The sequence below is a fragment of the Dromiciops gliroides genome, chromosome 4 (genome assembly GCF_019393635.1).
Source record: "Dromiciops gliroides isolate mDroGli1 chromosome 4, mDroGli1.pri, whole genome shotgun sequence".
NCBI lineage: Eukaryota > Metazoa > Chordata > Mammalia > Microbiotheria > Microbiotheriidae > Dromiciops > Dromiciops gliroides.
In genome coordinates, this window is record NC_057864.1 from 16449403 (window position 1) to 16592948 (window position 143546).

General features: G+C 46.5%; 1 protein-coding gene and 1 non-coding gene across 6 annotated transcripts; both read left to right on the plus strand.

Annotated features, from left to right (window-relative positions):
- The first annotated feature begins 1561 nt into the window (after positions 1-1561).
- KANK4 (KN motif and ankyrin repeat domains 4) lies at positions 1562-108626 on the plus strand. 5 transcript variants are annotated; one of them, XM_043999368.1, is made up of 10 exons: positions 1562-2180; positions 70002-70090; positions 75201-76979; positions 79539-79650; positions 86073-86306; positions 88469-88556; positions 93236-93455; positions 100347-100489; positions 105936-106136; positions 107265-108626. In XM_043999368.1, exons 2-10 carry the CDS (start codon positions 70075-70077, stop codon positions 107367-107369), a joined length of 2898 nt encoding a protein of 965 aa, XP_043855303.1. In that variant the 5' UTR covers positions 1562-2180; positions 70002-70074; the 3' UTR covers positions 107370-108626. The 5 variants fall into 5 exon arrangements, with proteins under 5 accessions (XP_043855303.1, XP_043855301.1, XP_043855306.1 ...); XM_043999366.1 differs by lacking the exon at positions 1562-2180 and adding an exon at positions 3447-3522; XM_043999371.1 differs by lacking the exon at positions 1562-2180 and adding an exon at positions 30579-30606.
- A 32662-nt stretch (positions 108627-141288) lies between these two features.
- On the plus strand, positions 141289-141395 carry LOC122726851. The gene has a single exon (XR_006352845.1). It is a non-coding gene; the product is annotated as a U6 spliceosomal RNA (small nuclear RNA).
- Positions 141396-143546: the final 2151 nt, after the last annotated feature.

Here is a 143546-nt window from a genome sequence, read left to right on the forward strand (position 1 = left end):
CTTGCAAGCTCTTAATAAATGCTTTTTTCAGAGTCATTGCTTTAAATCAGGAAGGGGGGGCAGCTAGGTGGCGCAGTGGATAAAGCGCCAGCCTTGGATTCAGGAGGACCTGAGTTCAAATCTGGCCTCAGACACTTGACACTTACTAGCTGTGTGACCTTGGGCAAGTCACTTAACCCTCATTGCCCCACCAAAACCAAACAAAAACAACAACAACAACAACAAAATCAGGAAGGGATCTTAGAGGCCATTGAGTCCACCCCTCTTCCCATTTTTCAGATGAGGAAACTGAGGCTGAGAAAAGTTAAGTGTCTTGCCTGAGGCCACACAGCTAGTGTCTGAGGTCAGATTTTAAGGCAGATCTTGATTCCAAGGCCAGAACTCTAGTCACTCACTCACTGCTACACCTTATTAACTGATTGTATGTGATTGAAGACAAGGTATTACTCACATTTCTGACATTTCTAGTTTTAAGATCTCTTCTCCTCTCCTCTCCTCTCCTCTCCTCTCCTCTCCTCTCCTCTCCTCTCCTCTCCTCTCCTCTCCTCTCCTCTCCTCTCCTCTCCTCTCCTCTCCTCTCCTCTCCTCTCCTCTCCTCTCCTCTCCTCTCCTCTCCTCTCCTCTCCTCTTCTCTATCTTTAGCTCTGTCTCTGTCTCTCTCCCTCCCTCTGTCTCTCCCTCCTTTCTTCCTCTCTTCCTACCCTCCTTCCATATAAAGACTTCTGCTTGGGGAAATGTCCCCGAGCATCACCTTCTACCCAGGGGCCACAGTGCTTGAAATAGATACGAGAAGCGGCAAAGTGTGGTGAGGACCCAGGCTCACCTAGGTTTGAATCCCAACTAAGATATTTAGGGGCTGTGGGTCCCTGAGCAAGTCATTGGCCAATCTGGACTTGGGTTTCCTCATTGATAAAATTGGGGGTGCGACTCCACGACCCCTAAGAGGCATGATCTATCCTCTACCTTCCTCCAAAGCTCCTGGATACAAGAACCCCTGGGAAGGCTAACACATTGAGCCCCAGAACAGTGAGTGGGAACTTTCTCAAATCAGGTCCCCCAAGTGGCCGTGGGAGGGAATAACACGCGAGAAGCTGGCAAGGCGTCTCAGTCCGGGGTGGGCTCCGAGGAAGGGCAGGATGGGGGCTAGAAAGGGGGCCTTGAGAGACATTGGACAAGGAACAAACTGCTATCAATCAAGTAACCAGCCGAGCCAGGCCATATGTCTTTTTTACGTTTTCAAACAGGGATTCTTGATCCGGAATCCAGTGAACTTAAAAACATATATTGATAACTATCTCCCTGTAATTGGTATCATTTGTAATCCTAAGCATTTTATTTTATATACTTAAAAATATGATTGTGAGGACAGGTCCCGAGGCTCCCCCAGACTACCCAAGGAAGCCACGACCCAAAAAAGGCGAAGAACTCTTGCTATTATTGCTTCTTTGAGTTTGTATTTATTTTCAAGATAAAACACGAGGCAGATTTCAATCCTGGTGTTGCCACTTTCTATGTGTGACCTTGGGACAATAACGTGCCTTCTTGGGCCTCAGTTTCCTCGTCAGTTAAAAGGGGGTTGGCCTTGGATGCTCCGTAGGGTCCCGGGCCCTCTCGCAATCCAGGACCTCCCGACTCCTTCTAGCGACCACCTCCAAACGTAGCCCTTTCTCCTCCCCCCCAGCCTGCTCCTCTGAAGTTTGCCTCGTAAACCTCGCTGCAAAGGGAGCTCTGGGCCAGTTGCAGTCCCGGAGCCGACTCGTCGGGAGGTGCCAGAGGCAGAGTCGGGGGCGGGCGAGGAGGAGGGGTCCGGACCGCGACCCGGGGCTGGGCGAGGTGGCCTCGCCAATCCTCCCGCCCCCCAAAGCGGGAGCCGCGTGAGCGCCAGCTCTCCGGGGTGGTGTTTCCCCTCTCCCCCCTCTCTTTCTGTCTCTGCTGCTGCAAAGGGAGGCGGGGGCTGCGGGGCAGCTTTCGGAGCAGGGGACGCCGCCCGCCCGCCCGCCTGCCTCAGGGGACGTCGGGCAAGCTGAGCTGAGCCGAGGGACGCGCACAGCCCCACTCGGGCTCGGGCTCCAGCTCCGGCACCCCTGGCCAGCCCCAGGGCACAAGGGGAGCAAGCAGCTGCCCGTCTGAGCCCCCGGCCATCTGCGCCCGACCGGGAGCTTGCAGCTAGCTCGACTAAGGTAAGGCGGCTCCCGGGAGTGCCTGGAGAGAAGGGGTTTGCCTCCGGAGCCCTCAGACCGCGACCCCCCCCCTCATGCTTGCAGCCACAGCCGCCAGCCATTGCAGAGCGCACGCGGGGTTCTGGACTGGTAGTGGGGTCGCGGAGGCCAGCCTTGTCCGGTGCCCGTGCTGCGACGGAGGGGGAGGGGAGCGCGCGCCAAGTTTGGGGGTATGGGGGGCAAGGCGGGCATCGGGCCGGCGCTGCAGCCCAGCCCAGTGGCCGGAACTGCGCCGCACTCAGCGAGCCCCCAGACTCGTTCTCCGCTGCTCTTCTCGCGGCCGGGCTGGGGAGGTGGGGGCTGGATGTCGCAGGCAAGAGGGCAGCCCACCCTTTCTCCCTCTCTCTGTACCCCCTGCCCTTGTCAGTCCTCTCCAGGGATGCAGGATCGGGAGCGCAGCATCCAGCCGGACCCGGGCAGCGGGGTGCGGGGTGCGGGGGAAGGCGGGGAGTAGGAACAGACTGGGGGAGGGGGGCAGTTTAGCTCCCAGGAAAATCTCTCGCTAACCTTGCTCGCCTGAAACCCTTTTACTTCTCAAACCCAAACGTGCCGCACGATCTTTAAGTTTGGGGTGGGGGGGACTGCATTCGTTGAGTCCTGCCCTCGCCGCCACCGCCCCACTTCAGGACTCCCCCTTACTCGTTCCCTCCGCAGTGGCTGGAAGCTCTTCGGTCCCGTCCTCTCCAAATGGGAGAGGCGGGCTGGGGGAGGGGAGAACAGTAATCGCGCTTGGCGAACCCACGGAGCCACTCGGTGAGCTCCTCTCTCGGTCCCCCTGAGCACCGGCCGGCCACCTCCTCCAAGGTCATAGCTTTGATCCTTTCCATTTTTCCTGCTGTGAAATGGTTGCAGTCTCCGGAGGGCGAGAAAAAGAGACTGGACTTGGCAATTTCATTGGTATTTCATTGGTATTCCCAGAAGGGGAAACTCATTCTACCAGTGCAGGTCGACTCCACTTCCGAAACTTAACTGTCTTAGTTGTCTGAGGCACTGAGAGGTAACCCAAGTCCGAAGCAGAAGCCAGGTCTTCCTGTTCGGGCACACACGCACAGCCCCAAATGGACCACCCGAGCACCCTCAGGGTGCTCCCTTGGGGTGAGAAGGTGGAATACATTCTGTGGGGGCTGATTCTGGTTTAAAAAAGAAAGAGACAGAATATTTTCATTCAATGAGATGCGATCCTGAGCTAGAAGGAACTTGGGAAACCATGTAGCCAACCGCGCTTTTGTACAGATGGGGAAACTGAGGCCCAGGCAAGAGAAATGACTTTTCCAAGGACACACGGGGAGCAAGCGTGCCAGAGGTACGATTGAACTCGAGTTGTTTGGTGCCAGTTAGTCAGTAGTGGACTTTTTGTACTATACCACATTGCCCCTGATGGGGGGGGGTGGTAAGGGACCACCCAAAGGTGTAAGAGCAAAAGCTTTGGAAGGTGAGAATATGGCCAGTCTCCAATACAGCCATTCCCCGTTAAAATGTCAGCCTAGAAGGGCCCTGCTGGGGAGTTTTGTTCAGCCTTTTTTTTTTTTAAACTTATCTCCAGCAAAATACTTGCAACCTCTAATTGTAAATCTGAGGATGAGACTTCTCTCTGTATTCTGGGTAGTGTGCTATCTCAGGAAGAGGGAGGCGTCTACAAGGTACCGTGCAAAGAAAACTGGGTATGCATTCAGGGCCCCCTTGTTTGATGCTTGGTGGAGTGACCTTGGGCCGGTCACCTTTCCTGGTCTCAGTCCCTTATCTGTTCAATGGAGTGGGGGTGGGGTTGGAATAGATGGACTCCAGGTGCCCTCCAGTTCTAAATCTGATGGCCAGGGGAGGAGCTGGGTTGGGACAAAGATAATCAGTATTTGGGGCCAGACAGCGCTCGGTAAGAATTGGAGAAAGGGTCTGGAGTCCCATCCCTGGCTTGTCCTGTGCTGGGGTCAGCTGAACTGGGAGTTAGGGGACCCAGATGCAGACCCCTGCTCTGCCTGGCTCTGACCTTGTTACCCAAGACAACAAGGCTCTTGATGATCTTTGGCCTCAGTTTCTACATCTGTAAAATGGAGGGGGAGAGCATTGCAGTAAATGGCTTCTAGGTCGTTGATCTACTCAATGGAAATCATGGCTCCCCTGGTCTGTTTCTTCTCATCTGGAAAAATGATCAGTGTTGGACTCTTAAAAATACAATACAATTTCCCTTATAAGCTTGTGGGCTTTTTTTTATGCATTTAAAAATAGTAGGTTGAGAAGAGGTCTATCAGCCACTGGGCCAGTCCATGACAATGACGTAGATATCCCTTTCAGGTCTGAAGATACCTCATGTGGTCACCGCCACCACTCTGGGTTGTTCCGTCACTTCAGTTGTGTCTGAATCCTTTGGACCCCACTGGGGGTTTTCTTGGCAGGGACACTGGAGTGCTTTGCCATTTCCTTATCTAACTCATTTTACAGACAAGGAAACTGAGGCAAACAGGGTTAAGTGACTTGCCCAGGGTCAGTCACTTGGCTAGGAAGTGTCTGAAATCAGATTTGAACTCAGGAAGATGAATCTTCCTGACGCCAGGTCTGACACTCTATGCACTATGGCGCCCCCTAGCAGCCCTACAAGCCTGGGAAGTAGGCACTATTAGTACGCCCATTTTACAGATGAGGAAACTGAGTCTGAGTGGTTAAGAGTGACTGAGGCTGGACTTTAATTGAGATCTGGGCGATCTGTGTCCAGCATTCTTACCCCCCTGCCTTATGACCCCCCCAAAAAGTTAAGAACCTTGTGCCGAGTGATCTCTGAAGTCTTTTCTAGCCTCTGGTCTCTTTTCTCCCCCTTCTCCGGACCCCAGTTTCTCTGAGTGATGAGCTGCCGGGTCTCTATAACCTGGAATCTGTTGATGTTTCAGCCCAGGTCATGCTGTTGATCGGTATTCACAGGAACCACTGATTCTAACGTTTTATGTCCCATGGCAGGGGAAGACTTTGTAATGATCACCCCTGGTGGTCCACCAGCCTCTTCTGCTCAATTGGAGTAGAGAAGACCTGAGTTTGTATCAAGCCTTTCTGAGTTTCCTCTCAGCTCCAAAATAGTTGACAATAATAATAATAGTGCTTTATTAATATGTAATAATAAATAATTTCTATATTAGAGTATTTCTATAGAGCTTAAATTTTTTTTAATTTAATTTTTGTATTTTAGACTTTTATTTTCCTACATAGAACTTTAAAGTTTGCAAAGGGTTCTACACACGCTTGCTCACTTCATGAAAGTTCCAAATCATCTTACCTGGCACTCAAGGCCCCCTAAATTCAACTTTCCAGGTCCAACCTAATGTCGGGAGGAAGCCAAGAGGCCACCCAACATCCCTCTTCCCCTTTAAATCGGTGACCTCATTGATGGGGAGGGGAGGCACTTTTCTAGGTGGTCCCTCAGACCACCTTGAACTTGGCTTTCTAATTCTTGAGGGCAGGGATCTTGTTGGATCTAAACTTGGTATCTCAGGCTTTGCAAAGAGTAGGCGCTTCATAACTGGATGGTCACTTGGGCTTTGAGCGCTAAGTCACAAGTGCCTCCCAGATCAATCCATCTGTGACTGTCTTTTTTTAACACCTGGAGGTGAGGGGGAGGGCAGGGAATACTTGCATGCTCCAGCCCAAAGGGACTTGGGGATAATAGAATTTTAGGTGGAGAGCAGGAAGGGATGGGGGGTGGGGTGGGGAAAGGCAGCACACTTCCCATTGTACCACACTGCCTCCCTGAGATCATCTGGTCACATTCTTTCCTCTTACAGATCAAGAAGCTAAGGCCTGAGAGGGAATGTGACATTCCTGTGGCCACACAGCTAGTTTGTGACGGTCAGAAGTCAGATCCAAGTTTTGTGGTCCCCAGCCCCTGGTGCTGCCTCTTTCCTTTGGGTGGGATGGGCCAGGTCACCCCTGCAAGCCACCAGAAGCTTCCCTTGCTTTTGGTTCAGTTCAGTATCTGTCTAGATCTGGGGGAGTGGAGAGGGGGAGAACAATACCATTAACAGCAGAGTTGACCATCAGGGAGGCAAATGGGATGCCTTCGACCTGCTCTTTGCTTAAAATGTCACCGAGGCCGTTTTTGTTGAAGATTTAGGTGCCTTTGATCAGAGGGGCAGCTGGACCAGGAGGCTCAGGCTAGGCGGGGACTTGTGGCCCTGGGCCATCCAGGTCTTCTGGGCTTCTTGGCCAACTGCAAATCCCAAGCCAGTGTGGGGAGAGTGGAAGGAGGTTAGTGCCAATTGTTTCCTAATGAGAAATAACAATAATTCACATTTCCATGGGGTCCCATAAAGGCAGTAGGACAAAGTGAAGACTGTGCTCAGCTCAGCATTAGAAGCTTCACTTATCATTGTTTTGCTGAGTCATTTCTGTTATGTTGGACTCTTCGTGACCCTATTTGGGGTTTTCCTGTCAAGGATACTGGATTATCTTCTTCAGCTCATTTTACAGATGAGCAAATTGAGGCAAACAGGGCCAAGTGACCTGCCCAGGGTCACACAGCTAGTAGGTCTCCAAGGCTGGATTTGAACTCAGATCTTCTTGACTTCAGACCACGTCCTCTATCCATTGCACCACTTATCTATTAAGGAGTGACATCTAGAGAGTTCCCTTTGGCATATTTGCATGTTAAGATTTATGAAAGACCTTTCTCACTGCAACCCTGTGAGGAAGATACTACAAGTATTACTTTCCTTTTACACATGATCAAATTGAGAGTAAGGGCAATTAAGGGCTACCCATAGGTAACTGGAAGAACTCTCTGCCTTACTGTTTCCACAATCCATTAATAATTAAATAGTGGGGGCAGCTAGGTGGTGCAGTGGATAGAGCACTGGCCCTGGAGTCAGAAATACTTGAGTTCAAATCTAGCCTCAGACACTTAACACTCACTAGCTGTGTGATCCTGGGCAAGTCACTTAACCCCAGTTGCATCACTAAAAAAAAAAAATTAATCAACTAGCATTTATTAAACACCTACTAGGTGCTAAGTGCTGGAGGTACTTCCCCCACCCTACAAATAAAGCAAAAATAGCTCCTGCCCATAAGAAGCTTAGCTTCTAATGGGGGAAGACAACATGAAAATAAAAGGGGGGAAGAGGCCTGGGGAAAAGCCAGCAACACATCCACAGCCAACCAGAAGCATTCTTCTTGTCTGAACCGGAAGAAGACAGGCCGCTGGGTTGGAGTTGACATTAGGGATGGGGGTGGGGAGCTTCTGTCTTTCTTTTTTTAATGCCTTCCATTCAACCTGGAGTTGGGGAAATGATGTAGAGAAGGACTTGCGACCTCAGTGACTGGGTTTCTGAGAGGAAGCCTGGCTGTGTGTACCTGGTCCCTCATCCACAGGGCCGAGACAGAAGCTTATTAAGTTAGGCAGAAGAAGAAAAGCAGCTTTCAGATAAGACCCAGTCTCTGCCTCAGGGAGTTTGCTGTCACATAGCTGAGGTTCTTTCTCTCTGTCCCCCTTCACTGGCTTCCCCCGCCTGCTCTTTCTCTAACTCCTTTGGGGGGGGGGGCGCTCAATGAGGGTTAAGTGACTTGCCCAGGGTCACACAGCTAGTAAGTGTCAAGTGTCTGAGGCCAGATTTGAACTCAGGTCCTCCTGAATCCAGGGCCGGTGCTTTATCTACTGCACTACCTTGCTGCCCCTCCTCTTTTTCTCTCTCTTCTCTCTCCTTGTCTCATATGTGTCTCTCTCTTTTCCTTATTTTGTCTCTCCTCTGTTCCTTTTCTTTTCCCTTTCACCCCTTCCCTTTCTTATATCCCTCTCCCTTCCCTTCCTTTCTCCTTCTCCCTCTTTCCTTCCCTTCTTCCATTCTCCTTCCCTTCTACCTTTTCCCCTCTTCCTTTCTCCCCTCTCCCTCTCTTCCTCCTCTCTCCTTTCCTCTTCCATTCCTTTCTCCCCCTTTCCCTCTCCAGCTCTCTGTCTCTCTCTCCCTCCCTCCCTTCCTTTCTCCCTCTCCTTCTTCCTCTCTCTCTCTCTCTCTCTGTCTCTCTCTCTCTCTGTCTCTCTCTCTCTCTCTCTCTCTCTCACACACACACACACACACACACACACACACACATACACAAACACACAGAGCCACTCTAGGGTGGAAGAGACCAGTAGGGGAGTTGTGAAACTTCATCTTGGTCTCAGCTCTTCCATGAACTCTGCCCTAGGAGAAGTTGTCATGTCAACAGGACTCAGTTTCCCTTTTTTGTAAAATAGAAGCGGTGACACACTGGATATCAGGTTTGTTTGTTTTTTGTTTGTTTTTTTGGTGAGGCAACTGGGATTAAGTGACTTGCCCAGGGTCACACAGCTAGTAAGTGTTGAGTGTCTATGACTGCATTTGACCTCAGGTCGTCTTGACTCCAGGACCGGTGCTCTATCCACTGCGCCACCTAGCTGCCCCTTGGATATCAGATTTGAAGGGGCAGTGACGTTCAACTGAAAGGGTCCCAGACACAGCTTCAGAAAATCTAGGTTAAATCTAGGCTCTGTAACTTATCAGTTCTGGGAAAGTCATTGCCCTTCAAGGACACTGTTTTCTGATCTGTGAAATGGGAGTGATAATCCTTGTAATTTGCAGGGCTATTGTGAGGAAGGCAGATTGTTAACCTTTAAACACCATATGAATTATTTTATGAAAACAGAGTAAAATATTACAATGGAGAGAGCACCAGCCAGGGACACAGGGGACCTGAGTTTGAGACCCAAGTCAACTAACTCTCTTGCTTTGAGATCTTAGACAAGTTTCTGCATCCCTGTCTCAGCCCTGCTTTCTGCCTCTGTCTCTTTCTCTCATTCCTTTTTTTCTGTCTATATCTCTGCCTCTGTCTCTTTCTCTCTTTTTCTTCTCAGTTTGTTCTTATGGAATGTGGGGGGTGGATTGTCCCTTCTGGTGCCTGGCAGCTCTGCCCCTCAGTGACTGTGTGCATATACATGTGTTTGTATCACACACATACATATACACATTCAGTGCTTGTGTATACAATCTTATCTTGTATATAAAATACTTCAGAGGATTCAGAGCATTCTCTCTCCTTATGGAGGAGAATTAACAAAGAGGCAAAGGGGCTTTCAGGCTAAAAATAGACACCCCACAGCATTCAGAATAAAATAAATGCGGTCTTGAGATTTTAAGTAGACTTATTGTCATATACAGGCAGATATAGATTGCTTGTATCTGAAGGATTACTTAAAAGTTCCTTCTCTAAAAGGAGGGGGTGGTGAGGCCAGGGAAGAGTCTATTTTAAAAGAAACCCTCTAGTCTGTGTTCCCAGAAATGCTGTAAGCTCAGTTTCCCAAGTCCTCCTTTATCAAATTTGAAATTAAACATATCCCCTGCCAGGAAAAACCTAAATCATGACATATGCATTCATCAATCAATCAACCAACCAGCAGTTATTAATCACCTACTATGTGCCAGGGACTGTATACAGATCTCATTTGAGCCTCACAACAATCCCAAGAGGTAGGTAGGGATTATAGGTATATTTGTATCTATTATATTTACTTATTATTATTTAACATACCCATTTTTAAGATTAGGAAACTGAGGTGCACAGAATTGAGGTCACGCAGCTTTGGAGTGCTGGAGAAAGAATGTGCATGAAGATCTTTCTGACACTGGGATCAGCATGCTGGGGACTCCATGAATCCCATTGTCACTCAAACAATCCGAGCTTCTTGTTTGTGGCTATGGGTGGATTAAGAAAAAAGTTTTTGCAGCTTCAGTTTTCTGGCTAAATCATGATTTCTGTGTGCAAAGTGACTTTTGTTTTTTGTGAATAATAATCACAACAACAAGAAACAATAACAACAACAATAAGAAGAAACGACAACAGCAACAACAATAATATTAGTTTACACATTATTTTATGGTTTACTGAGGGGTGTTCCTGCCATATGACTCTGAGCAGAGGCAAATCCTGTGACTTCCCTTTTACAGATGAAGAAACTGAGGCTTTCCCTCCAATGACTTGTCTCTTGTCCTGAAGGTAGGGAAGGAACCATTCTGACTCTGAACCCAGGCATATTTCTGCCAGGCCATGTGGCCTCTCACATTATTGTGTGGGTGTTTCAAAAGCATGCCCCAAGGGCTCCGGGAGATTTGGGATGGAGGGCAAAGATCGCGGAACAGCCGTTCCCCAGAGGGAACTGAGCTCTGGCCCCAGCTCCTGACACTGCCAGGCTGGGCCACCTAGGGCAAGGAGCTGCCCCTCTCTGGGCCTCAGTTTGCCCATCTTCTGGACTACTTTCAGTCCCCCCTGCTTCTTTTTGAAAAGAATGAACTGGAGCATGCTCCAAGGACGGTCACCAAGGTGGTCCCTGAGACTTTGTTGTATGAGGATCAGCTAACAGAACTAACTGAGCCTGGCTAGCCTAGAAGAGAGAAACATCAGACTCCCAGAGTTCCTGAACTGAAAGGGCCCTCAGAGGTCACCTAGCCCCAGTTGTATCTGAAGAAGAAGCTTTCTCCAGCATCTGAGTTAAGCCTGGGGTAGGGAGAAGGATGGTGGATGAAGGAAATGGGCTTTTGTTTGACTTTTGACTTTCTGACGGGCTGTCATATGGAAGAATTATTACCTATGTTTTGCTCTACTTTCCAGGACAGGACCAGAAGCAATGGGTTGAAAGTGGACAGAGACCATTGTTAGCAGGATATAAGGAAAGCTTAGAAATACTTAGAACTAGGGGCAGCTAGGTGGTGCAGTGGATAGAGCACTGGCCCTGGATTCGGGAGGACCTGAATTCAAATCTGGCCTCAGACACTTGACACTTAGCTAGCAGTGTGACCTTGGGCAAGTCACTTAACCCCAATTACCTCACAAAACAAAAAACAAACAAACAAACAAACAAAAAAGAAATACTTAGAACTACCTCAGGGAAGAATGGACTGATTAAATCAACCAATTTAATCATTCATCTGACCCCCCCCCCCCACCAAATTGTAGATAAATTCTTCCTTCTCCCCCAATATTCATAAGGTCACAGATTTTGAGCTGGAAGGGAACTTAGTGGTCATCTCATCCCAGTAAGCAGGGAGCTCCCCATCACTTAGTAGTGACCATTTGTCAGGGATGTTGGCTGGATGACCTCTGAGGTCCCTCCTTGACTCTGAAATTTTGTCCCTCTTGGACTAGATTCAAAGGTTCTTCCAGCTAACCACAAAACATAAAATATTCAGAAGTTAGAACATCTTGTTTTCTAGATGGGCCTGGAAATCAGGAAGGTTTGGGTTCAAATCCCTCCTTTTTCTCCTAATGGCGGTGTGATCATGGGTAAATTTTTTGACTTCTCAGTGACCCAGCAAACTTTCCACAACTATATATTGCCAAGCAGCTGTTTCTTTGCATTGGGAGGGGAAGTTCCCTCCCAGAACAATGATTAAACCAATTTGATCATTCATTTAACCCTCCCTCAAAATTCTAGATAAAAAGTTTTTCCCTCCTTGGTTTTTCATTAAGATCGTAGATTTTGAGCTAAATGGGAACATAGTAGTCATCTAGTCTTAACTCCTAATTTGAAAAAAATTGTAATATCTTGTTGTTTAATTTGATATCTTTTGTTTAATTTCCAAATACATTCCTCTTCCCTTCCCTACTCGGTGATCTGTCTCTTGTACCAAAGAATAAAAAAAGAGAGAGAGAAAAAACCCCAGTTAAAACCCCCAAACCAACATATCAGTATATCTGACAGGGTATGCTGCATTCTAGTCCCATAGTTCTCTACCTCTGCCAAGAAAGGAGGAGTGCTTGTCTCTTTTTCAGAGCCAAATTTGTTGTTCACTTGGTTTTTTATCATGTCCAACTCTCCATGACCACACTAGGAGTTTTCTTGGCAAAGATACTGGAGTGGTTTGCCATTTCCTTCTCCAGTTCATTTTACAGGTGAGGAAACTGAGGCAAATAGGGTTAAGTGACTTGCCTAGGGTCGCACAGCTGGTAAGTATCTTGAGGCCATTTTTTAACTTAAACAGATGAATCTTCCTGACTGAGGGCCCAGTGCTCTGTGCACCATGGCACCCATTATAAATAAATATATCGTGTTCCATTTCCTTCATTGTTGTTGTTGGTGGTGGTTCCATTTGCCTTTTGTCCTCATTGTGTATTTCATTTTCCTGGTTCTTGTTTATTTCTTTCTACATCAGTTCCTATAAATCTTCCCAACTTTCTTGGTCTTCATTATATTCTCTGTCTTCTCACAGAACAGTAGTATTCCATTATATTCATGGGCCACAATTGGTTTGGGCATTCTTTAATTGATGGGCATATACTTTGTTTCCATTTATTTGCTGCTACAAAAAGTTCTGCAATTAATATTCAGGTATAGTAGTGCCTTTTTGGCTTTGATCATCTTGGAGTACATTTCTCAAAATGGTATTTCTAGGTCAAAGAGCATGAGCATTATAATCACTTTCTTAACATAACTCCAAATTGCTTTCCAGACTATTGCTACCAATTCACAGCTCTACCAATAGTGTGTTAGTGTGCCAACCTTTCCAAAGTCCCTCCAAAATCGACTTTCCATTTTTTGTCCAATTTCCTAAATGACTGCCAGACGCCTCATCCGATAGATTGATTTTATATTTCAAGATTCATTTGAATGAGTTGAGGCTCAGAAATGTGACATAATTTGCCCGGAGATCATACAGGTAGAAGAAGGTGAATTAAGGATAGGAAATTAGGTCCTCTGACTGTAAATGCAATTTAAGACCCAACTTCTCTGGATCTTAATTTCCTTTTTTGTAAAATGAGGGGTTGGAATGGATGGCCTTGAGACATCCCTTCTAATTCTAGATCTTTGAGATACTATGATTAACACCCAGGGTCTTTCCTGTGAGTATATGTCTTTTTGGGAGCAAGCAGAATTGGAATAGTTAGCAAAATTAAGTTTATGGCTGGGGCCAAAGGATTGGACCTTCATTGGATCCAGATTTACAAATTGTGGGTATTTCTGACCAACTTGTCAGGTAATCTGTGTAAGCTGCACATGGTACTATCAGTCCCAACTTCTACTGCCTCTCCAATTATAGATAATTGAAATAATTTTTAAAAAAAGCTTTATTGATACCTTTTTTTATTACAGTCATTTTTGGATATAACCCCTACTTTCCATACCTTCCCTTATAACAAAGAAAAATAGTTAAGAAAAAACAACCACTAGAGACTGTGGCTGAGTGTCCATGTTCCATTCTGCCCCCCAAGTTTTCTCTACCTTTCTACCACCAGGAGGGAAGTCAATTTCATCATCTGTTGGATTGGCTATTACAGTAACCTCAATTTTGGCTTTCTTTGGTGGTTTTTCTTTACATTACTGCAGTCATTGTTCTTGTGGTTCTGCTCACTTTACATCAGTTAATGCAACTCTTCCCTGTTTCTCTGAATTCCTTCATCAACATTTCTGACTAATGCAATTCATGTTTCATTTCTTGTAGCCAAATGGTTTTCTAACACACCTCACCAAGTTAATATGAGCCAGAGTTGCTTGGTCAAAGGCATACAGGAAGGGACAGGGAAAGATGAGGGGCAGAGAAGTGATGTTTGTAAGTGGGGAAAATTGAAAGGGAAGAGACATGTGTTGGGGCAAGGATGGGTTGTGGAGAATGGTAGGGTAAGAATACAGCTAGGAGCAGGGTGGTAGTGAGAGAGTGGAAAAACCCTTCAAAGCAGATAATGCAGAGGAAGAAAACATCTTTAAACTTGAATTTCCTAGAAGGTTCTTTCTTGTATGACCTGAAGTTTCTTTCCATGTAACCTTTACCCATCTGTTAATAGTCATAGAATCTTGGAGGAGGAGGGGACCTCAGGAAGCCATCAGATTTAACCTATACCTGAGTAAGAATCATTATAAGAACACACCTGGTCATTCAACCCAAGGGAGCATCCCACCTTTTCTCAAAGACCTCCAATCTTGGGGTTGGGGGAACCCACTACTTCCTGAGGCAGTCCTTTCCCTCCTCCCTCCCTCTTTTACATGCCAGCCCTTTGGGTCCTTGGGGGCAGTGATCATAGCTTGCCAGGTCTCCCCTTGATCTTCAGTCCTTTCCTCATCTTGGCCAAGCTCCAGATTGTCAATGTTCTTCCTAAAAGATGGTGTCCAGAACTGAACGCAATATGCAGGCATGGTCTGACCAGAGCATCCTAGACATCATACATGCCTCTCTCAGAGTAGCCTCAAAGGGCATGAGCTTTTTTGGCTTCCATATCATGCTGTTGACTCCTCTGGAGCTTGTGGTCAGCTAATAGTCCTGGGTCTTCCTCCCACACTTAGAGGAAATGCCCAGGTCAGCCACGGCTCATTCTTGCCTGGCTCTGATCCTGCTTTTCAGTTCCTCCTCACCCAGGACCTCCGTGAATTCTGTGGAGATCCCTCCCATGAGAACTTTTGCTTGGAACTCTATGGGAGAAAGTGCACCTGAAAAAAGTCATTTTGGCCGCAGAGTGAGTTATGGCTGGGAGGTGGGGACACTTTCAGTCCCCTTGGGTCTGGGACACTGAATAGGTGAGAGGTGGTGATGGCCCCACTAAGATGGTGGTTGTGTGATTGGAGAGAATGGACTCATGTGACACAAGTTGTTTAAGCAGAAATGACAAGATTTAGCAACTCCCTGGTTCTTTGGGGTGTTGGAGACTGAGGAGCTGACAATAATGCCAAAGGTTTGAATCTGGCTGACTGTAAAGATTGTGGGGCCTTTGACATAAATAGGGAACTTTGGAAGAGGAGAGGTGTTGGGGGAAAGTGGTCACCTTGTTTTCCTTACTACATGGGTCATAGCTGAAAGGGACCTCATTGAGTCCTGTCTCCCCCACCCCCACTTTTAGGATGAGGCCCAGAAAGGTCTGTACTGGGCTTTTTCAAGCACAGGATTTGACTCTAAGTCTTTTAGGATTGTAGAACCGGAGATAGAAGAGGTCTCTAGAGGCCAATTCGTTCAAAGTCCTCATTTTACCAGTAAGGAAACTGAGTCTCAGAGAGGTTGAAGGCCACAAATCCCACTGCTTATAAGTGTCAGAGGCAGGGTTTGAGCTCAGCTCTCTTGACACTGTCAGGCCCTAGGAAATGTTTGTTGATTGATGGAAGGGACATGCCAGACTCCTTAGGGAAGGGCGGTAAAATGGGGGAAAGGACCCCAGACAAGGAATGCAGAACTGAGGTTGACTCACTGACAGCAGTGCTCGGAGCCAGCCCTGCCCTGCCTGCTCCCAAAGCATGAAATGTGGAGTCAGATGAGAGGGGAAGTGGGAGAGCTTCCCCCGGGTCTCAAAAAACTTGGGGGCGGGAAAGAGAGTGGGAGGGCGAGAGGCAGAGATCCAACATTCCTGACTGGGAGAGAAGGCGCACATAGATTGTGGAGGATAGTTCGCTAACCACATTCCCCGGAGGTCCTTGAACACAGGAGAGATTCCCTATGTCTGGGATGGTTTTTAATCCTGTCTAGTCTGTAAGCAGGGGGATGGACTGAATGACCCATGCCCCTTTCCTCATCTCCCCAACCTGAGGTTATTTTTAATCAAGTGTGGAGTAGCCTCTTTGTCCCCCTGGTTGGAGTGGGGGAGTGGGAGGGGGGTCCTCAGTCAGGGTAAATCACCTCTAGAAGAAGAAACCAGTCTGGTTGGCTGGACTCTGAGAGGTCAAAATGCCGTTTGATGACAACCCCTCTGAAGGGTCAATGCAGGGTAGTGGTAATAATAATAGTAGTAGCTAACATTTAGTAAATAGCATTATGGAGTCTGGAAGACCTGAGTTCAAATCCTGCCCTCAGATACTTACTGCGTGCAGCTATGTGACCCTTTGCCTATCCGGTTTCCTTTTTGTAAAATGGCAGTAACAGTAACACCTGTGGTCCTGAGTTTGGGAAGCATTTCACAGAGGTGATCCCATTGATCCTCACATCTAGTGCCTATTATTATTCCCATTTTAAAGATGAAGAAACTGAGGCCCATAGAGGTTAAGTGACACAACACAGCCAGTGTGAGAGAACTTGAACCCTGAGTGGCTGTGTGCCCATCTGGGCCAGGGTCTTTGTCTTTGCACCCCCAGTAGTGAGCACAGTGCCTGGCACGTGGGGAGTGCTTCATCAATGCCCTTTCATCAGTTCAACCCCAGGGCTGGGTCAGGAGAACCCAGTGGACTGCCAGGGAACAGGCCTGGAGCTGCCAACTTTGAGGCTCCTCTGAAATAGGAGCCAGCCCCTCCCCCATTTCCTGACTGGTGTTTACCCAGGAGCCCTTTCCCTTTCTTGGAGCTGGAAAGCCCATGGGGGGGGGCTACAGGGAGGCCTTGGCCACGGGGTTGGAGGGCCTTTCATCCTGGTGTGGCCAGCCGGAGGCCCCCCCCCCAACCCCTTCTGGCTGGGAACTGGGAGGAGGGGGCTGAAGGCAGCTCAGGACGGATGGGAGGCAGGGCCCCCATCAGGGGTCTAGTGCTCACTCGTTTAGAAAAGAAAAGAAAAGAAGTAAGAAAAACCTGGTGTGGACAGACCCTCTTCCCCAGTCCCCCCTCCCCAACCCCCCCCCATTGGTAAATGCCCTGGATCCTCTGGGTAACCCATTAACAGGGCAGTAAAGGCTGCTTTGGACAGGGGCCAGGCTGCTGGGCTCCCCGCTGCCCTAGCTTGGGCAGGAGCCAGGGGCCTTCCTTTCCTGTGGGGCCTCTTTCTCCTGCAGGGACTGCGAGTCTGGACCACCTCTAGACCACCGAGCTTTCCTCTGGCCAGGCTTTCTAGCCCCCATTCTCTCCCAGGTCAAGAGTCAGCAGTGATTTTTGCCAGACATGGGGGCTCTAAGGACCAGAGGGAGCCCATCCTGTGCTTACCTTTGGGTTATGAAGTGAACAATGGCTTTGAGGTGAGGCAATGATGTGGATTCAGACTCTGCCTCGGGGACTTCCTGACTGAATAACCTTCCACCAGTCCCTTAATCTTTCTTGGCCTCAGTTTCCCTATGTGTAAAATACAGGGGTTAGACTAAATGACTTCTCAGGGTTCCTTTCCATGCTAAATTTATGAGCTTGTGTCCTGCTGGCAGACTAATTTCCTTTGTGCTTAGATATAATCATTTCCCCTTTTGCGTTAAAAATCCTTATGTATAATTATATAATTTATATAGTTATATTTTATATATTTAACTATATATAATTATAAATTTATATAAGTATATTTGCATAATCCATACATTTATATTTTTCACATTTACATATATTTATATAATCTATTTAAATACATCAATATAATTTGTGCACTTATATATTTTAGTATATTTGTATAATTTATATTCTATATATTTAAGTATATTTATACAATTTGTATAATGTATATATTAAGATATAAAATTATATTTCACATATATAAAACATTATTTCCCCATAATTTCTATATTCATGTTTAAGTACATATAACATATTTGTATTATTTCATATATTAAAGTATATTTATATTTACACACATTTATATAATTTATATTATATCTAAGTATGATTATATAATTTGTCTTATATATAACTAGACATAATTTATACCTTATATACATTTAAGTGCATTTACATAGTGCTATAAAGTTGGCAAAGCACTTTACAAATATTCTCTCCTTATTCTGGGAGGTAGGTGATATTATTATCCCATAATTCAGATAAGGAAACTGAAAGTTAAATGAATTGCTCTGGGCCCAAGAGCTCAAACCGGTAAATACTCAAGGTTGGGTTTGAATGCAGGTCTTCCCTACTCCAGGGTCAGAACTCTACCTTTGCACCACTCATCCGCCTTTCAAGCTCCCTGTTGTCTACTTAGTCAAGTTTAAATGCCTAGATGCCCTTGCTTGTGTAGTGAGTGGCAGATGTGCTGGGAGACCTGTGTTCAAATCCTGCCTCCAATACTTATTAGCTCTGTGACTATGGGCATCAGGAGCATCCCTCCCCAACCTCCCCGAGCCTCAGCATCCTCATCTCTAATGGGGACAACTGTTCCTAGTGGATCTTCCCTGAAGGTTGTCGTGGGGTCAGATGAGCCAATGAGCACAATGGGGTTCGACCATCAGAGGACCTCTGGCTTAGAATGGACAGACCTTATTTGGAGGGCTATGTTCGGCCCTGGGAGCCATAGTTTAGGAGGGACATTGATGGGCTGAGAGATTGATGGCCTGGGGAGAACGGGATGATTGTGTTCAAGTGCTTGAAAGGCCTCTTTTGGTTCGATCTGAGTGTCAAATATTTATTGCATCCAGAAACATCTTTCAAGTGCCTTCTGTGGGGCCGGCGACTGTGCTAAACAGAAAAGAACAAGGGGCTCTTGTCCTCAAGAGGCTTACATTCTAATGCGGAAAGACAAAGCAGAGAAGGAAATTGAAAAGCAGGGAGGAAAAGAGAGAGGGAGAAGGCACCCAAGTCCGGACAGTCGGAGAATGTGAAGGAGTGAACGTGGCCTGCCTGGGCACAGGAGAAGCCACCAGCAGAGGAAGGGGCTGCCGAGGCGAGCCGGCTGATAATGGAGGCCAAGGGAAAGCCTCCTGAGAATCAGAGCTGGGGAGAGAGGAGGAAGGGGGAGCTGGCTCTGGGGGTGAAATCTCACCTGAAGTGCTGACCACCTGTGTGACCCCGGGCACAGCCTTGGCAGGTGCAGGCTTCCTTGTGTGAGGTGAGGGGTTTGGACTGGATGACCTCTGAGAGCCTTCCAGATCTAGCTAGATGACCCTGGGATACATAAAACCAATAGCAATAAGCCATACCTTAGTACCCCCCACCCCTGCCCCACCCCACCTAACCCCAGCTGTGCTGACTGCTCTTTTAAGTCGCGACTTCTTAGGGTCCCTGGCTCCTTTTAATTCTCCGCTCAGACCCCACCTCCTCCCAGAGGCCTCCCCCAGTGTCCCAGGTGCTGTGGATGTCCCTCCCACCCCATCTTTCCTTTGCACTGGCCCCGGGGGAGGCCACTCAAGAGTGCTCTCCCCCAGCTTGTGTGGACGCTCACAAGGCTTTGGGAAGCACCTTCCCAGCATCCAGGCCTGTTGTGTTTGTGGCGGTCCTCTGACCTCCCATCCTAGCAGCCGGTCAAACACAGAAGGGAGAGGTGAGTCCCCAGGGCTTGTCTCCAGCCCCACCTCCTACAGGAAGCCCTTCCGGATTCTCCCTATGATGCTAACAGTACAAGGTGAGCTTGGTGAGGGAAGGGGCCTGGCTTTTTGTTTGTCTTTGGAATAGAGCAGGCCTCTGTTCATTGGTATTTTTAAAATTTCTTTTTTATCTTCTACTTAATCATTAACAAACATTTCAACCCACAAAGAAAACAAAAGTGTATTGCATAGGAAACTGTGAAGTCTGTTGTGTATGTTTTTCCACAAGCATTTCTAGTACTTGCTTTGTATGAGGTAGAGGACTAGGCACTGGGGCTTCCAAGATATAACAGGCCCTGCCCTACCCTCAAGGAGCTTCCATTCCACTAGGGGATAGAGCATTTTACCCAGATAAGGAATGTGATTTGAGGAGGGAGAAAGCGCTACACTGTGCAGGGTCAGGAAGGATTCCCATGCGAAGTGGAAATAGATTTGAGCCCAATGGGATGACCAAGTTAACTGTCATTATCTGCCTTGAAATTCTAGGCTTTTGGCTTCCCCAAATGCATTCCGCTGTTACTTTGTCTAGCTCTATAAAGTATCCTCTTAAGGTTGCATGATTGGTGTAGCAGCAAATTTGTAAATTAGGTACTATCATTACACTTTTTTTAAAAAGTCTGTAATATCTGCAAATATGTAGCAGAACAGGAAAAAAGAGGATTGTATATGAAACTATAAGTCTCCATTGTACAGTTTGCTTTTCTTTTTAAATATGGAATAAATTAAACCTGTAGTTTTCAAAGCTGTCCTTGTCTGTGATTCCTTATGACCTTCCTCTCTTCTCTTCTGTGTATTTAAAAAAATGCTTCAATAGCTTTTCTTTTAAAAAAAACAACTATATTTTTATTTATTGTGTTAAATATTCCCCAATTACATGGAAAAAAATTAAAACATTTATTTTTTTAATACAAATTCTCTCCCTTCCCTCCAACCCTTCTCCCATGCTTTAAGAAGGCAAGGTTATATACTATTGATTATACAGATGAAGTCATGTAAAACATATTCCCATATTAGCTTTGTTGAAAGGGAAAACACACACACAAACAAGAAGAATAAAGAATGTAAAAAACGGTCTGCTTTAATCTGCACTCAGAATTCATCATTTCTCTGTGGAGGTAGAGAGCATCTTTCATCATGGGTCCTTTGGAATTATCTTGGGTCATTGTCTTGATCAGAATAGCTACAGTTTCACAGTCGATCATCACACAGTGTTGTTGTTACTGTGCACAATGTTCTCCTGGTTCTGCCCACTTCACTTTGCATCAATTCATACAAATCTTTCCAGGTTTTTCTGAAACCATCCCCCTCATCATTTCTCAAAGCATGATAATATTCCATCACAATCATATACCACAACTTGTTCAGCCATTCCCCAATTGATGGGCATCCTCTCAATTTCCAATTCTTTGCCACTACAGAAATAGTTGCTATATTTTGTTCACCTAGTTCCTTTTCCCTTTTCTTTGATCTCTTTGAGATAACAGACCTAGTAGTAGTATTGCAGGGTAGTTAGGTGACCCAATACATAGAGTTCCAAGCCTGGAGTCAGGAAGACATGAGTACAAATCTGGCCTCAGACAATTATGAGCTGTGTGACTCTGGGCAAGTCACTTTACCCTGTTTGTCTCAGTTCCTTACCTGTAAAATGAACTGGAGAAGGAAATGGCAAACCACTTCCGTTTCTCTGCCAAGAAAACCCAAAATGTGGTCGTGAAGAGTTGAATATGACTGAAAACAACTGAAAAGACAGTATTGCTGGCTCAAAGGGCATGTATAGTTTTGCAGCCCTTTGAGCATTGTTCCAAATCGTTCTCCAGAATGGTTGGACCAGTTCACAACTCCACCAACAATGCATTAGTGTCCCAATTTTTCCACATTGCTTCCAGCATTTGTCATTTTCCTTTCCAAATGACTCTTCTTTCTTTCCTTCTTTTTTCATCAACTCTATGCCCATGCCTTTCTTCCTTCAAGAAAAATAAAATCTTTGTGACAAACATGCATAATCAACCAAAATAAATTTGGAAACATTGGTCATGTCCAAAATGTCTGTCATATTCGGCATCTTGAGTCCATCACCTCTCTTTCAGAAGGTGGGTAGCACACTTCATTGGTTCTCTGGAATTGTAATGGGTCATTGCATGGATCAGAAATCTGAAGTTTCTCAGGGTTGTTTATAATATTGTTATTGTGTAAATTATTCTCTGGTTCTGCTCACTTCACTCTGTATTGGTTTATCGAAGTCTTCCCAGGCTTCTCTGAAACTATCCTCTTCATTGTTTTTAATGGGACAACAGTATTAAATTATATTCACATGCCATAATTGGTTTAGCTATTTCCTATTTGATGGGTACCCCTTTAGTATTCAGTTCTTTGTTCCTACGAAAAGAGCTGCTAGAAATATTTTTGAAGGTAGAGGACCCTTTTCTCTTTCTTTTATCTCTTTGTGGATATAAGCGTAGGTGGAGGTTATTACTGTGTCAAAGAGTACGGTCACTTTGGGGGCATACTTCCAAATTTCTTTCTAGAATGGCCATGCCAAGTCACAGCTTCACCAGCCATTCCCTGGTGTGTCTGTTCTTCCTGTAGCCGATCCAACAATTGTCCTTTTTCTTTTTTTCTCAACTTTGCTAATCTGATGGGGGTAAGGTAGAACCTCAGCTGTTTTGATGTGCATTTCTCTAATTATTGGTGATTTAGGACAGTTTTTCATATAGTTATTGATAGCTTAGATTTCTTCCTTTGAAAACTGCCAGTTCATAGCTTTTGACCATTTATTTGTTAGGGATGGATTCCTGAACTCTCTATATCTCTCTCTGTCTCTTTCTGTCTCTCCCTCTTTCCAGTCTCTCATCCCTTAAGTCCTCATTTAGGCATCACATTCTCCTTAAAACCTGCTCTCCTTCCTTCCAGTGGGAAGTGAGCTCTCCCTTTTCTCTACAACACTTTGAATTTCCCCTTGGCTTTTACATCATCTGCTTTGTCACATAGGAATTTATGTCTTTTTCTTCCCTATTAGACTGAAAGTTCCTTTAGAGTAGGGATGTTTTCATTTTTGTCCTTATACCTCAAGCACCGTTGCATACAGTAGGCACTTACTAAATGCTTGTGCGTTCATAGTCTAGTGGTTTGCATTTGGTTTTTGCTTAGATCTGTGATTTCATTGGTGTAGGGGACTCCAAGGTCAGGAAACTTCCTCCACCAATGCCTCCCTGTACCTGTTCTGCAACTGAGAATCTCAGAGAGTTGCTTTGGGACACTGACATTGACTTGCCCAGGGTCACACAGCTGGTGTCAGAGCAGTACTTGAACTCAGGTCTCTCAGACTCTTCTGCATTATCCCCTGCAACTTCTTGCCTTACATAGAGTAGGTTGGTTTTTTGTTTTTTTGATTGGAAGGATTGGAGGAATTAGATTCAATTTCCCCACAAATCCTTATTAAAAGTCTAGAAAGGCAGGCTTCTAATCAGCTCTTAATAAGAGCTTGTGGTTAAATTGAATCTGATTCCACTAATCCACCCCACAGATTTCTGCCAGATGAGCAGATAGTTTCTGAGGCTCGTCTCTCTCTCCTGCCCAGCCAAACTGGACTGCTTGTTCTTCCCCGGACGTGTCCCGAGCCCTCCCAGGTCTGGGCCTTCGTTTCATCATTCCCCATGGCCTGAGTGAGACCTCTCCCACCATCTTGATGGGATCAATTTCTACCTTGCTTTCTTTCCAAGGCCCAGCTCAAGTGGCTCCTCTTCTCTGGAGTTGTCCTTGATCTCTCACTTGGAAGGGATCTTTCCTCCTTGGGCCGGCCTCCCTTTTGTTTCCACCCCTCCTGTGAACTCCTTGCAGTGTCTTTGGGTTATACTTATTCTTATGTTAGCTCACCATCTCAACTATAGCTGTATCCTCTACGGCACTTGCCCTGCACATAGTAGGCCTTCAGCAAATGATTCTTGAATGAGTGGCCATTAGCATTGGAAGGAATATTTGAGGTCATCTAGGCCAAATTGCTTACTTGACAGATAGGGAAACTGAGGCCCAGCGCAACTGAGTGACTTTGTTCTTGCTACACAATCACCTAGGCTCAGAACTTAGACTTAAAAGCCTTGAAATTCAGACTATATATAGAATAGTATTTTTAAAAATTAAGCGTTTTATTGGAAATTTAGCTATAGAACAACTGGTCAGCATTCTTTTGACTTTCTGAGACTTGCTCTCTGCCCCTGCTTAATGGAAGGAAAGGGCTGTCATTCAGTTCAGTTCAATTCAACTCAAACATTTATTTGTTAAGCACCTACTGTATACTGCCATAGTCTGGTATTTGGTTAGCACTTTGTAGTGCAGGGTAGAAAGAGCATTGAGCTTGAAGGCAGAGGACCTGGGTTCAAATTCCAGCTCCTTTACTTTCTAGCCATGTTATCTTGGTCAAATTCTTCAAGATTTTGAATCTTGAAGTCACAGTTTCCTCATCTCTGAAATGAGGATGGTTGGTTTTCCCAGATCAAAATCCTGCAGTTTCTGTGTGCCTGGGCCTCTCTCAGTTTTACTCTCTCTTTGGGTGAGTATCTCTGTCTCTGTGTATGTATCTCACTGGCTTTTTTTGTTTGTTTGTTTGTTTTGTTTTGCAGGGTAATGGGGGTTAAGTGACTTGCCCAGGGTCACACAGCTAGTAAGTGTCAAGTGTCTGAGTCCGGATTTGAACTCAGGTACTCCTGAATCCAGGGCCCATGCTTTATCCACTGCACCACCTAGCCGCCCCCCTCACTGGCTTATATTAAATATTTGCTAGGGATACAGAGACCCAAATGACACCCTCCCCACCCTCAGGGAGCTTATATTCTCTGAGGGGAGACAAGGAGGACGCCCCTCTCTGGCCTCGGTTTGTGCTCTCTGGCTCTGACTGGTCGGTCTCCCTGTTCCTTTCCTCTTCTCTCTCCAGTGCTTCCGGTTGCCCTGCTCCGCCCACCTCCTCCCCAACCTCATTAGGAGAGGTGGAAGTCAGCTGTCACTAGGACCCCAGGCTTGTCAGGTTTCTCTGCAGCTCCATCACTGCGCTCCTGACTCTTCTCCCTCCCCCACCATTCATGAGGCCTTTCTGAAAGAAAAAAAAGAAAAATCTGGGTTGAATTATAGCCGTCTGTAAAAGCCTTTACATGCCTTTCCCTGCTTTTTGAACGTGCAGACCAGCATTACAATTGCAAGCAGTTCATTAGCGGAGGCATCCATCCAAGCCTTGTTTGATAACTTCCCTTGACCCCCTGTTATTTATACAGCTGCGGGGGAAGGTTGACAAAGCCAGGTACATGTCTTGTCTCACGTAGAAAGTCTCACGTGTCGGTATTTTGGCCGGGTGTTGAGCTGCATCTATTTAGAATTGATGCAATGTGGTGAAAAGACCGCTAGTCTCAGAGGACCCAGGTTTGGATCCTGGCTCAGGTACTGACCTCTGTGTGACCTTGGGCAGTCACTGCCCCTTTGTGGGCTTGGGTTTCCCCCTTTGTCCCACAAGAAGCTTAGAGGTGATGCTTTCAAAATTCCCTGACAGCTTTACACCCTATAACCCTGAGGCCAGCTATACCTCAGTTTCTTTTTTTATTGAAAGGAAATAATAAAAGTCATACTCCTTCCCTCCTAGGAATGGGAGGGAAAAGCTCTGTAAAACTTTCAAGTGTTTTGTAAATGTGAGTGGTATCCCAGGATGCCTCACTGTGGGGTTCTGGTAGAGTTGGTTGTTTAGTGCCTTTGGGATTATTCCTTTCCTTCTTAGTCCCATCAAAACTTACCAGTTTTGTGACCCATTCTTTTAGAATCTTGTTAAAAAGCTAGCTCAATAAATTCATCTAGTAGAGTAAGAATTAATTGGGGCACAAGGTGGCTGCCTTTGAGAGAGACGATTATTTCTCTCTCGTATTTCATTATTGAATTAGGAACAAGGTTTTTGCCCTTTTCTACTTCCTCATCCAGAAGTCAACCAGTGTGGGAAATCTTGGGCAAAACTTAGCCTGCCAAGGAAAACTAAGATCAAATAAAAGACAGTAAAGAAATTCTAAGTTTAGGCTAATGGGTGGATTCCTGCTGATTTTGTTTACTCAGGCAGGTCTGAGAAAATAGGGATTCTCTCTTTTGTCATATGGTGGTATGTTTCTCTGACGAAGATTTGGGTGCTCAGTGTCAAGATCCTTAAGACCCTCATTGGAATAAGCCCACCTCACATAATATTCATTCTCTCACTAATTGGTAACCAGTCAGAGTTGATTGCCACTCTCTGGAATACCTGCTCTTCCGAGTCCACCCCCATGATTGGTCTTTGGGATTTGTGTGAGTACTCACCCATTTTACTGGTAATATGATAGCATTGTGGGCAGCTAGATGGTGCAGTGGTTAAAGCACTGGCCTTGGATTCAGGAGGACCTGAGTTCAAATCCAGCCTCAGACACTTGGCACTTAACTAGCTGTGTGACCCTGGGCAAGTCACTTAACCCTCATTGCCCTGCCAAAACCAAAAAACAAACCAAAACAAAAATATGATAGCATTGTTAAGAAAATGATCAATTACCTAGAAACCATGTTTCTTGAACTTTTTAAATGTCACAGTCTTCAAGTACTTGAAGGGTTGTGAGGCTGGGAGATGAGGCGTGGCCCCAGAGTACTTATGTTGGGTCCTGGTAGATTCTATGGGACGTCTGCAATGGGGAAAATTCTTAAATCTCCCAACCCACTGACCTCCAAACCTGCCCACCTACAGCCCTTTGTTACAAACACCGTCTGAGTCTAAGGTGATTCCAGCAGAGTTGAGTCAAAAACTCTGGCCTGGCACCACATTAGAAGGCCAAGGTCAGTGAATGCGTGGTACCAACATAAGATCCCAAAGTGGTTGGGGCTACCAGCTGGTACAGTGGACAGAGCCCTGGGCCTGGGGTCAGGAAATCCTGAATTCAAATCCAGCCTCAGATGCTCAATAGCTGTGTGACCCTGGGAAGGTCACTTTACCTTGGTCTTCCTCAGTTTCCTCATCTGTAAAATGGGGATAATAATAGTCCATCCCTCTCAGGGTTGTTGTGAGGACCAGATGAGATAATGTTTGTAAAGCACCTAGCACAGTGCCCGACACAAAGCAAGTGCTATATAAGTGTGAGTTTATAATGATTATAATTTCTTTGTTTGTTTGTTTGGGCGGGGCAATGAGGGTTAAGTGACTTGCCCAGGGTCACACCACTAGCGAGTGTCAAGTGTCTGAGGCTGGATTTGAATTCAGGTCCTCCCGAATCCAGGGCTGGCGCCCTATCCATTGTGCCACCCAGCTGCCTATGATTATAATTTCAAAGGCAAATTGTAGCAGGCAGCCATTGGCTTCCAGATGCAGTGCAGACCTCTCTGGCTTGAGAACCTCCATCTCCTGGCCTCTTCCTCCCTACCTCACCCATTCCATTTTTGACATTCCTACACAGGCCTGGCTCCTGACCCAGCCTGACCTCTGGTTTACAGTCACTTGGATGGCTTAAGCTCCTGCTGCAATCCCTAGGACCTCCCCAGCCCTGCCTACGCTGGAGAGCTGCCCATCCGTGTCAGCCCTTAGCTGCCCACACACCCAGGATGGAGGGCTCACAGTTCCTGCCAGTTCTAGTCGGTGCCTCTTTCCACCAGGCTTCCCTGATCTCTCTGGCTGACCTGCCTTTCTCACCTGCTTCCTTCACATCTGGCTTGAATCTTGAACCTTGACCTGCTCCCAGACACTCAGATTCTTTCCCTGTTTGTGCCTTTTTCTTGAGATCCTTTGGAACTCATGCCGCTGACACGTCCATTCAGACTGTCCCTCCCCTGGGTCCTCTGCCCAGCATGAACTTGCCAGAAGAAGGAGGTTTGTCAGACGGATCTAATCCCAGAATGTGGAAGGGGGAGGAACCTCAGCATTCCTCTCACCTTTTGTGTCCTGGCCCCCCGTGGCAGACTAGGGCAGCCAAAGACTCCCCCTTTTACCTGCAGTCTTTCCCACCTGGGTGGACCCATCTAAGCATGTGGTCCCCTGGAATTTCCTTCTCTCTGAAGAATACTTCTGTCTGGCTCAGAGGTGAACGAAGACCCCAGTACAAGTCTTCAGCCTAAGCCTTTAAAGAGTTCCGTTTGGTTCCCCTTGAGAATGGGGACTGTTTTATTCTTTCTCTTATATCCTAAGCACAAAGAAGGAGCTTAATAAATGCTTATGGATTCCTTGATTTGTTTAGGGTCTAGTCTGTGAAGGCATCTGGCCTTGAAGAGACCTGGTTTTGAAGCTAGGCTCTGATTGACTATTGGGGGAAATAATAAGTAAGTATACTGATAGATTAATATAAAAACATACAAAGTTTACACAGTGTAATTTGGGAGAGGCACTAGAAGCTTGAGAGTATGCTTCAAGAAAGGCCTCATGTAAGTGGTGCTACATGAGTTATATTTTGAAGGAAGTTAGAGATTCAAGAGGTGAAGGTAAGAAGGGACTATATTCCAGGCACTGGGAACAGTCAGACTGGAAAATAGGAAATGGAACATCACATATGAGAAGCAGTAAGGAGGCCATTTTCATAAGAATGGAGAATCCTAGACATAGCCAGCTAAGTAGTACAGCTCACAGAGCACTGGACCTGGAGTCAGAAGTCCTGAGTTCAAATCTAGGCTCAAGGGGCAGGTAGGTGGCGCAGTGGATAGAGAACCAGCCCTGGATTCAGGAGGACCTGAGTTCAAATCCAGCTTCAGACCCTTGACACTTATTAGCTGTGTGACCCTGGGCAAGTCACTTAACCCCAATTGCCTCACTAAAAAAACAAAAAAAAAATCTAGGCTCAAACATGTATTAGCTGGACAAATCACTTCACTGCTATCTGCCTCAGTTTCTTCATCTGTAAAAGGTATATTATAATAATAGCACCTCCCTCCCACAGCTGTTGTTAGGGTCAAATGAGATAATATTTGTAAAGCACTCCTCAAACCTTAAGGTACCATATAAATGTTAGCTATCATTATCATTATTATTATACAATGGATGCCACCAACCATGTGAATCACAGTTGAGAAGCTAGCAATTCAGTAAGACCCTGAATAGTCATACCATACTCAGAAGGAAGAAAGGAAGGAAGGAAAGAAATTGTCTCCCAAGAAATAGGAAACAACTGGTTATCGATGTAGGAATCATTTCAGAGTCAGTGGTCTGTGTGCAATCAGATTCTGTACTACTTAGAACAAAGGTCATAATCAGCAACAAATTTAAGAAACGATTAGAACAACAAATTAGAGGAAATGAGAAAGATGAAAAGAAAATGACATCTGGAGCCACAGCGGCTCCTGCCTGGCTTCTTTCATCAAACTTTGTGTAAGAAGGGCCTGAAAAGATGCCAACCCCAACTTTATGATCACCATGGGAGGTGGGCAAGAGTGAGGGGTCCAGATGGGCAGCCCTGGGTTTGTCTTGAGGCCTAGGTTTTTTTTTTAAAAAAAGAAAAAATGTCAAGGAAGACCTTTGGTGGGTTGAAGCCATTTCTGGAGGGTGGACAGGAGGACATACACGGCCAGGATATATAGGATGGGAACAGCTGCAGGGGATGCTGTGGGAGGGAGTGCTAACATTGAGAAGCCCATACAACCATCAAAGTAGGGTCAACAATTCAGAACTAGAAGGGCCCTTCCCTGAACTTGGCTTTTTTTTCTTCCTTTCTTTTTTTGACAACAGTATTTCAATAGAATTGATTTCCTTTATAATCCTATAGGTTTCATTTTATGCATTTAACAACATTATTCTGAGGGCTTCATAGGCATCCTTGACATTTAAGAGCCACTGATCTAATACAGTCCCCCCATTCTATGGATGAGGAGACTGAGGCCCCTCATTGTAATGATGCAACCTGCCTATGTTCACACAGGGTGAGTTTGCTTTATGTGTCTCATATTGTTAATGACTTGGCACATTCTTTCATATGGTTGTAAATAATTTGTAAGTCTTAATTTATGAACTCTTGGTTCCTATTATCTGACCACCTATTTTTTGAGAAATTATTTCCTCCCCCCTGCCACAAGATGAGGGTTAAGTGACTTGCCCAGGGTCACACAGCTAATAAGTATCAAGTGTCTGAGGTGGATTTGAACTCAGGTCCTCTTGAATCCAGGGCCAGTGGTTTATCCATTCCGCCACCTAGCTGCCCCTGAGAAATTATTTTTAAAACCATAAATATTCTACTGATATATATAAAACCCAATCCTCTTGTTCCCAATGATTTCACCACCTTTCCTGATTGGAGGAAATGTTTCACCATCTGTCCTCTGGAGTTGTCAATGGACAAGGATTGTTTAAAGCGCCTTCTATGTGTCAGGCACTGTGGGAGGCTCTGGGGACCGGAAGCAATCCCTGCTTACATCCTGAAGGGTGGACCACAAGTTCATATATAAGAAAAAGCAAAATAACAACTACATACAAGACTGATCATTGTACTGCTTGGGTTCTGATGGCTTACAGGTCTGTGTAACCCATCCTCCGGCTTCTGTTAATTTGGGTCTTACACGTCTTCCCAAATTTCTCTGGATTCTCTTCCAATTTGGCATTGGGACATTGAGTCAGTAATGACCCCCGAGTTTCATTCAATGGTCAGTCAACCAACAGGTATTTATTAAGTGCTCACTATGTGCGCTAAGTCCAGGGAACATGGAGACAAAATCGAAACAATCACTTCCCTTTGGGAGTTTATATAAATACCTTATATTGGAAACACAAGCAAAAAATGTTTCTAACTTTGTTACAAAAACTCTGACGACTGCATTTCCCCCTGTCTCAGAACTATGATTTCATTGAGATAGGAGAGTCTGGCTAAGGATGCAGCCGCCACCAAATGCAGATCGACCGTTCGGGAATAATTTATACTAAAGCCTTGCCTGGGGGACTGAGATGTTAAGAGACTTGGGGTGTACACAGCCTGTGTAAGAGGCAAGACTCGAAGCCTGGTTCCCTTGCCTCAGATCTCTGCGGCGCATTGATTGTCCCTCTTTGAGGACCTCCAGCGGGCTACAATTAGAGGGGTGCAGTGACGTGGACCTCGCATTCGCTTTGTTAAGGGCTGTGGAGAGCCACAGAGCCTCGGCATTATTGACTCAGCCTTGTCTGGGCCTCTTTTGTTCCCTTGATATTCATTCCTGTGCCCAGTTGAAATCTCAGCTGCCAGGCACGGAAAGAGCCGCAGAGAATTAGCTGAAAATTGATTTTTTCGGGGACAACAAAGTCCAGATTCAAAGCTGCTTTGAAAAAAGGGGTTGAGTGCTTATCAGCCGTTTGCATTCAAGGCTGCAGGTGAGGCGGGCGGCGGCGGGGAGGGAGAATGACTGATCCCCGAAGGCGGCTCTCTCTTTGGCCAGCCTGGGGTTGGAGCAGGGCTTGGAAACCACTTCGGAGCCTGCCTCGTGGGAATATCGGGGCTGGATGAAACAGGAGCGTCTGATGGGGAGAATGAGAGAGGGAGACACAGAGAGAGACTCAGACAGACGGAGAGAGAGAGAGACAGACAGATACAGAGACAGACAGAGAGAGAGACTCCGAGAGAGAGAGAGACAGACACAGACACAGACACAGACAGAAACAAGAGAGACAGACAGACACAGAGACAGAGAGACTCAGAGAGAGACAGAGACTCAGAGAGACAGAGAGAGAGACACACACACACACACACAGACAGAGACAGAGAGAGAGAGTGTGTGTGAAGGCACTGAGAATGGGGGGAGGAGGGATAAGTTATGTAGCCCCGTGGAATGTGCTGAGCCTAGAATGAGGAAGGCTTGGATTTGAATCCTGCCTCAGCCACTTATTAGCTTGTGATCCTGGGCAATTCACTTAACCTTTGTTTGCCTCAGTTTCTGTCGCTTTCTTCCCCCTCCCCTAAGTTTTAAAAGGGAAGCTCAGTCCCAAATCAGAGGGAATGACGTGGTCAGACATGTGCTTTAGGAGGATTATTTGGCAGACTGTATGGAGGGGGGAATAGAGGGGAGATACGGGAAGTAGGGGTGCCAATTAGGAAGCTGGGGCAATAGTCTAGACCAGGAAGAGGTTATAGGGGCCTGAGCTAGGTGTGGGTCCGTGGAGAAAAGGGGGCAGACTGATGACAGAGGGAATGTAAAGGAGGAATGACATCACCTGCCCTGACAAGTGATTGGTTGGGAGGGCGGGAGTTGAAGATGATTCCAGGGCTGTGAGAGCCGGTGGTGTTTGGGTCCAAAATAGAGAAGGAAGAGGAATTGAGAGGAGATGAGGATGAGTTTTAGACAATATAGTTGGAGCCCTTCACCCAAATAGGGAAAACAGCTGGCAAATTTATCAATTAAGGATCAGGTTACACTTTTGTTGTTAAGGCAAATCATTGATTTAAGACCCCCTCTCTCCCTCCCTTCCTCCCTCTCTCCCTCCCTTCCTCCCAGCTTTGGCTGAGCCTGGGTCTCTTCTGTGACATGTAAGAGAGGAAACTGAAAAACATTGGTGGAAATTCAAACATGGGTTACTCAACGATCCTTTGTCATTCAATAGGACTTCTAAAGTAGTGCTCTGAGAAGGATTTGACGACCACTTGTGTGGCTTTGGGTAAGTTGCTTCCTCTCTGGGGGCCTCGGTTTCCTTCCCTGTAAAATGAGGGGTGGACTAGCTGGCCTCTGAGGTCCCCCTCCCCCCAGCTGTAACTCTAAGATCCAGTGATCCAGAACGTTGTCTCGGACAAATAGTTGGGCTGAAGTAGAAATGCAGAATGAAACAGAACTCCTCGTTGGGAATTTGCGAATTGTCCTTTACTTGGTACGATCATGAGACAGTGATTGAGTACCATGTAACCCTTCCAAGAAGGAATGCCTGAGAAGGTTTTCCTGAGGGGAGGTATAGAGCTCCACCTTTCTACCTTCTATTTTTGGAGAGGATGAATTACATATTTAGAGAACACACCTACAGTCACTCAGACAGTCAGTCGGTCAACAAGCATTTAATTAACTTGCTGCCAGGCACTGTGCTAGGTGCTACAGAGAATGGTCCCTGCCCTCAAAGGGCTTACTCTTTAGCCTGCAGAGACATGTATTCATATATACAACCCTTGTCAAAGTTGAACTGGAGGCAGAGCCTGTCACTGATACATACACACTCCTCCATTTGCCCCAAGTGACCAGGGGCATTTAGGGCTCTGTTCTTGACAGTGAATGGGAACTTGATGAGCCCCTAGATAAAGTTATGTAGAGTCTGAGTTGGAAGGGACCCTAGGGGTCATATGAATCGGATCTTACTTGACCAGGAAAATTTAGAGCTGGTTAGGCTTTAAAGATGACAAAATCCCCAACGTGTGGAGATCCAGTGCTTGGACACTGACAAGGGACTCACTACCTGTTTGGTTGCCATTCCACTTTTAGATGGGCTCTGTAAGTCCTAATGTGGGACTGAATTGTGTCTGCTCTCTGAGGTTGAAGAATTAACTAATGGGGGGGGGCAATGAGGGTTAAGTGACTTGCCCAGGGTCACACAGCTAGTAAGTGTCAAGTGTCTGAGGTTAGATTTGAACTCAGGTTCTCCTGAATCCAGGGTCTATGCTTTATCCACTGCGCCCCCTGAGGCTGATGAATTAGAACAAATACTTGAAGACTGAGCTCTTGTCCTCCCAAAACTTTTTTTCCTTCTAGCTTAAGCATCCTTTGTTCCTACCTGTCTCCCTCCAGGCCTGTTTCCCTATCAAATAATTGATGATCTGTAAACAAATGCTTCTGTGAGATCCAAGTGAGTTTCTATTTCAGGGAACCCCGAGGGGATTCCTTTTTATAAACCTGGGGTTCTTGGGCCCTAAACAAGCCACCTCCTGCTCAGGGACACACCCTTCCCGCCCCCTCCCAAATGAGGACGACTTCAGAGGGTGGGTGGTGTGCAAGGGTTAAAAAAGCTCTTCAATGCATTTGGTGTCCTGGCATTACATTTCATGGCCTGATGGGATTTAGGGCCAAGGGAGCCTTACCCTTAGCTCCCTTGGACAGTGATGCCTTCACTCTTGAGCCTATATTAAATTTCACGGCAGAGAATTTTATTCACCCATGGCCAGGAGATGGGGGAGATATTTTGGGTCTACTGGGTCCTTAAATCATGTCCAGTATCCAGGTGCCAGGCACGACTTGAAGTCAGCTCAACAGCCATTTCTCTGTCTGTCTGTCTCTGTCTGTCTGTCTCTGTCTCTCTCCTCTCCAACCCACCTTTTTAATGCCTTTTAAAAAAAAGGATCATAGATTTATTGTTGGAAGGGATATTAGAGAGACCATTTAGTTTAAGCCCTTCATTTTACAGATAAGGTAACTGAGTCACAAGGATATTAGGTGATTTGTCCAAGGTCACATAAGTAGTAAGAATCAGGAAGGATTCACGGCCAGGAAGTCTGTGGACTCCAGAGCCAGTGATCTCTCTTCACTGTATCATGCTGCTTTCCTCCTTCCCTTCTTTTTTTCCTTTTCTCTTTTCTTTCTTCCTTCCATCCCTCCTTCCCTTCCTTCCTTTCCTTCCTTCCTTCCTTCTTTTACTTTCTTTTCTTACCTTCCTCCCTCTCTTTCTCCCTTCCTCTCTCCTTTCTTCCGTCCCTCCTCCCTTCCTTTCCCTCTCTTTCTCCCTCCCTCCCTCCCTTCTTTTTCTTTCTTCCCTCCATCCTGACTTTTTTCTCCCTCCCTCCTTCCTTCTTTCCTTCCTTCCTCTTTCTTTCTCTCACTTTTCTTCTCCCTCTTTCTCCCCCCCCCTTCCTCTTTCTATTACCTTCTTTCCAACTTTTTCACTTTCCAATGACTTAGGAACATCCCCCCCCCCCCCAAGCCTTTTTTGGTTGAGACCAACCAATAGTCCAGGTGTGAGATGCTGAGGGCCTACACTAGGGGGGTGCTGGAGTTGGGAGAGCATGGGGGAGAGATGGCTCAGCTTTGGATACATTGAGTTTAAGACGTCCATAGGACATCCAAGGCAAGATGGGCCATGATCTAATGATGTAGCAATGATAATAACGATTCACGATGAGTCTAAATAATTAGAAGGCAAGCTCCCCAGGGCAGGCTGTTGCGTCTTTTGGTATTCCCAGTGCTTAGAACTGTCCCTGGCGCACAGTAGGCCCTTAAAAATGTTCATTGATTGACTTACTTATTCCTGAATATGGGGACTGGATATACAGGGATGTTTGATGGTCCAATAAATGAGGAGAGAATATGGCAGCCTTTAAAGTCCTCATGAATCAGCAAGATCCCAGATCAGCCTTTAGTCCCACTGGGATTCATTTTCCTCTGCCCATCCCTCTCCCAAAGAGAACCTGATTCCCTTCCCCACCGAGCCAGGGTGGTGCTTTGGGGGAAGAGGAGCCCCACTCCTGCCTTGGGCCCGGGACTTGGGGAGATGGCAAACTGAGAAGCCCAGCATTCAATGCTCAGGTGGGGAGGGGCCTGGGGGAGCTTCTCCAAGCGTGTCGGTTGGAGCGACACATGCCAGGCCGAGTGGGCGTGAAGGAGGCATTTGTGTGAAGCTTGGCACACGGGCGGGCTTTGTGCTCCGGGGCTACAATCAATCAAGCAAGTGTGTTCAGTAGCTGCCACCAGGCTGCACATACATGCCGAATGGCGGCTCCCCAAGAATCCTCTCACCCTGGAAGAAAGGGAGGCATTGTGTGTGCCCGAGCCCTCCCAAGGAAATACCTGAGTCGGTTGGTTTTCCTGCTCAGTTTTTTCCCCCTTTCCTCATTCCACTCCATCTTTGAAGAAAAGAAAGTCCTTGATCCCGTGGGCACCATTGAGCTCCAGTTCCCTGGGATGAATCTAATCAAAGCATAACTTTACACATTCCTCCCCTGCTCCTAAGCCCTCAGTGGTGTCCAAATTCAGCCCGAGCGCTCAGTGAGCTTCACATGCTGGGACTGCACAGACAAAACACCACCAACAACACCGTTGCGCCCTCACAAAACTTCCACTCTGCCGGGAGGAGATGCTGACTCCCAGCATTCTCTGCAGAGCAGCCCCAGCTGTGGTGGCCAGTGCTCTTCTTTGACCAGGACAACTCTCTCCCTCCTCTTCTCCCCTCCTCTTCTCCCGTCCAGATCTCACCAGCCACAAGGCCTGGCCGGTGGAGGGGAAGCCAAGGGAGCCGGGAACATGCTGTGGCTTAGCACCATGTTGGGTGAGTTCCTTGCATTCTCTGGGCCTTAGTTTCTTCATCTGTAACGTGAGGGGGGTGGGACGAGATGATTGACAGGCTGCCTCCCAACCTTACATCCCAGCCAAGTGCCACGAAGCCTTTCTGGAGCATTCGCACTGATCTCCGCTCTTGGCTGAACCCCCTGCTCTCCTCCTGGAATCAAGATGGCGGAACTTAGCCCTTTGGAATCATTCACTCAGTATTCCCAAGCTGATGTCTTCTCTTTCCCACTAAATTTTTTTTCTCCTCTTATGAACCTGACAAGCACATGGACATGAATGTTTCCATATACAAAGAATAGAAAAAAGATTGTATATAAAACAGTTATTCTCTATTAAGCATGGCTTGTTTTTAAATGAAAAATTACAGCACTCTGAGGTTTGCAAAAAACTACACATATTATCTTTTTTGGTGCTCACAGCAACCCAGGAAGGTGGGTGCTATTATTATCCATTTTTCAGGGGAGGAAACTGAGGCAGACAGGGTGCCGTGACTTGTCCAGGATCACACAGCTGGTAAGTGTCTGAGGCCGGATTTGAACTCAGGAAGATGAGTCTTCCTGACTCCAGACACGCATTCTATCTGATGAGCCACCTTGATGCCCCTGGCATACAATAGGGGCTTCATAATATTTATATCCTCTACCTCCCAGGCAGACAAGAGTTATTAAGTAGGATGCTGGGATCCTGAGACGCATGGAGTGCCCAGAGCCAAGGAGGTCAAACGGATGCATCAGGTGACAGCAAAGGCAGACTGCTAGTATAGGGCTAAGCCCATTGATTTCAAGCCATCAGAGCTATGGGGGCCTGGAGGGCCTGCCAGCTCGTCAGAGCCAGTGGAAGTCAGAGGTAGCTCTCCTCAGGGCCGAGTGATGGGCCACGGACTTGAGGATGCACTGGAGGCAGAATCGAGAGGCCCAGGGCTCAGAACCTCCAGGGAGGCTGGGAGAGGCTTCGTTGGAAGCCACACAGCCACATCCAAGAAGATGGAAGACTACTGGGCCAAGCTCCCAGGCCTCCTGGGTCCAGTTGGCTTGGTCAACTTCACTTCCCATTGTCGGATACTGTTGGGATGTTTGGTGGGACGCATGGAATCTCAGAGTCTCAGAGCTTAAAGAAACTTCAGAGCCCATCTGGTCTATCTCTGTGAGAACACAAACACTGAGCCAGGAGGTTGGAAGACCTGAGTTCAGATCCAGCCTCAGATGCTTACTCACCATGAGATCCTGGACAAGTCACTTAACCTCAGTTTGCCTCAGTTACCTCAACTGTAAAATGGAAATAATAATAATAGCACCTACTTCATGGGGTTGTTGTGAGGATCAAATGAGGTAAGAATTGTGAAGCACTGAGCACAGTGATTGGCACAAGTAGGCACTATATAAATGCTCTTTCCTGTTCCCCCCCCCCCAAATCCCTGACAAGTCACTGTCTAGTCTTTGCTCAAAGACATCTGGTGATGGGGATTTCACCGGCATTATTAGGTAGAATCAGAACCTCTAGAAACCAATAATAATCCCCTCAATGGGTATCCAATTTATGCCTGAAGACCTCTAGGGAGGGGAAGCCTCCCAGCCATTGCTCATTTGGACTCTGTCTCCCTCACATTCACCTCTTCCATGCCCCAGGGGCCAAGAAGAATCTACTATCTCTTCCACCGGAGAACCCTTCAGATCTTTAAAGGCAGCTCCCACGTACCCCCCAAGGCTTCTCTTCTTCAGTCTAAACACCCCCCCATTCCTTTGGTCGTCATTGTTTGAAGTTCGATTCGGCCTTGTTATGGTCCCCTGGACCTTCTTCCCAAGATGTGGTGCCCAGAGCTGAGCACAGCAGGCCAGATGTGGTCGTGTTCCAGTTCCCGAACCTCTCCTGACGGACACTTGTGGCCTTGTTTTGCCCGGTACTCACCTAACACAGCGACTGGCACAAAGGAAGCGTTTGAGGAATGCTTGTTGACTGACTGACAGTTTAGCAGTGCCGCCTAGACTTGCTCTCTTTTTGGCCGCCACGTCACCCTCTTTCGGATCTCCAGAGCTTCAGCAGGCTGACCTCCTCTTTAGACACAAGTCCCCCACCCTGTCCTTGTCAAGTCAGTTTTCTGAGCCCAAGGGCAGAATACCACAGAGGAAGATGAAGCAGAAGCACAAGGCTGAAAGCCATTCAGCTTCGGGGGACAGAAGCATGTGGGGAACAGCCAGCAAGGGGGGGGGAATGACCTGCTGATCAGGGTCTAAGGGTTGGACGCCTTTGGGCGGGTAGTAAAACCTGGTGGTCTTGCAGGTATGCCCTCTTCAAGGGGCAGGACAGTTACTCAGGCACTCAGTAGATAGGGTCGTTGGTTTTGATTTAATTATCAACAGTCCCAGGAGATAGAAAGTTCGGGTGGGGCTTGTCACATTTGTGAGTGTGAGTGTGTGTGTGTGTATTCTTGGAGAAGGAGGAGAGAGGAGAAGGCATTCCACACTTGACTCAGTACATTCACCAACATTTTTAAAGATAGGATTGCTCAAGCGTTTTGCAGACGCCTTTACTATCTCCTCCCCCCCCTCCCCCCCGCCCCCGCATTTCCTCATACTGTCCGGGAGAACATCATCAGATGTCTGGCTGAAATCCGGACCCTTCTGAGCTGGAAACCATACCAAGCCAGATATCTGATGATGTTCTAGATCCTTACGAATCATTTCTTGTACCATTTGCTCTCGGATGTTTCTGGGGATTGATGGCAAGCCTTCCTCTCTGTAGTTTCTATTTATTTTTTTATTTTTTTAGTGAGGCAGTTGGGGTTAAGTGACTTGCCCAGGGTCACACAGCTAGTAAGTGTTAAGTGTCTGAGGCCAGATTTGAACTCAGGTACTCCTGACTCCAGGGCCGGTACTCTATCCACTGCGCCACCTAGCTGCCTCTCTGTAGTTTCCAGAAGTGACCCCTGCTTTTGAAAACAGGGGTACTATTTGCCCATCCCCCGCCTTGTGCTTCAGCCTTCTTCAGAGATGACAGAAGGCCTGTTCCATGATCATTTTGGCAGATGTAACACGTCTGGATTTAGGGATTTAAGCTCCTTGGGAGAAGCTAGTTTTGTTCTATCTTCTCTCCAATCTCAGACTTCATGGCTGCCTTGGAGGTGTTTACCCAGATCTCTTCAATTTGGAGATCATTTTCCTTGATAGAAAAGATGAATTGAAATAGGAACCGAATAGCCTTGCCTTCCCTCCGCAGTCTGTCCAAATGTTATGGTCTGCCCCAGGTCCTTTTCTTCTGTTTCCACCGTTATTTTGTCCTGGGGAGCCATCAGGGGAAATTCAGACATAACCCCCGCACAACAGCCTGAACTCCTTGTAAGGAGGGTTGGACAGAGGTTTCCAATGCTTCCAACATCGTTCCTCTGGTTTTCCCAAGAGGTGCCTCCGTAGGCAAGGGAGGAGGTCAAGGTGGGAGCCTGCTGCTGCCGACAGTCCTGAGGGAACACTGGCTTCTTTCCCATTCTGTGGCTGCCGGTAGGCAGGCAGCTTATAAAAGCAGAGGGGGTTCCCAGAATTGGGCTAGTCTTTTTTTAATTGGAGCTTATGCTGCGGCTCTAAGAGGGATTGTGTGGGATAAAGGAAAGACGTTACTGTGTCAGATCATCTGGTTGGGTGGGTGACTTTACCTGTGTGGCCTTGTGGGGTTGGGCCTGGGAAAAGGCGCATCCTTTGGCTGGGCTGGAAGCACAGGCCACACCCATATTCTGAGCAGGGACAGCTGTTTTCTCAGATGTGCCTGGGCCAGATGTCAAGGGAGCCTGGCAGTCAGTGGCTGTTGGACCTTGACAGGTGGCCTGCATTTTGACGAGAAGGGACTTCTGTCCATTGTGTTACTGCAAGGCAGGAGGAGCAAGTGCTTGGCCTAAGCTAATTCTGTTCACTCTTGCCCTGCCTTTAGTGAGTGATAGAGCAAAGAAGTTAGCTAAATGCACAATCCCCCTGTATGCCACTTTTCCATTTGTCCTTCTAATGGAAAATGCTGACAGAATGTGAACTCTGCAATAAACATTTTTAGGAGAATTGATATCCGAGTCGCATTACCCCTGCTACCGGATGAATGGCAATTAGATACCTAAAGGCTCCTTGGAAGTTTCAACGATTATTTGGAAAGTAATTGTGTTTTATTGATGGAATCATTTTCAGTTAATTAGAAAGCAGCTCAATTTTTAAAAAGTTAATTCTTTGGCGAAAAAACCCCAACAAATCGATCCTGTTTGTCCACCTATTTAGTTGTCCCCAAATGTTGTTTTAATAATCACCTGATGTTTAATGAAATGCCTGATGATGGAGTTTCATTTTCTGTAGCTGTGCGCCAGTGATTAATGATCGATTGGAGGAGGAACCTTAGACTCCTTCAGTGGTGAATCTTGGGCCAAACTATCTTCCCACTTGAAGTGGAAAAGAGCCCTCACTAATGTGAAGCTCAGCACCTTCATGGGATGCTGTTCTTTACAGCAGGTCCTTTAGAAACCAGTTTTCCCCAATTAATCAAGCAATAAGCAGTTATTAAGGGCCTGCTATGGGCCAGATGCTGCCCAATACATTCAAAATGAAGACAAGATTGTTCTGGGAAGCGGATGGGGGAGTCAGGAAAGGCTGCTTATAGGAGGCGGCGTGTGAATGGGGACGAAGACTCGAGAAGGGAGTGTCCAGCTGTAGCGGACTGACTGCAAAAGGGAGATGGGGCATCTGTGTGTGCAGACTACCAAGAAGGCCTGGTGGATGCATCAGAGAATCTATGAAGGGGAGGCGTGTGCAAGAGGACAGAAAGGTGGAAGGGGGCCGTGTCGTGGGGAGACTGAAATGCCAAATAGAGGCGTTCATATTTGATTCCACTGGAGTTTACTGAGTTGGAGAAGGGGCATGGTCAGATCTGCCCATTAAGAAAATGACTGTTAGTAAAGTTTCTTAAATTACCTAATTTACAATTAGGTAATACCATTATGCAAATATTAAATGAATATTTTAAAGTATTAAATATCTACTAAATATTAATTAAATTATTTAAATTTATATTTATCTATTAATATTAAGATTTACCTGATAACGGTGGGAGGCCAGATTTTGGAAGGTCCTAAATGCCAGGCCAAAGATTTTGTATTTTATCTGAGGGACAATAGGGAGTCGTTGAACATATTTGAGTGTGGTGGGGGATATGGTAAGCTCTTTGTTCTAAGAATATCCATTTGAAAGTTGTATGGGGGATAGGTTGGGGGATGGAGAGATTTAAAGTGGGCTTTTACAGTGGTCTGGCTGAAGAGGGGATTGCCTGGGTTTGGGTTAGAGGTGGGAAGAAGGAAGGACACAAGGGGTGTTGAAGTGGAATGAACAAGACGGGGCCACTGATTGAGCAACGGTCAAACACTGTGCCAAGTTGGGGGATACAAATAAAAGGCAAAACCAGACCAGTCTGCCCCAAGGAGCTTCTATTCTATTTTAATTTAATTTTTTTTTTTAAACAGGGCAATGAGAGTTAAGTGACTTGCCCAGGGTCACACAGCTAGTGTCAAGTGTCTGAGGCTGGATTTGAACTCAGGTACTCCTGAATCCAAGGCCAATGCTTTATCCACTGCGCCATCTAGCTGCCCCTTGAGCTTCCATTCTAAAGGGAGAGACACTGAGCACACAGAGTAGGTACAAGAGAGGTCGCCTTACAGGGGAGGGCCCTAGCAGTTGGGAGACTGGGAAACACTTTCAGAAGAAGGGAGTGTCTGACCCGAGTCTTGCGGGAAGCCCGGGACTCCAAGCCACAGTGGGGAAGAGGAACGGCATTCCAGGCATGGGGGATAGCCAGGACAAAGGCAGGGAAGTGGGAGATGGAGCATCGTGCTTGAAGAACACCAAGTAGGCTGGTGTGGCTGAAACATTGAGTCCATGGAGGGGAGAGACGTATGAAAAGCCTGGAGAGACAGAAAGAGGTCAGGCTGTTGTTAGAAAGGCAGCTAACCGCTCTTCGTGTTGTGCAGCCCGAGTGTCGGCAGCCCTAGTGTTGCTAGCAGGTCGCTGTTCAAAAATCCCAAGCAGTCGGCAGTTGGTGAGTGAAGGCTTTATTCATCTTCGAAGATGGGCACTCTTCTGAATGTGCCGGAGAGTGCCCTGAAGTGAGGTCCCTCACCTCTATTTATACCTCTCAAGGGGTCCCCTCTGACCAATCACATTAAGGCCTTTTGATACCCCTCATTTACATTTCAGTTATTACAGTTGCTATTTATACAGAATAACAGTAAGAACCCATCAGGTGGTACCAGTTAACCAATCAGATTTTACAAACTACGATACCAGGCTGTAGCCTATTCTGGGCAAGGGTGTCAGCCCCCCTTCAGAACAGTATTGTGTTAACATACATAACTCTTCAAGAAAGAAAACCTGTCTTGGGGTTCGACCAATCAGATTGTGGCCTTAGGCCCCAACCCTGTGCTGGAGTAAGAATGTCCCCATTCCCCACTAAAAACTGCTTGTGTAAACATAACTTTTCAAAACAAAACTCAAGGGGCGGCTAGGTGGCGCAGTGGATAAAGCACCGGCCCTGGATTCAGGAGTACCTGAGTTCAAATCCGGCCTCAGACACTTGACACTTACTAGCTGTGTGACCCTGGGCAAGTCACTTAACCCCCATTGTCCCGCAAAAAACCCCAAAAAACAAAACAAAACTCAGGTCAGGACTTGAGTTCCGAGTTATGTGGGGATCACCTCAGGCGCCTCAAGGTGAACTCCCAGCCCAGCTGGACTCCCACAAAATCCAGGCCCTTCTTCAGGCTCTGCTTGGGCCTAAGGCCCAGGAGCCTCGAACCTCTGTGCTGAGTGGCCCCCTGCTGGGAGGTTTGGGCCACAGAGCTGTTGGCCTGAAACCAGACTGACTCTCTGCCTTTAGGGCTCTCTCTGAGAAGAGTCTAAATCGAGTCCTTTCTCTCACTGTGAAGAACTTAGGATAATCACAGAGCTTTCAGTTGTAGGTTTTTATGTTCTTTCCACTTTCATCGAGTCTCTTGTTTTCCTGGTTCCGATTTCTTCCCTGTTTCAGTTCATACACATTTTCCCATGAGTCTGAATTCTTCATCATCCTTGTTGCTTATAGCACAGTGACCATTACATTCACATGCCACAGTCTGTTTAGCTTTTCCCTAATCGATGGACATCAATTTTATCTGTAGTTCTTCACAACAAAAAATGCTGCTATAAATATTTTAGTGTGTCTGGGACCTTCCTTGTTATCTTTGACCTCCTTGGGGTCAAATCTACCTGGAGTAAGCTCTCATAGTCTAAGGGTAGGGGCACAATCATTACTTTCTTCTCAGCATTTCAAATTAGTTTCCAGAATGTCCTTACCAATTCCCAGCTTCATCCACAGTCCGTGCATAGTCCTGGCTTCCTACAGGGCTGGTTCATCTGAAACTTTGCAGGAGTTCCAAACCTGGAGTCTGTGAACCTAAAAAAAAAAAAAAAGGTAGTTTGATAACTATTTCAATATAATTGATTTCCTTTCTTTTTTTTTTTTTGTGGGGCAATGAGGGATAAGTGACTTGCCCAGAGTCACACAGCTAGTAAGTGTCAAGTGTCTGAGGCCAGATTTAAACTCAATTCCTCCTGAATCCAGGGCCGGTGCTTTATCCATTGTAGCACCTAGCTGCCCTAATTGATTTCCTTTCTAATCCTATTTTGTTTTATGCTTTTCAAAACATTCTCCGAAGAGGACCATGACACAACAAAGGTTGAGACCCTCCATTTTAAGGGGAGCTTTGTGTGAATCTGGATAGCTCCAACACTGGGATTTGTAGTCATTTTCATTTCTCCAGCTCCTGGAGACAGTGCGGTGCAGTGAGCAGGGAAGGACACTCGGCCTAGAGGCAGAAGACCCAGGCTTGAATCTTTCTTTCCTGTATAAGTAATTAGCTGAGTGACTTTAGGCAAGTCATTAACCTCTCTGGACCTCAGTTTCCATTGTAGAATTATACTTTAATTTAATATTTATTTTTTAAAAATTTGTTTCAAATTCTCTCCCTCCCCACCCCCATTGAGAAGGCAAGCAATGTGATAGCACTTCTATTTGTGAAGTCATGTAAAACATCTTACATCTTTATTTTCACTAACTTTTGGTTTCCTTTGTAATTCTGTGTATTTATTTTAAAACATGGTTCTGAGGAGGAGTCCATTAGCTTTACCAGTCTGCCAAAAGGCCCCCCCCCCACACACACACACAGATTCAAAACTCTTGGTTATAGAGGAGAGTGTTCTGGAGAGTATCACAAGGACACGGGTTCATGGTGCTGCTAGGTGGCGCAGTAGATAAAGCACCAGGCCTGGATTCAGGAGGACCTGAGTTCAAATCCAGCTTCAGACACTTGACACTTACTAGCTGTGTGACCTTGGGAAAGTCACTTAATCCTCATTGCCCTGCCCCCCCCAAAGAAAAGAAATTGAGAAGGACCAGGGTTCAATACCCATCTGTGCCTCAGGTTCCCACATCTGTCAAATGGAGATAATCGTCACACTTACCTCACAGGGTGGTTGTGAAGATCCAGGGAGATGATGGGTATAAAGAACTTTGCAAGCCTCACTGTGCTGCACAAACAGTAGCTATTTTTATTGTCTCCTGCTCTCAGCATCTTAACACCACTGAAAATGACTTCCTCAATAAATACAGAGGGCGTGGGATTTTACATCCAGAGGTGTTTTAGAGAATCTCGTCCAGCTCTCTGGTTTGACAGAGGAGGGAATGGGGACCCAGAGGGCGGGGCTGACTCCCCTGATGTTGTCAAGCTGCCCCATAAGGCTCTCTTGGTGGGAGCGTTTTCTTCCTGAAGCTCCCCCACACCCTCAGCTGCACTGCTGGCCTCTCAGCCTGGCTGGCTCACTGTGGACGCACAGCGAGCTCATTTTATTTTCCAATGGCCTTTGCAGCTTTTTTTCTCAATCTGGCCCTGACTAGATCCCACTTAGATAATAATAGCTTCAATATTAATATTTACTCTTACATTAGAATATTTGTGGTGTAAAGGAAAGAACCTCAGCCTTGCTCTCACAAGGTCTGGGGCCCAGGTCCAAGGCTGTCTGGCTGGGTTACCTTTGGCCAGGTACTTAACCTCTCAGCTTCAGCAGAGCCCCGTACATTCCCTTCCTGTCTCCCTGGGGTGTGGAGCTCAGGTCAGATCATTCACAGAAGGGTATATTTGGAGTGGAAGGGAGAGGAGAGGCTGATTTGGAGTCAGGAAGACCTGGGACCAAGTCCCTCCTTTGACCTATACTGCCGTCAGGCCGTCAGTCAATAAATATGGATGAAGTGCCTACTGTGTGCCAGTGACTGTTCTGAGCACTGAGGATACAAAGAAAGACACAAGCATTCCCTGCCCTCCGGAAGCTCCCAGTCTAATGGGGGAGGGAGACAGTGTGTGTGTACAAGCAAACCATCGACAGCATTCATTGTGTTCAGGGGGAAGCAGGAAAGGCTTTTGGTAAAAGGTGGGTAGAAGGGGCAACATTTGGGGTGAAATGACCCGGGGCAAATTGCTTGGCCTCTCAGCATCCCAGGCAGCCCCCAAGACTTATAGAATAGGGGGCAGCTAGGTGGTGCAGTGGATAAAGCACTGGCCCTGAATTCAGGAGGACCTGAGTTCAAATCTAGCCTCAGACACTCAACACTAGCTGTGTGACCCTAGGCAAGTCACTTAACCCTCATTGTCCTGCCCCCCCCCCAAAAAAAGACTTATAGAACAACTGCTTTGGTAGAGGGAGGGGTCTCACTGGGAGTTGTCCATCCTAATGAAATCAGTTATGTGGTCTGGGCAGGGGGGAAGGCAGGGAGAGGTAGAGGGGATGTTGGCGAAGTCATTAGGGTGCTTTATCTGAAAATAGGAAGAAGACACGGGTTCAAATTCTGCCTTGGCCACTTGGTGTCTGTGTGACTCTGAGCAAGTCACTGAACTGATTCGTGCCTCAGTTTCCTCACCTGTAAAATGTGGATAATAATAGTACGACCTCCCTGGGGGTGTGGTGAGGATAAAATGAGACCACTTGTAAAGCATTTTTCAAACCTTAAAGAGCCATTGACATGCTAATTATTATTATTATAGTTATTAGTCGGTCCTTCCTACCTCTGATATTTGATGCTCTAAGGTCCACCTGCCTCCCTCCCCCTCCTCCCCAAGCTCTGAAATCTGCCAGGGTGGAGGTTTCATGTCTTAGGGCCTGTCCCTGCTGTGGCATTCCACGTTCTACGGTCTCTTCCAGGCCTGACCTTTCCGGTTCTAGAGGCCTTCCCAGCTGTGACACTGCGGTTCATCCCCTCTGCCAGCCTGGTCCAGGTTTGATCGACTCTGTTAAACCATGGCGTCCTTGGGGAAGAAGAGGCTATTTCTGAGCCAACAGACTCATTTCTGAGTTAATCAGTTGCTTATGCCTCCCCACCCCCCCCCAATGTGCAGGTGTTTCCCTTCGTGCCCAATAAATTAACTTGCCAGCTGCAAAATCTCTGGCTCTCATTAATTTTTAAAAGCATAAAAAGCTCTTTGCTCTGCATTCCTCGGCCTCCTTGGGCTGAAGGCTTGATTCCTTCAGGGTTCCCACCCAGCCGGCCTTCACCTACTGCATAAACGGTCAACGTTATGAAATGGAATTTTCTCCCAACTTGACAGGTTTTAGATAAATATTATTGCAAAGCATTCAGTGTAAACGTTGGGTTGTCCATTTCTGATAGCTTAAAAGGGGGGGCACTTGGTATAAAGGGTCTCTCTCCAGAGGAGGGGGGCTGGTCTGTGGGAAAGCTGCAGAGGGCTTTTAATCAGTCTGTCAATAGACATCAAGCCCCGGCTATGTGCTAAGTGCTGGGGTTACATCGAGAGGCTCCCGGAGAAGCCTGTTGTTTGTCCTTCAATTTTCGAAGATGGCCAATGTCCTCATGGCTGACTCTTGACTTTTTAGTGAGCTGGGCTTAGGTGAGGCAGGGCTGTGCAGTCATAAGCCTCACTCACTCCTCCAGAGTCACTGAAGACCAAGACACTAGTCAAGGCAACTGGCAATGGATCTTCCCCAAGGAACCCATGAATCACCCCTAGGAACAACATGCAAACAAATCTGTATCAACGAGCTAGGGGAAGGCTAAGGGGGTCGACAAGGGAGGGATTTAAGGGGACTGGGAAAGCTTCCCATCAAGGGCGGCATTCTAGTAGCCAGAGAAAGTGGGGGTGAGGAGGGAGAGGGTTTCAGGGTTGGGGTACAGACAGTGCAAATGTCGAAGTCACTGAGTGAATGGTCTGTGAGGGGCCAGAGGGAGCCCAAGGCTTATTATAGTAGCCAAATGTGAGAATGGGATGACTTTTTTTTTTTTTTAGTGAGGCAATTGGGGTTAAGTGACTTGCCCAGGGTCACACAGCTAGTAAGTGTTAAGTGTCTGAGGCCGGATTTGAACTCAGGTCCTCCTGACTCCAGGGCTGGTGCTCTATCCACTGAGCCATCTAGCTGCCCCTGGGATGACTTCTTAATAGTCTTTCTTGGCATGATTCAAGTACTTCCTTGGGAGATGGATGGATAGATGAATGGATGGATGGATGAATGAATGGATGGATGGATGGATGGATGGATGGATGGACAGATGAGTGGATGGATGGATGGATGGATGGATGAATGAGTGAATGGATGGATGGATGGATGGATGGATGGATGGATGGATGGATGGATGGATGAGTGGATGGATGAGTGGATGGATGGATGGATGGATGGATGGATGGATGGATGGATGGATGGATGGATGGATGGATGGATGGATGGATGGATGGATGGATGGATGGATGGATGGATGAGTGGATGGATGGATGGATGAAAGGATGAAAGGATGAGGGAATGAATGAATTGTAGAGGGTGCTGTGTTTAGAGGTGGAGGATCAGGTTTTGAATCCTGGCTTCACATCCCCATGTTGCTGTTTTTTCATATGTAAAATGGAAGAATTGGATCCAAATCAGCCCCTGCCCCCCCACCTCCCCCTGTGGGAGTCAGGAGACTAAGGACCCCTGAGGCAGAAGGAGGAAAGGGGGAGGGGAGGGGCGGGGCGGGGGCTTTCTCACGAGTAACCTGAGCTCCCCTCCCCTGTTTTTTTCTTGTTTTTTTTTTCTGCTGCTGATCCCAGCTGTGTCCTTGACCCCCCTCCAGTTTGCTCATCCCGCTGCTCGACCTGAGGACGCCCCTCCCCGCGCCCCCCCAAAGCAGCACCTCACAGATTTACAGAATATTTTACCTTCCTCCCTCTGTGCTCCAGTAGAATTCAAGCGGAAATGACCGTGATGATAAGGAATATTCCCAGAGAGTTTCGGTTTGTTGATTTGTTTCGGGGAGGCTTGAATTTCACTGGGCCCACCCGGCTTCTGGGTAATCTGGCAGACCTCCTGGGTGTCTGACCTTTCCCCCCAGCCCAGTAGAAGCCTATGGGAATCCAAGAAGAGAGCAATCTGTGCATTCCGAGCTTGCCTCTCCCCCCCCCTCTTGGTTGGGCTGCCGGCTTTCCTTTTCCAGCAGGATATGTGGGCCCACCCTGTTGGGGTGCTAAGTGCTGGGGTACAAAGACTCAAAGTTTACATTCTGTTGGGGAGGAGCAGCGTGTAGACAAATGCACACAGAATAAACTAAACTAGATGTCTAGTGACTGCCCTTTGTGGTAGTGGGACTGCTAACAGTTAGGGGAGGGGGATCAGAACAGCCCTTGTGGAGGAGGTGGAGCTTGAGCCCAGGTATCTCTCAGCAGTACAGGGGAGGAGAGGGGAGGAGGGAGGGCACTGCAGGCAGGGGGTACAGCCTAGGCAAAGGCCCTGAGGTAGGACGGCAAGTAAACCAGTTTGGCCGGACTGCTTAGTGTGAGAAGCGGAGTCCTGTGCAGTAAGCTTAGAAGGGGAAAGGAATTCTTAGCTATATGGGTCTGGGGGAGGTGGAGCCCAGAAGTACAAATAAAATCCAGACTTCTCAGCACACCATTCAAGGCCTCACTTCCCAGAGGGTGTTCTCTCTTCCAGCCAGACAGGCCCACCCTTCATCATCTGAGCTTCTCTATTGACTGCCTCTGTGACTGAGGGCAAGTCCTACTCCTCGCCTCAGTTTCTTCAGCTGTAAAATGAGTCAGGAGAGAGGGCCTCTGAGGTCCTTTCTAGCTGATCTCATGCTCTCCCATCCAACTCAGCAAGCACTTATTGAGCACCTGCAGTATGCCTCCTAGAAGTAGATACAAGAGGGAAGCATGCCTTCGAGGAAATTGCATTTGGTGCAGGGGAAACAGCAGGTGCACAGATGTAGAATAGGAAGTGATCATTGGAGGCAGGAGAAGAACCTGGGTGATTCTGAAAGCTCTCAGGTGGGAGGTAGAACCTGAGCTAAGCCTTGATGGACATGAGGAAGAATTAGAGGGAGAGGTGAGAAGGGAGAGCGTTCCAGGTTCTCACATTCAGTGTTCTAGGGTCTATTCTAGCTCTGATGTTCTGGGATGTTTCTAAGGAAACTCCTGTCTCAGACAATCTATGTCCTAAGCTGTCTCCCAGATGTGACCTTCTGTGTTCTAAGGTCCCTTCAAGATCTAAGATTCTGTCCCTCCCAGCTCTAAGATTCTATGGCCTCTGTTCCTCCTGGAAGAAAGACTTTGCAGACAAGTGTTTATTCAAAACTGAAGTGGGTTTTCTTTTTTTTTTCTGTTCTTAGCTCTCTCTCTCTCTCTCTCTGTCTCTCTCTCTGTCTCTCTCTGTCTCTCTCTCTCTCTCCTCCATCTCCTCTTCTCTGACTCTCTCTCCCTCTTTCTCTCTCTGCCTCTGTCTCTCTTTCTTTCTCTGTTTCTGTCATTCTCCCCCTCCTCTCTGTCTTTGTCTCTCTGTGTCTGTCTCTGTGTCTCTGTGTGTCTCTGTCTCTCTGTCTTTGTCTATCTCTCTCTCTCCCCCCTTCTCTCTCTCTCTATCTCCCTGTCTCTTTCTCTCTGCCTCTGTTTCTCTGTCTCTTTTTCTTTCTCTCTCTGTCATTCCCCACCTCTTCTCTGTCTCTGTCTCTCTGTGTCTGTCTTTGTGTCTCTGTCTCTCTCTGTCTCTCTCTCTCTGTCTCTGTCTCTCTCTCTCTGTCTCTCTCTGGCCTCAATGTGGGATATCCCTATCCCTGACATGAGTGCAAAATCTGGAGACTCTGTCTCTGCAGATTGAGGGGGCTCCTTGACATCTTACAGCAGGGAAGTGTTGAGAGTTAAGGGCGCTGTTTCCCCTCTGTCCACATGCTGGGCATAGAAGGGCACATGGGCAGCTCTCCACCCTTTGCCTGCAGTGAGGAGGCAGAACAGACTAGAAGAATGAGACCTTCTCTGGGGTCACGACGGGAAAGTCACTTCTTTCAGGGCCTCAGTTTCCTCATTTGTAAAAAAAAAAAAAAAAGGAATTGGACTCAATGAGTTCCCTTCTGGAGCTCTGATTCTGAGCCTTTGTTCTGAGAGAGAACCATAGGGAGCCTGGACCCCCACATGTCAGGCTAGATGGGCTGTGGAGAGAGAGAAGACCAGGCCCAGGAAGGTGCGTGTTTTCCTTCAAAGATGAAGTTGTTTATTGTTGGAGACGGCTCTGTTTATGAGTGAAGAATTCCTCCCCCTCCAGCTGCACAGCATTTCTGATGGTTGAGGGAATGGAGGTGGTCATTTCAAATACTTCTGGGGGGCTGCCTCTTTCGTGGAGAAATTCAGTTAAAATATGTGTGTGTGTGTGTGTGTGAGAGAGAGAGAGAGAGAGAGACACACACACACACAGAGACAGAGACACAGACAGAGAGAGCATGAGCTTTAGTAACTGAGGACTGCACTAAGACTTTGGGGACATTCTGTACCTTTGGAAATTCAGTTAAAATATGTGGTGTGTGTGTGTGTGTGTGTGTGTGTGTGAGAGAGAGAGACACACACACACACACACAGAGACACAGACACAGACACAGACACAGACAGAGAGAGCATGAGCTTTAGTAACTGAGGACTGCACTAAGACTTTGGGGACATTCTGTACCTTTGGAAATTCAGTTAAAATATGTGGTGTGTGTGTGTGTGTGTGTGTGAGAGAGACACACACACACACACACAGAGACACAGACACAGACACAGACAGAGAGCATGAGCTTTAGTAACTGAGGACTGCACTAAGACTTTGGGGACATTCTGTACCTTGGGAGGAAGCAGAGAAAGGGAGGAAAGGGGAAAAGGCTGAAGGAGGAGAGTAAGAGGGAGGGGGCAAAAGAGAGAGTGAGCCTTTAGATTTTTCACATAAAACTGAAAGGTGGTGACTGGGAGCCCAGAAACCTGGGTTCTCACTCTGTACCCCTCCTCCCAATTAACTGTGACCAAAGTTCCTGGTTGGGAGGATGTTGGTCATCAGGTTGTTTGATTTTTTTCTTGAGATGGTGGACTTGGAAACGCCTGGAGAAGCCAGGTTCTGCACAGGTGTCAGGTGTGATCAATCGAGTTGGCATTTGCCCAAATTGGGGTTCTCCCCTCTGGGGCACGGTCGGACTCACCGTTGCCCCTGATTTTGATTTGAGTTAGAGAAGACTCTGCCAAGAAAGCTGATCTTTGGGAAGAACGTCCTGATGGCTAAAGGCTGATCCATTTTTATTTTTAGATTTGATTTTTATTGATGTCTTTTGGGTTACATCACCTTCCTTTCTAGAAAAGATGCCTCCCTTCTCTTCCAGCCAGTGAGCCGAATCATGTGATGAGTATAAAAAGGGGAGGGGGGAGCAATTCAGAAAAGCCAACTAAGATGTCTTCCGAACTTACCTGTGTATCCGGTATTCCAGCCCATGATCTCCTAGGATGGCGGTGAGGTCACTCTACCTTCTCCCTTCTTCCCTGTGGCCACATTTGGTTGTGATCATTTCAAGTGGTTCTTTGATCTCTTTAGAATGTGAGCTCCTTGTGGACAGGGACTGATTTTGGCCCTTGTATCATTAGCACTTAAAAATAAGCATAGTTGTATTCGGTGTGTACGTGTCCTTTTTTTGCATAAGGTAGGAAAAATTCTGGATCAGGAATAATTTATTCATTGATTCAGTAACCAGCTAGGCAGTGGCAATAGTCAGCCAAGGGGCACTATGGTGAGCAGAATGCCAGGATTGGAGTCAGGAAGGGCTGAGTTCAAAACTGAGCTCAGACTTGTTGAGGCTGTTGTGACCCTGGGCAAGTCACCTAACATTTGTCTGCCTCAGTTTCCTCATCTGTAAAATAGGAATAATCATCGCCTCTACCTCACATAGCTGTTGTGAGGATCACATGAGATAACATTTGCAAAAAAGGCTTAGCACGGGCCCTGGCACACAGTAGGTGCCATATAAATCCTTTCCCTTCCCCTTCCCAGCCTGAAGTAGAGTAACCTGGGCTCCAAATGCAAAGCCAGGCAGGGGCCAGATGGGCAGGAGCCAAACAGAAGAGATGGGCTGTTACTGTGGAGGCCATAGGGAGCCTCTGAAGGTTCTTGAGAAGGAAGAGCGCATGCTCATCTCTGGGCTTCAGGAATGCCCCTTGCCAGCTGTGTCAGGGACGGATTGGGAGGCAGCAGGGGTGAGGGGCAGGGTGTGGGGGACGCTGACCAGGAGACAAAATAAGAGCCTGCAGTGGTCCCGTGAGAGCAGGGTCTGAATGATGGTGGCTACACTAGGGATGGAGAGAAGGGGACCCGGGAGGGAGAAGAGGTGCCGGCTGAACTGACAGAGCCTGGCACCTGGCTGATTGGGGGGAGAGGGAGGAGTTGAGGATGACTCCAGCCTTGGCAGTGTGGGTGAATGGAAATGGGGTGCGCTCAGCTTTCCCATCTATACCCAGGGTGATGCTGGGCGAGAAGACCTATTTCTCTAATTCCCTTTTTCACTTGGAGGTTAAGTTATGGTTCACATCCGTTTATCATTTCAAAGGGGCTTCTAAAAGCACGTTAACATGTCTACAAGGCACAGTGCTAGACTCTGAGGGATCCAAGGATGAAGATTAAGGGACCCCTACCCTGCAGGGGTTTACAGTTTAATAGCAGCAGTGAAGACAGTAGCCTGGACAGAGGAGTCCCAGGTCATTCCCATAGATAGATCATTTACAGACAAATCAGGGCCGCCCAGGCATCTCTGGTGAAATCACCTCTGGGTGGGGGGATCCAAGAAGGCTTTTTGATCATGTAATATCTAGGCTGGGAGGGATCCTAGAAATCGGCAACATCCTTCCTTCTTCCACTCAACAAAAGAGGAAACGGACACCCACAGAGCTGGCAAGAGGCAAAGCTGAGACTCAAACCTAAATTGTGATCTGAGAACAGGCAGGATGGTTCAATGGCTAGGGCCCTGGCTATGTCATCGGAAGACCCACGTTCAAGCCCTGCTTCTCATTGTTCCTACCTGTGTGACCTTGGTGGGGTCATTTCATCATCCCTGACCATTGTCGTCTCTTCTGTGAAATGAGGTCAGATGAGATGGTCTCTGAGACCCCTTTCATTTCTAGATCTGTGTTCCTGAAATGTGGCCATGATTTCACTTGTTTAACATAATGACTTCATCAAATGTCAGCCACTGGAGAGCAGGGAATGTCTTAGTTTTTGTCTGTGTTCTTAAGAAGCTCCTGACACATAGTCGGTGCTTAATAAATGCTTGATTGACAGGGTGTGTAATAAGTACTTTCTTGATTATTGAGTGATGGAGGGCAGGCATGGATTTGTTTTTGTCTTTGTGTCCCCAACACCCAGCGGTGCCTGTCAGAAAATATTGGCTGCTCACTGAATTGGATATTTCTGCATATTTCTTGTATTTGTAGTTTTATGATATGCCCCTCTCAGTCACAGTTTGACATGCTTTTATTAAATGCCTGTTGGTGGTGGTGGTTGCTCAGGAAATGTCTCCATTGCTGGGGCCAGCTGGCCACCCCATTCCCACCCCCATTTGCTCTCTATGAACACCTCTGTACAAATCGCAGTCATGCTTTTGATATCTCATGACAAATGCCCGGAGGTGGAGGAGGATGGTTCTTGGCCCCTGCAGGAGGCCTGATGAAAGCCCACTGGTTCGTGGGGACCCACGTCAGCTCCCCCCCCTTCCCCCATTTAGCGTCAGTTCTGGGGGTGGCCAAGACAAGGCATTTAGTGGAAAGTTCAGGAGAGTCTTCTTGCTGAGCCTGCAGAAAGGGCCCTCGGCGGCTCTTCTTTCCCCCTATTGATTATGCCTTGTTGCGCCCCCCCTTCCTCCCAAGGTTCACTAGCAGCGCCTGCTCTGTCCCCTGGATAGCCTCCGACTGTCTCCCAGCCTGTGACTGTCACTTGCAAGGCTGCCACCATCCGCTCCTGCTTAGAGAGCTGAGACAGACAGCCGGAGATGAATGAGTAGCCCCACATACCTCCCTCCCAGGCTCCAGAAATCTCTCTGCCTTGCCCCGCACAGCCCTGCTCCGGCCCCACGCCCTTCAGAAGCCAGCGAGGCTGAGCAGCATTTAGGAGCTGTCCCGGGAGATGGATCCATAGACTGACCTGTTTCCTAATTACCGCAGCTCCTTCCTCCTTCTCTCTGCCCATCAGGACTGGACTAGCTGGCTCTCTTTCTGCTCCCGGGGACTGCAGATTGATGGGCAAGCAGCAGGTACTGCCTCCCTGAATTCACGATGCCATGTTTGCACTGGGCAGTGGGCTTGGGATCTGGTTCCGTCTGAATCCTGCTGGGGATGCCCTGTGATTTCTAACAGAGACTGAGGGCTTGCTAATGAAGGCACCACTGTCTTTGGGTGGGAAGAAGTTTCTGAAAAGGGCCAAGTTGTATAAGTGAAACTTCTTAACTAATCCACTTCCTTAGAAGAGGAAGAATTGAACTAACGAGCCTTGTCATTCGCCCAGGGAGGATTGGAGGAATGAAGAGCTGCTTCAATGCTTAGTTTATTAGGGATGCCACAGCTTTTGATGAGATAGGCAAGGATGGGGTACTGAGGATCTGGAGTTCACAGGACCTGGGTTCGAATCCTAGTAAACCTTTTTACCACTTATCTTTTCTGGGCCTCAGTTTCCTCTTCAGGAAAATGAGGCCATTGGACTAGATAAACAGATAAAAAAAATAGAGGATAGACAGGAGCATTAAGTGCTTACTGTGTGCCGAGCAGTGAGCTGAGTATTAGGGGTGTGCCCTCAAATAACTTTCATTCTAATTGGGGAAGACAAGGCTACAATCTTGTGATAGATTGTTGGCATGTGACCTAGAAATTCATCCCTTTCAGTACCAGTTGCTAAATCAAAATCTGGTTGTTTTAATTTTGCCTCCCCAGCCTCCCCCCCCCCCCAGCTTTGATTCCGGTACTCTCCTACTGAGAAGGGACTAGGGAAAGGAGTAAGCATTTATTACGGTCCTACTCCATGCCAGTCACTATGCTAAGCACTTGTACGAGTATTATCTCATTGCTGGACGTGAATTCCCTTCTGTTTGGGGGTGGGGTACGAAGGAGTCCCGGATTTGTTGGACCAGCAAGGGCACGAGTCCCTTTGAACAGCGGGGACACACACACTGCCGTTGGCATTCGGAGCTTCTGGAGCCCCAGGGCTCTCGGGCAGCAGGGCAAAGCAGCCTCGGTGCAAGGAACCCGGTGCTAGTCCGGGCCCCCTTCCTTGGCCGGCGGGAAGAAGGTGAGGAGGTAACTTCTACTCCGTTTCCCTGAGCCCAAGCTTCCTTTTCCTGCCCAAGTATTACATCCAGTTGCTGCTGCAATGCAGAAGCAAGGATAGGCTTGGAGGAAGCGCGGGGATGGACTTCATGAGATTTGCGTTCATGTGGCATTATTGGAGATGACTTATCTCCAGGCGGGGAAAGGTTTGGGGGAGATGATCTCCCCAGCACCAGGGGGCTGGGGGGGCGGGGTCTCGGATCATCAGAGTTGAACGTCTCACACTTCTCGATATCTCCCGGTGTGCGAGGCACGTGCTTGGGAACCTGGCACCTGGATTCTTGGGGGAGGGGGGCGTGTTGGGGGTGGGGTGGGAACCTGCCAAGGGTAAACGAGAAACGAGCCTCCTCTTAAAGAGAGGGTGGGGGGTGATGCTCGGTCTCTGCAGGCAGCAGCCGAAGGGAATAGAGTGCTTCGGCTTTGGTGCAGTCGGTACCTGCTCTAATATTTGACTTGGTGATGTCGGCGGCGGCTCCCGGGATTTTTCAGGGAGATGAGGCTGCCTTGGGAGCCAGGCTTTCTTTAAAAGAAAATCAAAGGCGCTGTTTGTTTTGGCCCGCTGCCTGCCCCAGGACGAAGCACGAAATGCGCTGTTTTTAATAATTGCCTAATAAAGGAGAAAACGTGGAGGGAAAGGAATTGCCCTGTGGGGGAGGGGCTGGTTTTCTGCAAAGGTTTGTTTTGGGGAGGGGAGGCGGTCTTGGCTTATACACGCATGCATAAATTCATGCATACATACAGATACACATGCACATATACATACACAATATACACCTACATAGACACATGCATTTGCACACATACACCTACATATATACACACATACGAATATATGCACATCCGTACACCAATATATACACATGCATACATGCATACATATACACACATACACCCTCCTCCCCCCCACATGGGATTGTTTTGGAAAATGGGGATAATTTCAGGGTCTCGGCTCGCTTGAGGATCCTAATAGAGTCCATCTCTGGGGTGGTTGTGGAAGGTTGAGCTTGTCCCTTGCTGCCCTGCAGTGATGGTAGTTGACTGAGTAGGGGGTCTCATTCCTGATTATCTCTTTTTTTGGTGTGTGTGGGGGTGTCTCATTCCTGCTAGGGCACAAATTATAGCCCCAGGGCTAAGGGCTAATGTTCAGTTCCATGAAGTGTATTGTGAATGCAATAGAACCGGGAGTTGATTGTGCTGTTGGCAGAGATAAGGAAAGCACAGGGTCTGAGCCAGCTGGTTTACAGGGAAGTGTGGTGAGGATAATGCCCGCACTTGCTGTAAAAGGCCACTGAGGGGCCAGGAAATCAGGAAGACCAACCTCAGATGCTTAGGAGCTGTGGGACCCTGGGCAAATTACTCAACCTCTGCCTGCCTCAGTTTCCTCAACTGTAAAATAAGCTGGAGAAGGAAATGACAAACCGATCCAGCATTTCTGCCAAGAAAAACCCAAATGGGATCGTGAAGAGTTGGACACGACTGAAAATGACTGAACAACAATGTGCCACCTAGTCCCACCAACCCCCTCATGAGGAAACAGGTCCAGAGAGACTTGTCCAAGATCATACCCATACCCATACCAAGTTACAAAGTCAGAATTTGAACCTGGGTCCTCTGGCACTAAATCCCATGGTAAGAGACATCTTGCAATAGAGAGTGGGCCACAGAAGAAAGAAGACCCAGGTTAAGATTCTGCCTCAGGGGCAGCTAGGTGGCACAGTTGATAAAGCACTGGCCCTGGATTCAGGAGGACCTGAGTTCAAATGCAGCCTCAGACACGTAACACTAGCTGTGTGACCCTGGGCAAGTCACTTAACCCCAATTGCCTCAAAAAAAAATTCTGCCTCAGATATGTATTGGCTGTGTGACCCTGGGGGAGTCACTTAAACTCTTGGAGCCCCAGCTGCTATGACCCCAAGATACAGAGAAGGTACTGAACTGTACCGGTAGAGGTACTTTCCTCACCTGGGAGTTCCTTATACTACTGAAATTGGGCTTTACTCCTAATCTCCTCCTGCCCCTTCCCCACCAGGGGTGACTGGTGGTACCAGGCTGGCATGGAGGGAAAGTGTCCTGAGACCAAGCAGAAGGTGAGGGTCAGCATCTGGCTTCTCCCGCAGCTCTTGGCCCTGCCCAGCCCTGCAGAAAGGGCCGTGTTCCCCTCCCCTCGAGGGGAAATGCCCTATCTTTACTTGGTGCTATAACATATGACATACATTGTCCCATTTGATCCCCTAGCCAGGACTTAGCGGTAAGTCCTTTGTATACTCTACCCATTCTGTAGGTGAGGAAACTGAGACAGACATTAAAGCCAAGGCCATAAGACAAAGTAGGAGAGATGAGATGAGAGCCCAGTTCTCTTTCTACTGGTCCAGTAGAAGGATAGCTTGTTTGTGCCAGTTTAGCCGTCGTCTGCCTACTAGATTGGGAACTCCTGGAGGGCAGGGACTGTCTTTTTCCTTTCTTTGCATCCCCAGCTCTTAGCACAGAGTCTGGCACATAGTAGGCACTTCATCAATGTATGTATATTGGCTAAGGCTCCTTTATACCTTGTTGTGTGCTTAGTAAGGTCTTAACAAATGTTTGCATCTTGAGGGGAGTTGAGTTCAATGAGTGGCACGGAGCTGATCTTTGACAGGAGCTCAGATTGGAAGAGGCAGAGGTGAGCAGGGAGGGGATTCTAGACATAAAAGGGGGGGCAGTTAGGTGGCACAATGGATAAAGCACCGGCCCTGGATTCAGGAAGACCTGAGTTCAAATCTGGCCTCAGACACTTGACACTTACTAGCTGTGTGGCCCTGGGCAAGTCACTTAACCCCAATTGCCTCACTTAAAAAAAAAAAGGTAGCCTGGGAATCTCTGGTTAGTCTCCTTCGAAACCTCCTTGTACAAGAAAAAATAGAGAATTTGCACCTGGATTTGTACTTTCTAGTCAGGTCCTAAACGATGTTAATTATTAATTACTAAAGAGAATTATTCAGTCCTGCAAAGGCTCCCATTCATGTATGGTTCTAGAACAAGGGCATGGTCCTTATAGAGGGAAGAAAATAACCATGACAGTGGGAAGTTATAAGAAACCTTAATATTCTCCTCTCAGCCTCTGCCAAGGCACAGAAACATTGATTTGACTTGCAGTTGCTGGGGGAGCTGTGAGCTGTTTTTCAATCAGGCGTGGCTATTGGATCACAGATTTTGGTTGAACAGTACTGCAAAGGACAAACTTCACTGGGGCCTGGGGTCTGTCCTCACCAGAGGCAGGGTGGTACACCGAGAAGAGCATTGAATCTGAAGGCAGAGGAATGAGCTTGAGCAGCTGTATCCCCTGCTTACTATCTGAGGAACTCCTAGTAGACTAAAAGTTCCCTGAGGGTAGGGAGGGTCTCAGTTTTACCTTTATATCTCTGGTTCCCGGCACATAGTAGGTATGTCATAAATTTGTTAAGTTTCTTGATTGAAGTTGATTTACTCTCTGGGTTTCCTTCCTTGAAAAATGAAGGGTTTAGACTAAATCCAGGGTTCTTAACCTGGTATATGTGAGCTTGTCTTTTAAATTACTGTGATAATTACATTTAAATCTAATTAGTTTCCCTTGTAGTCCAGTGCATTATTTTATGGATTTAAAAACATTCTTAAAAGGGCCTGTGGGAGGGGCAGCTAGGTGGATAGAGTCCTGGAGTCAGAAGGACCTGAGTTCAAATCCAGCCTCAGATACTTAACACTTACTAGCTGTGTGACCCTGGGCAAGTCACTTAACCCCAATTGCCTCACACACAAAAAAAAAGGGCCTGTGGGCTTCTCCGGATGTCTCCCCTGCCTTCCATAAGAGGTGGCCCTTCTCCTTGCCAAGACATTCCTCTCTATGGGTTCAAGGAATCCCATACTGTTCCATATTCTCCAATGGTTTGCCCCCTCTATCATCTCTCTCTCTCTCACTAATCTTTCATTTCTTCCTGTCTACTGGCTCCCTCCCTGCTGCCTATACCCACACCCATTTATCCTTAAAAAAACCCCAAACCCTCACTTGATCCTTCCATCCCCTCTAAGTATTGTCCCCTATCTGTCCTCCCTTTCTTGGCTCTGTAATCCTGTCACAATCTTCTAAACTCTCTGGCCAGAAGTTGAGGAGCCCTTGTTCCAGAACCATCCATCAATGGAAGACTTCGCAGAACTGAAGTCTGGTTTCCAACCTCATCATTCAACTGCAACTATGTTCTCCAATGCAGCGATCCCTTACTGGCTATTTGGAATGGCCTTTCCCCACCCTCACCTTTCCTGACTTCCTGCAGTCTTTGATCCTGTGGATCATCCCATTTTTCTGGGCACTCTCTCCTTTTTGGGGCTTTATGGCTGCTCTCCTCTTCCTCTCTCTCTCATTCCTCCCTCCCTACCTCTACCCCCTCCTCCTGTCTCCTTCCCTTTTCCCTCCCATCCTCCCCCTCCCCTTCCTCCTCTCTCTCTGTCTGTCCTCCTCCTGTCCCTTCTCCTCCTCCATCTTCCTTGTTGCATCTTCTTACAGTGACCGTCACTTCTCCCCTATACATCCTCTTTTCTCCACAGCCATCACCCTGGGGTGGGCTCTCATCATCCCACACCTGGACTATTGTATAGCCTTCTGGTTGGTCTCCCTGTCACAAATCTCTCCCTATTTCAGACCTCACGACTCAGTCAGGAAAGGTGAGGGTGGGGAAAGGCCATTCCAAATAGCCAGGGTCTTCCTCAAGGGCACTAATGACTGTGTCAATTAATCAGTGAACATTTATTAAGCACCTACTATATGCCTAAACACTGGAGATAAAAAAGAGGCAAAACACAGTCATCTCCCTCAAGGAGCTCACAATCTAATCTCATCCCCTATTCAGTAACCTCCAGTGCCTCTCTCTTACCTCTGGGGTCAAATATAATATCCCCTCTTTGCCTTTTTTCACAGTTTGGACCTTCCTCCCTTCCTGGTCTTCTAACATTTCTCTCTCCACCATGTGCTCCGTAATCAAGTGATAGCATCTTTCTTTCTTTCTTTCTTTCTTTCTTTCTTTCTTTCTTTCTTTCTTTCTTTCTTTCTTTCTTTCTTTCTTTCTTTCTTTCTTTCTTTTCTTTCTTTCTTTCTTTCTTTCTTTCTTTCTTTCTTTCTTTCTTTCTTTCTTTCTTTCTTTCTTTCTTTCTTGTCTATCTTTTTGGGTAGGGCAATGAGGGTTAAGTGACTTGCCCAGGGTCACACAGCTAGTAAGTGTCAAGTGTCTGAAGCCGGATTTGAACTCAGGTACTCCTGACTCCAGGGCCGGTGCTCCATCCACTGCGCCACCTAGCTGCCCCCATAACATCTTTCTTGCTGTCCCTCAAACGTGACAGTCCCATCTCCCACTTCCATGCCTTTCTATCAGCTCTGTCCCCTGCCTGGAATGCTCCCCCGCCTCCACTTCTGCTCCCTGGTATCCCTGGCGTTCCTCAAGTTTCCTCTAAAGTCCTCCCTTCGCCAGAGGGCTTTCCCAGTCCTTCCCTGATGCCCCTCTGCCAGTGCCTTCACTCAGTGTACCCTGCATGCATGCCCCATGCTTGTGGTGGTTCGAATGTCATCTCCTCATTAGAATGTGAGCTTCTTGGGGCAGCTAGGTGGCGCAGTGGATAGAGCACCAGCCCTGGAGTCAGGAGTACCTGAGTTCAAATCCGGCCTCAGACACTTAACACTTACTAGCTGCGTGACCCTGGGCAAGTCACTTAACCCCAATTGCCCCGCAAAAAAAAAAAAAAAAAGAATGTGAGCTTCTTGAGAGGAGTGAGGTCATCCGCCTTTCTTTATTCATAAGTACTTAATAAAAATGTGAATGAATATCTCCTGTAGTCACCAGGATTTCTCCGAGTATTTCTCCTCCCCCTTTCTTCCTTCCAGAGAGCTGATCCATATAACAAATAAAATAAAAAGAGGGAAAAGTGGGAGAAAAATCAGCAAAATTGATCAGGACATCCACAAAGTCTAAAAATATATGTGATGTTGCCCGCGTGTGATCCTCCTCCCTCTCTGCAAAGGAACAAGGGGAGGTGTCTTCTCATAGCTCTTCTGTGGGGCTGTGCTTGCCCTTGTCATTTTGTACCGTTCCATTTTTAGTGTTTTATGGCGTTTCTTTCCATTTATTTGGTTAACAGGCACCAGATATAATGTTTTCTGACTTTGCCTGCTTCGCTTTGCATCAGATGGTGTAAATCTTTCCATGCCTCTCTGTCTTCATTGCATTTGTCATTTCTTGTGGCACAGTAGTATTCCATTACATTCATGTAGCCATCCCCCAGCTGATGGGCATCTACTTTGTTTTCAGTTCTTTGCTATCATAAAAAGTGCTGCTCCAAATATTCTCATCTACATTGGGGCTTTCTTCTTATCAATGAGTGTGTGTGGGGGGAGGAAGGAGAGGAGGGAAGGAGAAACAGAGACAGAGAGAGGAGCAATGGAAAGAGGGAAGGGAGAGAGGGAGAGATAGAGACAGACTTTTGATGAGATGATGTTGTAGCAGGAAGGCAGGAGTTCTTGGATTGGAATTTGAGATTCTTGTCCACTGTGATGAGGAAGAGCCCCAAGATTATGCCATGTGGGGAATGGCTGACGTCAAAGCTTCAGGGGAAGTATCCTTCCTATCATGACCCCTCACTTTGGTATTATTCAATCTTCTAAACTCTCTGGGTCACCTCATCATCACATAGGGGTTTAGTGACAACCATTTTGCAAATGACTCTCAGGTCTGTTTCCAGCCACAGCTGGACTATCGATTCCGTGCCATATCACCAGCTGCTTTTTGAACATCTAAAACTGGGCATCAGGTAGACATTTCAAGATCAGCATGTCTAAATCAAAACTGCTTATTCTTTCCCCAGAGTGCCCCCCGCCGAAGTCCAGGGGAGCTAGCTTTGGGGCTCAGCATGGGAAAGGCATTTATCGCAGGACATTTGGGGTACAAACTTGGCTATTTGGGGATGGGTAGAGCTGGGCACTCCCAGAAGGATGTTCCTGCTGGGCCCACACTCACAGATGGCATTTTTTGTTTTGTTTGTTTTTGCAGGGCAATGAAGGTTAAGTGACTTTCCCAGGGTCGCACTGCTAGTAAGTGTCAAGTGTCTGAGGTTGGATTCGAACTCAGGTCCTCCTGACTCCAGAGCTGGTGCTCTATCCACTGCGCCACCTAGCTGCCCCTCACAGATGGCATATTAAGGGGATTTAGTCAACACCTCTCCCAGTTTGGCAGGGTCCCCCTGACCAGCTCTCACAGCTGTGGAATTTAGGAAAGAGAGAGCAAAGGAGCATGGACCAGATACGAGGAACAGCTTTAAGCTCTAAGGATCTTTGTCAACTGAAAACTGGTTTTGTGGTGAAATGAATGCTAGAGGACCTGGGTTCAAATCTTGGCACCGCAAGTACTTTATTTGATAGTTAGGTGGCATAGTAAATAGAGTGCTGGTCTTGGAACAAAGACCTGAGTTCAAATTGTGTCTCACACACTAGACACTTACTAGCATTGTCACCCTGGGCAAGTCACTTAACCTGGACCAGCCTCAGTATCATTTCTGTAAAATGGGGGTGACAGTCACATAGGGTTGATATGAAGTGCTTCACAGACTTGAAAATGCCATAAATGTGAACCATGATTATTGTTTTTTTTGGGGGTTTTTTGGTTGGGCAATGAGGATTAAGTGACTTGACCAAGGTCACACAGCTAGTGTTACGTGTCTGAGGTTGGATTTGAACTCAAGTTCTCCTGACTCCAGGGCCCGTGCTCTATCCACTGAGCCACCTAGCTGCCCTGAACCATGATTATTAATTGTAAAATGAGGGGGTTGGACAAAATGATTTCTTAGATTTCTTCTGTGATCCGATGACCCTTTTCTCATTTCCCATTTTGACTCCTCAGGAAAGGTGGGTGATCAACCATAGTATAAACCTCAAAGGGTGACAGAAATAGGAATTATTGTTGTTGTTGTTGTTGTTGTAGCCGTGGTGCCGATCACAGGGCTTTATGCCCAGAAAACGCTCCATCAGTAATTCCTGAGAGGGTGCATAAATCATGTAGTCATTAATTTATTCAGCCGACATTTATGAAGGGCTTATCCCATGTACCCCCCTGCTAGATACTGAGATACAGAGACAGTGATGACTGACACTCTGTTTACCCATCACCCATCCGTCTCAGCTCAGTAAAGATTGATTGCGTTGCTTCAGTAATGCTTAGCATGGTGTTCACGTAACAGAATTTTGAGGAGGCCATCTAGCCAAACCTCCTCATTATAGATGAAGAAACTGAGGACCAGAGAGGTTAAATGGCCTGTCCAAGGTCACTAAGGTGGTGGGACCTTTTAAAAATTAATTTTAAAAATTATTAAGCATCATCTTTACATGTAACGGGAAAAATAAAATACCTTATATGTAAAAAAAATTATTAAGCATCTTTTCTCTTTCTCCTATACTCCCTTTCTTACTAAGAAAAAAAAAAAGAGAAAAAGCAAAAGAAAACACTTGTAACAAATATATAGAGTCACAAATAAATTGCCTTCTTCATGTTAAAAAATGTGGGTTTCCTGCATATTTGTTTTCCTCCTCTCTGTCAGGAGGGGGCTGGTATTTTTCCTCATTGGTCCTTGGGAATGTGATGTTTAAAATCTATATTGTGTGATTGGGGGCAGCTAGGTGGCTCAGTGGATAGAGCACGGGCCCTGGATTCTGAAGGACCTGAGTTCAAAGCCAGCCTCAGACACTTGACACTTACTAGCTGTGTGACCCTGGGCAAGTCACTTAACCCCCATTGCCCCGCCAAAACCAAAAAAATCAAACAAAAAAAATCTATATTGTGTGATCGCCTTAAATTAGAAGCTTCAGCACCAGTCTTTAGGCATTAAACATTTACAGGTATTCACATGGAATTCAGAAAGTTAAGAAAAGGCCTTTCTAGCCTAGAGTTCCAGCCTGGTTGGGTTCTTCCTCAAGTCCTCCTCCGTGAGCCTGCTTCAATCAGGAACTCTCTAGCAAACTCAGTGTGGAAGCTGTTTATAGGTCTGGAGCAGAGGCGGTCCTTATACACTGCTTCAAACTGATTGGTTGGCGTCCTCTAACTCCATTGGCTCGCTGAACTTGAAGGTGTTCTCAAGTTGAATTCACAGTCTAGCTTCTTAAGGTCCAGCCAGGTGTGCTTACAACCTAGTTAACTTTGAAGTAGACTAATCACAGTCAATCACTCTCCCTTGATTCAATCAGTTTAGATTAATCTCCAGGTGGGTCTTTGAGTATCTGCTAATCCCATTATTTTATCACAGGAATGGTGATTGAGCATTGTGTTGATCAGAATGTTTAAGTCTTTCAAAACTGCTCTCATATAAGATGCCTTACATTTTCTTCTATTTTCCAATCTTTTGGCTTTGTTTTGTTATTTCTTCTTGTCATTAACTTTGGTTTTGGTCCATTGTAGGGAGTTTTTTGGGTCTAGTATTATGCCTCTTGTGCTAAGCCGTTCATTCTCCTTCCTGGTGTTGCCTCTACCACTCTCATTTCTTTTCCAATTCTTTCCTTTAACTCTCACTTCATTTACAATGATAACTTTAAGTCTTTAAACACTTTTGTCTTTTATTTTAGGAATTCTAGGTTTTTTTCATTTTTGTGTTTTGCAAGCTGTGTTCTTCTTAGGTTCTTTGTTCATAAGTATTTTGGATTGTTCTCTTCGGTGTTTGTGTCTTGGGCATCCTTGGCATCGTGACATAATAGTGCTCTATCCATTTTTTGTTTTGTTTTTGGTTTTTGGGGTTTTTTTTTTTGCAGGGCAATGAGGGTTAAGTGACTTGCTCAAGGTCACACAGCTAGTAAGTGTCAAGTGTCTGAGGCCAGATTTGAACTCAGGTACTCCTGACTCCAGAGCCAGTGCTTTATCCACTGTGCCACCTAGCTGCCCCTGTTCTATCCATTTTTGTGGATTCATTCTTCTAGTGTTACTGGCCTAGCTGAAGGCTCTGGGGGCTGGCTTTGTGATCCAGGCTCCTCTAGGATGTGACTACTTCTTTTTCCTCCTTTTTCTCCTCCCTTGACATTGCAAGGACCACATCCAGGATCAGCTCTGAGTGTTCCCACACTAATGATCTTGCTGGACCTCTGGCTGCTGCATCCATGTTCTCAGCCCCTCTGAGAGATGCCTCCTCCCAGTGTCTTACTGCTTGATCTGAGTCTGTGACCCAGTCCATGCCTTTTCCATAGTTCCTACACTGGGCGCTTGGCTACAAGCTGAATTCATCATCTTGGGCTGGGAAGGTGACCCTCTATAATTCTTCCTTTGACTTTCTAGATGCTATCCAATTGGGCATTTTTGGAGGGGGGGGGAAGAACTGTTTTCATTCTTTTGATCACACCATCTTGGCTCTGACTATGAAGTGGCAGGATGTAGTCAAAGGGGCACTGACCCTGGAGTCACAGAACCTGGGTTCAAATTCTAATTCAGCTTGTCTGTGTGATCTTGAGCAAGTCATGAGTCCTCTTCAGGCCTTAGTTTCTTCTTGTAAATGAGAGTGTTGGATTTGAATTCTAAGCTACCTCTTAGGTCTAAATCTATGATTCCTTGACTGCAGAGAAAACCCTCTTCTCATGCACCAAATTCTAGAGAGGTTTTGACCCTGCCTGCCTTCCCAATAGAACTGTTCCATGAGCATTGTTTCTTCCCACCCATTCCTCCATTCTATGATCAAAGTGTCCTTGCTGAGGGCTTCTGTCTGGTTTTCCTTCTTGCCAGAAGCAGCATCTTTCCAGTTGTCTTATCTGGCCTTTGGCTTACTCTCCTCCTGTTTTCCATGCTGTTGTCGTGCCTGTCCACCACTTTCCCTCTTCCTTCCCCACCCCTTACACCTCCTGGTTGGCCCACTTGAGTCCAGAAATCACAGCTCCTAGAATTTTAGAGTTGGAAGGGACCTGGGTTTAGTAGAATTCCGAAAACAGCCCTCCTCCTACTGCTGGGGAGCCATGGATAGTAAATGTGTCTGCTGTGTGTGCGGTTGCAATAATAAACAGCCAATTTATAGGATGACCTACAGTGAGAGGGACCTGTGCTGAGTTGTTTATGATTGGGAAGAGGATGGGGAATCGATTGGAACTTTGGGGGAAATTTATGGTCAAGGCTTGAGATACATGAATTCAGCCTCAAGGACGGTATGAATCATAACTGATATCTTCTGGCCTCCAAGGCTGGGCTTCTCTGCTCCAAGCCCAGCAGGTAAAAGTCATCCCGAGCAGAAGTGGCTGCATGCTCTGCAGGACTGGCAACGATTTGGTCTCCATCATGGAATTGATTGAAATATCACTGCACCATTTTGCAGATGCTTACCTTCTCGCCCAGTGGAAAGAGCACTGGCCTTGAATTCAGGAGGACCTGAGTTCGGATCCGGCCTCAGACACTTAACACTAGCTGTGTGACCCTAGGCAAGTCACTTAACCCCAGTTGCCTCAAAAAAAAAATGTCCATTTGACTTGTGATTTTCCTACCTGGGTAGACATTTTCCTCACAGAGTAGTCATCATTACTGATACTGGTACAGTTTTCCAGTTAATAGAAATGCTGACTTTGGGTGACACCATTTTGGTTATCATAAATCATAGAAGTGCAGAGTGTTATACCTGGAAGGGGCCCTAGCATCTAGTCCAACTCCCCCATTTTACAGAGGAGGGAAATAAAATCCAGAAAGGCATAGGGTAGTCAAGATCCTGTAGAAGGTAAGGAGAGAGAGAGAGAGAGAGAGAGAGAGAGAGAGGGAGAGAGAGACAGAGCGAGAGACACAGAGAGAGAGAGAGGGAGACACAGAGAGAGAAAGAGAGACAGAGAGAGAGAGGGAGAGAGAGAGAGACTGACTTCTGATGAGATGATAAGTTCAGGTCCTACCTCTCAGAACTGCTGGGTCACCCTGGCTGGGGCACTTAATTTCTCAGTTTTATAAGCCATTCTTGAAGTCCATACGCTGCAGAGAAGGTACACTGGTAAAGGGCATTTACTGCCTCTACCAGTAAAATCACAGGCTCTATCCCAATTCCTACCTAATAGGATTGTTGTGATAAAATTCTTGTGTAAACTGACATCTTCTCCATTTCATCTCATCCTCATCTTCTTCCTTCTCATTGGCATCATATAGTTCAGAGTTACTATTATCAGCATAGAACTGTCCCTGGAACCACAGGAGAGACAAGAGAGGTTGAGGAAGCCTCCCGTGTCCTCAAACTCAATCAGGAATGAAAGGAGAAGGGGGATACACGGAGCTCTTAGAGAACAGTATCAGGCACGTGGATACAAATGTAAATCAGAGCACTGGGATCATAGAGGACAATGGGAACGTTCAGCCTGGAAAAGAGAAGACTGGCTGAGGATGATGGGTTGGCGAGGATACAATCTTAGATCTCAAGTTAGAAGCAAACTCAGAGATTCTCTAGTCCAACCCCCTTCCTTTTTTTTTTTTTTTTTGCAAGGCAGTGAGGGTTAAGTGACTTACCCAGGGTCACACAGCTAGAAAGTGTCAAGTGTCTGAGGCCGGATTTGAACTCAGGCCCTCCTGCATCCAGGGCCAGTGCTTTATCCACTGCACCACCTAGCTGCCCCAACCTCCTTCCTTTTATAGATAAGGAGTGTGGTATCCAGAGAGATCGTGACTTGCCTGATGTCACACAGGTAGTATCAAAAGTAGGATTTGAATCCAGTTCTTCTGTCTTCCGGGCCAGTAATATTTTGGTCAAATCAAGCATTAAATACTTAATATGTGCTGGGCACAGAGCTGAGTGAGAGTGATACAAAGACAACAAAAGAAAAGAAGAAGAAGAAACAATCTGCTTTTCATGAACTTACATTCTATCAGAGAAGACCATGAGTAGATACAAGTATATTCAGAATAAAATACAAAGCGATTAAGTATAAAGTAGGGAGGGCACTAGCAGCTGGGAGAGGGACACTCAACAGGGACTCAAGGTCCTTCTCCATTCTGGTTGCCCTTCGGTGGCTGCTTTCCACCTCATTAATGTTCTTTGTGGTGCCCAGAACTAAGCCAGATTGCTAGATGAAGTCTGAGAAGGGCAGAGTCCCATGGGACAATCACCTCCCTATTCCCAGAAGCTCTGCCTGACTTTATGTAGTCCAAGCTTGCATGAGACTTATTCTGGTTCTCAATGGGCCTTCCCAATCCCCTCTAAATGTAATAAATACACACACAGTACATTATCCCACCTTTGCCCACTCTGCACTAGCCCCGACTATGTGGGAGGGAACCAAGCCATTGTTTGGTGCTTTTGCCCATATCTGATTATTCCCCAACGATTTCATGGGCTGGGACGCATCCTCCAGAGGAAATGAGGGCTCTCAGGAGTCAGATGCAAACACTCAGGCTGTGAACAGTCTGGCATAGAGTCAGGCGGATGCCAATATAAACTTTGCAGGCCCCTTATTCTCAGCCTCCAGTAGCATTTCCAAAGCAATGATTGGGTTGCATTTAAGGCATTTAAGGTCAGTCATCTCTGTTTTTCTGATTTTTTTTTTTAAAGCCCTCGAATCATTCAATTCAACAGTCAGTCAACAAGCATTTTTATCACTCGGCCAATATATTTATTAAGCACCTACTTTGTGCCAGACACCACACTAAGTGCCCAGAATACAGATACAAATACAAAGACAATCCCTACCCTCAAGAAGCTCATATTCTAATGGGGTAAGAAATGGGGGCGGGGTGGCATGGTAGGGACATTCCCAAGAGGAATGAGACACGCTTGACTTGAGCATCCTATGTAAATGGAGGTTGTAGGAGGAGCCACCCAGTCCAAGATTGGAGATAACCTAAGAGAGGTAGCCCAAGAATTAAGGGGGATCAGGAAACTTTCCTGAAGATGGTGGGTCTTTAGCTGGGACTTAAAGAAAGTAGGGAATTCTTCGGGGTGAGGGGGTACAGCAGGTGGAGTGTCTTGTTTGAGGAATGGCAAGGAGGCTGGGGTCACTGGATCGGAGTGTATGGGCATGGGGAGCAGGGTGTGGAAGCTTTAGTAAGAACACTGGAAAGGAGCTCAAGTGTGCACTAGGAAAATCAGGATGGCAGCTGTGTGGGAGGTGATTTGGAATGGTGGGAGGCCTGGAGTGGGAAGGAGACCGACCATCCGGAAAGCTTTGGCATTAGTCCCGGCTAGAAGTGGGGGCCTGAAGTAGGGTCACCCCCACTTTGTTATTGGGGGAATATGGGCTGAGATAGGATGGGAGAGATCTTTCTTGCCGATGCTAAACCTCTTTATCCCTCTCCCGCTGAGCCGTGGACTCTGCCCCCCTGAACCTACCCGAGGTGCCTATAGATGATCTCTCACCTTCCCTTGCCCAGAATTAGGTGTATATGTCACTTCAAGGCTTCTTCCAAGCCATATCATGGCGCGCTTGTCCCTTACTCCTTGTTCCAGCTCCCTTGGTGTGTCTTCCTTCAGAATTAGAATGGAAGTTCCTTGAGCAGGGACTGTCTTGCTTTCTTGCATACTTAGCTGCATACAGGTTGGGTCTCCCCACTAGATTGTAAGCTCTTTGAAGGCAGGGATGGTTTTATTTTCATCTTCATATCCCCAGTGCCAGGCACACAGTAGGCACTTAATAAATGCTTGTCAAATTGAACATCTCTTTTACTTTGCATCCCCATATCACTCAACATGGTGCATTGTTGGTAGAAGGTACTTGAAAGTTGGATGAATTGAATGGAGCCTCTCAAGGTGGGGCCTTCCAGGTTAACACCCTTAGTCTGTCCAAGGAGACTGGCTGTCTCTTGCTTCTCTGTGCTTCTGTGTTTCCCCAATGCTGAGTGGAACCCAAATAACCTAATGTCAGACTTGTCTCTTGTTGCTTTCAGACTTTGGTGGCCACGCCCTATTGGCTCATCTGATGAAGTGACTCTGAGAGGCTGCCCTGCGAAGCCCCCCAAGATGGAGAAGACAGATGGTAGGACTTTGTTTTTTACTGACCCCAGGAGAGTGTTCACAGTGCTGTGGGAAGGTGGCTGGCTTAGCATGAATGTGTGGAATCATCTAAGGGTAACCAGTGGCCTCCAGACCGGTCTCCATCATGGGCTACTGGTTGTATTCACAATAGGCATTGCAAGCATGACTAAGAACATTGTGGAGAATATCGGGGTATGTGTTTTCAAAGTGTTTTCTTAGGCGGCTTAGTGTAGTAGAAGGAGTGATGAATCTGGAGTCAGGAAGACCTGAGTCCACATCCCACCTCTTCCTTGTAGTCACATAATCTCCCTTGGCCACAGTTTCTTCATCTGCAAAATGACAGCTTTAGATCTAGGATCTTGTATGTGATCTTGGGCAAGTCACATCCTGTGCCTCAGTTTCCTCATTAGTAAAACAAGGGGTTTGTAGTAGCCTTTGAGGTCCATTCCAGCTCTGGAAATATAATCCTATGTATTGACTCATGAACTTGTAATTATTAGAGCTAAAAAGGCCCTTAGAAATACTTTAGACTATCTTCTTCATTTGGGGGCATCTAGGTGGTACAGTGGATAGAGTGCTGGGTCTGGAGTCAGGAAGACCTAAATTCTTTTTTTTTTTTTTTCATTTCTTTCTTTTTTTTTTTTTTTAGTGAGGCAATTGGGGTTAAGTGACTTGCCCAGGGTCACACAGCTAGTAAGTGTTAAGTGTCTGAGGCTGGATTTGAACTCAGGTACTCTTGACTCCAGGGCTGGTGCTCTATCCACTGCGCCACCTAGATGCCCCCGGAAGACCTAACTTCAAATCCAGCCTCAGACATTTACTAGCTGTGTGACCCTAGGCAGATCACTTCACCCTGCTTGCCTCGGTTTCCTTTTCTATAAAATGAGCTAGAGAAGCAAATGGCAAATTACTCCGGTATCTCTACCAAGAAAACCCCAAAGATGGTTGTGAAGAGTTGGACACAACTGAAAAATGACTCAGCCACAAAAAAAATCTTCATTTTCTTAGGTGAGGAACCTTCAGCCTAGAGAGGGAAAGACACTCCTTAATGTAGTTATTTCGTAGGTCAGTGGGTATCCTGGCTCCTTGCTCAGTCAGTGCACCTTCTGCCCTGATGGTATCTGCTGAGGACAACCTTTGACCCCCTCCAGATTAGAAAGTAAGAGTCCCTGTAGTTTTCATTACCCAGGTGGCATTTCGGTGGCTCTCTCGTCAGGGAGCCGTCCCCTCCGAGCCTGCTCATCTTCCATTTTCCAAAGGCATTCAGTCACTACACCCCAAGGGTGCCCACCAGGCCCATGGGTCAGCCCTGAGAGCTCCCCAGGTCATCCCCTGCATTTGCCATCACCTCTCTCTTCCTGAGGGTTCCCTGGGCCTGCCTGGGCTCAGGCCCCACCTCTCCTTCCTCCTTGAATTTCTCCTCTTCCGTTTTGGACAGAGGACGATGCGGCATGAAAAGTTCCAGCCTCTCTCTTGGCTCCTTTCAAAAAGAGACAATTCATCTTCAGTTTGACTTTTTGTTGTTGTTGCTTCCTCTCAGTGTCTGTTTTTCAGATCTGCTTTGAAAAAAATCCACCCAAATCCTTTCACCTCTTCTCCCTCTCCTCTGAGGCCTCTTGGGTCTGGTGCCTTCTGCCCTCAGGGCTGTTCTCCCTCGGCTGCAGACTCTTGCTTCCTTCCCTTCCAGGTCCACTCTCCTGCCTGGTTCAGCCATCATCCTAGACCGAGGCCTGAGAGGCCACAGAGGCCAAGCCTTTATTTTGCAAATGAGGAAAATGAAGCCCAGAAAGGGTTAAGTAACTTGTCCAATAAGTGGCCGAGTCAGGCCTTGAACTGGGCCTTAAAGCCCCATGTCTAGTGCCTTTCGCCTCACCCTGAGGCCATGTGAGAAGGGCCTCTGCTGGGGAGGCCAGTAGGTGGCTGGAGGGGCTAATGTGCAAGAGGGAAGGGGCAAGGCTCTGAAAGGCTTTACCCAGAGGTCAGAGGGAAATAGGATCAGGCCTATGCTTTGATGAAATCGCTTTGGCCGCCATGTGGGGAATAGATCGGGGAGGGAAGCATGCAGAGCAATTAGAATTAATGCAGTAGAATTCATACTTAATCCGGGCTAAATATCTATAAGGTCTCACGGCGGGCCCATAATTCATTTGGGGTGTGGGAATTCAGGATTCCAGCGAGGATTCAGGGAAGTACAAGCTGATACCACAGCGGGATGGCTGCTTTTAAAAATAAAAATAAAATAATGATGCCCTAGTGGCAGAGCATGTATTAAACCCATATTTCTGACGTCTCGTTCCACTGAAGGCCTCTTGCTTTCCTGATTTTCTCATGGGTAAATTTGCCTTTGAATTGGCTCCACTTTTTTTTTTTTAAAGCATCATAGATATATTCATATTTCTGACCTCCTCCAAGGACTTTGGTGGTTAGGGACGTTTCATTAAATGAGGCCATAAGAAGCTACGTAACACAGTTCCCCCTTTAGTTGACTATCTCTGGGTCAGAAACTGGTCCTCTCCTCAACTTCTGCCTCCCTCATCTGGGCTCTGTTTGTCAATCCTGAGACTTCTGGGTAGAGTGAGCTCTCCAAGAGTTGGCACAATGAAGAATTAGGATGTTGGCAAGAGGTAGGCATGACCCACTGGCAAGTGCTAGATTCGGACTCAAGAGATCCGAGTTACTTATTAGCTGGGTGACCTTGGGCCAAGAATTTGAGCTCAATACAATCTTCAGTTTCCCAAATTACAAAATGAGGGAGTTAGAGGAGATGGTCCCTAAGTGTGGCTTATGACTAGATCCATGGAAAAATCCGGTTGAGTTTACTTTGACACCCCCCTCCCCCTGGGGGAAGGCCATCGGTCCAGAAAGGCTGTTCTAAGTCCTTGTGACCAATTCCCTCTTTTCTTTTTGGCAATTGGGGTTAAGTGACTTGCCCAGGGTCACACAGCTAGTAAGTGTCAAGGGTCTGAGGCTGGATTTGAACTCATGTCCTCCTGAATCCAGGGCTGGTGCTCTATCCACTGCGCCACTTAGCTGCCCCTGACACTCTTGTGTTTCTCAGGCATCTGCCTGGCTTTCTCTTACCTGGTCTTGTGGGAAGACTGGATGGAGAAGCTCATTGTTAGCGGAGGTTTTTTGCCAAGGGCTACTTCCTCCCCCCGACCTTGTTAGTGACCATTCAGCAAAGTTAGTAGGTAATGAATATCTAACGGGCGTAGGGTCCTGTGTTCTGTGCTAGGGTGGCCAAGATGAAGAACGTTTAGTTCCTAGGAGCTGGAGGGGACCTCAGAGTCCATGAAGTCTAACTCTGCCTCAGTTTCCTCATTGGAAAAATGGGGATAATAATAGCACCTACCCCCTGACATGGTTGTGAGGGTAAAATGAGACATCTTTGTCAAGGTCTTCACAAACCTTAAAGCACTATGTAAATGCTGTTATTATTACTCCTGTTATTTCTGCTGCTTCTGGGAGCAGGGAGGTGGTAGAGAGAAGACTCATATGTTAAATACAGAGAGGTAGAGGCAAACTTGGATTCCTTCGGGGCTTGGCCCAAAAGCCACTTTCCGTAAAAGGACTGATTATCGGACCCTGCCTCCATTGTTAGTCCTCCCTCCTCTGCAACCAGAATTACTCCATGGTATTTATTTGATTTATGACTCGTTTGCATTTTATTGATGTATTTGATATATGACATCCTATTATCGTGTTCATATTGTGACCCCTTCCCCCCAACCTAGCATAGAATGGAAGATCCTGGAGGGCAGGAACTGTTTAGCTTCTCTCTCTCTCTCTCTCTCTCTCTCTCTCTCTCTCACCTGGTATATAGTGGGTGCTAAATAAATGCTTACTGGATGAGTGAATATGAATGACTAGAGTAGAACAGAAGGTCAAAGGAGAGGGGGCAATGAGTATTCAGAGAGGGCCCTGAGGGGGAGGGGTGACACAAGCTGGAATTTGGAGGAAGTCTGGGAACTGGACGGATGAATTTGGCCAAGGTGGAAGGAGAGGATGAGAAGAGGGCATTCCCTTTGGGAAGGATACCTTAGAGAATTGGATGGTATTGTGTGGAGCCGAGAGTGTATGGGGAGGAGCCCTGCATTTGCCCTTGGAAGTCCTGGATTCAAATCAGGCTCCTGCCACTTAGTGCTTGTCTTTGGGCAGGTTTCTGCGCTTGTTTCCTCATCTTGAAATAAGATCAAATGAGTGGGGTGGGGCCATATCATGGAGGGCCTGAAAAGACAATCATGAGTGTTACTTCTCTGTCAATTAGTCAGTCAACAAACCAGCATTTATCAAGCACCTGCTCTGTGCTAGGGATCAGGGATACAAAAGGGAACCCCTTAATTACTTGAGTTGGGGAACTTTCTATCTTGAGTGGAGAGAGAGCAATCAGCATTTCCAGATGGATTGAGTGAGTCTTACCTGGAACCAGAATTTGTCTTCTGCCCTCTCCCCAGTCAGAGGAAATGGGCTTGCCTCCTTTTTTCTGGTTGCAGGAGGGCTAAGCATATTCTAAGACCTTCAGGCAGAAGGGGTCCAGGGATCAGAGATCTGGTTAGTTCTCTTGGGGGCTCATATTTTTGGAGACTTAGCCTTTGACGAAAGCCCAGACGCTGACATTATAGATCACTTAAATCTCTGGACTCAGCAAGATTTACTGGTATTTATTTGACTAATGCAGGGCTTTATTTTGGGGGATGCTCAGACAAATTTGTGGTTCAACCTTTGAAGCCTTCCATTTACGTCATTGCCAATTAGTGGCCCAATTTGGTGAATTCTGAGCTATCTCAGCCTGGCAGTTACATGAGATGGTTTTCTTGTGTCTCTGGGATTGTTATCTCCGGGCAGATTCCTTTCTAGCCTTTCCAATGACATTCTGCAAATGGGAAGCTATTCCCTCTTCCCCCATCCCTATGGATTCTACCTAAGTACAAATCGATTTAAGAAGGCAGTGTCTCTAGAAGCCAAAAAGGCCATCAGTGTTCCAGCATATTTTAGATGCTGGTGAGTTTTGAAGGAGGCGGGATAGATAGCGTGTTGGGAGGGAAGCTTATTCCTATCGGTCTGTCATTGTTTGCATTCAAAGCATAAATACGTGTCTTCTCGTTTTCCAGCCAGAGACCAACTGCCATCCCAAGGGGATGGAGAGAAAGAGCCCCCCCGCAGTCACCCGTACTCGGTGGAGACGCCCTACGGTTTCCACTTGGATCTGGACTTCCTGAAGTACGTGGACGACATTGAGAAGGGGAATACGATGAAGAGGATCCACGTCCGTCGGAAGGCCAAGCAGCCCAAGTTCAGCACCCTGCCTCGGAACTTCAGCCTCCCCGACAGTGGCGCCAGGCCCCATGCAGCTCCACCCCACCAGACCCGGACCTCCCTGTTCTCGGGCCTGCCCACCAAGGCGTCTGAGGAACCCCCAAGTGACCCGACTCAGCCCTTGGCCGGTGGGAGTGAGATCAGCTACAGGAGGAGAGCACTACTGGCTGAGACCATCCGCCAAGCGGAGGCCGCGCCTCCCTCAGAGGCCGAGCTGGATGGCGGGAGGGGGCGGCCCCAGCTACTGAGGGCTTCCAGCATGCCGGTGACCTTGCTCCAGCACAAGATCCCGGAGGAGCAGGGCCTCTGCTCCGCCCTCCCCGAGCCTTCACCCCTCCCGCAGCCCCCGGATGAAGGAGGTTTCTCAGATGGGGCCTTTGGCCCCGCGGAAGGATCTTCAGATCCTCCTAGCTCTGTCCCGCAAGCATCCACTCGGCCCCAGATGGAGTCGGCAGGTCTGGTGCTGATGATTCCTGACCTTGTCCAGGACTGGCCCGAGTATCGGGACCAGGAGGAAGAGGTGCAGAGCCACGGCTGCCTCCCTCGGCAGGCTTCCTTTCCCCAGGACCTGCCCGTGGTTTTGGAGAGCACGGAGGACGAGCCGAAGGTACCGGAGGAGGCCGTAGTCACACCTGGGACCCCCACCCCGAGCCCACCACCTCTTCCGTCCCCCATCCCCGAAAATGAACTCCCCCCTGAAATAGAACTGAACATCAGTGAACTCCCGCCTCCGCCCCCAGTGGAGATGGACATGAGAAGCATCGGGATTAGGGTGACTGAGGAGAGCCTGGGGCTGGAGCCCTGGCACTCAGAGGCCGCGGGAGCTGAGAGCGTGTCCGCCCTCAGACAGCAGATCGCTGTCCTAGAAGCAGAGGTGTCCCAGAGAGCCGAGGAGCTGCAGAAGGTCAGGGTGGCCCTTCAGCAGCAAGGGCGTGAGATCAGCAGCAAAGAACTGAGCATTCAGGAGCTGATGGGCACCATAGCCCAGCTGAAAGATCGGCTCAGCCACCGAGATGCTAAAGGCAGCTGTAGCGATGTTGCCGTGAACACCGACCCCATCAGCCTGACATGTGACAAGGGCACCCTGGTCAATCTGCCTCTCGTGATGGAAGCCGGCCCGTTGGTCACCCCCGGGCAAGGGTCACCACTGCAGCTCCTTCCACAGGAGCCTGACGCCTGCCCCCCACAAGCCACCCACAGCTATCTCTGTACTGAGCTCAGGATCGAAGAGCAGGACCCTGATCAGGGTGCCAAGGCTCCCCCCAGGGGCGGGGCGGGGGACACCCCCTCGAGCCTGGGCACCAACGGCTCCTCCCCGGGCACAGAGCAGCGAAGCTCCCCTCCGGACATCACCATCGGCCAGTATGTGAAGAAGATTCAGGAGCTGCTTCATGAGCAGTGGACCTGTCTGGAGCACGGCTACCCCGAGCTGGCCAACGCCATCAAGCAGCCCGCGTCCAAACTCAGCTCCATTCAGAGCCAGCTTGTCAACTCCCTCAACCTGCTGCTGTCCGCCTACTCGGCACAGTCACCACCGGAACAGGAGGGTGCTGCTGGCAGACCCCCGCCCCCGGGTAAATACTGGCACCCCGGGGGGGGGGGGTGGCAGGAAGGAGGGGGGCACCATTTTCCTTTTTAACACCAAAGCTGTGGAGGAATTTATTCATTACAAGTGAATGGATGAAAAATAGTAAAACACACCCAGAAATGCTGAATGTAACAGAATACAGCCCACCCAGTTCTTGTGGTCAGGTGCTCTCCTTCCTGTCCTTGTCCTGACCCCCCTGGCCAGGGAAGAGCAGCATAGGAGGAAGAGAGGCATAGGAGGAAGAGAGCTGGGTTTGGCGTCCGAGGCCCTGGGTTTGAATCCTGATGGTGACTTACTATTGATGTGACCGTACACAAGTCATTTCGGTGTCCTCCATAAGTGTGGGGTTTAGAGTGCACAGGATCTGAAGTTGTGTCCATCTCTAGACATCAGCATCCCTGGGCAGGATTGGGTTAGAGGGCTGGGCTCAGGTGTCCAGCCGAGCATCACTGGGTCAGTGGGTTAGAGAGGGAGCAGGAAGGGATGGTAGGTCCTAAAGAGATTTGCTCAAGGTCATACAAATGGGAGCAGCACCGGGATTTGAACCCAGTTTTTCTGATTCTAAACCCTCCTGTTCCTATGAGGTCATGGGCCTTGGATTGGAGATTTCCCTGTGGCTAGTTTTAGGGTGTTATTATTCTGATAACTTGTTTAACTAAATAAATTATATTTGTAAGGGAGGGAAGGAGGGAGAGAGGTAGGGGAGATGAGAGAGAAAAGGAAGGAGGGAAAGAAGAAAGAGAGAGGGAAGGGGAGAGAGAGGGAAAGAGAGAGAAGGGAAGGAAAGAGAGTCCAAGGATTTCTCTCTTGGTTTCCTTTCCCTAGTCCCTAAATCAACTATTATTTTATTCTAATTGGATTTGTGTGCAAGAGGGTGTCATTCTTTAAAGAGGAATTCCTAAGGACCCCTATCTCGAACCCACACTATTTCCCCATAACAGAGGGAAAGAAAGAGAAAGGAAGGAGAGGGAGAGAAAGAAGGAAGGGATGAGAGAAAGGAGGGAGGGAAGGAAGGAAATGAAGAGGGTGAAAGAGATGAACAGAGACAGAGAGTGAAGACGTGAGGTCTGGCTCACACTTGGAAAGCTGCCTCTTGGCATGAAGGTGTGCTCTATTGTAACCCATTGCATGCCCTTTGCATTTTTGGATAAGTTGACTGAGGAGTCAGTCTGGGAGGGCTTGGGGCTCTGGGGCCCGCTACAGGCCCCAGTTTGCTGGTCTCTTGTTGTAACTGCCTAAGGCATCTTGTCTGAGCAGAGAAAGGAGGGCTTGCTCCCCCATCTTTTTTTGGGGGGGCAACGAGGGTTAAGTGACTTGCCCAGGGTCACACAGCTAGTAAGTGTCCAATGTCTGAGGCCAGATTTGAGCTCAGGTCCTCTTGATTCCAGGGCTGGTGCTCTGTCCACTGTGCCACTTCTTCCCTTTTTGCCCTTGACAAAGGTGTGAGGGAGGAAGAACAGGGAGGTGGGTAGAACCTTGAATTAGGAGTAAGGAGACCTCGTGGCTGATCTGAAGTCGGGGGCCTTCCTGCTGGTCTTGGCGCTGTCATGCCAAGCCATGGATTTCCTCATCTACAACATGACTTCCAGAGTTCTTTCCGGCTCTCATTCTATAATCTGGACTCACTGGTTGTGTGACTTTGAGCACCAGTGTATCTGGCTTCACATCTGTGTGACCTTCTCTCAGCCTCAGTTAGCTGATCTATAAAATGGGCTTCATAGAGAGTCCTCATAACGGGGTCCTAAGAGATCTGGCTTCTCCTCCCTCACACCACCAGAGACCCAAATGCCCCATTCGAGGTTTAGAGAAGGCCACAAGATCAGAGACCCAGTCCAACTCCCTCATCCTACAGGTGAGGAAACTGAGGCCCAGCGACATTTAGCGACTTGCCCAAGGTGGTAAGTAGCACAGGTAGGATTTGAATTCTGGTCCTCAGACTCCAGAGTCCCTGGCAACCATGCAGTCTCTCTAATTAAAACCAGCCAACCACCCCAAAATCCCTGCTCTGCTTACTTCATGATGTGGCCTGCAAGGTGACATGAGATAATGGGTGAGAGAGGACCTCTTAAAGTATAGGCACCGTATGAATGCGAAATGTAACGATTATTATTAAATATTATCAAATTAAATGAATATTGTTTAAATTAAACATGATTATTAGACAACTTATTCTTCAAGTCTTAAGGCTGTGCCCTCTTCGAAGTGCCCCTGAAGTAGAAGAGCTAACTTCAAGATGAGAGGCAGTGTGGCCTCGTAGACAGAGCCGACCTCAGAATCCAGAAGCTGTGGGTTCAAGGCTCACTGTCACCCAGCGTCTCACAGACTTTGTAGCCTCTTAGCAGCACAGGCAACTTTCTAAGGCCAAGTTGCAGTGAATATGCTGACCTGCACTGGGAGAGGGAGTTCTTTGCCTGAACCACTTTACGTTGGGCCCAAAGGTGTGAATAGGCCACCCCTGTTCCCCACGTCCCAGGCCTTCCCGTGTCTGAGTTTGATTTTCCATTCTCCATGACTGCTCCTAACCTCCGCTGTTGTGTCTGTCTAGAGATCTCCCCGTCGACAAGTCTTAAGTCCATAATGAAAAAGCAAGACTATGGCTTCCGTGCAGGAGGTAATGGGACCAGAAAGAACCTTCAGTTTGTTGGGGTTAACGGTGGGTAAGCATCGTTCATAAAGGTCACACTGCCTTCCGGTGTCTAATGTCAGCTCCATCTCTTTCCAGTGGGGGGATGGGTGTGGGGGGTTGGGAACCTGCTTTTATTTCTTTCATTTTCCCATGGTTTAATAATATAAAACACTCAATAGAACTGCCTCCCGGTTGTTGTGTTTTTTATAAGTTTGGCATCCTAGCAGGCTGGAGAAAAAAGATCTTGGGTTATTAGTGGACCACAAGCTCAAGATGAATAAAAGCTGTGATACAGCATTCAAAAATAGCCAATGCCATTTTGGGCTGCACTGAGAGGCGTCTTCTAGGGCCAGAGAGATGGTAGTGCTGCAGACCCCATCTGGAGTATAAGGCTCATCTCTAAGCACCACATTGTAAGGACAATGATAACCTGGAGATGAGTGAGCTGGGCAACTGCTCTTGACCATATCCCCATTCAAAGAAAAGCTTTCTGTTGCCTGACTCCAACACTACATTTTTACTGCCCCCAATTCACTAGTCCGCAATGACATAATCTTCTGCCTTTTCCTCCAGGCCCTTTTGAAACTCAACCCTGCCCAGAAGCCTCAGCACTGAATTGGACTTGATTTTCAGGATGCTCTCCCAATGAGTCTAGCTCTCTGCCCCGCCCCCCGAAGCATCATGGGGGATGTAACCCACAGACAGCATGAGATCAGGGACTCCAAGGCACAATTCTTTCACAGATGTGCCAGGAAGGGCGATATTCCATTGGTTTAAGTAAATGTTTACTAAGCCCATGTGCCCAAGACCCCCAGGCCAACTGGGGCTACAAAGGTGAACAGCAACCCTGCCCTCGGCATGCTTGTTAGTCAGCCCCTCGATGAGTCGGGGTATTTAATGACAGCACAGCAACATACGGAGAGCTGTGGGTGGTGGGTGGTCAGTGAAAGAAGGTCTGATATGACTGGGGCCCGTGACATAGTTGCTTGAGATTGCTTTCTGTTCACATAGTCCGACTGTCATTGAGACATCCATCTCCTCTCCCCTGGACTATTACAATAGCCTCTTTTTCATACATCTGTGCATATATACATATATACATACATGTATTTGTACAATGCATATATACACACGTGCACACATATAGACATGTTTAGGTCATCTGTAAAATAGAGTTCATATATATTTATACACACACATGTATAATTTATTTTTTAACATTCATTTTTTAAAATTTGAGTTCTAAATTCTCTCTCTCCCTCCAGACCTCCCCTTATTGAGAAGTCCAGCAGTATAATATTGATTATACATGTGAAATCAACCAAGACATATTTCCATATTAGCCACGTTGAAAAAAAAGGCAAAAAAGTAGAACAGGAAAATTAAAGAGAGTAAAAAAGGTAGGCTTCCATTTGCACTCAGAGTCCGTCAGGTCAATCTCTGGAGGTAGAGAGCATTTTTCATCACGAGTCCTTAAGAATTGCCTTGGATTATTGTCTTGATCAGAGTGGCTAAGTCTTTCATAGGTGATCATCATTACACTATTGCTGTTATTATGTACAATGTTCTCCTGGTTCTGCTCACTTCACTTTGCATCAGTTTGTATAAGTTTTCTCGGGTTTTTCTGAAACCGTCTCACTTATTTCTTATAACACAGTAGTATTCCATCACAGTCATACACCACAATTACAATCAACTCTTAATACCCCCGCTTCCAGTCTCTACATGCCCTAATCCTCCACTCTGCTGCTCCCCTCTTTCTTATCATCATCTTATTAGATTTTTATTTGATTCTCCCCTGAGAAGATTTTGGGAAACTGACTCTGTCATCCAGTGGGTTAACTATCCTTTCCAGCTTTGTATCAGCTTCTAATTTGTCAAGCTCTAAATTGCACTGAGACTTTGGGGACACCCTGTATTGAAGAGAGGACTGGGGATTGGAATTGTGACTTTATCCATGTAGGGAACTCCCAGATGAGGAAACCCCCTCTATCAAAGCAGATTGGTCCCTTCTCTGCAATTGATAGGGCTAGAGAATTAAATTGAGAATTGAAGTGACTCTCTCCACTGGGCCAGGCTGCTTTCTGTCTGACAGATTTAATGAGCCTGGGACTTCCTACCCTTGTGACCAAAGATTAAGTTTTTAGGCCCTTCTCATAACAGCCAGTGGTCTTCTAACCATGATGACATCTGCGAGCCAGCCGGCTCCTGCTTCATGCCCTGTTAAAGCTGGAGAGGCCCAAATGGGTCTTCTCTGGTCAGGCTGGAAATTCCATCACCCTCCTTCCCTTGCCAAAGGGATTCCAACCAAGCAAACCCTGGCCATTCATTCCCTTCCCTCTTTTATTTGTTGGTTGCCAATTTCTCTTGCCATAGGCCAGCTCACGTGGGCTTTCCTCCTTTAATCTGCTTCCTCCTTTTCAGTCTTCCACGGAGGGCAGAGTTCTGAGAAGCATCTGCACAGAGCAGGAAATGGAAAATTTTTGCCCTCTAGCAAGAGGGTGGAGAGACAGACTGTAGGGCTATTTCTTAGTAGCTTTGGTTCAATGGAAAGAGCACTGGCTTAGGAGTAGGAGGACCTCAGTCCCCATTTTGGCTCTGAACCCCCTGTGTGACTCTGGATAAGACACTTAACCCTTCTTTGGCCTCAGTGTCCTCAACTATAAACTATGGGGGTCAGACTGGACGACCTCTGAAGTCCCTTCAAGCTCTAAATCAATAATCCGATGATACAATAACCTCACTTGCCCAGCTTGGATGCGTGACTTTGGACAAGTCACCTGACTTCTCTGCTCCTCAGTTTCCTCATCTACGAGGAAACATGAAGGGGTTGAACTAGTTGGTTTTTAAGGTTCTTTCCAGCTGCAGATCAGTGATCTTCTTTCTTTTCTCATTAAATTCTGATGCCATTCCCCATGCCGGAGGTGCTCAGGATTCTCCACTGGGGAATTCTCCAGGTGTTCAGTGAATGATCCCACAGTTCCCTTCATGATCTTGCTGTGTGGGGACTCACCCTGCTTCCAGAGAGGGTCCTTGTCATTACCTTCTGTGGAATGTGTCACGTCATGGAGTGTCTTCATTTTAATCACCCAGATCCTCTTTTTGTTGTAAAAATCCTTTTGTTTTTGTGGTAACTTCAACTGGTAGCACCTCAAAAAAAGCTTCACGTGTTCAGTAGCCTCTCTTCGTTGAAATACCCCTCCTTGTAAGCCATCCTGCCCGAATCTGCCTCTCTGTAAGTGCTACCCATTGCTTCTAGTCCTACCATGTGGAGGCAAGCACAGGATGACAGACTTAGACTTGGCAGGGACATTAGACATTTTCTAGTTAGATTCTTAAATATTTGTCAATGGTGTAAAAGAATCAGAATTGAGAATCTGAGGTTCAGAGTTTAAGTGATTTGCCCACGGTCACACAGATTATAAGGCGGGCCTAGTATTGTGAATCAAGGTCCTCTGGACTCTTTCTGCTGCCCCAAGTTGCCATAACAAGTCTAATTGCTTTTCTTCATGGGAACCTGAGAGCCTGAAGACAGGTATGAGGTCATTGGGTTACCCCCTCCCCCCAACACTCTCCCCTCCCAGTCTTTTCTCCTTTGGGCGAAATGCCCCCAGTTCCTTCAGTTGACCCTCACATGGTGGGATTTCAGAGCCCCTTAACACCCCAGTCACCTTCCTCTATATATCCTCCAGCTTATCAATGTCCTTCCCCAAATGTGTCCAAAGCCTTTACTTGACCAAGAATTCCATTGAAAATGTCCTTGGAAAGTAGTTATCAATACTCTTCTTGAAGAGTTTTAAAGACAGGGAGCTTATCATCTCCTGAGACAGCCTGCTTCATTCTGGGACAGCCCTTACTGTTAAGGAATTTTTAGGGATTTTTCATCCCTGGTTGATTGACTGAAGTCTAATCCCACTTCCATGGGACGACTATTGGAAGACTACATACAGCCCTCCCTTAGCTTCTTTTCTCCAGTCTCAGTATTGCCAGTTCCTTCACTGAATGCTTACATGACATGGTCTCCGGTCGCCTGCCTCGGCACATGCTTTAGTTTCTCAATATGTCGGTATCAGGGGCTGTCGGACATAGCTTCTGAGGATGAACCCGAAATCCTTCTCCCCACCCACCAGGGGTTCTTCAACTTTTGTTGGATCATGGAACTGTTTGGCCATGGGGGGAAGCCTGTGGATACCTTCTCAGAAGCATGTTGTTTTTCAAATAAATTTGGAATGGAAGGAAATGTTAAATTTCATGCAGAAGTTAGTGAGAATAAAGGTGAATTTTTCCCAACCAACTTAATGGACCTCCAGAAATCTATCCACAGACCTTTTGTGGGGAAAGGCCGATGGAGCCTGGGTTAAGAAGTCCTGTTCTAGAGGCTGAAAACTTTCCCTTTCTCTTCTAGACAAACTCTCCTCCCATTGCCCTAACTATCGAAAAGAGGGCACTTCCTACCGGGGCCACCTCCCTGAGGCCAAAGGCAAAGCCTCATCATAAGTGAGATGTCTGCTGCGCTGTCAGCTAAAGGGAAGGGCTGGGTGCAGGGGACCCAGGGTTTGGGCAGATAATTGAGAGAACTTCAGCAGAGCAGAAATGAGTTTCTGGAACAAGGATCCAGCTCCCCAGATTGGTGGCTCCTGCCAGGATTGGATGACCCATCCTGAGCATCCTGGTTGGGTGGGTTACTGCGCAATGGGCTTCTTCTTTTGTTCCATCTGGGAGAGCTTGCCTGTCACTCATTGTCTTTAGTGGTCTCAGAGAGGAGAGGCTTCTCACATGGACTGACCCAAACTAGGGTGCTCCCCCTCTTTGGCTTGCCTCCTGGGTTCCCTGGGTTCCTAGATAGCTCAGTTCAAACCCCTTTATTCAGCCTTTCTTTCTTTTTTTTTTAAATTTTTCTTTTTTTAAATTTTCATATAAGGTATTTTATTTTTTCCGTTACATGTAAAGATAGTTCTCAACTTTTGTTTATACAAGCTTTACAATTTCAGATTTTTCTCCCTCCCTCCCCTCCCTCCCCTCCCTTTCCCCTTCCCTAGACAGCAGGTAATCTGATATAGGTTATATCTATATATCTATGTATACATATACATATATATATATATATACACACACACATATATATATACACATAATAACATTAATCCTATTTCTGCATTAATCCTGTTACAAGAGAAAAAATCAGAGCAGTGATGCAAAACCTCAAAATAGGAAAAAAAACCCAACAGCACCCAAAACAAAAGAAATAGTATGGTTCAATCAGCATCTATACTCCACAGTTCTTTCTTTTTTTTTTTTTCTTGGATTTGGAGATCCTCTTCTATCATGAGTTCCCTGGAACTCTTCTGTACCATTGCATTGGTGAGAAGAATATAGTCCGTCACAGTAGGTCAACACTCAATGTTGATGATACTGTGTACAATGTTCTTCTGCTTCTGCTCATCTCACTCATCATCAGCCCATGCAAGACCCTCCAGGTTTCTTGGAACTCCTCCTGCTCATCATTTCTTACAGCACAATAGTATTCCATTGTATTCATATACCACAACTTGTCCAGCCATTCCCCAATTGATGGGCACCCCCTCAACTTCCAATTCCTTGCTACCACGTAAAGAGCAGCTATAAATATTTTTGTACATGTGGGTCCCTTTCCCCCTTCCATGATTTCTTTGGGAAAAAGACCTAAAAGTGAAATTGCTGGGTCAAAGGGTATGCACAGCTTTATCGCCCTTTGGGCATAATTCCAAATTGCTCTCCTGAATGGTTGGATCAGTTCACAGCTCCACCAACAATGCATTAGTGTTCCAATTTTCCCACAGCTTCTCCAACATTTATTATCTTCCTTTTTTGTCATTTTAGCCAATCTGATAGGTGTCAGGTGGTACCTCGGAGTTGTTTTAATTCGCATCTCTCTAATCATTAGAGGTTTAGAGCATTTTTTCATATGGGAATAGATAGCTTTGGTTTCTTCATCAGAAAACTGCCTGTTCATATCCTTTGACCATTTCTCAACTGGGGAATGACTTGGATTCTTATAAATTTGATTTAATTCCCTATATATTTTAGAGATGAGGCCTTTATCAGAAGTACTGTCAGCCTTTCTTTCTCACCCACCTCCTCCCCACAGCCTGTCATCCCTCTGAGATTACCCCCCCACCATTTACACTGTATACATCTTGTTTTTAAATAGCTGTTGGAATGTCGTCTCCCCATTAGTACACAAGCTCTCTGAGGGCAGGGGCCAGATTTTTACCTTTTTGTGTGTGCCCAGCACTTACCACTGCCCCTGGCATGTGGTAAAATGTTTAATCAATGTTTGTGGGCTAATCAACTGAAACAGATGCCGGGCTCCTGCCTGGCTAAGTGATGCATACGTGTCTTCCTGAAGATCTGGACCTGTTTGGCCTTAGAGGGAAGGCCACCCCATGAATGACATCTGGTCTCCTTCTTCAGCTATGAGACAACCTCCAGTGAAGAGACCAGCGGTGAAGACAGTGCCTCAGAGGGTTGTTCTGACATGGAGGCGGACAAGAGGGGGGATGGCCCAGAGCACAAGCTGGGCAGAGCTGCGGAGCAAAGCCGGCAGATGGCCCAGGGCATGGAGGAGGGTACCTGGAGTGTGGGCCCGGAGAGCAGCACCAGCCAGGGAGAAGCTGCCACAGCTGGTCCTCATCACAAGTCTGAGAGGTGCTTTCTGTTCCGTCACCACCAGGGTCCAGTTCCCTAAACCTGACCATCAAAAACGGGCTAATTAGGATAAGTGAGGATAATGGTAGCACCCACCTCTAAGGGTAGTCCTGAGGACCCAATGAGATAGTATTTGGAAAGTGTTTAGCACAGTGCCTAGCAAATAGTACCTCCCGGATAAATGTTAGCTAGTAGTATTATATTTTAATAACAATTCAAATATAATTATTCCCCTTTGTAATCTCATTCATATACTTAATTATATGCATTTAAAAACAAGATTCTGAGAAAGGGTCTATAGGCTTCATCAGGTTTCCCAAGGGTAGATAGTTCTTGCCTTTTTTGTTGTACCCCACTTGGGCAGCCTGCGGGCCCCTTCTCAGAATCTCGTTTTTAAATGTATAAAATAAAATACATAGGATTACAAAGGAAACTGATTATACTGGAATAATCATCCAAATAAACAGTTTTCCAGACAACTTCAGAGACCCTAGGTTAAACCCGGAATTCCACCATTCTTCTTTTTATCTCCATCATAACGACACTCATTTGGGCTAGAATTGAATATTTCCAAAGCACATTCTACAGAACAGCTCTGTGAGGTTCTTCAGCACAAATATTATTACTATTGTTTTGCAGATATGGAAACTGACCCTTAAAGAGGATCTGTCAGTTGTCTAGGGCACTCACCTAGGTCAGGGGTGAATTTGGCAAATAGGTCTCTGAACTTGGAGTCATGAACAGTGAGTAACAGCCAGTTGGCAACTGGGTTTGCGGGCTTCTGAAAAACTGTAGGCTGTCTTCTTTCAGAAAAATGATTATGATAAAGCGTTGAGTGAGCCAAGCACTCCCTCTGACTGTGTCTCCACAGTAAGTTGTATCATAAACTAAACAGTGGCCTTGTAACAGTGCAGGCTTGGTACAACATGGCAGACTCAATGGCTTGATAATAGATCTTCATTTTATTAAATCTATTATCAGTTTCTGTGCCCTTCAAGGAAGACTAACTTGGAGAAAATTGCTTGCACAGGGCTTGGGTTCTTGGGATTATTAAAGTCACTGAGGCAGAAAATTCTTTCTGTTGACAACCAACCAAGAAAAGCTTGTTTCCCCAGCATGTCCCATGTTGCCACTTGGCCCATGGGCTATAGCAGCTCCGTCTGCCTTCCTCTGTGCTCCAACAGTAAGAGCTTGAGGACAATAGTGTACTTGGCTTCATCTTCAGGAGAGCTTGGGAACTCAGCTAGACATGGCCTCTTTGTGGAAAAAACAGATTTCTAGGTTCTAGGAAGTTCTCTCATGTTGGTGTTCTAGCATCAGAAAGACCTCGTACTACAGTGTCAAGGGGATATATTGACAAAACCTTATCAAGAAATGTTTCTTGAGCTCCCAGGAGTACCTGGTACCTCCCTGGGAGCTTAAGCTACAACAACAACAACGTGAAGCCAACCAATCCCTGCCCTCAGAGAGCTTGCAATCTATCGCCAACATAGACATGTATAGTACATAGAAAAGAGCTACAAGGCAGGTCTTTTTGAGTGTGGCAAGGGGAGGCATTAGCAGCTGGAAGAATTAGGGAAGGTCTCATGGAGCAGGTAGCGCCTGAGTTAAGTTTTCAAGGAAACTAAGTATTCCAAGAAGTGGAAGTTAGAGGGAGGCAGATTTGGAACAAAAGGTGGAAATCACAGAGGGCCAGCTTTAGGTTCAGTTGAAAGATCTTCCCAACAATCAGTTGGGCAGTCATTCATTCTAACAGTGGGATGAGCTGATGGCAGAGGTAGTGGCTGTGGGCCAAGCCCGTGTGACTTTTTTTTTTTTTTTTTTTTTTGCGGGGCAATGGGGGTTAAGTGACTTGTCCAGGGTCACACAGCCAGTAAGTGTCAAGTGTCTGAGGCTGGATTTGACCTCAGGAACTCCTGAATCCAGGGCCGGTGCTTTATCCACTGCGCCACCTAGCCGCCCCGCCGTGTGACTTTTTCTATCAGAAAAAATGTCACAGTGATTCTCGTCCAGACCTGGGCTGCCATAGATGGCTGGCGACGTCCCTTCCAGCTGGGGTTCTCCAGGGATTCTGACTCTGTGAATCTCTTATTTTAGGTTTACTTGGACAGCTGGTTAGAACACATGGACACCAATTGATTTTTTTCCCCCTTTCTGTTTAGATATAAGCCCTCAGAAGAATTTCTGTCTGGATGCCACCTGTTGAGCAAACATCTACCTGAAGTTTGGACCACAACTGACCAGCAATTGGTATCCTTCTTATTCTGTGGATATAAGAAGGGTGGGGATGTTGAAGTAGTTGGCCTTGACCAAGAAGCATCCAAGTCCTCTTGCCCAGAGTGGGCTGAAGGGCTCCCAGGAGCCTGATGGGACTTTCTGCATCACTCTGTCCAAACTCTGCCACTGGGAGCTTGTAATCGTGGGGAATTCTGATTAGAAAGGAAGGAAACACACATTTATTAAGCTCCTTCTCTTTACCAGACTTTGCCAAGCACTTTATAAATATTATCTCACTTGATCCTCACCACAACCCTGGGAGGTAGGTGATATTACCATTCCCATTTTACAGATAGATAAACTGAGGCAAGCAGGGTTAAGTGACTTGGCCAGGCTCACACAGATATTGAGTGTTTGAGGCTGGATTTGAACTCAGGTCTTCCTGACTCCCAAATCCAGCCATCCATTCACTGTGGTGCCCCCTAGCCGCCTACACCTTAAGTACAGCATGAGTGACTGCTAATCAGAAAATTCCTTGTGTGAGGGTGGGCTCTGAAATGGTGTCATGGTCTATTATTTTCTTGGCTTTGGTGTGTGCACTCTGCATAGTAGGTAGAATTGGACCTGGGTTTAGGAAGACCTGGCTTCAAATCCAGCATCAGATGCTAACTAACTGTGACCTTGGAAAAAGTCCTTCACCTCCTTAAGTCTATTCCTCTGTCATATGGAGATAATAATGGTACCTCCTCACTGGCTTGTTAGGAGCCTTAAATGAGAAGTGCATTTGGTAAATCTCGAAGAGCCATATAAATGTGAGCTGTTTGCTGTTGCTGGGCTCAAAAATACATAGTGCTCCATGCATTTTACTGCACAGGAAGTGGCAAAGTGGGATTAGAACCCAGGCTCTCAGGTTCTGCATCCAGTGTTCTTGTCACTGAACTATACCTACCTACCTTCCTTCCTTCCCTCTCTCCCTCCCTCCCTCCTTCCTTCCTTCCTTCCTTCCCTCTCTCCCTCCTTCCTTCCTTCCTTCCTTCCTTCCTTCCTTCCTTCCTTCCTTCCTTCCTTCCTTCCTTCCTTCCTTCCTTCCTTCCTTCCTTCCTTCCTTCCTTCCTTCCTTCCTTCCTTCCTTCCTTCCTTCCTTCCTTCCTTCCTTCCTTCCTTCCCTCCCTCCCTCCCTCCCTCCCTCTCTCCCTCTCTCCCTCCCTCCCTCCTTCCTTCCTTCCTCCCTCTCTCCCTCCCTTCCTCTTTTCCTTCCTTTTTTCTTAAAGTTTTTGAGAGTAAGACAGGAACAGATTCCTTTTGAGAGCAGCTGTACTCAGTAGGCCCCCAGTGACACCAGCCTCTGCACATTTCTTCAGACCCAGCCTGCGTCCTCCATTGGCTGCTTGCGTGGGAAGAATGGACACCCTGATGAATTTAGCCTTGTTGGCAGCTTGGCCAGTGTTTTATCTTCCCTGTTTTCAGTGAGTCGGCAAGTAGTTCTTCTAAGGCTGGTGTAGCGCCCGCCCCCGTCGTGGTTTCAAGCAGGCTTCTGGTATAAATTCATAGCGATTAACACTTAAAGGAGACTCTCACATCATCTGGTCTGCTTATTTGAATGAAACCCAAATTGGAACATGGAGGAATTTCTTCTCTTGTCATTTCTAAACCTGCCCACATGGGCCTCATAAAATGCTTTCAGATGCTTTTAGGGGAATCTTGCTGGCAAGAAAAACAGGGGAATTTAGAATTTAGAATTTAGAATTGTTTAAGCACAGACCAGCCCATTGCTGCCTCTCTGCAAAATCATCACTGAAGTATATAACAGGGGCTCTTTAAATTGCTAATTAGGATCACTTGATGGGGCTAGCGTTAACCTTACAGGATGGCTATATTTTTTCAGGCTTTTTTTACCATTAGATTTCAGGGCACAAAATCGAATCAATTCGTTTATTAAGCACTGACTACAGTGCTAGGCACTGGGATGCAATAAATGTTTAACCACCAGCTCCCTAAGAAAAAAAATTATTCACCACACACTTTTAGGTTTAGTCAGCATTATTAACATTTTCTTCATCACTTTCTTAACTCTAGGCAACCAACCAAACAATAAATCAAGCCCTAATTTGTAGTGTTTGCTGATTTGCTGAATATTTAACAATTGGCTTTGGCCAATGGGTTTGAACTGGGTCTAGCACATCCCTGAATACAAAGACAGAATTGAAATGAATCCTGTCAGGGAACTTTATTCTAGTTGGGGGGGGGGGGGACAGCATGTATTTCTATAAGTATATGAAAACCAAATTCAAAGTAATTTGGTTTTGGGGGTTTTTTTTGGTGAGGCAATTGGGGTCAAGTGACTTGCCCAGACTCACACAGCTAGTAAGTGTCAAGGGTCTGAGGTCAGATTTGAACTCAGGTCCTCCTGAATCCAGGGCCGGTGTTCTATCCACTGTGCCACCTAGCTGCCCCAAATTCAAAGTAATTTGGAAAGAGACCTAGAAAGGCCTTCTGGAGAAGGCAACATTTTTGCTTCAGTTGAAGGAAACTAGGGTTTCATCAATTTACCCATCTGTAAAAGGGCAGCGTTGGGCTACATAGCCTCTGAGGTTTCTCTCAGCTCTGAGAGCCACTGAAAACACCCAGATCTTTGTCAGCTGAACTGTTGTCCACCATTGTTTTTGGAGCCCAAACAGGAGACTTTAGTTTTCATCTTTAATTAAATTCAGTCCAGTTTTCCAGCTTGTCAAGGCTTTTTTTTTTTTTTTTGGTGGGGCAATAAGGGTTAAGTGACTTGCCCAGGGTCACCCAGCTAGTAAGTGTCAAGTGTCTGAGGCTGCATTTGAACTCAGGTCCTCCAGAATCCAGGACCAGTGTTTTATCCACTGTGCCACCTAGCTGCCCTTGTCAAGGCTTTTTAAAAAATCCTCCCACCAAAGGGTTGGCTAGCCTGCCCAGCCTTGTGTCATCAACAGCTTTGATAGGCCCACCATGTCATTGATAAAAACGTTAAGAATTGTTGGGGCACTCCACTAAAAACTTCTTTCAAGTTGACTCTGAACCATTCATTAATCGTTATTCCTTGGCTGTGGTCATTTAACCAGTTCTGTCTCCCCCTTAATATACCCACAGGTGGCCTATAGCTTCCTTTTCTTTCACAAGAATAGCATGAAAGATGTTGCTTAAATGCTTTTGTCAAAATCCAGGCAAACTCTATCAACAATATTGCCTTGACTTAGCAGTTTAGTGACTGTCAAAAAAATAAAAATATTAGTTTGCTCTGACCCATCCTTGATGAAGGCACTGGCTTTAAAGTAATTGCTGTGGCTTCCTTTTCTAAATGTTTGTCACCTGTCTTTAAATTTTTTTAAATAATTAATCTTGGGGGCAGCTAGATGGCGCAGTGGTTAAAGCACCAGCCTTGGATTCAGGAGGACCTGAGTTCAAATCCGGCCTCAGACACTTGACACTTACTAGCTGTGTGACCCTGGGCAAGTCACTTAACCCCCATTGCCTGCAAAAAAATTTTTTAAAAAATCTTATTTTTAAACTATCAAATATTTATTTTTCTCCTTCCCATCTCCGTCCATATTGAGGAAAAAAAACCACCCTTATAACAAATAAACATAGTCAAGTAAAACAAATCTCCATATTGGCTACATAAAAATGTATGGTTCATTCTGCATGCTGACTTCCTCACCTCTCTGCCAGGAGGTGAGTAACATTCTTTATCATTTGTCCTCCAGGTTCTTGGGTCTTTCTAAGCTATCTTTACAAAGTCATTGTTATGGCATTAATTTTCTGTTGATTCTGTTCATTTCACTCTGTATCAGTTCATGTAAGTCTTCTTAGGTTTCTCTGAGACCCTCCTTTTCATCATTTTCTACACCACCACAATATTGCATCACATAGACTTGATGAGACCACCTCAGTTGGTTTGACCCCCTTAGTGACCACTCTAGAATTTTGCTGTGGAATTGAAGCTGGGTAACTTTAGGGAAATAACGCAATGTGATAATTTAAACATGAAGACAAAGATGAGGGGGGAAAGTGTTAATGAAGCAGCAGAGAATCATAAATATAAAACTAGGAGGGACCTCAGAAGCTGCTCCAGCCTCTCTGATTTCACAGAAGTATAAACTGAAGCCCAGAGAGTTCAGGTGGCAAGTTCAGGGTCACACAGAGGGAGTGAATAGCAGGGCTGGGATCCAACTCCAAATATAGTGAGTCCAATGCTCTCATTTTCAAGTTGACGTTGTCAAGTCAGGGTTTGGCTTTGATGATTTCTGAACCGTTTACTAGCTTTCAATCCTTTGAGCCCAACAACAGCAACAGTGGCATTTATTGGGCATTTGTATGTGCCAGGCACTGTGTACATGATGTCACTGGATCCTCAGAACAACCCTGGGGGGTAGGTGCTATTATTTTCCCTGTTTTACAGTTAAGGAAAGTAAGGCAGACAGAGGTCAAGTGACTTGCCCAAGATCAAGTGAATGTTTGAGGCTGGATTTGAACTCAGATCTTCCTGACTCCAGGCTCTATCCCCTCTTCTACCTAGCTACAAAGCACAGGTCACACTCTTGAAAGTCTCTCTCAAAATAGAGGGTTAGTGGGAGGGCAGGGAAGCTAATGGGTCAGACTTCACTTCAGACCCAAAGGATCCCCCTCCCCCTCCTGAGCCAGGGGTCATCTGAGCTGGGCAACAGTAATTGGGTATCTTGTCATTTCAGAAGCAAAGCTTGAACACCGTCAGTCAAGAGTGGTTCCGAGTCTCGAGTCGGAAGTCCTCTAGCCCCTCGATTGTCGCAGCCTATCTCAGTGAGTTCCAGCCCAGTGACCCCGACTTCCTGAAGCTGCTTGTCAACTTGGCAGATGACAATGGGAACACGGCTCTCCACTATAGCGTCTCCCACTCCAACTTCCCCATCGTTAAACTGCTGCTCGAGACAGGTCAGGACATTTCCCTGCCTTGCCTGCTATTTTCCTTTCCATGTGGAGGCTTTGTGACCTCCCTCCCAAAGCCTTGCCTGTGAGAGGCCCTGCCAACAACTGGTACTCAGAGCATTGGAGGTGCCAGTCTATTTTTTTAAACTGTGACTGCCCTGGGGTCGGAATCAGGGGATGAGTTCAAATCCCAACTCTGAGAGTTGTTTAGCTATGGAACTGTGAACAAGTCAATTCATTTCTCTGAGACGTGGTTGCCACATCTGTTTAAAAAAAAGAAATCGCTTCTATTATCTGTGTCACAGAGCTGTCATGAGGAACGTGCTTTGTGAACCTTGAAGTGCTTTAGAGATAGGAGCTACTCTTGAAAACTGGTTTTCTGTGTCGATATACTCATTTTCTGTTAACCAGGATATTCCATTAACCATAGCATCCCATGGTATCCCAGGGTTCTAAGTACATGAATGGTTATAATTGCATAGAGTTCTTTTAAGAGTGTGTCACATCTTATGTATGCACTCTGAAAGAATAATCACAATTTATTCTATTTAATAAGTTCTATAAAGTGCCTACTGGGGATGCCAAGGAAAACATAAATGGTCCCTTCTCTCAAGGAGTTTACATTAAGAGGACGAACTTGTAGCCAGATGGATAAACACAAAATAAATGCAAAGTATTTTCAAAGTACTGTTGTCCCCACCTTCACCCCCGGGTCCCCTGACTCCACGTTATCACTTTCCATAAGCCGCATAGGCTGGGCTAGGAAAGAACAGGCCTCTTATCTTCTGCACCCAGATTTCTCCTGATGAAGATAAAGAATCCATATTAAACTGAGCCATTTTAAAATTACCGGGGTTGGGGGGGCAGCTAGGTGGCGCAGTAGTTAGAGCACCGGCCCTGGATTCAGAAGGTCATGAGTTCAAATCCGGCCTCAGACACTTAACACTTACTAGCTGTGTGACCCTGGGCAAGTCACTTAACCCCAATTGCCTCACCAAAAAACAAAACAAAATTACTTGGGGATTTTTCATTTAAAAAGGAAAAAAGGGGGCAGCGAGGTGGCGCAGTGGATAAAGCACCCACCCTGGATTCAGGAGTACCTGAGTTCAAATCCGGCCTCAGACACTTAACACTTACTAGCTGTGTGACCCTGGGCAAGTCACTTAACCCCAATTGCCTTACCGGGGGAAAAAAAAAAGGAAAAAAAAAACCCAACCCAGCCAAGTCCAGGCTCCACCACTGGGCTCAGATGCTAAAGAATGTGTGTCCCAAGTGATTTTACGTCCTCTTGTTTTGTTCTTTTGTGCCTGTCAATTCTCACTGACTAGTAGGCCCGCAGGAGCTGTGACCTACGTGAATGGGGGCTTCAGGAGCAATCCCTTTAATCAGTTGAAATGATAGCCTGAGGAGGGAGGCTGTTTGTTGCTCAGAAGCACCTGTCAGCAGCTGTGCTCAATTAAGTTACTCCTTCCTCCTCTGTCTCTTCTTCCCTTGTTACTGGCCTAAGGCAACTGACCCCAAAGGGGTCATTTAAGTCACCCTAGGTCTCTCATCCCCTACCAAATCCGTACCCGGGGGGGAAAAACCCCATACAACTGCAAGGCATTTTCCTAGAGATAAAAGAGGCCGCAGATGGGAAGCTCTTTCTCATGTCTTAAAAGCTGATGTAAATTTACCATCCAGTTAGAAACAATTAATTAATATGACAGTACAGACTATAAGGCAAGGGTCCGAAAGTGGTCTGTTCCTCACTTCTGATTGCCCAGATGTTAACACCTGTTTTCAGAAATGCTCATGAACCTGAGGATGGAACTGAAGTCAGTTATATGATAAATTCTAACCTGGAGATTTCACACTTCCTTAGCCTCAAATACATATCCATGCTTCTGCTGCTGCTGATATTATTACTACTACTACTACCACCAACACCACTGCTACATCATACTCGTTATAATGTCTACTCTGAGAGGGCTTGTTTTTCTGTAGTGTGTATGTGTACATGCATGTATGTGTGTGTCTCAGGGATTGGGTAGAGAAGCAAGTTCTATTCTGCCCCTCCCTGCTTCTCCAGCATGGTAGCTAGCCCTGAGTTCTGCCTTTCTGTTAGGAAGTCTTGGGACAATGGCTACTCGTAGACCCCAGGGAAAGGCAGCCAACATGAAATGGTACAAATTTCAAGAAATGTTACTTGGAGAAAAAGCAGAATTGTGTCCCAAAACCCAGAGGAGCAATACTACTGAGTTACTCTGGTTTTCATGCCAGTAAAAGCAAGAACATTTCTTGAAAGAATGAACTGGTTTGCTGCAATGTAGCCTTTGTAGCAGAGATGTGATGCTCAGGCTCACATTGGCAGCATTTATTCTTTCTCTAGGCTTTTGGGTTCTACCCAAGAACTCCAGAATGAGTTAGGCCTATGCAGATTCATAAATAGTCATTTTTGCAGCCAGGGCAAGCAGCACTCAACTTTTTAATATTCTATGATGCTGTACCCTCTCAATGTTAGCACCCTGGAAAAAGCCCAGTTGCCTTGCCCTAGTTATCACTTAGTGTAGAGTACTACATGTCATTTACAACATTATACAAGAGAAATCTTTGAATGAAAAGCAGTTAGCCCCAAGAGGTCTGTTGATCCCCACAGCCACTTAACAGCCCTGAGTAGGGGATCCCCAGCATCACCCTCTCCCCACTCATCCTGACTTACTTCACTGATGGCAGGCATAAGGGCAGGGGACAGGGGTCCTCATCTTTTCCCTAATTTCCCATTGTTCCTCATCATACTTTTAGCACATGGATGGCCACCCAGTCCACAGACAAGATGAAAATGAAGGTTGTGACCATCATGGTCACATTCACCCAAGTTCTCAATCTTAGCTCCTCACTGCCAACTCTTGTTGTTTCTATCTCTCAAACATCTCTCATACACGTGCCTCCCTTCTCCTTGGTCCTCCAGCCACCACGAGGGTAGTAGAGGCCCTTATCCCTCTCCCCAGACTATCCCAGTAGTCTTCTAACTAGCCTCCCTGCCTCAGCTCTCTGGAGTCCATCGTCTGGGGCAGCTAGGTGGCACAGTGGGTAAAGCACCAGCCCTGGATTCAGGAGGACCTGAGTTCAAATCCAGCCTCAGACACTTGACACTTACTCGCTCTGTGACCCTGGGAAAGTCACTTAACCCTCATTGTCCTGCCAAAAGAAAGAAAAGAAAAAGAAAAAACCCCAAGTGATCATTCTGAGCTCTGGCCATCTCACCCATCTCCTCAATAAACTTCATCTACTCCTTGTTGCCTGTAGGATCACATAGTAACTCCTCTCTCCATCTTTTAAAGCTCTTCACAAGCTGGCCCCTTCCTGTCTCTACAGTCTCCGTGGCCTCTGCAATCCAGGCATTGGCTTACTGGCTATTCCCCATACAGCTCCTCCTCTCCCAACTCTGTGATGCCTTTGGATTGGCCGTCTCCCTCCTTACCTGTGTCTTAGAATGCCAGGCTCCAACCCCACCTTCTGTAGAAGCCCTTCCTGAGCCTCACAGATGCTAGTGCCTTCCTTTATAAGATCACCTTCCATCTCTCTGTATGTATTTGGTATATCCTGCCTATTTACATGGTGTCTGCTCCACGAGACTGTAAGCCCCTTGAGGCCAGGGACGGTCAGGGCTTTTTCTTGTATTCCCAATGCATAGCACAGTGCCTGACCCCTAGTGCTTATTGGTGCTGGATGATTAAGTGTTTTACTTGAGTCATCATTGACTGCACTTTTTTTTTTGCAGGGCAATTCGGCTTAAGTGACTTGCCCAGGGTCACACAGCCAGTAAGTGTTAAGTGTCTGAGGCCGGATTTGAACTCAGGTCCTCCTGAATCCAGGGCTAGTGCTTTATCCACTGCGCCACCTAGCTGCCCCTGACTGCACTTTTTATACAAGACAAAGGCAGACACTCTGGAGTCTTCCTCCTCTCTCCTGTTTGTCCTTGTGCATTTCTCTAGCTCCGTCTTCTTTTCTTTCCCTTTCCCCAGACTCTGTCACGAGCCCTTGTCATCCCTGGGCATCTCTGTGCCAGATCGAGTCATGGGAGCTGGATTCCAATCCTGCCTGTGAGATGGGGGTAGGGCATGTTCCTGCCCACTGTGTGTCTCAGCTTCCTCACGTATAAAATGAGGGCTGGGGGCTAGGTTATCCCTAACTTGGGCTAGAGCTCCAGCTTAAGTGTCCAAAGGAGAGATGAGACAGTGAGCTTCCCGGAGTCAAGCAGAAGATGCGAGAATTTAGAGCTGGGAGGGACCATAGAGGTTAGAAAGATGCTGAGGCCCAGATTGATCAGGAGATCAGAGCGGGGAGTCTCTGAGGCTGGGAGGATTGGAGAAGGCCTTTATGGAGGAGATCAGAGCATCCATGGGACCTTAGGAAATGCTTCGTCCCACACCTTCATTTTCCAGAAGGAGAAACCGAGGCTCAGAGAGGCAGGATAATTTGCAGCTGGAATGGTGGCAGAGCCAAGATGGTGCCTTTTCTAGAATTTGGACCAAGAGCAGAGGGGAAGGTGTTCCAGAAGAGAGGGCCAGGCCTAGAGTCAGAAAGACTCATCTTCCTGAATTCAAATTCAGCCTCAGTCACTTACAAGCTGTGTGACCTTGAGCAAGTCACTTCACCCTGTTTGCCTCAGTCTCTTCATCTGTCCAATGAGCTGGAGAAGGAAATGGCAAACCTCTCCAACATCATGGCCAGGAAAACCCCAAAAGGGGCCATGAAGAGTCACACACGACTGAACAACAACAAACATTCCTGAAATAGGGAGAAGTGTGGACAAGCCCCGGAGGTAGATGCTTGTGACCTTTGGGCTATGCGGGTAGGGAAATAGGCCTTGCTTGTTGCCAGGGGTTCTTAACCAGGGGTCCGCAGAACCCCAAAGGGTCCATGGATAGATTTCAAGGGGTATGTAAACTTGGAAGGGAAAAACTATCTTTATATCAAGATAATTGGTTTCCTTTGTATACTCTGGGTTTTATTCGATGCATTTAAAAACATGATTCTGAAAAGGAGCCCGCAGGCTGCACAAGATTGTCCCAGGGCTCCAAGTCTTACACACACCATTAAGAACCTGGCTCTCATACACACAGGGAGGGCATTAAGAACCCCAGGTCTAGGGGGGGTGGTTTAGAAAAGTGAGCTCAGTGGTGGAGGTTGGGAGCCTCTGAGGGGAGAATTCTTGACTACTGGGAACTACATCCAATTCTCCGTTCAGGGAAGGCTAAGATGATGCCCAGAACTGGAGAGTTGTGCCAAGAGATGTTTCTAGTGGCATCCCGGGTGTTCCTGAGGAGGGAGGTCTGTGTCTATTTGCAGCCTTGCCTCAGGCACTCAGTGTCCCCTCGAGGCATGAATGGCCCCACAAGTTATTGAGCTAAAATAAAAGCGACTCCGGCAGCTCCCTCAGACTCCCTCCCACCGCCATGTTGGCCTGTGTTTGGTCTCCTTTCAGGGGCCCACTCTCTCTGGGCAGATCTGTTTCTTTGGCTTCCAAAGCCTTTCCTGCTTCCCCCTGACTCAGGGTCTGCACTCCCAGGGGAAATGCTCCTTTCATGGTTCCAACATCCATCTAAACGACTCTTCCTTTTTCATGAAATTTTCTATTTTCCTCTGCCTGGGGCATTGGCAGCCTTTCCCCTCCTTAAAATTCATTTGCACTTTCTCTCTCTCACCAGTCATGCTCCTTCTCTCTCAGGGGGCCAGTCCTCTGCCTTCCACGTATCTTGGAATTTTTTTTTCTCTTGGTCGGTCCAGTGTTGCCCTCCCAGCTTCATTTTTCTTTTTCATTGATACCCAGATGTTTCCTTCTCACTTGTGTGTCACCCAGCCCCACCCCCACCCCCACCAACCAATCAGGTCTTTGAGAGTCACTTACCTCTGGGTGAAGCTGGCCTGTGACTAAGCCCCACTGCTCCTGACCTAAACCATCCACTAAGTTCAGGGGGGCATACCAAGTTCCCCAACCTGGAATTAATGACTTCCTATTCCTCTACAGTTAGAGTGAGGAGAAAGAAAGAAGGAAGGAAGGAAGGAAGGAAGGAAGGAAGGAAGGAAAGAAAGAAAGAAAGAAAGAAAGAAAGAAAGAAAGAAAGAAAGAAAGAAAGAAAGAAAGAAAGAAAGAAAGAAAGAAAGAAAGAAAGAAAGAAAGGAGGAAGGAAAGAAAGAACAAGAAAGGAAGAAAGAAACAAGAAAGAGGAAGGAAGGAAGGAAGAAAATATTTATTAAAGTGCTTACTATATGTCAAGTATGAGAGATAAATGCAAAAGGGTTGGTTATAGCATCATGGTCACTTCCCTTCTGGTCTGCATTTCCCTAAGAAAGTGGGGCATGGGCCACCCCCATCTCAACTTGTTCCTTGGCCCCTCATGGAGAAGGGATTGTGCCTTTGAGCCCTATCACCTGAGGCTCAGAGGAGATTGTTTGATTCGTTTGGTCTTGTTTAGAATGTGGCTCTGCTGGGGTGGGGAAGGTGGTTTTGGTTGGGTAAAAATATAATGCAAGGATCAATCAGTCAGTCCACAAGCATTTAGTAAATGCCGCTCTGTGCCAAGGACTACGCTAAGCACCTGAGCTGAGCTTTGAAGAAATCTAGGGATAATAAGAGGCCGAGGTAATCAGGGAGGGCGTTCCAGGCTTGGGGGAGGCAGGAGAAGGAATCTTGTGTGGCTGGTTTGCCTGGAATAAATAGGGAGAGCATGAAGGGGAATGGTAGAAGATTGGCTTGGAGTGGTCTGTGGGAGCCAGATGGCCAAGGGCCTTAAATGCAGGCTGAGGTGGCCCTCCTGGTAATTGCTAGCCCCGAGGGTGGGCGGCAGGGGTCTGCCCACAGATGCCCCACTGTCTGGAATGCTTTGCTGAGTCTTGACCTTCCTCCTGCAGGTGTGTGTGACGTGGACCACCAGAACAAGGCTGGGTACACGGCCGTGATGATCACCCCCCTGGCCTCAGCAGAGACAGACGAAGACATGGATGTGGTTGGGAAACTGTTGAAACAAGGAAATGTGAATATACAGGCGGCTCAGGTAGTCCTGCCCTCTCTGGGCCTTTTACTTGGATAGAGTGGATAGATAGAGTGCCTACTGTGTGCAAGGTGCTAGACTCAGCACTAAGGACACAAAGGTTAAAAAAACAATGAAGTTCCTGCCTCCAAGGGGCTTAGGAGGTGGAGAAGGTGCGCCATATACACAGGGAGAGAAGGTATCAATCAATCAGCAAACATTTATTAAGCACCTACTATGTGCTAGGCACTGTGCTAAGCACCAGGCATCCAAAAATAAGCAAGTTGCTTATAGTCTAATGGCTATGATGGGGTAAAGAAAAGTGAGACAGCATGGTGTAGGAAAACTTGAAAATGAAGAGAGCACTTCTGGTAGGGAATGCAGGAGTTGTGGGGATCAGGGAAGGCTACGCAGCAGAATTTTAGAACTGCGAAGGACAACTGTGACCAAGACTCCATATACTGGCCCTGCCTGAAGACCCCCAGTGAGGGGAACCTCTCATGTCCCGAGGCAGCCAGCCCATCCCACTTTGGGTGAGCCCTAAAACTGAGGCCACAGAGCCCACGTTTGCCTCCTAGAAACTTCCACCTATTCTGGGGTCTTGGTTTTATCTCCCGAGGCGGCAGAATAAATCTGATCTCTCTTCCATGGGCTACAGCACTGGAGAGACCCCCTGCAACCCCCCACCAAAAAAGAAAGTACCTGCTTCCACACCTGTAGAAAGGCACACAGATAAGTCAGTTTATTGGAAGGGAGTTTGTGATGGGGGAAGGGGAGGGCAGCTCTCAACTCTTCATTGCGGTTGCCCTCCTCCAGCTAATCAGTGTCCAAAATGGTGGTCCCTGCAATGAAAAACACTTCCCTCCAGATGAGGTCTGACTAGGACATCCTGGAGGAGCTGACACCTGTGCTAGTCCTTGAAGGGAGAGATGAGGATAAAGGGAATCCTTGGCATGAGGACCGTCTGGGCAAACGAGTGGAGGCTGGAGATGACATGGGGAACAGTTAGTAGCACTGTTTGATTAGAATGTAGCGTGTGAAAGGGAGGGACATGGAATCAGCCTTCATCGCCAGTCTGGGAGCATTAGGATCCTGAAATAAATTCCAAGGATTCATCCCAGTCCTTCCTGGGCACTGGAAGAAGGATTGACTGCCGTCCCTGTCAGAGCCTGATGCCAAAGGAAACAATGCTGCTCTTGGCCTCCCATGTGGTGTCCTTCCAAAGTGCCGTCGTCTTCCCTCAGAATCCCAAACAGGCTGGGGCAGAAGTCGGGGAGTTCCTGCTCTGTGCCCCAGCCTGACGCTGGACAGACTCCATCTGGGCGCTGAGTTTGGGAACATTCCTCTGGTACCAGTCACGAGGAAGCCCTTGCAGACTTGGCTGACCTTGCAAAACACCTGGAGGTTGCCCATCATTACTCATTTATTTTTCTCTCTCTCTCTCTCTCTCTCTCTCTCTCTCTCTCTCTCTCTCTCTCTCTCTCTCTCTCTCTCTCTCTCTCTCTCTCTCTCTCTCCCCCTCTCTCTTCTTCTCCCTCTCAATTATGAGTGTCTCTGGGGAGCTGAGAACCCATAGTTAGAAGGGGAAGTGAGTGTCTGCATTAAAGACCCAGTCCTTTAAAGAGGTTCCCTGCTTCTTACCGTGCCACCCTCCCCCTCCTCTAACACTGCCAGGGCCAGTGCCAGGAGTTCCCATCATGACTGAGAATAACTGGGCTGTGCTGGTAGGGGCCTTCACCCAGCAGTGCCAGGATTGCCCACACCCCACACTTCCCACCACTCTGCCTTCAACCCTGGCAGGTGATAGACGAGTACAGTAGTAATTAATTAATCCACCAGGAATCCCTTTTAGAGAAAAACAAAGAGTTGGGGCCAGCCGGACTTGTTCCCTATACACCTGCCTCAGCAGCTTTGTTGTTGTTGTTGTTTTTTTAAAAAGGTGAAAGGAGAGAACAGGATGGGCTCTTGGGGGAGGGTGGGGCCTGGGAGGGAATGGGCAGCTGCCCCAGGTGCAGACCAGGTGGAATGCAGGAGAGGCCGAGTGGTGGGCCAGGTAGAAACCCCAGAGACCCAGCTCCCACACTCCCCCCTCTCTGGACCCCCATCCAGAGAAAACCAAGATGCTGGTGTGTTTGCATTTTCATGTTCAGGACAGTCCTTTTTAGTGCAGTGAAAAGACAGCCAACTAGAATTTGTCTCCAAGGTCCTGAGTTCGAAATCCTGGCTCTGCTCTTTTACCCCTGGGGTGATCAGGGCCCTTTCTGAGCCACAGTGTCCTCAGCTTAACAACAGGAAATGGGCTCTGAGGTCCCTTCCAACTCTAAAGAGATGATTCCACCTCCTTTGCTTATGCAGTCTCCAAATTCTGATCTTGCCCCAGACATCAAATGCACAGTGACTCTAATCTAACCATTGTTGTCTATTATATAGAATGTAACCTTCTTGAGGAGATGCATAGTGTTGTGCTCCTTTGGGAGACCACCCAACCCATTCTTGTAGTATTGGCTCCCACAGGGGATGACTATATCCAGTTCAAGGTATTCTGTGGGTCTAAAGCCATAGTTCATGAGCCCCCATCAATGTGGTTCCACTATTTAGTAAGAAGGCACAATTATTTCAAAGCAAAGATATGGTAAGAAAATTTACTTCAAAACAACTTGACCATAAACCTGGGGTGCACTTTCCTGAGTGGGAAGAGTGGAGTTTGAAAGTAAAGAGGCATGTAGAAGATACATGTAGCTGATGTGCCTTATGCCTCAGGCAATCTCAGGCTTACTTTTTTAAATGTTGGGAACAAAAACAAAAGTGGAAAAACCCCTGCCTTCAAGGGTCTTCTACTCTACTGGGGAGAAACAACATTTATACTAATAAACAGTCATAGAATATATAAAGTAAATAAAAAGCAATTGATTCTGTTGGAGAAATGTAACAGAGGCTTTAAAAATACTTTCATGGAGGGGCAGCTAGGTGGCGCAGTGGATAAAGCACCGGCCTTGGATTCAGGAGGACCCGAGTTCAAATCCAGCCTCAGACACTTGGCACTAGCTGTGTGACCCTGGGCAAGTCACTTAACCCTCATTGCCCTGTAAAAACAAAACAAAAACAAACAAAAAACATATTTTCATGGAAAAGTTATCAGATGGGAATGCAGAAAAATGTGAGAGCATTTTAAAAATAGGTTTTCCGTTATCACGATGTAAATAGTTAAGATTCAGTAGTTTTATTAATTTATTCATTTACATTGGTCGAGGTGAGGATTCAGCTTATAATAAAAATTTATCAATGTTGCAAGGGCAGTAAAGAAACAAATACCAAAGCTAGTATCACCCTCAGTGCCCATAAACTTCGGCAGGATGAGTAGACGATGCCCTGTCTGATCTTGGAACAAATACTGGATTAGAAATCCGCTGATGTAGGCTGTAATCTAGAAAAATGATAGGGCTGTTGCCATTTGCCTGGGTCACACCTCATCTGGAGATTAACTGTGTTTGGTTCTGGGCATCACATCTCAGATGCCATGGGAGGATTGGGGGAAGGAACTGGGAAAAATCAGGCTGGAGAAGAGAAGACTCAGGGAGACATGCTAACCTGTCCTCAAGTATTAGGGGGGGCTCTTGGGTAAAAAAGGGATTGGACTTTTTCCCAGGGGACATTGTAACATTGTAACAAGTGTAGATATTGTAACAAGACAGATGTAGGGAAAACTTTCTGGTGCTGTTATTCCTACATGGAAATGGCTGCCATAGGGAGGGTGGGCTTGCTGTGACAGCGAGACGTCTAAGCAACTGATGTGGTAGGAGGGATTCTTTTAGCTCTGACCTCATATGTCCCTTCCAAGGCTGAGATTCTTGTCCATCTGGGCATACGTGCCTCTGTGTGTGTGATAATGGAAGTCACATTGAGGTAGAGGACCTGGGTTCACATTCCAGCTCTTCCTGAGATTACTTCCCAGATAGTAATAAAAAAATAATCCTTCCCATTATTTGCTTCCTGCCAGACCTCGGATGAGTCCATTCACTTTGGTCTTCGATTTCTTCATCTGTAAAATGATTTCTAAGGCTCTAAGTCCTAGGACCCTTTCAGAGTACACGGCTTTTTGGAAATCAGTGAAGCTGAGTCTCTCATCATTCTGACTTTGAGGGGGACGCAAACTCTCCAAATATTGGGAGCTTTCCAAGATCACGGGGATTGAGTGGCAGAGTTAGGATCCCAGCTGCTCTGAGTCCAGGGCTCTGTGTACCTTCAGCCTCCCATCTGACCTCATCAGCAGGCACGTACCCAGTACCTGCTATGTTCCAAGCCCCATGCTAAATGATGGGAAGACAGTGACAAGAGTGGGAGGTTCTCTGCTCTCCAGAAGCTTGGTCTCTGCTGAGAAAAGTATCAGTGTTCAGTGTCCACACTTCCACTTTTGAATATAGCCTTCCTTCCTTTCCCTATATTCAGAGAGTCTTCCCTTGGAGCAAACGAGAGGAAAGACAGGAAAACACAAAGCAAAACAAAACAATTCAGCAAAGAGAATAGTAGTGGCCAGCATTTACATAGCTCTTTAAGGTTTGCAAAATACTTTAAATACTTTGGTCCTCACAACAACCCTGTGAAGTCATGTGTGGTTATTACCCACATTTTACAGAGGAGGAGGAAACTGAGGCTGACAGATGGAAATAAGTGCTTCAGTCAAGATTCAAACTTTGGTCTTCCTAATACTAAGTGATCTCAGGGCAGCTAGGTGGCGCAGTGGATAAAGCACAGGCCCTGGATTCAGGAGGACCTGAGTTCAAATCCAGCCTCAGACACTTGACACTAGCTGTGTGACCCTGGGCAAGTCACTTAACCCTCATTGCCCCACAAACAAACAAAAAACACTAAGTTACCTCTAAGATCCCTTCCAGTTCAAAATCGATGATGTTCTGATTCTGTGTTCTGGCCAAGCCAGCATTCTTGCCATTCTCTTTATGCAGCATGCAATCTCCCATCACCATGCCTTTGCATAGGCTGTGCCCAGTACTTCATCCCTCTCTCCTCACTTCTGCCTCTTAGAATCCCTATCTGCATTCAAGCCTGGAAGGAGGAGAAGAGGAAGATGATGGTGGCAAATGTTGGGGGTTGGTTGGAAATGAGAGGAAATCAACACAAACCCACATGGTTTTTGGAAAGTAGACCCTCTTCTGTGATGCTCATCCCGGATGGCCCCTTTTTACTCAGCCCATCTTTTCTCTCTGGTACCTTTCCCCAGTGCCATGTTTTATTCCTGCTTTTCAGACTTCCTCCTTGGTGTTGGGTTCTGGTTGGGTCACATTTACCTTCCTGCAGACCCAGGCCAATCTCGCATCCTAAAAGGATAAACAGTTCCAACCATTAGAGCCTCCCCTCACTCCATTGGGAGTCTGTTCCTGTTCTCCCCCATGTCCCTCTCTATGATGACTCTGGAATGGAAGGTGGCTCATTGTTCTCCCTTGACTCTCTCCAGGGAGGTCAAACTGCACTGATGCTGGGGGTGAGCCACGATAGGGAGGACATGGTGAAGGCCCTGCTGACCTGCTGTGCCGATGTCAACCTTCAGGACCACGTCGGGACAACGGCGCTCATGGTGGCTGCTCACCATGGCAACACGGAGATGGTGAAACTCCTCCTGGCTCATCCAGGCTGCGACACAGCCTTGACCGACAAGGTGAGAGGGCCCTGGCTCTGATCTGGACACTGTCAGGAATACGGCTGCCAGTCTGGGAGGCGGATGGGGACTTTCTGCAAGGGCACCTGTGGCTCCTTGGGAATCCCTGCATATACCAGGAAAGACTTGCTGGAGCCCACGGTCCCTTGGTCTAAGCCTGGGAGGGAGATGGAACCCAAGGCCACCTGTCCAACTGAAAACCACCTAAAAGGTGGCCCGCAGGAATCTGCATTTGTTGCACACTTTGACGTGCCTTTTTTTACCCAAATGCAAAATGAACTCAGGATTGGGAAGAGCTCTCCCTGGCCTGTGCATAGCACCCTAATAAGTAACATCTGAATTTCCTCTGTGCTATTAGCAGATCCACATTTCTCCTCACACCTCCCTGGGACCGGGACGGCATCCTCAGCCCTTCCCCAGGGGGTCGGCAGTTCCCCCAAACCTGGGCTTGGCCCCAGCACTGCTAGTGAAGTAATTAGAGGGCCCAGACCCTCCTGAAATGAATATTGGGGGCAGGCAGAGAGGGGGCTGCTCTCCCCTGGAGCTGCACGAAAGGGGCCGTATTAACTGGATGCAGCCCCACCAGCCTGTAATCAGAAACAGCCCCTCTACTGGTCGACATCAAAGGACTGTGTCAGGAACATGGTCCCCATTAGAGACAAGGGATTGATAGGCCCCTGGGGAGGAGCGATCAGTGCAGCAGCAATGTCTCCCCTTGGGGGAGGGCAAGGCAGGGCTGAAGCCGGGGATCACAGAGTTAGAAAAAGGAGGACCTCTGCAGCCCTGTCTCCCTGGGCTCATCCTTTTACAGAAGAGGAAACTGAGGCGACAGACGGTTATGTGGGTCACGTGGCCAGTAGGTGTCTGAGGAGAGATTTAGATCCACATTCCTGCCCCCCAAGTCCCACACCCACCCTACTTGCTGAACCACACGGCTTCTAATTCTGAAAGCATGCAACGTCTTCCCCCAGAGTGCCGAGGGGCTGTGTGGCTGCTCAGCATCCTGGGCCTCCTTGCCCTGGAAGAAGGATGAACTCATGGCCACAGCCACCCAGTCCCAGCTCCCGGCACAAGGTCATAGCTTTTTAGCAGAGAAAGAAATGAACTTGTCATTTTTTCCCCCTCTAGGCTGGCCACACGGCCTTGTCCCTGGCCCTGGCATCCCCCGCCCACGGGGAAATTGCTGAACTCTTGTGGGCCCACGCAGAGCAGGGCAGGTCCCTTGGGCCGTAGAAGAGTTCGAGAGAGGCCGGCACCCCCAAACAAAAGGATCGTTGTGGGACTCCTCCGTGCCAGCTATGACGGGGGGCACAGGCTGAAATGAGACGTCTCCTTTCCTGACTTCTCAAGGGGAAGAGCTATGTCGGCTATGCACCCCCTTTCCTGGTGTATCCTCCTGCTTCTAGGGCGCTTCCTGGTCTTCACTAGGCCTGGCCTCATCAAGGACAGGGGCTGCAGGGCCTGAGAGGACATCACTCGCTCCTTCCCTTTGGTTTGGTTTGGTTTGGTTTGGTTTTTTTAAACACCCCTTTACTCTGTATCCCTTATTAGCACAAAGGATCCCCCAAGGCAAGCCCGGGAGCACATTAGCAAAGCAATACTTTTTACATGAAATTGAAAGAATTGTGTCTTTTGTCCCCTTCGGCTTCTATTTTAAACCAACTGGACAGGAACAGAAGTGAAGGCAAGACTGCCCAGAGAGAGGGAGGCCTGAGTTCAAGTCTTGCCTTGGACACATAGGGATTCCATGACCTTGGGGAAGTCACTTCCCTCTTGGTGCCCCGGGCAGCCTTGGAGACTAGAAGGGAGAGATGAGCCACTGCTCTGCTTGGTGGAGTGAGCGCTCCCCAAGGGTTAAGTCACTGGTCCAGCCAAACATGCGTGCATATATGTATAGACAAGTACATACGTCTCCATCATAGAACCTTAGAATTAGAGCTAGAAGTTCCCTGTGTGTGTGTATAGATAAACATATATGGCCCCATTATAGATAGTAGTGTACATGTAGAGTCTGACCCCCTTCTCATTTTACAGATGGGGAAACTCATCTGCAGGGTCAAGCGACTTGCCCAGGGTCATATAGCTAGTAAGTGTGTGAGGCTGTATTTGAACTCATGTCTCCTAATGTGTGCCATATGTATGTGTGTTTGTAGGTGTGTCTATAAGTGTGTGTGCATACACGTGGAGAAAGAGCACACTCATGTTCCTGAACTGAAGAGCTCCCTGTGGTCCACTTGCACAAGAATCACATTGAAGTCTTTCCACCAATAATACTCTGCTATTCCACTGATGATCTGCCCTGAGGCAATTTTCTAGGACCTAAACCCTTGTCAGTCTCCATCAGTGGAGAGAGACTGCATGGTGGGAGTTCCCTACACTTAGAAAATCACTCCTTCACCTGTACATATGTGGGGATGTATATACATACTGTATCAATCAATTAACGAGAATTTATTAAGCACTTACTATGTGACAGGCACTGGGCTAAGTGCTATAGATACAAAGAAAGGCAAAAGTAAGATTTCTTCCCTCAAGTTTCTCGAGTGTGTGTGTGTGTGTGTGTGTGTGTGTGTGTGTGTATAGCAATAATCGTAGCAGCAGGAACAGGGCATTGTACATAGTTGTTGAGTTGTTTTAGTCATGTCCAACTCTTTGTGGCCCCATTTGGGGTTTTCTTGGCACTGATCCTGGAGTCGTTTGCCATGCTCATTTTGCAGATGAAGAAACTGAGGCTAACAAGGTTAAGTGACTTCCCCAAGGTCACACAATTAGTAAGTATCTGAGATAGGATTTGAACTCAGGAAGAGTTGGAGTTCCTTCCACTGTGGCGTCACCCCGCTGTCCATTTTAGAGAGGGAGGGAGCTGGCTCAGTAGAGACCTTTGCTGAGATCTTGCTTCTGACAAATCTTGGCTGAATGACTTCATCTCTCAATGTCTCAGGCAGCTCTGAGATTATCGATGATAGGGCAGTGGCTGATTTGCACTGATGGAGAGGAGACCAAAACGTTCTATATACACACACCTTATGTACACATAATAATAATATTGGGGCAGCTAGGTGGTGCAGTGGATAGAGCACCGGCCCTGGAGTCAGGAGGACCTGAGTTCAAATCTGGCCTCAGACACTTAACACTTACTAGCTGTGTGACCCTGGAAAAGTCACGTAATCCCAATGGTCTCACTAAAAAAACAAACAAAATAATAATAATAATAATAATAATAATAATAATAATAATATCACTTACATGGCACTTAAGGTATGCTGTGCACTTCACAAACATCTCATTTTATCCTCACAATAGTCCTGGGAGGTAGGTACTATTTTACAGATAAGGAAACTGAGGCAGGCAGAAGTTAAGTGACTTGCCCAGGCTTGCACAGCAAGGATGTATTAGAAGCAAGGTCCAATAAAGGTCCTCTTGACTGAGTAGACTTGGATTGGAACGTTTGGATAGAATTGGGCTTCTCAGCACCAGCCCTGGGAATTAATCACCAAGAAATTCTGAGTGCAGAAAAAAAAAATTCCAAGCAGGACTGGTGGAATGAGGCCCTGGTTTATGGGACCCTACATGGAGCCGGGCTGAGATGGAAACATCAGATTCAGACAAGGCAGGAAGCCACAAAGGTACCCACTCCAAGCACACGGGTGTTCTGCTTTGCAAATTCGCCACTGCCATATGGTGCTTATTTTGTCCAATTAAATCGGAATTACCCAGGAAACACCATCCATCCAAAGCCACCAGGCCTTTATAGAGTACTTGGGCATGGCTGGCAGAGATCAGTTCTCCCTGACCTGGCATAAGAAACTGATTAGTGGGAGAATAAACTTCCGGGGAGGGGGGGGGGCTGGGTTAGTCCCATTTCAGAAGCTTCCCCCACCATTTCCTTGGGAACAATATCCAAAGATAGTTCTGACTTCTCCTCCCAGGGCCCCCACGGCTGAACATCTGCTCTGAAGTCCTTTACCCAAAGCCCTGCCCCTGCCCCTGCCCCCTCACACACAACGAAATCCTGTGTTGCAACAGGTTTGCCAGAGGGAACGAACCAGAGGGGGTGGCTTTCTGTCCTTGGCCTTACCTCCCCCCATTTCTGCTGCTGCTTTCTGCCCAACTATACTTGGGGTCCTGGAAGACGATAGACGTGGAACCAACAGTTTGAAGCCACCTAAAATTGTATTAATTTTTTTTATTCACTTTTTCCTGGTGAAAATTTCCATTTGCCCAGCCAAGAAAGGTATCCAAGTGGCTGGGATCAGACAAGGAAACAAACTCAAGAACTATGGGGCCTTGATAAGGATGGTGACACCCTGGGTGGCCTTGGGAAGGCTCTTTAACCTCTCTGGCCTTTGATGGAGAGCATCAGAGAGAGGTTATCAGAATGGTGAAGGGGCTGGCATTCACGGTGGAAGGAATGGGCGATGTTTAACCCGGAGAAGGGAAAGTTGGGGGGAGAGGGGGCTGGAGAGCTGGCTCCACGGAACTGAAGAAAATGTTCATAAAAGAGGGATTAGCTTTGTTTTGGTTGGCCCCCCTAGGCAGGACCAGGAATGGTGTGTGGGTGGAAGGTGCAAATGGGCAGATTTAGATTTAGACTGTCAGAAAAAAAAAAAACTAACAAAGGGGAGCGCCATCCAGAAGTGACTGTCAGCATGAATGTATGTGTGTGTATGTATATGCATGTGAGTGTGTGTAGGTTGTGTGTGCACGTACGTGTTAGAGTATGTGGATATGTGCGTGTGTCTATGTGCAGGTATGTGTGTGCACAAGTGCAAATGGGTACTTGCCTTTGTGTGAATGTATATGTGAGTATTTGTGTTTGAAGGGTAGTTGATAGAATTCTTGAAATTCAATTTGGGAGCTACAAGTGTTTTATCATCATCCTAATATAAATATCAGGATCACTCAGAGAATTAATGGCACCAAGACTCTTCTTGACCTTCATACATATTTCACATCCATATTTGCCGGACTTCGATGACTCTGAAAGAGAGTGAGGCTGATGGCTCGTTCAATTTCTTTTTCTAAAATGGGCTTATTTAAGGATTTTCTTTCCTCTTCTGTGAATCTGGGCAGTTTATAATTTTCTAAATATTCATCCATTTCACTTAGATTGTCAAATTTAATGAGTTCCCACGTGAGTCAAGGCAGCAATGGGTCCTCTTCAAAAACAAAGGGCAGGGGGGGGGGCAGCTAGGTGGCGCAGTGGATAAAGCACCGGCCCTGGATTCAGGAGAACCTGAGTTCAAATCCGGCCTCAAACACTTGACACTTACTAGCTGTGTGACCCTGGGCAAGTCACTTAACCCTCATTGTCCCGCAAAAAATTAGTTAATTAATTAAAAAAAAAAAAGGTCAGGAGGCAACTAGATGGTGCAGTGGACAAAGCACTGTTCTTGGATTCAGGAAGACCTGAGTTCAAATCCAGCCTCAGACACTTGACACTTAACTAGTTGTGTGACCCTGGGCAAATCACTTAACCCTTGCCCTGCAAAAAAAAAAAACAAAAACAAAGAGCAAACGACAACGTATTATAGAAGCAAACCCCTCTTTTATTCTGCTCAAATCGTCCCAGCTCAGCCTCCCCTAAGAGCTAATATTTATCTAGTGCTTTAAAGTCTGAAAAATCCTTTGTACTCAGCCCCCCGGGAGGAAAGATGCTGTTATTATCCCCGCCCCTTACTATGGGGAAGCTGCTGGAGTAGATAGTGTTGCACTTGGGAGTCAGGAAGACATAAATTGAAAACCTACCTTAGATACTTTCCAGCTGTGTGACAGTAGCGTAAGTCACTGAATCTCAGCCTCAGTTTCCTCATCTGTTACATGGGGATAATAGAAGCGTCTTACCTCCCAGGGGCAAATCCCAGCTTGCCCTTGTTTCTTCTTTTTTGTTTGTTTGTTTTGTGGGGCAATGAGGGTTAAGTGACTTGCCCAGGGTCACACAGCTAGTAAGTGTCAAGTGTCTGAGGCCGGATTTGAACTCAGGTCCTCCTGAATCCAGGGCCGGTGCTTTATCCACTGCAACACCTGGCTGTTCCCCCTCCCCAACCCCCATATATGTTCTTGTTGAAATGTCTCCTCAGTATTAACTATTCCATCTGGAAAAAAGGCTGCCCGTCGATTTCTGTTAAGGACTGCTGATGTTATTTGCTTTCCAACTCAATGCAAACAATCCTGTACAGGGATAACTCCAGGTGTGTCCTTGAATTTGATCCCTTCAGCAAGTCACTTTATGGGCACAAACCCCACATTTTGGTCCTGCCGTGAAAACCCTTGATTTTCAAGGACAACAAGCACAGATCTTATCGGGAGGAGTGCATTCCCTGGATGCAAAAAAAAGAAAAAGCTAACTTTTCCCTTTGAGACACTTAATAAGAAATGCAATTTTATGGTTTCGTGTCTGGAATATTAATAAGTCACAACAGTCCTTGAATCACCATTGTGATTTTAGAATGTCTCAGTTGGCAGAGAAGACGTGTACAGGTGAGTGTAATACATAGGCAACTCAAATTTGTGAAGTGCCTACTGTGTGCCAGGTACCAATCAGTCAATCAGCCTTTGTTAAGTGCTTACCAGGTGCCAGGCATTGTGCTAAGTCAGCACAGGCCAGTGCCTGGCCTCAAGGAGCTCCCAGTCTAATGAGGGAGATAACATAAGACATATACGGGGTGAATTGGAAATAACCAGAGAGGACAACATTAGCTTTAGGGAGATGAAGGCTTCTTGTGGAAGATTGGGTTTTAGCAGAGACTTGAAGGAAATCAGGGAAGGCCAAAGGGAGAACATTCCAGGTCTGGGGGACAGCCGCAGAAACCCCCTCCCCCAGACACTGGAGACTGGGCAGGAATTGTAAGGAAGTGGGTGCCACTGGACAGGTCGGAGGGGAGGAGTGCGATGTTAGCAGACCAGAAAGGAGTCCGGGGATTTCTTCAGGAGAAGGTCCCAGTGAAGAGCTTCCTTCACCAGCTCAGATTTCCTTCCCTAGAGAAGAACAAGGAGCACCCAGAGGCCAGGCCAGGGGACCTCAATTTCTTCTTTCACAAAGTTAGGGGGCTGGAGTACACAGCCTCTCTAAGGATCAAAGACCTTAGAAATGGGAAGGGTGGGGCCAGCTAGGGTGCAGTGGATAAAACACCGGCCCTGGATTCAGGAGGACCTGAGTTCAAATCCAGCTTCAGACACTTGACATACTTACTAGCTGTGTGACCCTGGGCAAGTCACTTAACCCCAATTGCCTCACCAAAAAAGAAGAAGAAATGGGAAGGGAGGGAGAGAGCAAGCATTTCTATAGCACCTCCTGTGTTTCAGACACTACTAAGGAAGCACTTTGTAAATACGATCTCATTTGATCACAACCCTGTGAGGCAGGGGCTAGTATTCCCCACTTTACAATTGAAGAAACTGAGGGAAAGTGATTTGCCCATGGTCACCCAGCCTGTATGGCCTGGTGGTGTGGGAGAGACACTAGGTTTTTGGGCTCGGGGTCCCAGGCTGTCTCCATTAGTGTCTGGGGGAAATGGTGGCACCTGCTGCCTGCTGCTTCAGCTAGACTGGCTTACAATTCAACAGGCATATATTAAACACCTGCCGTGTATAGGCATTGCTTGGTGCTTGGGAATGTAAACACAGACATTTTAAAAATCCCTTCAAGGAGCTCATATACCTTGGGAGAGGATGGGAAGAGGGAGAGAGATTTACACGTAAATAGGTGTATAAGCAGAGGATCATTTGGAAGGAAAACCACATTAGTATCTGAGAGAACTAGGAAAGGCTTTTTGTCCATACTAAGTAGCAGCTGAGCTGATCTTTGGAAGAAGATAAGGCTTCTGAGGGCTGGACATGACGGAACATATTCCAGGTACAAAGGATGGTTTGTATGAAGTCCTATAGTCTTTGGGTTCACATAGACTGGATTTCTTGAGGGCTTCTTTTGTTGTTTTTTAGTGAGGCAATTGGGGTTAAGTGACTTGCCCAGGGTCACACAGCTAGTAAGTGTTAAGTGTCTAAAGCCACATTTGAACTCGGGTCCTCCTGAATCCATGGCCAGTGCTCTATCCACTGCACCACCTAGCTGCCCCTCTTGAGGGCTTCTTAATAGTTCTTCTCTATAGCTCATGCCCCTACACAAGGTTTTCTTTGGGAAGTTGGTTCTTGTCTTGCCCTCACCTGAAGGAATGCTCTTCACTAGATGGGGAGCTTCTGAATGTAGCTCACTAGTAGGATGTTCCAATCAGCTCCCCTGCTGGAAACCAAAGACCATCCTGAACATCTTTAGAAGGAATAGAGACAAATGAGCCTCAGACTTGCCTCCCAGAGCCAGAAACAACCTCACAACATCAATAGGAAAGTCTAAACCATTTGGCCGCCTGCTCTGTGATGACTGGTCCCACAGCAAGCGAAGGATCTGCTTTCCTATTTGCTTTGGCTCTTAGCAACTGTTGCTGCCGTTGTCCCAACCTCCTACAGCTCCCCAAGGCACTGCACTTTCAAGACTCCTTGGCGTCAGACTCATACTGAAGTCTCCTCTTCTCTTTCCTCATCCTTCTACTCTCTTCTTCCCAGAAGCCCTTGCTCTACCACCCCTGCTTGATGCTTTCAGACAAATGTCTCACCCATAGCATTCTGGGAAAGTGAGGTGTTTCTTCTCCTCTCCTCCTCCTTTTCCTTCTTCCTCACCTGCTGCCCCCAATGCCTTTGTACTTTCTGCCTCCATCCTGCTGTTTGCAAAGGGACCACAGAGGGGGGAGGGAAAGGAGAGATGGGAGTAGGAACGTTTTCACACCTACAGGTGAGGGCAGAGAAAGGTCTGCTGGAGACAACCATGGCTAGAAGAGTTACCAGATGTGGATCAGGAGCATCAGGTTCAAATTCAAATCTCTTACACCCTGTAGCCTCTTGTCTGTCTGTGAAATGGGAGTAATAGCAGGTCTCTCACCAAATGTGGTGGAAATCCAGGGAGAGAAGGTTGTGAAGAGCTTTGTCAGCATCTTCTGCCTTCTATTCATTCACTCTCTGGTTTAGGCTCCTCAGCTCTCACTTTGTTCTCCATCTGAAAGTCTCTCCCTCTTGTCCTCTGCTCCTTGGAATCCCTAGTTTACCCAGGAGCCCACTGGCTTTTCCTGACCCAACCGGGCTGCTGTCTTTACTGGGGTACCCAGGGAGGACCTCTGTCGCTAGTGGCTTGGGGAACCCTTTTCAGGGCTGCTCGTTCACCTTTGCCCAACTCCCACCTGGCTCCAAGAAGCTGTAGCATGAACAGAGGCCACACCCCAATCAAACTCTCTGGGCAGACAGATTAAACCAGGTTAAGGGGAACTGAGGGGTCTCAAAGCCATTGTGGAGTTGGGGGGGGTGTCTATCCCAAGCATGTGAAGACTTTCCCAGGCAGAATGGGCAGATAAGACAGGCTGAAGCAGGCTCTGTGAAGCACTAAGAGCTGGGTTAGACATTGAAGACACCAAAGTCACCCCTGCATCCCAGGCTGTTGTCAGTCAGCCTGACTTTTGTTTGGCCGCTGGACCTAGATGGCTCTGGAGGAGAAAGGGAGGCTGACAACTGTGTGCAACTCTGCCTCCCTTACATCCAATTCGTGTGCAAGTTCATACTTAACCCTGTGATGTCATTGTTCCTCTTTGAAAACAGTGGACAAACAACTGCTCTTCCTACATTCCAGAAAGGATGTTTTGTTTCTTTTATATTTACTTGTCTGTGAACCCTTTGGTTCTCCCTTATTAGGTGTCTGAGGGCAGGGACTGCTATCGTCTTTGTCTTGGTATACTAAACTTCTAGCACAGTGCCTTAGGGCACACAGCAGCTGTTTAATAAATGTTTGTGGATGAGAAGGGGACTGATTGTAACTGAATCCATCTGTGGTAGTATGCACAGTGAGAGGAGGGAGGGAAAGGAGGGGAGGGAGATGGAGAGGCAGAGAGAAGAAGAAGAAGAGGGAGAAGGAGGAGGGGAGAGAGACACAGACACACAGAGACAGAGAGAGAATTTGTTAAGCACTGACATAGGGGTTAGGATAACCAGATAACAGGACAGACATGTCTAGGAGTCAAGGGACTATTAAAGTTTACCTTGGCCAACTAGCTATCAGGACAGACACACCTAAGAAGGGGAGAGAAAATTCTATAGCCGGAAGGTCAGTTGGGTGTGGCTACTACCTGAACTAGGAGATAATTCCAGAGGTCAGGACTATCTTTTTTTTTTTTTAGGACTATCTTTCAAAAAAAAATCCCCCTGACTCTCAGGAATCTCCCCCCACTGCACCCCCAAAAGGAACTTCCCATTGTCAGGTGGTCACCCCATCTATCCTCTGTAAAAGCTTTGGCCTTCCTTCTGTTCTGGGAGGAGAAGGTTTGAGTCCTCTTCTCAAGGGGTAAAATCTTTGACTTCTCTCTGGGTCACTTTCTCTAGCACCCAAATCAAAGACCATTTAAATTCTAATTGGACTGTGTACAAGAGTGTAATTCTTTACAGAGGGAAACTTAAGGATTCCCACTCCCTATTTCCCCCATGACACTGTGTGCCAGGGACTGTGGACAGAGAAGCCCCCCTTGAATTAGGAAGACTTGGGTTTGGATCCTATGCCTGCCATTCCGTGGGATCTCAAAGTGCCCCAGACAACTCCCTGAGACCAAATGGCAGAAGGATGCTCATGTGCATCAGTAGAGAGAATTTATTCCTTGGGAGTTCCTCATATCCATGAAATCCCACTTCTGAGAGTCTGAGCAGCTTGCCCAGGGTCACTCACTAGTGAATATCTCAGGCAGAATTCAAATCCAGGCTTTCCTGATTTCAGAGCCAGTGCTCTGGCCACTGTACCATCGTCTGACCTTCAGTTGCCTTATCTGTAAAATCAGGGGGTTGAGTGAGGGCCCCCTCTGACTCTCCATCTGTGATTCTAAGGTTCAGAAGTGTCAGATACTCACACTTGCCTGGGTATAGAGCTGTTCTCTGGCTTAACCCTCTCTGGTTTTGTCCCTAGTTACCAGAGGGGAAGAGGTGTTATTCCTGAGCTGGGAGAATCTTGGAGCCAAATCTAAATCCCTAAGGTCCTGGTGTGACTTAAGGCAGACAGAGAAGGTGAGAGGAGCCTGCTACTAGCCTGACACTCTCCCTCCTGCTTAGGGTTGTCATGGTGGAAATGGTGTGTGTGCGGGTCCTTCGGTATTCCTCTGTAAAGAATTACACTCTTGGGGCAGCTAGGTGGTGCAGTGGATAGAGCACCGGCCCTGGAATCAGGAGGACCTGAGTTCAAATCCAGCCTCAGACACTTGACACTTACTAGCCGTGTGACCCTGGGCAAGTCACTTAACCCCCAATGCCCTGAAAAAAATTACACTCTCAACACACAGTCCAATTAGAATTAAAGTGGTCTTTGATTTGGGCACTAGAGAAAGTGAGGGAAGTCAAAGACAGCCTCAAGGGGAGGAGATGGCTTAGAAACATCTTCCTCCTGGAACCTAAGCAAGGCAAAAGCTTTTAAAGAGGATCATAGGGTGACCACCAGAAAGTGGAAAGTTCCTTTTGGGGGTGGGGTGGGGAAAGCTTGGGTGCTTGCCATTCCTGAGAGTCAAGGGGGATTATTTTTTAGGAATGGTGGTCCTGACCTCTAGAGTTATCTTTGTCTCCTAGCTCAGAAAGTAGCCACGCCTAACTGACTTTTCTGCTATAGAATTTTCTCTCCCCTAACTTCTTAGGTGTGTCTGTCCTGATGTCTAGTTGACCAAGCTAAACTTTAATAGTCCTTTGATCCCTTGTTATCTGGTCCTCCTATCCCCCATGTCAGGGTCTTTCACCAGCTCCTCCTCATAGGGGTGACCAGGTCATGGCCAAAAGTGACTGAAACTGACTCTGCCCTTCTGTTGATGGTGAAATCAGATGGTCAAGGTTGTTGGCTTTTAATCATGGAGGATTCTTTTCCTCTGATTCTAATTATAAGCCTTCCATCCTCTCCTCTCCCCACCCTCCCAATTTGGAAATACTTCCTAATTGCCAGCTGGGGATTTACCAGCAATAAGAGCAAAACAAAACTTCAGCTTTATCTCTGTTCTATAAACCTCCAACTCTCTCCCCCTTATCCAGCCTCTGCCTCTCTCATCCCCTCCCTCCTGTTCTTTTCCATGCATTTTTTCTCTTTTTCATTTCTTAGCATCAGAGCTGCTTCCCCAGAAAAATCGCTAAAGACTTTGTGGTCCCCCCCCCCCAGTCTGTAACTCTGGGCAATGGACAAAGCGAAGCTGACCCCTAGTTTGAAATTCAACAACAACCCATTCATTTCTTCCATTCATGCATTACATGCATATTCAATTCATTATAAGCATTAATTACCAACTATGCGCCTTTATCAGGAATACAAAGACAAAAAAACCCATTGGTTCCTGCCCCCAAAGAGCTGACAGTCTATCAGAAAACAACATAGTATCAATGAATACAAAATATTTATCAAATCGATACAAAGTCATTGTTTGAGAAGCAGGAGATAACAAGGAACCAGAAGAGTGGCCTGAAAGGCGGTGGGCATTCATGGAGGGTTAAGGACTGTGGAGGGATGGACTTGACCTGTAGGTCATTGATCTGTGAGCTCAGGACAGAGGAACCTAACATAGAACAAGTCTAGCTGGGGAGCAGAGGACAAAGTAGGAGCAAGCTTTCCCATGTGCATAACTTCCTTATTCTAAGAAAGTCTTCTTCCCAAAGCCCAGATGGCTTTCTCCTCAACAGTGGCCTGTTTGTTCCCCACAGGGAAGAAATTCTCTCCATTTCCATACTGGGCACTTTCCCCTACCCCCTGCTAAGGTGACCAGCTGACCTGGAAGAGAATGGACCATGGCCAGGCTGACTGGATGGTCCATCCTGCATCCTAGAAACTCCTGGCTTCACCTCCACCCTGTCTGGCCACCATATCTACAGACCCCAGTTCCCACTTCCACCTTTGCCCAACCTCATGTTTCCTGTGTCCATCAGGCTAGAAGGGCCATAGACTCAATTGAGCACAGCACAGAACTAGATTTAAGTTATAACACCTGGGTTTGAATCCTGACTCTTCAACTGTATGAGCTTTGATAAGATATTTAGGGGGAAGAGCCAAGATGGCGGAAGAAAGGCAGTTACTTGCCTGAGCTCTCCCCAAGACCCTGACAAGTTATTCAGCATCTCTCTGCCTCAGTTTCTTCATCTACAAAATGCCAGGGTTGAGTCTTCTTTTTGTCTTTCTTTCTTTCTTTTTTTTTTTGGTGAGGCAATTGGGGTTAAGTGACTTGCTCTATCCACTGCACCACCTAGCTGCCCCCCAGGCTTGAGTCTTCTAAGGGCCCTTTTAACTCTAAAACTATCATCCCATGATCTTAACTTCCTTGTCATTAGAGCTATCCCAGAGTGGATTGGAGAGGGCGGTTAAGTGACACAGTGGATAGAGTGCTCGGCTTGGAGTCAGAAAGACTCCTCTTCCTGAGTTCAAATCTGGTCATAGACACTAGCAGTGTGACCCATGGCATGTCACTTAATCCTGTTTGCCTCAGTTTCTTTATCTGTAAAATGAGCTGGAGAAAGAAATGGGAAACCCCTCCATGATCTTTGCCATGAAAACTCCAAATGGGATCAAGAAGAGTTGGACATAGGGTGTGTGTGTGGGGGGGAAGCGCAGCTAGGTGGGGCAGTGGATAGAGCACCAGCCCTGGAGTCAGGAGGACCTGAGTTCAAATGCGGCCTCAGACATTTGACACTTACTAGCTGTGTGACCCTGGGCAAGTCACTTAACCCCAATTGCCTCACCAAAAAAAAAAAAAAGACTTCATCGTGCCATAAAATCACAGACTTGGAGATGGAAGATACCTTATGGGTCCAACTTCTTCCGTTAACACATGAGGAAACTGAGGCTCAGGGGGATTATGTCACTAGGCTAAGGTCAGACAAGAAGTAATTGCCAAGGTAGGGGTTCTCTGATGCTATCTCTCCAGTTAGGTCTGAAGTGTTTGAGCTCCATGTTTGCTCTCACCAGAGCCTGGATCTTGGATGATTTCCTTTTTTTTTTTTTTAGTGAGGCAATTGGGGTTAAGTGACTTGCCCAGGATCACACAGCTAGTAAGTGTTGTGTCTGAGGCTGGATTTGAACTCAGGTCCTCCAGAATCCAGGGCCAGTGCTCTATCCACTGCGCCATCTAGCTACCCCCTTAGATGATTTCCAAACTGTCCCTACCAGCCTCAGGCTTGGGCCCTTGGGCCAATCACCCAGAGCCTCAGTCTTCCTGTTTGAAGCTCATCTCCCCAACTTTCATCTCCACCTAGAAGCAGCCAAGCTTCCTCCTAACAAAAGGAGATGTATGAGCATTCAGAGTGACCTTTCCAATATGCATTAGCATTCACTCCAGCCAGTCCAGCTGCAGTTCAATGGAATCATCAAAGCACAAAGATGAAGATGTTGTCACTCTTGCAAGCCACTGCACCAGGGGACCCTGGCCTTCTAATTGCATGCATGTAAGGATGGAAAGGTCACCGTCCTCCTCCATGTAATTCACATTTGGGCACACGCACACACACACACACACACACACATGCACACTGTTCCCCAGAATGATTCAGTGGCCAGCAAAGAGGGGATGAACTGGCCTTCCTAGGCTTCTGTCTCAGGTTCTGTGTGGCCGACCTTGTGCCTAGATGGGCTAATGAAGCATGGGGAAAGGGCAGTTACACAGGTAAACCCTCTCCTGCCATCATGTTGGCAAAACCAGTTTAGTGCCAAGGAAAATAGAGGAAAGCCTCCTTCATTTGGCTTTTGCTGATTTGGACTTTCCCTATTAAAATGGTGAGTGTGCAATCTCCATGGAGAAGAGTCTGGAGAGTTTGCTTCAGGAGAGGCATGAAGACTTGATGGAAGAGCCCCTAGCCCCATTGGGAGCACACAGATGTCCTGTGGCTGCTGCTAGGAGGAGCCTTTTTGACTTGCTGTGGGGCTGAGACTGGTGTGAATGTGGGCCTCTGGTTGCTGGATTTCTTCTTTCTTATTCTAGGACAAAGACAGGGGGCCATCACCAATTGTCTTGAACTATGTGTCATGGGGCGCAGAGCACCCCAGAATTTCTCTGGGGCACACCGAGGAATCTTCTCCTTGAGAAACTAAACCAGAGGACAGATAACGCCTAGAGGAACCAAATCGGACTGAGCTAGCTTGGGATTCCTACCCTTCATTCTGGTCTCCCTTATCCTGCGGAGATAAGTTTGGGTGTGGCTTCGGCCTTTGTGTTCTGAAGAAGGATCTGTAGCCACCCCTCACCCAATTCCTTTAGTCACTACCAGTGGGGGATGGTCCTCCACTGCTCACCCAATTCCCCCAGCTACCACCAGTGGGGGATGGTCCTCTCTCACTAAAGGAACTTTTCACGGGCAGATGGTCCACCCCCATCAGTCCTCTATAAAAGTACCTTCCGGTCTCCTGTTCGAGGAGATTTGGTACCTCTGAGCCATGTGCTTTGTGCCAAATCTCCCCATGAAAAGTCTAAGGATTTCTTTCATGGTTTCCCTCCCCCCACCCTTCCCTTCCCTTCCTCCTAAATAAACTATCACCTTGTTCTAACTAAGTTTTGTGTGCAAGAGGGTGTAATTCTTTAAAGAGGAATTCCCAAGAACCCCAACCCCAACCCGTACCCCATTTTCCCACTATATCATCTGTCTCTCTTTTTTTCCATCATAAAATTATTTTACTATTTTCCAATTGCATATAACGATTATTTTCAACATTTGTTTCCATAAGATGTTTAGTTCTAAATTTTTCTCCCTCCCTTTCTTCCCTCTCCCACCCAAGACAAAAAGCAATCTGATATAGGTTATATATGTACAATCACATCAAATGTATTTTGCAATTAGTCATGCTTGTGGGAAAAAAAATCAGTACAAAAGGGAAAAACCTCAAAAAACAAAACAAAAAAAGAAGTAGAAACATTGTGGTTCAATCTGCATCCAGATTCCACAGTTCTTTTTTTCTGGATGTGAAGAACATTTTTCATCTTTGGAATTGTCTTGGATCATTATATTGCTGAGAAGAGTTAAGTCTATCACAGTTGATCATCGAACAATGTTTCTGTTACTATGTACCATGTTCTCCTGGTTCTGCTCACTTCACTCAGCATCAGTCCACTTAAGACTTTCCAGATTGTGGGGCAGCCAGGTGGCACAGTGGATAAAGCACCTTCCCTGGATTCAGGAGGACCTGAGTTCAAATCTGGACTCAGACAACTTGATACTAGCTGTGTAACCCTGGACAAGTCACTTAACCCTCATTGCCCCACCAAAAAGAAAGGAAAAAAAAAAAGAAAAAAGTATGTCCAGGTTTTTCTGAAATCTGCCCACTCATCATTTTTTATAGCACTATAGTATTCCATTACATTCATATACCACAACTTGTTCAGCCATTCCCCAATTGATGGGCATTCCCTCGATCACCACAAAGAGAACTGCTATAAATATTTTTGTACCTGTGGGTCCTTTTACCTTTTTTATGATCTTTGGGATACAGACCTAACAGTGGTATTACTGGATCAAAGGGTATGCACAGTCCCATAGCCTTTGGGGCATAGTTGAACTATGTCTTGCCAATGGACTCCACCAGAACTCTGGAGGAGAGAGTGAGGCTGATGGCATAGCCCTGCCTCGTTTAATTTCAATTCACTTGCAAGTCAAGATATCACCCTCCTGATGTCATTGGTCCTCTTTGAGAATGATGGATGAACAAGGTGAAGGAGATTAGTGATGGTGATGGCCCTGGGAACTTCAAAAAGGTCAGGAAAGGTAAGGCACCAGAAATCGGGGAGCCAGAGGTTATGCCGGGATTTGTCAGAAGCCAGATGGCAAAGACCTGCTTGAGCCTGCTAAGCAGTAGCAGCCACGGGGACTCATCTGCACTTGGAGGTGAACTTGTTGGGGTCAATGCTATGCAGAAAGTGCATTTATTTGAGCCTACCCTTCCCCAGGGACTGAGGCAGCATAGGGAAGAGTGTGCTCCTAGGTATGGAAAGGAAATGTTTATACTTTATTTTTTGCTACATCTTCAAACTATCTCTTTGTAAAAGCTAATGTATGTTAATTAGTTAAATGGAACTGGAGTCCTCCTTATTTGCAGCTAACAGTGGGGGAGGGGAGGACATATAAGAATGGGGGCTTAAACTGATAGCAAGAGAGAAAGACATTCTCAACCCTTCCAGAGTATCCATAGAGGTCATAGAATTGTAGTGAGAATTGGATTGGATTGTAGGCACCTTCCCGGGAAGTGCATGCCCAAAACTCCCCAGGAAATTTGCAGGGGAGTCCCAGAGCTAGCTTGTACCAGCTCTTGAGAACTAATTGTTAAAATTTCAGTGTGAGATTTACACTTCAGAAATGGGCAAACACTACAAAGCAGGGCTTGATTTGTTGGTCTGTTAAGTTTTATACTTAGGAAAGCAATGGAGAAAATGTTAATGCAGATTAAGCCTAAAAATGTGTTGTAGCACTTTTTTTACTCCCCAGAGAGCTGGTTGTTAAACATTTACCAGCATACCCCTGATTTCTAAGGACCTGGTAACTCAGTGCTTGATCCTTTGGAGATGACAAACTTCCTAATTGCTTCCGTCTATGTGGTGGTTCAATGGAGAAAGGACTTGCTGCTTTGATAGCATGCAGAAAACTCTGAGCAGGACCTTTTACTTTCTTTTCTTTCTTTCTTTTTCTTTTCTTTTCCTTTTTTTTTTCTTTTGCAGGGCAATGAGGGTTAAGTGACTTGCCCAGGGTCACACATCTAGTAAGTGTCAAGTGTCTGAGGCTGAATTTGAACTCATGTCCTCCTGAATTCAGGGCTGGTGCTTTATCCACTTAGCCACCTAGCTAACCCAAGATGTGCTGATTTTCTTTCTTTCTTTCTTTTTTTTCATGGGGGGAAATGAGGGTTAAGTGACTTGCCCAGGGTCACACAGCTAGTAAGTATCAAGTGTCTGAGGTCAGATTTCAACTCAGGTCCTCCTGAATCCAGGGCCAGTGCTTTATCCACTTTGCCACCTAGCTGCCCTGCCTTTTACTTTCTCTGACCCTTGACAGCACTGGAGGGGAGAGGGGAGGAGATGCTGCATCAGTTACAAGGAGAGAGTTACAGCTTCTCTCTGGATCTCTCCCTTTATAGTACGCAGATTATTATAGTATATTGACCCTCTGGGTGGCATCCTATAACTCTAGAGTCATGGCAACCCTTCCCATATGCCAACTAGTTCAAGGGGACTCATCTAAGTGAGCTTAGGCTGCCCTTTTCAGTTATATATTGAGTGAGATTTCCCCCAACCCTTAATGATAACTGATTTAACTATGGTAATAATCAGCATTTAGCCTTTAAATTGTGATTCAATATGTTTAGGTATTCTTTATTGGTACTTTTTAGTAGTTTTCTTTCTTAGTTTAAAGCAAATAATAATGGAGTGAGACAGATACTAATAGAGCAAATTCCTATGCCATATGACCACCACATCTAGAAACCATCTCTAGCCATCATCTGGTTCCACCTCAATATCCTCTAGCCATCATCTCTCCCATCACAGTGCCTCTAGCCATCATCTGGTTCCACCTCAGTATCCTCTAGCCATCATCTCTCCCATCACAGTGCCTCTAGCCATCATCTGGTTCCACCTCAGTATCCTCTAGCCATCATCTTGCCCATCGAAGTGCCTCTAGCCATCATCTCTCCCATCACAGGGCCTCTAGCCATCATCTTGCCCATCGAAGTGCCTCTAGCCATCATCTCTCCCATCACAGTGCCTCTAGCCATCATCTCTCCCATCACAGTGCCTCTAGCCATCATCTGGTTCCACCTCAGTATCCTCTAGCCATCATCTTGCCCATCACAGTGCCTCTAGCCATCATCTTTCCCATCACAGTGCCTCTAGCCATCATCTCTCCCATCACAGTGCCTCTAGCCATCATCTGGTTCCACCTCAGTATCCTCTAGCCATCATCTTGCCCATCACAGTGCCTCTAGCCATCATCTCTCCCATCACAGTGCCTCTAGCCATCATCTTGCTCATCACAGTGCCTCTAGCCATCATCTGGTTCCACCTCGGTACTAAGTGTTCAGCAACCCAAGTTGGCAGATTTTGGCAACTAAGTAGGCATTTGTTTAAGAGGAAAAGGGAAGACCCAAGGGGCTAGCAGGTCTTGATAGTGAACTTATGTGCATGTACTATCTGGGGTATATACCATTTGGGGGGGTATAAAAGCAGCTGAGTGACACTACTAGGGGTCTTTCAGGTCCTACCCCTGACTGACTGGCTTTATTGTGAGATAGGTCCTCTCTCAATAAACCTATTTTCTACTGCTTGGAGACTTTGTTGTTTCTTTTTCTTTGTCGGACTTAGAAATTTTTGCCACGATATCTATGTCTAAATCTATATTTTTGTTTTTATTTATATCTATATATGTATATCTATGTCTATGTCCATGCCTATATCCATATCTATGCCTATTCCTATGTCTATATATTTCTTTCTATGTCTATATCTATGTCTAGGGACAATGTTCTTCAGGGTAGACCTGTTTTTCCTAGTTGACCCTACTATCCCTAGCTCCTGATAATCATTATGGCCCCTTGATTCTGTCTGGAATGTCTAGGGAGATTTGGAAGATGTCTCATCTCATTCCAATGTCAACGCCACTCTCTTTCTTGGGTCAGACTCTAATCCGAGACTCAAAAACATGGTAAGGTGTATTATAGGCTGGACTCAAATTTAAGGAGGTCTGTGACCATGGGCAAACTACCTTAACCCTCTGTTTCCTCATCTGTAAAATGGAGATAGTAATTCCTGATGCACCAACATCACAGTGTTGAAAGGCTGAAATGAGATAATACACTTGAAGTGCCTTGTAGACTTTAATTTGTTGTTTTTCGATTATGTCTGACTCTTCATGACTCCATCTGGAGTTTTCTTGGTAGAGACACTAGAGTGGTTTGTCATTTCCTTCTCCAGAGCATTTTACAGATGAGGAAACTGAGGCAAATAGAGTAAAGTGACTTGCCCAGTGTTATACAGTTAGTAAGTGTTTGAGGCCAGTTTGAACTCAGAAATAAGAGTCTTCCTGACTCCAGGGCAGGCTGCTCAATCCACTTCACCCCCTAGCTGCTCTGTGTAGACCTTAAAGTGATATATACATCTAGTTACTGTTATTTATCTAGATTTCAGGGAAGCATTTGGAAAGTTCTCTCATGCTGGAAAAGACAGGAGAGATGTGGGCAGCTGTCCACCAGGTGGTTAGCAGACTGGAACCACTTACAGAGTCTACCCATACTCCAAAATCTCTTTGAGGTATATCCATTACCATCTACATCACTCTTCCAGAAGTAAGCAACCCAGCCTCTTCTTCCAAGTGGGGAATTGCATCAGTAGCACTCAGCATATGTGCATAGGGACTGAGTTAATTGGTCAGTCCTCCATTAAACTATCATTATTGCTTCTGGCTATTTTATTATTGAGAGAAGATGGCCCCCAAATCCCCTTTCCCCAGTATAGTTAAAATAACAGAATCAGAGAATGTCAGAGCTACAAGCCATGTCAGATACCTATCAGCCCAACTGGAACCTTAATCAGAACCTCCCGTATGATGTATTTGACAAGAGCTCATTTGAAGATCTTTAGTGATGGTAATCTTACCATTCTGGAGGCAGCCCACTCAACTTTTGGACAGTTCTGGTTTAAAGAGAGTTCCTGCTGATTAAGCCTAAGTTTGCCTTTTTACACCCTCTCTATTGCTCCTGGTTCTGACCTCTGGGGCCAAGAAGATCAAGGCTAATCTTTCCTTCACATGACAGCCCCTTGGGGATTGACATCATGCTCCCTTTGAGTCTTCTGTCCTCAGGACTGAACAGCCCAGTGCAGCTGATCCTCACACTGATACAATGCCGGATTCCCATCGAGCTCAGCCCTTATGAACTCATGCAGTGTGCTCAGCTCGATGCACTCTCCCAGTGGACTTCAGAGCAGGGGTAGATATTCTAGGACTGATTCTACTTCACTCACCACATGGATGTGCACTCAGGGTCCTTCACCATCCTGTTTTCCATTCTCTGGGCTCTCTTCAGTTTACCAATGTCCTTCCTAAATCGGACTGCCCCAAACATGAGTGTTTGTTTTCTGCCCAGTAGTTCCTTTGACCAAGCATGAACTCAAGGCCTTTCACTATCCTGATTGCTGTAAACAAGACATATTGTAGGTTATGGAAATTCTTCCTAAAATGTGGTACCTAAAACTAAACAAAGTATTCCAGCTATGATATGAGTGGAGATTGCAGAAAAGGAGCCAGGACAAAGCCTTGGGAGGCAGGCTGAGGAGTGGGAGATGGGATTCTGAATCTACAAAGGAGAATGAGAAGAATGGATTACATAGATAGGAAGTCAAGCAGGAGAAAGCATTATCTTATGGGTGTGATACCTTCCTCTGCCTCTCGCTGCCTATCTATGGGTATATGGGGTGTTCGAGGAGACTAGCACCTCTCGTGTGAGGGCTTTTCATGCTCTTTTCAGGACTGTTCATCCACCTTTGGTGTCCACTGCTCACTCAGCTCTCCCCTGTGACTCCAAGAAGCTGTAGCATGAGCAGAGGCCGCACGCTGGTAAACTGTCTTGGCAGTTGGGCGAAACCAGGTTGAGAGTAACCAAAGGACTTCAAAGCCATCAGTGAGTTAGGGGAGTGCCTACTCCAAACATATGAAGGCTCCCCTTAGCAGAATAAGTAGATCATAACAATTTGTTCCAATGGCCATGAAGGTGTCTGAAGCAGGCTTGGTCAGCGTGAGGGAAAAATCCAGCCTCTTCTCAGTAATTCTCAGGAACTCAGCAGCGAGGTGACAAAGGCTTTATTTTCTTCTCATGAAAAGGAGGTACCCTAGCGTGCAGCTAGTGGGTGCCCAGAAAGGGGGCTCGCAGGCCCTGTTTTATACCCTAGTCCCTCACACCAATGAACCTTTCCCTTTGTCATCACTGGTCGGGGTTACAATCTACGTGCAAAAACTAGCTAATCGGACCGCAGTATTCCCACCCCTCTTCCTTGTATGGGCATAACTCAGGAGTGGACCTTATACTTCCTTATATGGACAGAACTCTGGAGAGGACCTAACTGAGACCAGGGCTCCTTGAACCATGTGACCTTGCTAACCTGAGGGGGAGGAGGGGATCTGAGACCTCTGTCCTACAAACAGGTCAGGGGAGTGTGACTGACTGTTATATCCACATTGAGAGGAGACAACTACCCGTTTCTCACAGCCAGACATGGAAAATGCCAAGGACATCCACTGTATCCAGGGCCATCGCCAGCAGTCTTGACTTTTGCCTCGCCACTGGACTTTGATGATGCAGGAAGAGAGTGAAGCTGAGGACTTTATGTAACTCTGTGCCACTTCAATCTGATTCCGGAGCTAGTCAAGACAGCACCTCGTGATGCCATTCAGTCCTCTTCAAACACAGGACAGAAAAAACAACCACAAAAAAAGACAACCAAAGGACAACAACAACATCTATACGACCGTGGGCCAATCTGAGCCTCCGTTTGTTCTTCTGTAAATAAAGAAGCTTTAACTACTTGACTCTCTTTGGTTTATGACCTCAAGCGGCAGATCTAACACTCCAAGAGACCCTTTGATATTTCATTCTTTCTTTCTTTTTTTTTTTTTTTTGGTGAGGCAATTGGGGTTAAGTGACTTGCCCAGGGTCACACAGCTAGTAAATGTCAAGTGTCTGAGGCTGGATTTGAACTCAGGTCCTCCTGACTCCAGGGCCGGTGCTCTAGTGCACGGCGCCACCTAGCTGCCGCCCCCTGTGATATTTCAAATCCCTTTTCATTTCTCAATGAATTGTCACATCTAGAATTTGTTGCTTCAAAGTTTACAAAGCACTTTGAAGATGTTATCCTGTTTGATCTTCACAATCACCCGGGGAATGAGGTGCTATAATTATCCTAGATTTTGCAGAGGAGGAAACTGAGATTGAGAGAGGTTTAAGTAATTTAGCCAGGCTCACACAGCGAGTAAGTGTCCATCCAAAATGGGAATCCGGGACTTCCTGACTCTAAGTCCAGCACCTATCCACTTTGCCATCTAGCGGCCTTTAGCTATATGGTAGAATCAAACACCCCCTAGGAATGATAATAACAGTAACAATAGTTGGAATTTATATTAGTACTTTTTTTTTTCTTTTCTTTTTTTTTTTTTTGTGGGGCAATGGGGGTTAAGTGACTTGCCCAGTGTCACTGAACAGCCAGTAAGTGTCAAGTGTCTGAAGCCGGATTTGAACTCGGGAACTCCTGAATCCAGGGCCGGTGCTTTATCCACTGCGCTACCTAGCTGCCCCCTATATTAGTACTTTTAACATTTGCTAGGCAATTTACAAAGGTTATCTCATTTGATACTCACAACCACCCAGGGAAGAAGGTGATGTAACTACCTGCATTTTATAGATGAGGAAGCTGAGACTGAAAACGGTTAAATGACTTGACGCTAGTCATGAATGCGGTGTGGGATGAAGGATTGGAGCGTCCATTTTCTGGATCCCAAGTCTAGTGCCACCTGGTGGCCTTCTGAGCATTTGGTCCAGACCCTGAAATCGGATAATAGGATTTAGAGTTGGAAGGAGCTTCGCAGACCAACTTTCTGATGAGGGGCTCAGGACCAGAGAGGAGCGGCCACTTGTCCAGAGCGCACAGCTAGCCGGGACAGAAGTGCATTGATGACCACCACAAAACCCAACAGAGCTGCCCTGATTGTTTCCCTCACGCACCCCAGTATCCCTCGGTCAAAATGACGGCAATCAGACCTCATCGTGTGTCTTAGAAACATTGAAATAAGACAAATGCCTTTAAAGCAACAAGAAAAACTCCGAGAAATGTTTACTGATCCAAGTCTAGCATCTACAACACTTTGTACCTTGGGCAACCAGTAAAATAATTGTCCCTCCAGAGGCTTATCCTGGCTTGGGATGGCCATAGAATACTGGTTAATGTCTGCCACCTAGTGGCTGATGTGGAGAAGGCAATTCCTCTCACTTCTTGGTCAACCTCTCTGCTCTGCTCTGCTCTGCCCTGCCCTTCTCTGCCTGGCTCCCTTCTGCCCCATCTTGCCCTGCTCTTCTCCACTTAGGACTGAGACCTCATTCCCAACGAGGGCTAGGAATAGGGGCCAGGAAGCTGAGGGCAGCAGAACCTCTGAATCTTTCAGCACAGAAGGTGCTAAGAATCTGGCACTCAAATCAATCAATTGATTGAAAACATACATTAACTCCCTTGATTCTTATGACAACTGTCTGAGGAAGGCACTATTATGATCCCAAGTCTCACAGATGTGGTAATAATAAAGACAACTATTATTTATATCCTGCTTTAAAGTTTGAAAACACACGCATACATACATATATATGTATATATATGTGTGTGTGTATATATGTGAGTGTGTGTGTATATATATATACACATTATTTGATCCTCACAACAATCCTGTAGGTAGGTGCTATTATTGCCCCATTTTACAGATAAGGAAGCTGAGGCTGGGAGAGGTTTGGGGGACTTGTTCAGGGTCATCCAATTAGTAAAGGTTAGAAGCAGGATCATAGAATAATAGATTCAGAGCAAGAAGGGATATTAGAGGTACTTTTACAGTGAGGAACTGAGGCTCAGATGGAAGAATGTACTTGCCCATTTCCACTTAGTAACAGACAGAGAAGAGATTTGAATCCAGGTCTTCCATATTTCAAGTCCAGCCCTCCACCTGCCTCTTTATCAAAGGACACAAATCACAATTTCTCACATGGGATTTAGAACTCTACATAGACATAGCTTGAGAGGCCATCTAGCCCCCCCCCCACACTTTACAAAGGAGGATACTGAGGACCATGGAAGGGAAGTGGCTTGCCCAAGGTCACAAGAAAATAAGTAGTGGAGTCGAGATGCTGACTCCAAAGCCAGTGCTCTTCCTATGGCATCCGGTGGGTAGAGGAGAACAGGGATGAGTTTCCTTTGGTGTTTGGGGGAGAGTGGTGGTACCCAAAGCCTCCTTCAGTGATTCCCTTGTCCTCATTCTAACTTGTGTCCTGGATCCTGGGCCAGGTGGCTTATGGGGGGGGTTGATGCAATCCAGTGGGAAGGTAGCTTGATCATCACAGTGTCTTGAGGTTAGCAGCCTGAGCAACTGAAGATGGAGTGGTTATGGCGCTCTCCTGGGGAGGAAGGGAGACATGCCCCCTTCCCTCGTCCCCCCCTCCCCCAGATATCAGCCCCCTGGGGAGAAGCCTTAGCCACCTGCTCTCTGCTAGTTCTGGTTCTGGATGCCTGAAACAGTCTTTTAAAAGTATAACTAAGTCGGGCAGCTAGGTGGTGCAGTGAATAAAGTGCCAGCCTTGGATTCAGGAAGACCTGAATTCAAATCCGGCCTCAGACACTTGACACTTACTAGCTGTGTGACCCTGGGCAAGTCACTTAACCCCCGTTTCCTCTCCAAAAAAGGAAGAAAAAAAAAGTATAACTAAGTCCAGAGGAGCTCCTTGTCATGATGCATAGAAATCTACCTACTATCACAAAGTGGTCGACAAACTTTGTTTTGGTGATAAAAAAGAGTTCCCTATCCGTGAAAAGCACAACAGGAGGTGCAGTGGATAGAGCACTGGGCTTGAAATCAGGAAGATCTGAGTTGAAATCCAGCCTCAGACACTTAGTTGCTGTGTGACTCTGGGCAAGTCACTTAACTTCCATTTGCCTCAGTTCCTCACCTGCAAAATGGGGACAAACTGGAGAAGGGAATGGCAAACTGTTTCACTGTTTTTTCCAAGACAAAAGTCCGTGGGGTCACATAGAGTCAGACACAACTGAATGACTGAACAAGAACAGTACCCGAAAAGGTTCAGGACCATTGCAGTGGAGGAAATTCCATGACACCCCTCAACCTTGTTGGGAGATTATAAACTCCTTGAGGGCAGGGACTGTCTTTTGCCTCTTCTTCTATCCCCAGCACTTAGCACAGTGCCTGGCACATAGTAGGTGATTAATAAATGTTTATTGAACTGAACACAGGGCAGAAGCTCTTTTATTGGAAGCCTCTTCAAGACAGAAGCAACATCCTTGAATATCATCATTATGTAATGAGACAATGTGTGTGACATTCTTCCTCCTGACTTCAATTGCTGGCTCACAGGCTCTTTCTCCACCCTAATTCTCAGTCTCTTACTAGGGGACTGTGAGGGAAAAATTCATCCTCTTCTCAATGATTCTCAGGAACTCCCAGCGAGGTGACAAAGGCTCTTTATTTCCTTCTCATGAGAAGGAGGCCCCCTAGTGTGCAGCTAGTGGGTGCCCAGAAAGGGGGCTCGCAGGCCCTGTTTTATACCCTAGTCCCTCATGCCAATGGACCTTCCCCTTTGTCATCACTGGTCGGGGTTACAATCTATGCACAAAAACTAGCTAATCGGACCGCAGTATTCCCACCCCTCTCCCTTGTATGGGCATAACTCAGGAGTGGACCTTATACTTCCTTATATGGACAGAACTCTGGAGAGGACCTAATTGAGACCAAGGCTCCTTGAACCATGTGACCTTACTAACCAGAGGGAGAGGAAGGGATCTGAGACCTTTGTCCTACAAACAGGTCAGGAGGAGTTTGACTGACTGTTATATCCACATTGAGAGGAGACAACTACCCATTTCTCAGAGGGACAACTTCAACATATATGTTAATATTCCCTCAAATATTCTACTTCCCAGGGCCTTGATCTACTCACTTCCCAATATCTCCTCCTGTACTTTCCCTTCCCCCAGTGCCAACCAGCTGGTTAGCTAAGCCACTACTGCTTCAGATTGCCTACCATGACATGGGTATCCATAATCTCTCTTTGCCCTGGGAAGTTGTAAGATGAATCAATATCTCTCCTTTATAGCCCTGAACCCCCAGACAGAGACATCATTCTGGCAAAATATTGCAGTGATAAATCTTTTTCCTCAAGGATGCTCCCCAATTTCCCCTGAGTGCTACAGTCACACAATAACAATATGCAGATTAGTAATGTGAGTGGTTAATAGTTTTTTTAAATTGCTATTTCTAGTTTGAGACAATGTTAAACATAGAAAACTACACAAACTCTTAAGAAACAGTAAAATTCATCCAGAGTAAGGCATCAGGCTTCTGCTCTCTCTGAAGGATTTCCAGGTCCAGTCTCAGGAACCCTAACCAGGTCTAGAAATGCAGTGTTTTCCTCATACCTCACGTGTGATTAGCTCACACCACAGACCGCCTCATGGGGGTTTCCTCTCTTCATCTTCCATCCCGTGCTCTCTCCCCCATTACCACTCCTCTTCCCCACAATCCCTTAGGATAGGACGGGCTAGCTTGTCTAACAAAGTCACTTCCTGTCAGTCTCAAAATTTGGACAAAACTCCCCGGGGATCATAGAGGAAGGCTTGGAGATATCTGTCTGACTAATGGATAGCAGTCATCAGTGTTCTGACCTCCTTGGCTATGCCTGGTAAGGAATGGTCAATACAATATTACAAGAAATAATTTATTTTTTTTTAAATAAAGGAAATTCCACTCTTGATGGCCAATAGGCCTTTATTTTGTGAGAAGTGAAGTCATATAAGCAAGAGTAAAGGTCACAGGCCTTCAGTGAACAGTGACACTTGGGCAGTCCCATCTTCAAATCTTGCCTAAAACACAGAGCATTTGTTCCAGGTAACTCTCATGCCAGAGGCTCACACAACACAAAAAGATCTCAGTAAATTTCCATTTCCAGCAGATCCCCTCCCCACACAAGAAAATCTGAGATAATCACTATCCGATCTTATATGTGGACAACATCTCCCTTTTCAAGTACTCATGAAACTAGGAGAAATGGAGAGAAGTTAAAAAGAGACCAGTCTAGGCTCAATGGCAAGAAATTGGGATGGAGGAATGGACTGCCTATGGGGGCGGGGTCCCTCTGTCACTGGTGGTCTTCAGGTAGGGGCTAATGACCACTTGCTGTGTTACCAGTGGAGATCTCTTTTCTCCTGCGGGTTGGATTGGATGGTCACTGAGGTCCCTGCCAACTCTCAAATTTAATGATAATTGGGGCAGCTAGGTGGCACAATGGACTGACTGAGTGCCAGCCCTGGAGTCAGGAGGACCTGAGTTCAAATCCGGCCTCAGACACTTAACACTTACTAGCTGTGTGACCCTGGGCAAGTCACTTAACCCCAATTGCCTTAAAAAAAAATTCAATGATAATTTAGTTTTGTGAATGACTCGTGGGCCCAGCTGATGACCATTGAAGTAGGAAGCAGACCTGCTTGTGCCCCATTAATGCCTGTAATGAAGATTTTTTTAAAAAGAGAGGAAAAGCTCAGTAAAACCAACCAAATCTATCAGCCATGTATGAGAGTGCATATCCAATATCTCCTTCCAGAGGCAGGTGGTGCAGTGGATAGAGCCAGGCCTGGAGTCTGGAAGACCTGAGTTCAAATCCAGCCTCAGACACTTACTAGTTATTGTAACAGTGAGCAAGTCACTTAACCTCAGTTTCTTCAGCTTTAAAATTGGGCTAATGACAGCACCTACCTCCTAGGGTTGTTGCAAGGCTCCAATGACATAATATTTGTCAAGCACCTAACACAGGAGATGCCTGATATGTGGTTATTTCCTCTCTTCCTTTCTCTGCAAAGAAAGGGAGATGAATTTCTCCACTCATGGAGGGAAGGAAACTTGGGCCATAATAATCACACATACATCGTTCTTTCTCTTTCTCTGCCTCCCCCTGTCTCAGCTCAGATGTCTTCTAATTCCTTGCACCCCTCACATTCATTATTGCTTATGTAAAAGTAACATTCCCTCACATTCATGGCCACAATTTGTGTACACACTTGGCAACGCATTACCTATTCCCATTCTGCAGCCAATGGGCATTTAGTTAGTAACATAAAGTTTTAAAAGAGAAAAAAATGTGAGTGTGGCTGCTCCATTGGTCATGGCCCCAGGACTCAGGGCCTGTATTTAGTCTAAAGCCTATGGCAAAGGGAGAATAGCCCTTTCTCATCAGCATCCCAGCCTGCCCAAAGAAAACTGTCATGCCTGTCTTCCTTGGGCCTCCTGTAGCATCAGAACAGAAAAACGATGATTTGGAATTGTTCTAAAAGAGAGAATAAATGTATCTCAATTATGGATATAGAATCAGGAAGCCAAGGGAAAACAATTTGCAAGAGAATTATAGCTTGGTGATGCCCACAGCTACAGGAACCTATGCTTGGTGTCTGCTCGGTGCTAAATTAATTTGTCTTAATCTTTTCCAGAGAAGGTGGGTTAGCTACTGTGTGCAGCCCAGTCACCCCACCTTGGTGGGTTTTCAATGTCAAATTTCTAGTTAGATAATCATCATTCGATTAATTGGGAAGAATTTAGAGGCACTAGAGAATTTCTTCTGCAGAAATACTATGGAGCACTTGCATCTTATTATCTTCTATGTGGAGATAAATCATATTGAGGATTTTGCAAGGTTCTCAAGCACAGATTAAAGGAAAAAAAAGACCTTTTGTTTCATTTGTTGCGCACAACCACTGAGTCTATTCCATTACTGTTAGCATTCTTTCATATTTAGTACTTGGGTGACCAACTTGTTTGATGGTGACCATGACAGACCAGACCAATGCAGCTCTGGAAATACAAATCCTTGGTAGCTACTGGGAAGATTAGACAGGAATGTTTAATTTAGAGGAGAGATTGATTGATCTGAGTTCAAATCCCACCTTTGATTCTTGCTACCTATATAATCCAGGCCAAACCAAGTAACTTCTTTTGACCTCAGTTTCATCATTTGTGAAATGAAGCGGCTGGAATTGATGGCTGATGAGGTCTCCTACAGTTCTAGATCTATTGGATGGGATCTGTCTAGATGGCCTGGGGTTTAAATTCAGGCACTGCCAATTGACTTGGATTTAGCTTAGTCACAGTATGCTCCAGATCCCCCAGTATCTTCTCCAATGATTATTTCTGAAGATGGGGGAGAGGGTGAAGGGAAGTAAGAGTTGCAATTAAAAAGACAGGAGAAAGTGGATAAAGCACCGGCCCTGGAGTCAGGAGTACCTGAGTTCAAATTCGGCCTCAGACACTTAACACTTACTAGCTGTGTGACCCTGGGCAGGTCACTTGACCCCAATTGCCTCACTAAAAAAAAAAAAAAAGACAGGAGAAGATGAGGGTGAAGAAGAAAGATCAAAAGGACAAAGATGTCCCCAAGAAAAATGCAAAGTTGTATTCAAGTGCTGGCAAAAATTATTAGGAATAGTTAACACAGTGGAGGAAATTATATAGAATTTGATGATAGTCAGAAGACTTGGAAAGAATGCCTGAAGCAGGGGACAAGACAGACTACAGATTGTCTGCAGGAAAATCTAACTCCAACTGATTTCAGTTTTAGTGAATGTTAATAAATAAGATTTACAAGGATGATTTGGAAAAAACTGGACAAGTCACATTGCAGCTCTGGGTTTCTGTTTACTCATCTCTAAAATGAGATGGGTTTTTTGTTTGTTTGTTTTTGGTTTTTTTGGTTTGTTTGTTTTTTGTGAGGCAATTGGGGTTAAGTGACTTGCCCAGGGTCACACAGCTAGTAAGTGTTAAGTATCTGAGGCCGGATTTGAACTCAGGTCCTCCTGAATCCTGGGCCGGTGTTCTATCCACTGCGCCATCCAGCTGCCCCTTTGTTTTTCTTTTGCGGGGCAATGAGGATTAAGTGATTTACTCAGTAAGTGTCAAGTGTCTGAGGCTGGATTTGAACTCAGGTCCTCCTGAATCCTGGGCTGGTGCTCTATCCACTGCGCCACCTAGCTGCCCCCTAAAATGAGTTGTTTTTTTTTAAAGAAGTTGGGCTAGATGACCTCTAAGATACCTCCCAGATCTAGGTCTATGACCTAGATTCCAGTCTCAGCTCTGCTGCTGGTGTGAATTTGGTTAAGTGATTTCACGTTTTGGGGCCACAAGAGGGAGCTAGACTGAGTGATCTCATGTTCTTTCCGTCCTGTCAAGCTACAATCGTATGTTGTTGCTCACCCTTCGTTTTCGAAGTGGACCAGTGACACCGGGGTGATGTCTTGACTGGGGCAGGAGTCGGCTTTCATCGAGGCAGAGTTGCGTCAGGCACCAGCCTCACTCTCTCTTCCAGGGTCATCAACGTCCCGTGGCAAAGATAACAAGTCCGGTAATGGCCCAGGATAAAGTGGGTGACCTTAATGTCTTCAACAACTAACCGAGCTCTAAGGACTGCACAGCGTCGGCTTCAGTTACCTTTGTGACTATCGGAGCAGATTGTTCTCATCCGCCCATTCTACCAGGGGAAGTCTTCATATTCTTGGGACAGACGCACCCCTGACGCACCAGTGGGTTTGAGGACTGTTGGTTACCCTCAACTTGGTTTAGCATCACCTGCTGATACAGTTTTACTGGGGTGTTGCTTCTATGCCTACTAAAGCTTTGTGCAGTCCCAGGTCAGAATCTGGGTGAGAGGTGGACACCAAAAGTAAAAAACAACCCTGAAAAGGACTCAGCAGCCCTTAGGTCAGAGGTGCTAGTCCTCCTTGAACTCCCCGTTACTGTGGAAAAGAGCTGCCCCTCAGAAAATGTTCAGGGAAACATGAAACTGAGTGGTCCTATTGGGAGGATTCTCAGAAAAGGAGCTCATTCTTTGGGTTCATGCAGACCCAAATTCAGTAGTATGGGGCCTGATCCCCATGAAGAGGAAGTTAAGGTTTTTTTCTCATGCTTTCTAGCTCTTTGACCCTACCCCAGAATTCTGGGGAAAATCTTTACAAAAAATCATAGGTAAGGCTTATGTATAGGGTCTTCCCAAAAGTGAATTAATGGTCCTTTCTATAAAAGCTATTCAGTGTACAAAGTAGATATCAGATATAGGACAGCTATTTATTTCCTCCAGTTGAATGAAATGTTTAAGACATAAAAGACTCATAAGCACAAATTAATAAAATTAATTTAATAATATTAAAATATGAAACAGCAAACCATCACCTATTAAACTCTCCTAGGGAATAAGACTAGAGAGCTGCTCCATAGATATTTATTGAACATTCACCAGCTGCATGTACTTTTTGATTAACTCATAAGTCCATATCACATGTTCAGACATGACATAGCTTGGGCTTTCTTAGTCTGTTCAGGTGCAGGTAGAAAAGTTCTCCAAGAAGTTGTGGAAATCCCTTCTTGCTAGGCAACTATCTGCTGACCTCTCAGACCCATGAGTTTACCAAGAGAGCTGAAAACATTCATTTCTCAGGATTGCTGTTCAATCAATCCATCAATCAAATGTGTTAAGCACCTACCTACTGGGTGCCAGGCACTCAAGTGGGCTCTGAGAATTCAAAGGCAGAAATGAAAGTCCCTTCCCTCCAAAGTTTACATTCTATCTAGGGAGACAATATGTACATATCTAAATATATACAAAGATATTTTTTTTGGGGGGGGGGGGTGAGACACCAGCAGCTGAGAGAAATTGGAAAGGCTAAATGTGGAAGGTGGTGCTTGAACTGAACTTTAAAGGAAACTAAAAATTTCAAGAGACAGTTAAGAAAGGAGTTCATTCGAGTTCAACAGCCTAGGCTCAGGAAAAGAACCAAAACCAATAAGACAGTTGGGAAACTGAGGTCCAGTCTCCTTCTTGTCTAAACAAATGCATGCTCTCGTTGCCATGTGCATGTAGTTGCCATTGATGTGGAGGTTGGAGGGGGGAGAGAGATGCCCTCCCTTACCTCCTTGGCCGTGTCCCAACAAGGAGGCTGCCTCCAAAAAGCCTGGAAACCAGCTCCCCTTAGTCCTGAAAATGCAGAGTAGGTGACTCTTCCTGGCTCATTACCCGATCATCTTTGACAGAGCTCCCCGTATCAGTGACACACAGCTACCACTCCAGATTGCCAGCAATGCACTCCCTAATTTGAGTATATCCAACTTGCTTTATTCTCTGCAAATACCCATTCATTCGAACTAAGCCCTTAGAGTGTCTTCTCTCAGAAGGAACTTCCTTTTGTCTTACTTTACCTTTTCTCTGGTAGGCTGATAGAATATAGTAGAGCAACCAGGACAAAGAGAGGGAGAGGGAGAGAGAGACAGAGACAGACACAGAGAGACAGAGAGAGACAGACACAGAGAGACAGAGAGAGAGAGAGAGACAGACAGACAGACAGACAGACAGACACACACACACACACACACACAAAGTCAGAGGCAGAGAGTGCAGCCGAAGTGAGGCTCCAGTAGGCTAGTGTCTTCGAAGGCCCCCTCAGTTCTGACTATGCAGCAAAAGGCTCTGTGTCTGATGCTCCGGTTAGTTAAAGATGGAAAAAGATACTCTCACCTCATATGCCAGGGAGCTAGCTGATGGCACCCCACAGGCAGTTCTAGGCAAGGTGGAGAACACAACCTCATGCTCATTCCATCCCTCTGTCTTGGTGGCTGTGGTGTCTGGACTGAGAAAACCCTGTACAAACACAGGCAGCCAGAAACATCTCTTGCTTCTTCACCTCCTTGGAAATGAAAGAGGAGATGTAAGAAGGTGCTTCCCACTGTGAGCCTGCTGCTAGCTATCTCTATAATCTCCTTGAATTCTCTGCTCACTGTTATTTACAACTAGTCTGACCAATGATCTGACACCTCTGTCCCTTTGGCCCCACCACCCTAAATACGCTAGCAGCCCATGACACCTTGGTGTGAGGACCCATGAACTAAGCCTGCATCTCCACCAGCTCTTCCTGTTCTCCCGAGGAACACGAGTATCTAAGGGGACCCTTCTGTACAGGAATGCGTCAGCACCTGTGCTGTCCACTGCCGTCCTCCCCAAAGCCACTCGTTCATTCTCCTGACTATCCTGATACCTCCCTCAGGAAGCTGGACGGGAACTCAGAGGTTACTTAGTACAAAACATGTTTGAGAATCCTTAACAACAGTAATGGTAGTAATGATGATAATAGTAGTTGTACCTTAAGGTTTTGTTCTGTTACCTCATTTGACCCTCACAGTAACTGTCAGTAACTGTTATTATCCCCATTTTAGAGATGAAGCTCAGAGAGATTTGAGTGACTTGTTAAGGGTCACACAGTAATAAATGTCTGAAGCAGATTTTAACTCATGTCTTCCTGGCACCAAGCCTTGAACTCTTATCCAATATACCACCTCACTATCTTTTTTTTCTTTTTCTTTTTCTTTTCTTTTCTTTTTGTTTTTAATCATGAGTATTTTATTATTTTCCAGTTACATGTAAAAACAATTTTCAACATTTGTTTTCATAAGATTTTTAGTTCCAAATTTTTCTCCCTCCCTCCCTTCCCTCCCCGCTCCCCAAGACAGAAAACAATCTGATATAGGTTATATATGTACAATCACATTAAGCATATTTCTGCATTAGTCATATTGTGAAAGAAGAATCAGAACAAAAGGGAAAAACCTCAAAAAAGAAAAAAAAGTAGAAAGTCTGGTTCAATCTGCATTCAGAATCCACAGTTCTTTTTTTCTGGATGTGGAGAACACCTTCCATCATGAGGTCTTTGGAATTGTCTTGGATCATTGCACTGCCGAGAAGAGCCAAGTCTATCACAGCTGATCATCACACAATATTGCTGTAACTGTGTACAATGTTCTCCTGGTTCTGCTCATGTCACTCAGCATCAGTTCATGTAAGTCCTTCCAGGTTTTTCTGAAATCTGCCTGCTCATCATTTCTTACAGCACAATAGTATTCCATTATAGTCATATACCACAACTTGTTAAGTCATTCCCCAATTGATGGGCATTCCCTTGACTTCTAATTCTTTGCCACCACAAAGAGAGAGGCTATAAATATTTTTGTACCTGTGGTTGCTATTCCCTTTTCAATGATCTCTTTGGTATACAGACCTAGTAGTGGTATTACTGTGTCAAAGGGTATGCACAGTTCCATAGCTCTTTGGGCATAGTTCCGAATTGCTCTCCAGAATGGTTGGATCAGTTCATAACTCCAGCAACAATGCATTAGTGTTCTAATTTTTCCCACAGTTTCTCCAACATTTATTATTTTCCTTTTTTGTCATATTAGCCAATCTGATAGGTGCGAGGTGGTACCTCAGAGTTGTTTTAACTCACATTTCTCTAATCAATAGTGATTTAGAGTGCTCACTTCGGCAGCACATATACTAAAATTGGAACAATACAGAGAAGATTAGCATGGCCCCTGCGCAAGGATGACACGCAAATAGGTGAAGCGTTCCATATTTTTAACCCCAATTGCCTCACTAAAAAAATAAAATAAAATAAAAAAATAAAAAAAATAGTGATTTAGAGCATTTTTTCATATGGCAATAGATAACTTTGATTTCTTCATCTGAAAACTACCTGTTCATATCCTTTGACCATTTCTCAATTGAGGAATGACTTGTATTCTTATCATTTTGATTTAGTTCCCAATATATTTTAGAAATGAGGCCTTTATCAGAAACACTGGCTGTAAAAATTGTTTACCAGCTTTCTGCTCGCTTCTAATTTTGGCTGCATTGCTTCTGTTTGTACAAAACCTTTTAAATTTAATGTAATCAAAATCATACATTTTGCATTTCAAAATATTCTCTATCTCTTGTTTGGTCATAAATTGTTCTCTTCTCCATAGATCTGAGAGATAAACTTTTTTTTCTCTCCTAATTTACCTATGACCCTTTATGTCTAAATCATGTACCCACTTTGACCTTATTTTAGTATACAGTATAAGATGTTGGTCTATGCCTAGTTTTGCCATACTATCTCCCAGTTTTCTCAGCAGTTTTTGTCAAATACTGAGTTCCTATGATAGAAGCTGGAAGTCTTTGGGTTTATCAAACAGTAGATTACTATAGTCATTCACTAGTGTATCTCTTATGCCTAACCTATTTCATTGATCTACCACTCTATTTCTTAGCCAGTACAAAATAGCTCACTGTTGTTTTTTTTTAAAAAACATTTTTATTTAAAGTTTTGAGTTCCAAATTCTACCCCTCTCGCCATCCCTCCTCTCCCCCATCCCTGAGACAGCAAGCAATCAGATATAGGTTATACATGTGCAATTATGTAAAACATTTCCATATTAGTCATTTTGTATAAGAAGAATTAAATAAAAGAAAAAATGAAAGTGAGAAATAGCATGCTTCAGTCTGTATTCAATTAATATCAGTTCTTCCTCTGGAGGTGGAGAGTATGCTTCATTATTAGTCCTTTGGTATTGTCTTGGATCTTTGTATTGCTGAGAATAGCTAAGTCATTAACAATTCTTCATTGAACTATACTGCTGTTACTATGTATAATGTTCTTTTGGTTCTGTTCAGTTCACTATGCATCAGTTTGAGTAAGCCCTTTCAGATTTTTCTGAAATCATCTTGCTCGTCATTTCTTATAGCATGATAATATATTCTATTACAATAATCTACTACACCTTGTTTAGCCATTCCCCATTTGATAGGCATTCCATTGATTTCCAAGTCTTAGCCACCACAAAAAGAGCTGCTATATTTTTGTACAAATAGGTCCTTTTCCCTTTTCTTGGATGTCTTTGGGATATAGACCTACAGTGGTATTGTTGGATCAAAGGGTATGCCCAGTTTAATAGCCAGAGTTAATAGGGCAGAGTTCCAAAGTGCTCTCCAAAATGGTTGGACATAGTCTTTCTAATAATAACAACAGTAGTAGACAATTATATATCACTTTAAGGTTTGCAACGCACTTTACATACAATATCTCATTTTACAGATGAGGAAACTGAGAGTCAGAGAGATTTAAGTGACATGATTGACTTTTAAGTCACATGGTCAAATTTGAACTCAGGTCTTCCTGACATCAATTGCAGTGCTCATACTACAAGATACCCAGCAAATGGTCATTTAATTGTTGCCTAAAGAAAGACTTTTGGACAGATGCTGCTCATTCACTCTAATTTTGGATACCTGTACTTTCCAGAAGGTTGTTTGTTTAAACATTAAAGCTGAAGCCTCATCTCTGCAGCCAGGATAACATATAGAATCCTCTCTTTGAATTTGAAGGCCCTTCCTAACCTGGGTCCCTCCAAGCTTTCAGGGCTTGTCACACTTTCCTGCTCTTCAGTCCAGTGATAATATTCTCCCTGAGGTTCCTCAAAAGACATTCCAGGGGCAGCTAGGTGGCACAGTGGATAAAGCACCAGCCCAGGAGTCAGGAGTACCTGGGTTCAAATCCAGCCTCAGACACTTAACATGTACTAGCTGTGTGACCCTGGGCAAGTCACTTAACCCCAATTGCCTCACTAAAAAAAAAAATATATTCCACTTCCTGACTCTGGGCATTGTCCCTGGCCATTTTTCACATGGGGAAGTCTCCCCCTCCTCCTCTATGCTTAGTAGCTTTCCTTTCTTCCTTCAAGTCCCAGAAA

Excerpts from the sequence above, each read along its gene's own strand:
- KANK4 (XM_043999366.1), top strand. The coding sequence starts at position 3,482 with ATGACTTTTCCAAGGACACACGGGGAGCAAGCGTGCCAGAG. Across the intron at positions 76,980-79,538 it reads TGGCAGACCCCCGCCCCCGG|AGATCTCCCCGTCGACAAGT; the intron begins GTAAATACTGGC and ends GTGTCTGTCTAG. Across the intron at positions 86,307-88,468 it reads CCTCATCACAAGTCTGAGAG|ATATAAGCCCTCAGAAGAAT; the intron begins GTGCTTTCTGTT and ends CTTTCTGTTTAG.